General features: G+C 44.6%; 3 protein-coding genes across 13 annotated transcripts in view; 2 read left to right on the top strand and 1 right to left on the bottom strand.

Moving 5' to 3' along the window:
- Window positions 1–2,535: 2,535 nt before the first annotated feature.
- On the bottom strand, window positions 2,536–100,930 carry glra3 (glycine receptor, alpha 3). Of its 7 annotated transcripts, XM_085911646.1 has the most exons (11): window positions 100,870–100,930; window positions 100,594–100,742; window positions 72,147–72,277; window positions 69,840–69,907; window positions 37,928–38,151; window positions 36,466–36,548; window positions 18,885–19,022; window positions 17,956–18,170; window positions 13,796–13,942; window positions 7,702–7,830; window positions 2,536–6,060 (listed from the first exon to the last, which is right to left on the bottom strand). In XM_085911646.1, exons 2-11 carry the CDS (start codon window positions 100,656–100,658, stop codon window positions 5,734–5,736), a joined length of 1,527 nt encoding a protein of 508 aa, XP_085767772.1. In that variant the 5' UTR covers window positions 100,659–100,742; window positions 100,870–100,930; the 3' UTR covers window positions 2,536–5,733. The 7 variants fall into 7 exon arrangements, with proteins under 7 accessions (XP_085767772.1, XP_085767773.1, XP_085767769.1 ...); XM_085911647.1 differs by lacking the exon at window positions 7,702–7,830 and having other exon boundaries at window positions 100,594–100,929; XM_085911643.1 differs by lacking the exons at window positions 69,840–69,907; window positions 72,147–72,277; window positions 100,594–100,742; window positions 100,870–100,930 and adding exons at window positions 20,891–21,478; window positions 21,551–23,546 and having other exon boundaries at window positions 37,928–37,993.
- On the top strand, window positions 54,685–68,270 carry LOC147056258 (general transcription factor II-I repeat domain-containing protein 2-like). The gene is made up of 2 exons (XM_085911529.1): window positions 54,685–55,379; window positions 68,150–68,270. The coding sequence occupies exons 1-2, from the start codon at window positions 54,685–54,687 to the stop codon at window positions 68,268–68,270; spliced, it is 816 nt and encodes a 271-aa protein (XP_085767655.1).
- Window positions 100,931–112,676: 11,746 nt separating the features above from the next.
- dok1a (docking protein 1a) overlaps window positions 112,677–121,896 on the top strand; it is a 19,239-nt gene continuing 10,019 nt past the window's right edge. For 2 of the 5 annotated variants that reach the window (XM_085912431.1, XM_085912430.1), the window contains exons 1-2: window positions 112,677–112,805; window positions 113,363–113,441. In XM_085912431.1, coding sequence (XP_085768557.1) covers window positions 112,749–112,805; window positions 113,363–113,441 — 136 coding nt within the window. In that variant the 5' untranslated portion in view covers window positions 112,677–112,748. Of the gene's footprint in view, window positions 112,806–113,362; window positions 113,442–114,014; window positions 114,413–121,896 lie in introns of those variants that run through there. The other 3 variants (XM_085912432.1, XM_085912435.1, XM_085912433.1) reach the window with 2 other exon arrangements.

Raw genomic sequence — 121,896 nt, 5'->3', positions numbered from 1 at the left:
AATTATTTTTGCGTGGTTATCACGTTTATCCACCACAGCAACTCGCTCAAGGCAGGACTCAAAAGGTTCCTGTTTATTCCTGGGAAGTTCGAAAGCCAAGCTATCGCCTCATCGTATGGTGTTCTTTACTATACCTCCCCCTCTTTGAAATAAGACAGGCCTATATGTTGAGGGTACTGAGTTTGCTGAAGCAGGTCTGTGTATCTGTTTATTGCTTTGTGTCTGCTTATACCTGAATGCGTTCAATGAACGAAAGTTCATGAACGCGTTCATATTTTGGATTAATGTGAACTGGACGTAGCACATTTTTGCTTCGTGACCGTTCGCAGCGACCTTTTTTTTTTTGATTGGGGGGAAAATGAACTTTTTATTTTTGGAATGAGGAACTTAATTTAAAAAAAATCAATTATGAACTATGAACTGAACCAGTTCATTTTAAAATTCGTGAATTGAACTTTGAACTAGTTAGTGTAGAAAATGAACTTTTCCAACACAGGTTTAATGAAATGTATGGGTGATAATGCCTGCAATGGCATTGATATGACATTAGTAAAGCAAATCATTGAGGGGATTTCAAAGCCACTTGTGCTCATCTGTAATTTTTCATTGTTAACTACTACTTTCCCAAAGGAGACGCAAATTGCTAAGATCATTCCGCTTTATAAAACTTAGAGCAAACACAGCTTTACAAACTACAGACCTATCTCAATATCGCCACAACTCTCAAAAATATTGGAAACGCTTTTTAACAGTAGAATGGAAGGATTCTTGGAAAAACATAAATTAATTGCAGAGATTCAATATGGCTTCAGGGTTAACAGATCAACAGCACGGGCATTAATGGACTCAATGGAGGAAATCACAGATGCAATAGACAACAAAAGACATGCAATAGGAGTATTCATCGACCTCAAAAAGGCTTTTGACACAATTGATCATAACATACTACTTAATAAACTGGAAAAATATGGTATAAGGGGATTAGTATTAGACTGGATAAAGGATTATCTGAGAGGATGGCAACAGTTTGTAAAGTTGGGTAATCACTGCTCTGGATATTTGGACATTGCTTGTGGTTTCCCACAAGGGTCAGTATTAGGCCCTAAATTGTTTATTTTGTATATAAATGATATGTGCAAAGTATCTAGAGAATTAAAACTGGTCAATTTTGCAGATGACACCAATATCTTTTGTTCAGGTAATAATATCCAACAAGTGGAATCAGTGTTAAATAAGAAAAATATGGTTTGACTGGAACAAATTATCATTAAAGGTATGTAAGACTAAGTTTATGTTATTTGGGAAAGGCACAGCGAACATAAAGGTACAAATAGAAATAGATGGGACTGAAATTGAAAGGATGCAGGAAAACACATTTCTTGGGGTTACAATAGATGGCAGGCTGACTTGGAAGCCACACATCAAACGCGTACGGTCCAAAGTCTCAAGAAGCATTGCAGTCGTATACAAAGCAAAAGATCTACTGGATTATCGTTCACTTCGGACACTTTATTGTTCACTTGTCTTGCCATATTTGCATTACTGTGCTGAGGTTTGGGGTAATACTTACAAAGCTTCCCGACAGCCACTTATCATCCTTACGGTTCCACTCTTCTTACCTGTCTGTGAATACAGAATCAATTTTGATGTTTGAAATTAGAGCAGCACATCAATGAAAACTAGCAATTAAAACAACATTTAACAGAGTCAAACTGCAAAGGCAGAACTTTGTGTCCAGAATGAAGACATCCACATCGATTTGAATTAGTATTCTGATTAGGAGTTAGGAGGGTGTGAGTTCGATTCCAGCTCCGGCCCTCCCTGTGTGGGGTTTGCATGTTCTCCTCGTTGTTTTTGCCTTTTCAAACGTGTTAAACTGTGTCAGTGTGCAAGGTCAAGCATGTTCTGCAAGACAATTCTGCAACCTAAATTATATTACATCATCTTCATTCATCATGAAGTGTCTCCAAAATCTTTAGGAATTAAACTTGTTCTTATTATTGCTAATCAATAGTAATTATATTCTACTCTTGTCTGACACTTGTATGGTCATTCAGAATATTAATATTTATTTTGAGGATTTTGAAATTCCATGGTGCACCAACTTAAACAAACAGTGATAGAGATAAAACTAAACTGACTGTTGATGAGTTATATAACAGCTAACACGAATTAACACACAGGTTTTCAGTGTCAGTTTTGGCGGCGACTGCTTACTCTTCTTTCTCTTTGTCTTGTCTTGATCTCTGCTACTGTGACACTTCATCAATTTGGCATGTTCTTCCTTTGTGTGTTCCCATGATTCAGATGACTATGGTAAACGAATTTTTTTTCCATCTCCCCCGATTATGATGATGGGACATTTCTTTAGATTATGTAACAGCTTCCATTTTATTTCACCAAAAATCTCATACCAAGAACACTTCACTCCCAAGTAGGTATGGCTGAGGTGGGGAAAACTGCTATGAACCAGTGATAAACTTGACTTTTCCAGCTAGCAATAATATGAAATACTTGTAAGACTCTGCCCTTTGGTGTGAGATCTTTATTTATACACATTTAAAAAGACACAAATAGAAAGTGTTCAAAACAAGAAAATTGTCATGCTCGTATATCATATAAAACCTTTAAAAAAAAAAAAAAAGTAATACAAGAACCCAACATACCCAACTGCGACCAGAAAGGCTTATGTGGGAAGGTGAAAATAGACCACTATGTTTAAAATACAAATACATTGTTTTTTTTCTAAAAGAAAACAGATTTTGAAATAACCCTGAACGCTTTATGTAGTATTTAATTTCTGCTGGATACGTATACAGTAATCCCTCCTACTTCGCGGCTTCAACTATCGCGGCTTCGCTGTATCGCGGGTTTTCAAAAATGCGTAAATTAATTATTTTATCGCAGAAATTTCATCATTTCACGAGGTTTCGCGGCCACTTGAGTTTCTTCATTTTCCTTTAATAATGATAGCTTACGTTTAAAAGTCGTTTTCTTGTTTTGAAATGAATAAATTAAAGAGTCAGTACAGTATACTTTATCGTCACATGTGACTTCAGGGCGTTCTCTCTGTTGTATATTTTGGACTAACTCATGTTCCGTAGTGGGAAAACCCCGGATGTGGGAGGGGGAGCTTCGGGGACGTTCAGTGTTGCGATGTACGGCCAGTGAACTGACTGTGATGAAAGGAATAAAGCAGTATCCATCACGTCGTTGTCCGAACCATGCTTGCTACATCAGAACCTGGAAAATAGTAAAGATATAACACTCTCCACCGGCGGTGGCCTTCATCTGGACATAGCAATACACTGTTAGTCTCGTCGCTAAGGCATGAATGCGGAGCGCACAGTCCATTGATATGAAAGTCCCCTAGCAGCGAGCTGGTTGATGTCAGCGATAAAAATAGAATATCTTCCAAGAATAGCTCAAAAAAATCTAGTTTCTATTTCGCGGAAATTCCCATTTCGCGGGTGGGTCTGGAACGTAACCCCCGCGAAGTAGGAGGGATTACTGTATACAGAAATTGCATACACATAATTTTAATTCATTTATTCATTCATCCATTCTCTGAATCACATTTTCAAATTCATATTTTAAATGTTGCGCTGAGCCAAATGCCATGAAATTTATTCTGTATAATACAACTGTGCAGATCTTAACGGTTAGGTTACTTTTCTCAATGACAAAGTCTGTCAAAGTGTATGAGCTCTATTTTTGTGTTCTGACAAATCCAGAGTTGATGTGGGTTAGATCAGCAGTTGGTAGTTTTGCAGAAAAGTGCAAATGGGCATACTGTACTGTATTTAAAAAGGAGCAGTTTCCGCTGTGAAGAGCTGACCATTCTCTACCAATAAAGGTGGCTCCTAATTCCCTTTGTATGGAGCACCCTAACGTCTCTTATGGAGATAGCTCTGTGCAGAAAATGAGGCATGCTAGAGAATTTTCATTGCTCCTAGCCAGAGTGGCGACAGACAACACAAGGTAGTAACATCATTACATTTGGTGATAATCACTAGCGAATTAAATAGTTGGCATTTATGATGTCCGCTGTTGTCAATTTTATCAATCCACACACGCTCGAAGAGCTCTGAGTCTCTCTGCCTGTACCTCGATCAAATTAGTCAAAAATCACATTAGACTACTATTTAGACATGGTACGGGCAGGCATATCCTTGAGTCTGACTTTCCACTACTAAATGGTCATTCGGGCGGTCCAGCCTCTGATTAAGCAAATCACGCCCATACCATGAAGCTCCCTTCACCATGCTTCCCTTCACGCATGGTGTTGTACGGTGTTCCTCCCAAACAATTCAATTTGGTTTCATCTGTCCACAGAATATTTTTACAGTAGTGCTGTGAAACAGCCAATAGCTCTTTAGCAAAATTCAAAATGCCCTCCTTGGTATTCTCCCATGAACTTAATTCTTGTTTTATGCTTGAAGATTTGTCAACAAATATTGGGGTTTGCCAGTAATTTCAACGTCTTTAAAGAATTGGTTCTTTTTTACCTTTTGCAGACCCTTTTACTTGATAGCCATACATTAGAAGAGAAGCAACAAATTTGTCTGACCGTAGACTGATGATAACCTATTCCATCGTTCTACAACTTTAGTTCAAATACAAAGACAAATCCTGACCTCAAACCATCCGAGATGCTGTCATAAGACCTCATGAGAGATATTTACACGAGGTCCCCCATCCCCGCAAAAAGAAAAAAAAATATTATTTGTGTGGTATTAGTTTATGCAAACTCTGTGTTTATTCTTGTGTTTTTGATGAAACTTCACCTTACGACCAACCTTTGCAGAAATTCACAGAATTCCAGAAGCTTCCAGGCAGTGGCAGCTCATCAAAAGAGGTCGCGAGTGAGGGCACCGCCCTACGAGATCAGTTCTTATTATCTTTCACTTCTTTTCAAAATTAGTGTACTTTTTTGTATTTAGCAAAAAGTGGGCAGAGTTCAAACCAGTCAAGAACAGTCTGGCTAGATTTAGACAAAACGGTTCAAGTGACCCGATTCTGGTGGGGTTTTTTTTCTCCAATGTGGCTCAGTCTGGATATAGAATGAGGCAGTATAATCAGAAAAAAACAGCATAAATGCAAACCAAATCAGGCCTTAATCATATGAGTTATGAATTGCGTCAGTTACAAAAATAGAAGTAAACTGGTTAGATGCAAAAAGCCATTGTGATCCGGATGTCATTGCAAATGACTATGTCTCTCGGCTGGCCTAGGAAACTGTCAAATGTAAAAACTGGCCAAAGTGTGAATTCTTAAGATTAGTAGATTTATAGTCACTTCCATTTTTTTTGTTCTTCTGCCGTGTGTTTGCTTGCTTGCCTTTCTGGCATGAGTATTGTTTTATGTGTTAATTTAATATAAGCACAAGTGATCATTATTTGAACGTGATGGAGATGAAACAATACAGACCCTCAAAAATGAAGTAGGCACTAAATTGAAATTGGGCATTGAAATTACAAGCACAGATCTCAAACCCTGTTTTCTCATAAAAAGAAACAACAAAAAACCTGTGTTGTCTGAGTCATGCCGAATTGTCCTCAACATGACCAAATCATGATTATTTTACATCTGTGTATGCTTGTTTCTTCTTGTACATCTATGATTGTGGCAACATTGGGGCAATTTGAGGTCACAGGTCACATGATAAAGGTAATGTGACCAAATAAAGGAAGAAAACATGTCCCCCCATATGCAATACATGTGTGTCTTTGTTTATGGAGAATGGAAATCTTCATGGCGAAGTATTTTATAAAGAACCCAGTAGAATATGTTGAAAAACAGGAAGGCAAGGGGGAAACCGGCCCTCGACACCGTGTCAATCTTTTTGGCTCGGTCGATAAATAACTTCCTCATCTCCTCCATGCTTTTCCCACCTCCTGAAGCGACGCCCGGGCGATTCAAAGCAGTGTTTGCCGTGGCTCCTTGAGTGTTTGGTGCAGTGACAGTATTGTTAGTGGTGGCCTTGGAGTCCTTGCTATTGCTGGGAGTTGAGGTTACAGCGGCTGTAGAGGTCACTCTGGTCTCATGTACTTCCCCTTCCTGTTGAACATAAGAGAGCAGTAGAAATCTCACTGCTTTTGTGTGCACCATAAACTTCGAATTTTTATTGTTAAATTTAAAGGACAAATGTGCGTACTCACATTTTTTTAAAAATGGCAAGTTCAAATTGTCAGCTTACTGTGTTTTACGATATGCAAATAAGCAGCAGTCTATGTTAATTGTCTATGGGCTTGATTTACTAAGGGTTTGTGCCAGCATAAACGTTTGCAAACTTGAATGATCACACAAACAGGAGTAGATGCTGATCTGCTAACCAGGTGCTCAGAGGATTACATTTGCCAAATGGACAAAATGAACATGAGGTTCATTTCATAGGTTCCCGCGAGGACTATAAGAAAGACTCATTTTGCATGCACAGTGAGATTTGTCAATCCCGAACCAGTGTAGCTGATTTTGAGCTAAAATACCATGTCTAATAAGCAGATCAAAACTGGCACACAGTGTGGCACCACTCTGTTGTCCAGGCATGATGAGAGGGGGTAGCGAAAACCTTGACGCTTGTGTAAACATTTTTGAAATGCCAGAATAAAAAAAAAAAATTGAGACAACGGAATTCTGGGACTAAATGTTGAACCAGTCTCAAGACCTGCGTGAAGCTGGCATCCCACGCAAAATTTAAGGAAAATAGTCTGTTTCGTTTGTGCTTCGTTTGTGCTGGTTTGTGCCGTAAAATTTTTCGTTTGTGCAGCAAGGATTTTTGAGTTATAAAAGATTATTTTATAGGTCATCCAGAGTTCAGAAGGTGTTAAGCCATAGGCTCACCTGTGACAAACCTTTTTTCGATTTCACAGTGTCAATTGCAGCTGGCATCTGCAGAGCACATTTATGGGTGTGCTATCCTAGTTTTCAATACTATGTTATGCAGAATATGCACATCCAATTGCTGTGCACTCACAAAACGGCTCTTATTGAATTGGCAGAAAAAACTGTGTTTTACGGTATGCAAATAAGCAGCAGTCTATGTTAATTGTCTATGGGCTTGATTTACTAAGGGTTTGTGCCAGCATAAACGTTTGCAAACTTGAATGATCACGCAAACAGTAAACTTCCCCCAAAATTTACTGGAGGATCTTTTCTTTCTACACCTCACATTTCTTAACCTCTTCAACCAACACTTCCCACTCCATCACGACAACCTTTATTTTGCATTTTTCCAGGACAAAAACAATGAGCGCTAACTTAAAGTGCAAAATCTTCTTTTAAATGCTTGACCATTTTTACCCCTGTTGTCAACATTACGCTCAATCAGTTGGAGTAGGTGAACACGCAATTCCTTATTCAGGGTCTAAATAAAAGATGGCAATCTTATTAGATCATGTGTAACAGGCCTACCATCAGTGCACGCAATGTTAGTGTGACATGCAATTTAGCACACACTATTGGGGAATTTAGTAAATCACGCCCTCCTTGTTTAGATTTGTCTGATATTTGCTTAGAATGCAGGTACTACTGCATTTTTCTGTGATTAACACCCTCCTTAAGATTATCCCCTCATCTCCTCTCAACCAGCTTTATTTGCTGGCAGAATGCTGGTGAAGAAAGACACTAAACTGGTTGCATTATGTCACATGCACATGCAAAAACATGCCAACAGACGCAATGTATTGTGCCATTCATTACCCTGTAGTTGCTGTTGTAGATGTTGGTGACAGATCCATAGAGAGGGTCTGATGCCTTGAGGCCGTTGTCGACGTTTACACAATGGAGGGATTCAGCTAGCGCATCTGCATCAACTGCACCTCCACCGTTCTACCAGTCGACAGCATGCACACCAGTGATCAACGGAGAGAAACCAAAAAGGGGGAAGGGGGGGCGGGGTGCATCCAACACAAATACCGGAGTACTGAGTGCTCATTCACTCAGTCAATGTATTATACGTGTTCATTACATTTGTAAAGTCATTCAATTATAGTTACTAAAATTGAAATTTATATCTTTTAGACTGATGTTTTTCATCCTTAATTATGATGAGTTGTTTGTAATAATCATTTATACATGGTAAAGCTACATTCAAAACAAGATCTTACACGTGTGTCTTCTTCCTTTTTTTAAATCATTTTCTTCCAGTCCAGTTTTTTTAACTTTGAAATTTCTCATTTGCATAGTTTTCTTGTGTTAGTTTAAAACTTCATTTTCACAAATAGTAGGCAAAAGTCAAAAGGAGTAAATTGCTTGAGAAATACACAGTAATTTTCTAAAGTTTTGCAATCATTTTCTATCATATATTTGTTTTGTTCAGCGGGAAGAAGTGGTTTAATCTAAAAGAGAATTGCCTTCTAATTTGTATGCAAAACTTCTAATTTGTATGCAAAACTTCTAATGTAAAAAAGTTCATCTCTACTGTTAATTTCCCATTACATTGAATAGAAGTAAATGTGTTATCTGCAGTAAATGTGAAATCTGCAAGTTGACCGAATGCTGGATGCTCCCAGGAAACACAGACTCTAATCATGCATCAGGCTCATCTTGTTTACCGTATTTTTCGGACTATAAGTGACGGGTTTTTTCATAGTTTGGGTAAGGGGGGGGGGGGGGTTTACAATCAGGAGTGACTTATATGTGAACTTTTTCATAATTTTTCAAAATTCAAAAATCCATGATGTCGTGAAACCGCGATAAACGAACTGCAATGCAGCAAGGGATTACTGTAATTTGAAGTGCAAGTGACGTCAGCGGCGCTGCTGAGACTGACCTCAGCAGCGCGGCGCATACGCAGCATTGTTTACATAAAGGACGATCGATGGATTTAATGAATTGGAGTGACACAGATGGTTTGATAAACGTGTTATTTATGCAATAGTTATTTGAATAACTCTGACTATCACGTCAGGCCCGTTCTCAGCTCCTCGTTTGTGTTTATGTTACGTTAGCATACCGTATCGTTTAGCCTGTTGTTGCTGGTTCATGTCTGTTCTTGGTGTTGGATTTTGACAAATAAATTTGCCCCAAAAGTGCGACTTATACTCCGGTGCGACTTATATGTTTTTTTTTCACTTTATTGTGCATTTTATGGCTGGTGCGACTTATCCTCCGGAGCGACTTTTAGTCAGAAAAATACGGTAGATGGCTTGTGAAAAAACAAAACTACATACTGCGATGAAGCCATGCAGAGCCATGCACTAATACAGTGTAGCGACAATCACCTCCGCATTTAAACTCTACAGGAGTTGTCTGAAGACCAATTCTGCGCATGCACATATCAAACATTTCACCCCCCCAATAAGCAGAAGTCATGCAAGATACTAAATGCATTCAAAATCGTTCAAGAAAAACTGAAAAACCGCATGCAGATGCTATTTTGAGGAGAACCTTGAGAGAATTTTATTTCCGTTTTTATTTTTTCTTGATTTGTATTTGATTATGTTTTATACAGTAATCTATTAATTAACCTATTGGAATATGAGGTACGTATATCTTAGAAATACAATGTGCAATGCTTTTCAGATTTTACTCATGGTGGCTTGTGTGACCATTGACTAGATTTCAAAGCTAGTTTTGGGCACGAAGTAATAATTGCACATTCCAATTTTAGGAATAGGTGAGCCAAACTCCTCCTGGTCAAAAGACCGGATTGGATTACAGAGGGCTTCAGCCTATCCCTGAAGCGGAGGCCGGATTCCCTTTTTTTTTGCAGTTTAAAAGCCAAATCACTTCCTCCAATCTCTCTCTTGTTTCTTTCTTTGTTTGCTGGCTCATCTTCTGCTTCCTGAAGTCTGAGAAGTTCTCTTCTGCTCGGCACTCCCTAAGGCCCGTTTTACGATCTTCACCCATGGGCGCGACTGAACTCTGCTGGCACGTGGTCTCACTTTTGTTGGCAAATCTATTTTCTTTGTTGGCTGAATGCCAGCACTGGTCCACGCGTTTATACAAAGGCTGCGACTGTGTGCTTATGTCGGTTGCTTACCGACTCCGCAATAGGGGGACTTAGCATGCTAAAACCTTTCTGAGGCCTCACCAGGCCGGCACTACGGGAGAATTTCACCTGACCAGTTGCTGTGCGAAACCAGCCTTTTCCAATTTCCAATTTTTATTTTTGCCTTTTTCTTTCAACTTTGCGCCACCTTCTTTCTACGTGGCCTGGCTGGACCTCTACGTTTTTCAAACCAAACTCATTTATTGACTGTAGCCTCCTTCGGATTAATAAACTGATTTCAGGTTTCCGTTCGTTTAAACGTTTTTGTAACTATTAAGAAAAAAAACCAACGTGGTGCCCTAGTGGCAGTTGATTACACTGCTGGCAGTAGAGTTATGCCACCACGAACAAAATCGATAATTAGTCAAAGTCAAAGTCAGCTTTATTGTCAATCACTTCACATGCCAAGACACACAAAGAGATCGAAATTGCGTTACCCACTATCCCACGGTGACAAGACATATAACAAAACATCCAAAACAACAACACAAAAAGTAAAATCAAGAAGAATGAATAAACTAGAGTGATGAATAAATAAATAAATAAATAAATAAATAAATAAATAAATAAGAGGAGCAATAACGGAGCAAGTGTGCATACAGCAGACAGCACAGAATATAGCGCGAGAGTAGTGCAAGGCAGCCAATGCGGCCCAAAAGGTCAGGACGTTATGCAGCCGAGGGCGGAGGGGGGAGCGAGTTCAGGATCCTAACAGCCTGGAGTATGAGGCTGTTGGTGAGAATGGTCATGCGGGAGCGCAGGCTTCTGTACCTCTTCCCAGAGGACAGCAGATCAAACAAACCGTGAGCGGGGTGACTCACATTACACACAATCGTGGTCGCCTTGCGGGTGAGATGGGAGGTGTAAATGTCCTTCAGGGAGGGGAGTGAAGCCCCAATAATCCTACCAGCTGTGTTCACTATGCGCTGCAGGGCCTTCATGTTGTATTCAGTTTAGCTACCACCCCACACAGTGATTCAACAGGAGTCCCCCCAATGATCATCTGGGTGTGGTGACATTTGTCCTCTGCATTTAACCCATCCCCATGTGATTTTGATACATCCTCGAGGGGAGAGGGGAGCAGTGAGCAGCAGCGGCGCCGCGCTGGGGAATCATTTGGTGATCTAACCCCCCAATTCCAACCCTTAATACTGAGTGCCAAGCAGGGAGGCAATGGGTCCCATTTTTATAGTCCTTGGTATGACCCGGCCGGAGTTTGAACCCACAACCTTCCAGTCTCAGGGCGGACACTCTACTACTAGGCCACTGAGCTGAGCTGAGAGGAGCCTCTCAATGGTGCCACGGTAGAATGTGGTCATGATGGCTGGTGGAGCACCTGCTCGCCTGAGTTTCCGCAGGAAGTACAGGCGGCGTGGAGCTTTCTTCGCCAGTGATGCAGTGTTGGTGGTCTAGGAGAGGTCATCACTGATGTGCACCCCCAGGAATCTGGTGCTGCTCACTCTCTCCACCACAGCACGCTCACTCTCTCCACCACAGCACCGTCGATGGTCAGTGGCAGGTGTTGGGTGTGACCCTTCCGGAAGTCAACAAAAATCTCCTTGGTCTTGCTGACGTTCAGTTGGAGGTTGTTGTCCCTGCACGACGTGGCCAGAAGGTCGACCTCCGACCTGTATTGAGTCTCGTTGCCCTTGGTGATGAGACCCACCAGAGTCGTGTTGTCAGCAAACCTCAGCATGCGGTTGCCGCTGTAGGTTGCAGTGCAGTCATGCGTCAGCAGGGTGAAGAGCAGCGGACTGAACACGCAGGCTTGGGGGGCCCCCATGCTCAGCGTGATGCTGCCGGAGATAGTGTCGCTAACACGAACCACCTGGGGCCTCTGACAGAGGAAGTCCAGAAGCAAGTTGCAGAGGAAGGTACTGAGACCCAGTTTGTCGAGTTTGCAGATGAGAGGCTGTGGTACAATGGTGTTGAATGCAGAACTGAAGTACACAAACAGTAATCTCACATACGAGTCTCTTTTTTCCAGGTGGGTGAGGGATGAGTAGAGGGCAGAGCAGATAGCATCCTCAGAGGACCGTTTGGTTCGGTATGCAAACTGGAAAAGGTTAAGGGTAGGGGGGAGAACGGACCTGATGTGCGTCATGACAAGCCGCTCAAAGCATATCATGACAAGCCACTCAAAGCATTTCATGACAATGGGAATCAGCGCCACGGGGCAGTAGTCATTGAAGCAGGAAGGAGCAGGTTTCTTCGGCACAGGTATGATGGTGGCAGCCTTGAAACATGATTGGACGATAGCCTGCTGCAGGGAAATGTTAAAGATGTCTGTGAAGACACCCATAAGTTCCTCAGCGCAGTCCTTCAGTGCACGACCTGGGATGTTGTCTGGGCCCGCCGCCTTACGGGTGTCGATAGCAGCAAGCGTCCGCCTCACGCTATCGGCAGAGAGGCACAGGGGCTGCTCGTGTGGAGGGGAATGGGTCTTCAGTGGGCAAGCGCTGTTCTGAGCGTCGAAGCGAGCAAAGAAGCAGTTCAGATCGTTCAGCAGAGGGACGTCGCCCTCACAGCTCTGTGGCGGGGGTTGTAGTCCGTGATGGTCTGAATGTCTCGCCATAGGCTCCGCACGTTCCTGGTGTCTTTGAAGTGGGCGGTTATCCTGCAAGAGAAAGCCTTTTTCGCTTCCTTGATGCCCTGGGACAGGTTGGCCCTTGCTGTCCTCAAGCCAGCTTCATCCCCAGCCCTGTAGGCTTTGTCTCTGCCCCTCAGCAGCCTGAGGACAGCAACTGTCAGCCAAGGCTTCCAGTTAGCCTGAGTGACGATGTATTTTGTGTGGGTCACATCATCAATGTACTTCGAGATGTAAGAGGTAGCAGAGTCAGTATACTCCTCTAAGTCAGTCTGATTGTTGTAAGTGGCTGCCCGCTTAAACATTTTCCAGTCCGTTGTGTCAAAGCAGTCACAAACAGCATCAGAGTTTCACTTTCACCCGCTTGCGAACCGGCATGGATGCTTACACCCTTTGTAAGCGGGCAGAAGCATAACAGTGATATGGTCCGAAAGTCCAATGTGGGGGAGGGGGATAACTTTGAAAGCTCCTTTATGAGTAGTGTAGACTAGGTCCAGGAGGCTGTCACCACATGTTGGAAAATTAACATGCTGGTGAAGTTGAGGAAAAACAGACTACAGGTCCCCATGATTAAAACTATGATTTAACTAACTCATTAATAATCAGTTTGTTAGTTAATTAATTTTATCCCTAATTACCCTATATTCGCTACAACAGAAATAAGGTGGGGAAACTTAATCATGCTCAGTCATAATAGAAGTCTAAACCTCAGTTCTCATTTCATGTTGCAGCAAGCAAATGTAGTACTAGTATTCTACCACTGGGGGGCAGCTTGATGCCCTTAAAGTCATCCATTCATCCATTTTCTGAACCACTTAGTCCCCACGGGGGTTGCGGGTGTGCTGGAGCCTATCCCAGCCGTCATCTGGCACTAGGCGGGAGACACCCTGAACCGTAGCCAGCCAATTGCAGGGCACACAGAGACAAACAACCATTTGCACTCACACCTAGGGACAATTTGGAGTGCTCAATCGGCCTTGGGATGTGTGAGGAAACCGGAGTGCCCGGAGAAAACCCACGCGGGCCCGGAGAGAACAGGCAAACTCCACACAGGGACTGTGAGGCGGACGTGCTACCCAGTGCGCCACCGAGCCGCCCTGCCCTTAAATTGACATGCTTAAAAGATAACATGAATCATTATTTCATTGCCCAGCTACAGAAAAATGCTCCAATATTGGAGTATTTATTTTTCCCCCGTACATATCTTTGAGTACCTTGCTCTTCTTGGGATGTCGCCTGAATCGTAGCAGCTCTTTATGTTGCCTAGAAACAAAATTAACTGCAGCATACTCCAACAGTGCAGAGAAGACGAAGAGAAGACACACTGCCATCCAGATGTCGATTGCCTTCACATAGGAGACCTGTAAGATACAACAACACAAATCATAGTCAAGGTCCAGATTTGGATATGAATGAAGGATTTTGTTTATATTTCATTAATTCACTCGAAAGCACGTGAACCTTGTCTGTAGTAATTCTTGTTTTAGAGCAACTTTCCGTAAAACGCTTTCAGATATTATTTTGAAGTAGAAGCTACTTGTTGAACATCTGATGCCTGTAGTGTCAGAGGATGTGACCTCCTTTTTTAATGAAATTATGCTGTATTCAGACATGCGGAACATAGTAGAGTGCAAAGCTCTGTTTGGCACTGAGAACACGATAAAACTCCTTGCTCCCAAACACACACATTAATGTGGTGTAGGTTGGCAGTACGTGAGAGAGAAATGGGCATGGTAATAAGGGTGACGTAACAAAGTGCTTCATGTCAAATTATTTCTCATGCATACAAGATGGCACAAAAAGACTGAAGGGCTCTTTCACTCACTCACTCACTCACTCACTCACTCACTCACTCACTCACTCACTCACTCACTCACTCACTCACTCACTCACTCACTCACTCACTCACTCACTCACAAACGCACACACACACTCACAAACGCACACACACACTCACAAACGCACAAACGCACACACACGCACGCACACAGTTAGTGGAGTTGTTTAAAAGTGACACAGAAGTTTTCATTGTATTTGGTGACTCACTCACTCACTCACTCACTCACTCACTCACTCACTCACTCACTCACTCACTCACTCACTCACTCACTCACACACAAACGCACACACACACACTCACAAACGCACACACACGCACGCACACACAGTTAGTGGAGTTGTTTAAAAGTGACACAGAAGTTTTCATTGTATTTGGTGATTTGGAGTCACACGAATGGTTTGGTTAACTTGTTAGCATGTTATTTATACTATAGTTATCTGAATAACGCTTAATATGTTACGTCAGGCACGTTCTCAGTTCGTTTATGTGTCATGTATCGTTAGCATACTGTACAATTATTCAGCCTGTTGTTGCCTCTATTCTATTTTCATTTTAAATTGTGTTTCAAGATGACATGTCTGTTCTTAGTGATGGATTTGTATAAATCTCCCCGAAAATGCGATTTATATATGTATTTTCCTTTTTTATTATGCATTTTATAGCCGGTGCGACTTGTACTCCAGAGCGACTTATAGTCCGGAAAATACAGTAAATGATTAATGGACTGCACATAGCACTTTATCTACAGTGTATGGTGCCCAAAGCGCTTTACAATGCATCACATTCACCCATTCATACACCAAATATGAGGATCAAATTAGGGTTCAGTGTCTTGGTCAAGGACACTTGAACACAGTCGCAGGCTTGAGGATCAAAACCACAGTTTTAGGGTTAGGAGATGAGTACTCTGAGCCATGCCGCCCCTAAAAAAGCCATGTGTAGTGACAATAGGCCATATTATTGTGTGCATGAGTAAGGAAAGGTGTTCAGCTGCTCGCTTTTCAGGCTGCACGCATTCTCCTGTCCACTCATATCTTTCAATTATGCTCCCTCACACTCTGGGTGGAGCAAACCTACACTGTGGGTGTTTCCTGTCAAATCTGGCTCTGGCACCAATTTATATAAAATGCTATGCTTCCAGCCGCCAGATTCCAGTGCAAAATTGCAAAAGGAAAACACGAACTAACTAACACTAGGTTTCTGGTTAACCCATAGCTCGTCTCCATAGTAACAACGCTACAGTCGACAGCTTGTTGTCAAAGGCTGCGTGAATTTGGACACCAGCAGTGTATCTTGTCGCGCCGGAAATAATCACGTCATTGCCATATTGTGTGTTGAAGGGCGCTGCCCATTAAATCCAACACCAAGAACAGGCATGAAAGAGCAACAACAGGCTAAACAATAGGTATGCTAACGTGACATAAACACAAACGAAGAGCTGAGAAGGGGCCTGACGTAACATTCAGAGTTATTCTAGCAGCTATTACATTAATAACACGTTTCTTGTCTGTGTCACTCCAATTCATTAAATCTATCGATCGTCCTTTATGTAAACAATGCCGCGTATGCGCCACATATGCGCCGCGCCACTGACGTCGGACTAGTAAGTTGCATTTGTAATTATTCCACAGACCCACGTAACGATATATAAAGGATATTTCAAATAACTATCATATTACAAAATTTTTATCAAACCATCTGTGTCACTCCAAATCATTAAATCCATCGATCAAATTCCTCGTCCTTTGTCAACAACGACACCCGTGCATCCTGACGTCAGCCTTGTCGTTATTCCACAGATCTAGTATATAACTAGATTGTAGCGTTAACAAAGTACAAGCAAAGACGTGGGTTTGGTAAACGGCTCTTTATTTAACAAAACAAGAGTTCAATGAGGCAACAACTACTGAACTGTAACAATAAAAACATATACAAGTTTCTACACGAAATAAAATATATCAAATAACTATAACATAAATAGTTCACCGCCACACGGCCCCAAGCATCGGCGTGGACTTCCAGGCGTGCGGTGGCGTGGACTTCCATCCCTGAAGGTGGCACTTCCAGCCACGGAGGTGGAAGAAAGCTCCATAGAATAGGACCGGATGTGCGTAAAAGCCATGTCCGAGCCCCATCCACCGTACCCGGACAGCCACCCGGCCGAGCGCCGGCCCCCGACTTCCATCCATGGAGGTGAAAGAGTTCCGTTGAGTAGGACCGGGAGTGCGTAAAAGCCATGTCCGAGCCCCATCCAACGTCCCCGGACAGCCACCCGGCCGAGCGCCGGCCTCCGACTTCCATCCACGGAGGTGAAAGAGAGCTCCGTCGAGTAGGACTGGGCGTGCGTAAAAGCCATAATGGGTTTTCAAACCTTCTGTGTCACTCCAAATCATTAAACCCTTCAAACTCTTCGTCATCCGTGTCACTTACAAACAAAGCCGCTCATGATATCGTTAGTATACGTGGGGCCCTTCCTCATCTTCGTCATCCCGTGATCGAATCTTTGTCCTTTATGTAAACAACCGCTGCGCCGCTGACGTCACTTGAAATTCAAATTACAGCAATCCCGTGCTACATCGCGGTTCGTTTATTGCGGTTTCCCTTTGTTTTTTTTTGTTTTTTTAATTTTGAAAATTTGTGAAAAAATTCACGTCGCTCATCAGTATGTCCCCCCCCACCTGAACTAAGAAAAAAACGTGACTTATAGTCCGAAAATTACGGTAAAAGGCATTCTGATTCTGATTCTAAATAAATAGTTATGCCTGTATTTTCATTTTAGCATTAACACTGGCAATAAGTAAATAAAAACTTACAAAAAAACTTTGTAATCACAGCAAAATATTTTGCAAATATTACAAATTCAGTCATTGTCAATGTGTATTATTATTATTATTTTTTTAAATCTGAATACCAATCAAGACAGCCATCAATCAACTAGCATCCATTGCGATAACCTCCAGCACACTTGCAATCCTCGTGAGGATAAACATTCCAAATAATGAACTCATTAATAAATGTCTTGTTATGTAGAAAAAAAAAGAAGGAAAAAGGTTGCAACCAAATCAAGCCAACCAACTTAAAAGATGGTAGCATTAGTGCTACCAGGTGAAAAGTTATTGTAGAGCAATGCATTTCATTGTATATTTGAAATCTCATGGTCAAAGTGTAAAATACCTTACATGAAACACACTGAAAACTATATTAATTACGCGTACCTAACTCTATTATAAATTCAGTGTTTTCTAGTTTTGTCAGACTGGTTTACAAAGAGTCGCACATTGATAAAAACTTAACTGAATTAGTCAACACTACTATCATGTAATCGTGTTGACCAGCTCATGCACAGTAATGTGAGTATTTGTCTTTAATAATTGATCACTGCATATCAGTTCTTTTGAGCTGACTGAGAGTGCACGCTCCAAGTTAGGCAGTGCTGTAACTGTCAAATTGCTGTTGGATGTTAAGAGGAGCGTAATGCATCGAAATGAAAGCCAACCAGACAAAAGCTAAACAACAAAATACCCCACAACTGACCTTTGGCAATGAAGTCCTGGAGCCTGAGCTCTGTGTTGTCATTGTGAGGACAGTAGTGATGCCAAGCGCCACTCTGGCCGGGGCCGCATCCATGTTAATCCAAAAGGAGACCCAGGAGAGAATAACAATCAGCAGAGACGGGATGTACATTTGGATCAGGTAGTAGCCCATCTGACGCTCCAGGTGGAACCGCACTTCAATACAAGTAAATTTACCTGCAACAGGGCACACACACAACACAGCATACTGAAGGTGGAGGTGCTGCTGTCTATGTTTCACAAACTATACAGTGAAGGCTGGTTGATGACTTTTCCAGTTTCAGTGTAGCACCATATTGTGCCATGACATGCCTTGTAGCATTGTAGTCTGTTAGTAAAGATGCAGTGTAATAACATCAAGAAGAAAAAGCAGTGAGGGTCCCCAAATTACACTGAAGTACCCAACAGTGAGAGTCAGTCACAAAGAGAAGAGAACATTTGCCTCGGTGTATGCTCTGGTTGTACGTGTTGTTGAAACCAGTGTTAAAGTAGCAATAGTGGGAAAATTAACTGTAACATCCATGCTACATTCTGTTACAAACTTACGCGGGCGTGTATTGATTTTGTTTCAATACAGAATGTTTAATTCTTATCTGTATTGTATCAGTTTCACAGTAGAGTTCAACTCTAAATGACTAATACATATTTTAGTGAAAGTCTCCCTTTTCCTGACTGAGACAGTGAGAACAGGCACTTAAGAATACTAAAGGTGTGAAGTACAACTGTGTTTTATTATCGAATAATTATAACTTTCAAAATAATATGTCCTCTCTATTTAGCGGATGCTTCTGGAATATACTATGTCCAGCAATAAAGAGGAATTTACAGTATTACTTTTTTAGGGAGTGGAATATCTTCGTACTCTCAGACGTGTATGCGTGTGGATGTTACCTGTGTTGTAGTGCTTGGTACAGTATCTGAGGTCGGATTCGTCTTTAAGGATGAACTGTGGGAGCGTTAGTCCTTCGGCCACTTGGACTGGTCCATTCTCCTGCCACTCGAAGATCAGGTCATTCATGGTGTAACCGACTGTAAAAGGTAATTCATAAAAAACAGGATCATTCAACTTGTGGGGCCGTAGGTGCTCATCTGGGACATTTACACTGCTTTATCTCTAGGGATAGGACGAGACACAAATCCAAATAAATGAGATGTCTCACAAGACTGAGTCCACAGGGACCAGATGAGATTTTTGCATTTTTTTTTAATACAAAATAATACCTTTGTCAATTTACAAAATGTTTTCTTTTTATTGAGCAGACTGCAAGAAATGGTATGATTTAGTCCTAAAGTGCAAATGTGAATACAAACACGAGAGTCAGTTAGTTAGAGGCTAATTTTTCAACTGTGGCTGAGGTCTTTCCTCCTCCTGAATAGTTTAACAAAAAAGTATCCAGCCATCCATTATCTGAACTGCTTAGCCTTACGAGTGTCATGGGCAATGGCACAATTTTCATATAGGCTACGACTTAATTAAGTTGTAGCCTATATGAAAATTGTTTTTAATCCAAGAAAAACCAACATGTCTTAAAACACCCCTTTTCTATCGCAGTTCTCTTTCATGTGTTTTCAGTTGGGAGATGCCATTACATGTTCGACCCCCCCACACTCACTGAGGTTGGTAGAGTCCAATTTAGCTTTGTGCCTGAATGATGAGAGTAGTAGGGAACAGGCGTGGCCTGTGAGTAAAAAGAAAAAGCCAGGTGGGGCTGAAAAAGCTAGGATAAGAAAAAGGAACGGTTTAGATGATGATCCTGCCAAGTGTGCAAAGCTCACATAGGTTTGCATGAAAACAGAGTGAAGAAGAAAATGGTAGAGCAAGGGCCACGGGCACACGCTAATTAGTATGCTAATATCAGGCTTGATGCTCTGGATAGGCTAAGCATTTTTAAGGTATTAATCTTGCATTTTAGAAGATAAAAAATCTGTATATTGTTTTATTAATCTGAATCAGAATTGCCTTTATTATGGGGAACAATATTCATCATGCAACATAAAGCATACTATATATGCTACAGCAGCCTACTAACCATCTGAATTATGTGTTTTTGGACGATAAACTGTGTGTAATTAAATGAAATTAACAATGTACTAATGAATCATAAAGATCAAACAGCCCTACCAATCGCCATCTCTGTGGTCGCACAATGGCGTGCTGTTCCGACTTCTTATCAAATGCCTTTGAATTAAAGTCCCAAAGTCCCAATAATCATCGTCTCACACACATCTGGGTGTAGTGAAATTTGTCCTATGCATTTAACCTATCTCCATGTGATTTTGATCCATCCCTGGGGGAGAGGGGAGCAGTGAGCAGCAGCGGCGCCGCGCTCGGGAATCGTTTGGTGATCTAACCCCCCAATTCCAACCCTTAATGCTGAGTGCCAAGCAGGGAGGCAATGGGTCCCATTTTTCAAGATTCAAGAAGAATTTATTCGCCATGTTTGAGCGTGCCAAACAAGGAATTTGACTTCGTTACATCACAGTCTCTGTTCAACATTTAGGTGACTAACAACACTCAGAACATGTGAAAATGACATATGACAATATTCTCAGCCATGCCCTGATCTTAAACTCCCATGAGGGCAAGGAATAACTCAAATCTCCGACTAGGGGCAGTGAGAAACCTTGAGAAAAGACCACAGATGGGAGGGTCCTACTTCCAGGATGCCCAGGCTGCAATGGATACAGAGAAGACACATAGTGCAAAGAGTGTACACAATCCAAAAAGGTGTGGAGAGCAGGATGTTATAGCACAGCAATGACTCTGAGACTCTAAGAGTGGTGTGAGTTCATCAGAGCAACAGCCTGGGGGAAGAAGCTGTCTCTGTGTCTGCTGGTTTTGGCATACAGAGCTCTGTATCGCCGTCCGGAGGGGAGTAGTTCAAACAGACTGTAACCTGGGTGAGAAGGGTCTGTAGAGATGTTGCTTGCGCGTTTCCTGGTCCTGGACAGGTACAAGTCTTGGATAGATGAGAGGTTGATTCCAATTATCTTTTCTGCAGTCCTGATTGTCCGTTGCAGTCTGTGCTTGTCTTGTTTGGAGGCTGATCCAAACCAGACAGTAATGGAGGTGCAGAGGACAGACTGGATGATGGCAGTGTAGAAGGTCTTCAGCAGCTCCCGCGGCAGGTTGAACTTCTTGAGCAGTCTCAGGAAGTACAGCCTCTGCTGGGCCTTCTTCTGGACAGAGTCTATGTGGCCGGTCCATTTCAGGTCCCGTGAGATTGTGGTACCCAGGAACTTGAAGGTGTCTGAGGAGAGTATGGTATTACTGCGGATAGTGAGGGGTGAAAGTGGTGAAGGATCTCGCCTGAAATCCACTGTCATCTCCACGGTCTTGAGCGGGTTCAGCTCCAGGTGATTTTGGCTGCACCAGTGGACCAGCCGCTCCACCTCCTGTCTGTACACAGTCTCATCACCGTCCCGGATCAGTCCGATGAGAGTCGTGTCGTCTGCATACTTCAGGAGCTTCACAGGAGAGTCACCTGAGGAGAAATCGTTGGTGTAGAGAGAGAAGAGCAGTGGGGAGAGGACGGACCCCTGAGGGGCGCCAGTACTGGTGGTCCTGTTGCCAGATGTGATGCTCCCCAGCCTCACACGCTGTCTCCTGTTGGTCAGGAAGCTGGTGATCCAATGACAAGTGGAGGCAGGCACCGCGAGCTGGATGAGCTTCTGTTGGAGGATGTCAGAAGCGATGGTGTTGAATGCCGAGCTGAAATCCACAAACAGGATCCTGGCGTACGTTCCTGGGGTGTCCAGGTGGTGCAGGATGTAGTGCAGTCCCATGTTGATGGCATCATCCACCGACCTGTTTGCCCGGTAGGCAAACTGGAGGGGGTCAAGCAGGGGACCCGTAACATGCTTCAGGTGGTTCAGCACTAACCTCTCGAAAGATTTCATGACCACAGATGTCAGAGCAACAGGTCAGTAGTCATTCAATCCTGTGATGGTGGGCTTCTTGGCCACTGGAACGATGGTGGAGCTTTTGAAGCACGAGGGCACCTCACACAGCTCCAGGGAGCGGTTGAAGATCCGTGCAAAGGTGGGCACCAGCTGCTCAGCACAGACTTTCAAGCAGGAGGGTGACACGCCATCTGGGCCCGGTGCCTTCCTGATCTTTTGTCTCCGGAACACCTGGCGCACTTCCTCCTCACGGATCTGGAGTGCTGGCACGGCCTCTGCAAGAGAGGAATTAGGTGACAGCGGTGGTGGAGGTGTTGACAGAGCGGTTGTGAGGGGAGGGGAGTATGTTGATTGTGCTGCAGAAGGTCCTGTTGTGTGGGAGGACCGATCAAACCTGCAGTAGAACCTGTTCAGCTGTTTAGCAAGCCTTGGGCTCTCCACAGGACGGGGGGTTCGTTTCTTGAAGCCCGTGATGCTCTGCAGACCTTTCCACACTGTTGAGGGGTCAGGATTGGCAGAGAGGTGTCTCTACAGGCTTCCCCGTAACACCTCCTGGCTCTCCTGACCTCTCGGTTCAGTGTTTCTGGTCTGCTTGAACAGGTCCCGGTCGCCGCTCCTGCAGGCCTCCTCCTTGGCTTTGCACAGCCTCCTGAGGTTCGGTGTAAACCAAGGTTTGTCGTTGTTGTACGTGCAGAAGGTCTTAGTCTGCACACACAGATCCTCACAATAACAGATGTATGATGTAACAGTGTCAGTGAGTTCATGCAGGTCTGAAGTTGCAGCTTCGAAGACTCCCCAAACTGTGCAGTCAAAGCAGGCTTGGAGGTCATGCCTTGACTCCACTGTCCACTTCCTCACAGTCCTCACTACAGGCTTAGACATTTTGAGTTTCTGCCTGTAGGCCGGGATCAGATGAACTAGACAGTGATCCTAAAGCTGCACGAGCCACAGAGTGGTATGCATCCTTAATTACGGTGTAGCAGTGGTCCAGTGTCCGTGTCGCTCTGGTGGGACACGTAATGTGCTGTCTGTATCTGGGGAGTTCGTGGGCGAGGTTCGCCCTGTTGAGATCACCCAAAACAATGATTAATGAATTTGGTAGAAGTTTCTCCATGTCTGTCACCTGGTCGGCCAGCATCTGCGTGACTTCACTCGCATGCGCGTGTGGTGGAATGTGAACAGCCGCCATGACGATCGAGGAGAACTCCCACGGTAAATAGAACGGTCGGCAGTTTATGAAGAGTGTTTCTAGGAGAGGGCTGAAAGACTCTTTCAACACCGTGACGTCAGTACACCAACGTTCATTCATGGAGAAACAGAGTCCACTTCCCTTTGATTTTCCGTTGAGCTCCGCGCTGCGATCTGCCCGCATTAGCCGAAACCCAGCTAACTCCACGGCGTGGTGGGGGGTGCGTTCGGTAAGCCACGTTACAATGAAACACAGCGCGGCGGATCTGCTGAAATTAGTGTTCCTCGAAGTGAGGAGCAGCAGTTCGTCCATCTTGTTCGCCAGGGAGCGAACATTTGCCAGATGAATTGATGGTAGGGCAGAGCGGAACCCTTTCTGCCTCAGCTTAACGAGGGCTCCGGCTCGTTTTCCGCGCCGTCGTCGGCGTGCTAGCTTGTATAGCATCGGCAAACAGTTTGAATCTGAGAGGACAGGAGAGAAAATACCAGAAGAAGAGTGTCCGATGTTTAACAGCGCTTCTCTGGTAAAAGTGATCCGGGATGGACAGCAGAAAACACAGAAAACACACAAAATAAGACAAAGAAGCAGAGAGCGACCCACGGAGGCTGCCGTACGCGGCGCCATCTTGGATTTTATAGTCTTTGGTATGACCCGGCCGGGACCCCAGACCTTCCAGTCTCAGGGCGGACATTCTACTACTAGGCCACTGAGCTGAAATTAGTCACAGAAATGAAAGAACTAGCGCAAAGGTTTAGGCACTAGTCATTTAGCTCCGTACCGTCTTTATATCGTCCATTTAAAATACTAATTAAAAATCAGTGAAGTCGATTGAAGTGTCCGCTAAATAAAAACATTTTGTTCTGAGTTTATTTGAAATGTTTTTATTTGACCTGAGCTACATCCCAAGATTTTGGGCATCAACAATGGTTGCGTATAGTTTTGCAAATGTTTTAAGGTTAATGCTCACAGTTGAAAAGAAAATGTATTTTACAATAAAAATAAATTTGGGTCCACGATCTAACTGATTTAGACAGAAATAAGCGTAGAATTGAAGCGCATGAAATCAAGGTTCAGGGGTAGTTAAAGGAGGCATCTCATGAAAAATCGACTGTTTTTGTTTTTAAAATTATTTTATTTCTTTGTAGTCTCCAGGAGTGTAGAAAAGTGTAATATATCCCTTCAGATGCTGCAGGAATACTTTTATGATTGGGGGGCTATCTTTTACTCCGTTCTTTGTTTTCTATTACCGTAATTTCACAACCACAGGGCGCACATAAACGCCTTTAATTTTCCCCAAAAAACGTAGGTGCACCTTTTTCGAAAGCGCACCTTTTGTTTTTGAGTGGACCAAATTCCAAAATATGTAAAGTTGTTTTGTGTGGCTTCCGTAATACACAGGCGTAGACGTATATCCATCCGTCCGTCCGTCCGTCCATCCATCTTCTTCCGCTTATCCGGGGTCAGGTCGCGGGGGCAGCAGCTTTAGGAGGGACTCCCAGACTTTCCTCTCCCCTGCCACTTCATCCAGCACATCCCGGGGGATCCCAAGGCGTTCCCAGGCCAGCCGAGAGACATAGTCTCTCCAGCGCGTCCTGGGTCGTCCCCGGGGTCTCCTGGGACATGCCCGGAACACCTCCCTAGGGAGGTGTCCAGGAGGCATCCTGATGAGATGCCCGAGCCACGTCATCTGGCTCCTCTCAACGTGGAGGAGCAGCGGCTCTACTCCGATTCTCTCCCGGATGACCGAGCTTCTCACCCTATCTCTAAGGAAGAGCGCGGACACCATGCGGAGGAAACTCATTTCGACCGCTTGTATCCTGGATCTCGTTCTTTCGGTCACGACCCATAGCTCGTGACCATAGGTGAGGGTAGGAGCGTAGATCGACCGGTAAATCGAGAGCTTTGCCATTTGGCTCAGCTCTCTCTTCACCACGACGGACCGGTACAGAGTCCGCACCGATCCACCTGTCGATCTCGCGCACCATCCTGCCCTCACTCGTGAATAAGACCCCAAGATATTTGAACTCCTCCACTTGGGGCAAGATCTCATCCCCAATCCGGAGAGGGCATTCCACCCTTTTCCGACCGAGGACCATGGACTCGGATTTGGAGGTGCTGACCCTCATGCCGACGGCTTCACACTCGGCTGCGAACCGCTCCAGTGAGAGCTGGAGATCACGGCCTTAACAAGCCAACAGCACCACGTCATCTGCAAAAAGCAGTGACGCGATGCTGAGGTCCCCAAACCGGACCCCTTCAACGCCTCGGCTGCGCCTAGAAATTCTGTCCCTAAAAATTACAAACAGAATCGGTGACAAAGGGCAGCCTTGGCGGAGTCCAACCCTCACTGGGAACGAATCCGACTTACTGCCGGAAATGCGGACCAAACTCAGGCATCGGTGATACAGGGACCGAACCGCCCTTATCAGTTGGCTCGGCACCCCGTACTCCCGAAGCATCCTCCACAGAACCTCCCGAGGGACACGGTCGAACGCCTTCTCCATGTCCACAAAACACATGTGGACTGGTTGGGCGAACTCCCATGCACCCTTGAGGATCCTCCCGAGGGTGTAGACCTGGTCCACTGTTCCACAGCCAGGACGAAAGCCACACTGCTCCTCCTGAATCCGAGGCTCGACCTCCCGACGGATCCTCCTTTCCAGCACCCCTGAATAGACCTTACCAGGGAGGCTGAGGAGTGTGATTCCCCTGTAATTGGAACACACCCTCCGGTCCCCCTTCTTAAAGAGGGGAACCACCACCTCAGTCTGCCAATCCAGAGGCACCGTTCCCGATGTCCACGCAATGTTGTACAGGCGTGTCAGCCATGACAGCCCTACAACATCCAGAGCCTTTAGGAACTCCGGGCGGATCTCATCCACCCCCGGGGCCCTGCCACCGAGGAGTTTTTTAACTACCTCAGAGACTTCGACCTCCGAGATTGGAGAGTCCGCCTCAGAGTCTCCAGGCCCTGCTTCCACAATGGAAGGAAGGCGTGTCGGTGGAATTGAGGAGGTCTTCGAAGTATTCCCCCCACCAACTCACGACGTCCCGAGTCGAGGTCAGGTTAGACGTAGATCGGGACAAGAAAACAAAAATCAGAGGACTAGACGTAATACGTAGAGGAGCACGTACCTTCGCCGCCATTGTTTTGTGTGGCTTCCGCCACGTAGATCAGGACAAAATAAACCATCACAGGACTTGACGTGTTACGCAAAGAAGTACGTAGCTTCGCCGCCATTGTTTTGCGTGGTTCAGAGACGTAATATACAGGCACCCAATGTACCAATCAGAGGACTTTACGTCGATCGGGGCGCTAAACCAATCAGAAGACTGGATGTAACACGTAGAGGAATACGTACCTCCGCCGCCGTTGATAAATAAATACTACTGTTTGAGCAAATCTGTTAAGTTGTTTTGTGTGGCTTCCGCCACACAGCGACGTAATAAACAGGCATGCCAGGCATGTGAGATGGCGAACTTGCCCCACTGTTTAATTTGGATAAAGAAGATGAGGACTTGGACGGATTTGCGTATGACTATCGATCAACAATAATGTGAGTACAGTAGAGTACATGGTTAAACAATAGAATAAAGTACAAACGAACTCACTTTGTTGCTCCTGAGACTTTTTTTTTTTTGTTTACCGTGAATCATGGCATGTATGCGCCCTATGATGCGGTGCGCCCTATGTGTGTGTTAAATACAGTAATGGCACACATAACTGAGACTGCGCCTTTCAGTACGGTGCACCCTTTGGTCGTGAAAATACGGTACGTATTTTTATCTATTACATCAGATCCGTTGGGGCGTGACATACCAAACAAGGTAATGGGTGTTGCCAAACAAAAATCCGAGTAACAATCATGGTGGATTCGCAAATTCGCCATGTTTATTACTTGTAGCCCAAACAACTCAAGGATGTCGAAGTGGAGAGGTCAAAATGTTCCGTTGTTGGATGCATCAATCCACACAAATCATTGCACCATCCCCTAACATCAGAACCTCAAAGAAGTGCCTGGTCAAACTTCATATTTCAAGCGGTGTTCCCACGTCTGTGGGCAAAGTCCTGCTTGTTCAAGGAGTGTTTCAGAAATCTTTTGTCAGTATAGAGAAGGATTCGCTGAAAGACTTCGTTTCGTTGATGGTTCAGTTCCTACAATCTATGGAAACGATGGACACAGTAAAGCCGTAAGCTTGAGATGACACAAAAACAATAAACTGTTTTTCAATTTGTCTATGCACTCGTTTTCCTAGCATTAGCGTCAGTCTTTCTGCTGATTATGTAGCTGTGTTTTCACTTCTTGTGCCTGGGACGGGCGCTGAGGGACTGCGCTGAGGAGCTGATGGATGTCTTCACGGACATCTTTAACATTTCCCTGCAGCAGGCCATCGTCCCGTCATGCTTCAAGGCTGCCACCATCATACCTGTGCCGAAAAATCCTGCTCCTTCCTGCTTCAATGACTACAGCCCTGTGGCACTGACCCCCATCGTCATGGAGTGCTTTGAGCGGCTTGTCTTGGCGCACGTCAGAGCTGTTCTTCCCCCCGCCGTTGACCCCTTCCAGTTTGCCTTCCGACCCGATCGGTCCTCTGAGGATGCCGTCTGCTCTGCCCTCCACTCTGCCCTCACCCACCTGGAGAACAGGGACTCGTATGTGAGATTGCTGTTTGTGGACTTCAGTTCTGCATTCAACACCATTGTTCCACAGCGTCTCATTTGCAAGCTCGACAAGCTGGGCCTCAGTACCTCCCTTTGCAACTGGATACTGGACTTCCTCTGTCAGAGGCCTCAAGTAGTCCGTGTGGGCGACAATGTCTCCGGCAGCAAACGCTGAGCACGGGGGCCCCTCAAGGCTGCGTGCTCAGTCCGCTGCTCTTCACCCTGCTGACGCATGACTGCACTGCGACCTACAGCAGCAACCGCGTGCTGAAATATGCCGACGACACAACTGTGGTGGGTGAAGAGACTCACTACAGATCGGAGGTTGACCTTTTGGCCGCATGGTGCAGGGACAACAACCTTCTGCTGAACGTCAACAACACCAAGGAGATTATCATTGACTTCCGGAAGGGTCACACCCACCACCTGCCGCTGACCGTCGACGGTGTTGTGGTGGAGAGAGTGAGTAGCACCAGATTCCTGGGGGTGCACATCAGTGAGGACCTCTACTGGACCACCAACGCTGCGTCGCTGGCGAAGAAATCTCAGCGCCGCCTGTACTTTCTGCGGAAACTCAGGCAAGCAAGTGCGCCTCCCGGCATCATGACCACATTCTACCGTGGCACCATTGAGAGCGTTCTCTCCAGTTGTATCCCTGTGTGGGGTGGTGGCTGCTCTGAGTACAACATGAAGGCCCTGCAGCGCATAGTGAACACTGCAAGTAAAATCATCGGGGCTCCACTCCCCTCCCTGAAGGAAGTTTACGCCTCCCTTCTCACCCGCAAAGCGGCCGCGATTGTGTGTGATGTGAGTCACCCCGCTCACTCTTTGTTTGTACTTCTGCCCTCTAGGAAGAGGTACAGATGCCTGCGCTCCCGCACCACCAGACTCAGAAACAGCTTCGTACTCCAAGCTGTCCGGATCCTGAATTCCCTCCCCCCTCCACCCTCTGCTGCATGACGTCCTTTTCCTTTGCGCTATGATCTGGCTGTCTGCTATTAGCACGCTTGCTCCATTTTGCTGCTCTTATTTGTCTATTTATTCATTTATTGTTTATTTATTTGGGTTATTTGCTTATTACTTATTCGTTGCTCTTGTCTGTTCGTTTTTACTCTTTGTGCTATTTGATTGTGAGTGTTGTGTACTGTGTCTAGTCACCGTGGGACGGTGGGAAACGTAATTTTGATCTCTTTGTGTGCCTTAACATGAAGAAATTGACAATAAAGCGGACTTTGACTTTGATTTTGAGTAGTTGTATCAGATGAATTGCATCGAAGGTGCTGTCTCATTCTTGGGGAACACAATGTGTTAAATGCATTCATTAGCTTCTCGCTAACACTAGGGCTAGCTTTATCTCAGCTTCCCACAGTGCTACGTATCCACTCTTCTATATTGTTCACGTCAGCAAAATTGGCAGCATCTCTGATTTGCACTTTTGTTACGAATGAGGCAGGACATCAAAATGTAACACAGGCTCATACAAAATTTAAAGGAAAATGTTTAAAAACACAAAATTTAAAGGAGAATGTTTAAAAACAGTGTTTAAAATACAATAACGTATTTAAAAGTACAATAGAGTGTTTAAAAATAAACACAGGAGTTGGCCAGCAATCAAGAGCAGAGCCAGACACATTTACACTTCATAAAAGGTTCATAAAAGTCTTCCTTCTCACTTCCCCTAGTCAGAGATTTGAGTTATTCCTTGCCCTCATGGGAGTTTAAGATCAGGGGATGGCTGAGAATATTGTCATTTGTCATTTTCACATGTCCTGAGTGTTGTTAGTCACCTAAATGTTGAACAGAGACTGTGATGTAACGAAGTCAAATTCCTTGTTTGGCACGCTCAAACAGGGCGAATAAATTCTTCTTGAATCTTGAATCGTGTGCCTATTGTAACAATGTATTTACTCTTATTCATTCTCTTATTTATTCAAATAAAAAGTTTCTGAAAGGATTCACATTTTTACAAAAGTGTTTAGAAATACAAAAAGTGTTGGAAAAAAAACAATGAAATGTAAAAAACTACCATAAAGGTTCATAGAAGTCTTGTGTGGATATTGTAACAATTTGATGGTTTTTAATTACAGATTTCACAGAACATGTCAAGCAAAGAAAATAAGACTGTTTTGAACTGATTTCATATACTGGTCCAAATACTCCATCATTTGATTTTTGGTATCTCATATGTCCATGGAGGCTGGGCTTTCAGTTGTATGCATGACACGTGCAGGCCCCCTCCCACCACACGCACGCACGCACGCACGCGCGCGCGCGCTCACACACACACACACACACACACACACACACACACACACACACACACACACACACACACACACACACACACACACACACACACACACACACACACACACACACACACACACACACACACACAGGCATGCACACAATAGAACCTTAAGAAAGAAGACCAACTTCATCTTTTGTGTATGGCTTTAGGCATGTACCAGCTTTTACCAGCTGTTCCGCTTTAAAAAAAATTGGCCATAGAGCACCATCTTAATGCAGGTTTTTTTAAAACTTCCTCCTCTAGTGTAGTTCAGTGGTTTCTGTTTCTCCTTTTTACCATTTTTAATCTTTCTCAAGCTGGGTCATCTTGGTCAGAGCATGGCCATTTAAATGATTATCTCAGTATAACACAATTTTTTCTAATCTGTCTCCATCGTCCAAGATGGCGCCGCGTATGGCAGCCTCCGTGGGTCGCTCTCTGCTTTGTCTTATTTTGTGTGTTTTCTGTGTTCTCTGCTGTCCATCCCGGATCACTTTTACCAGAGAAGCGCTGTTAAACATCGGACAGTCTTCTTCTGGTATTTTCTCTCCTGTCCTCTCAGATTCAAACTGTTTGACGGAGATTTTAGCTGGAGCGGCGATGCTATACAAGCTAGCACACCGACGACAGCGTGGAAAACGAGCCGGAGCCCTCGTTAAGCTGAGGCAGAAAGGGTTCCGCTCTGCCCTACCATCAATTCATCTGGCAAATATTCGCTCCCTGGCGAACAAGATGGACGAACTGCTGCTCCTCACTTCGAGGAACACTGATTTCAGCAGATCCGCCGCGCTGTGTTTCGTTGTAACGTGGCTTACCGAACGCACCCCCCACCACGCCGTGGAGTTAGCTGGGTTTCGGCTAATGCGGGCAGATCGCAGCGCGGAGCTCACCGGAAAATCAAAGGGAGGTGGACTCTGTTTCTACATTAATGAACGTTGGTGTACTGACGTCACGGTGTTGAAAGAGTCTTTCAGCCATCTCCTAGAAACACTCTTCATAAACCGCCGATCGTTCTATTCACCGCGGGAGTTCTCCTCTATCGTCATGGCGGCTGTTTACATTCCACCACACGCGCGTGCGAGTGAAGCCACGCAGATGCTGGCCGACCAGGTGACAGACATGGAGAAACTTCTACCAAATTCACTAATCATTGTTTTGGGTGATCTCAACAGGGCAAACCTCGCACACGAACTCCCCAGATACAGACAGCACATTATGTGTCCCACCAGAGGGGCACAGACACTGGACCACTGCTACAACGTAATTAAGGATGCATACCACTCTGTGGCTCGTGCAGCTTTAGGACTCTCGGACCACTGTCTAGTTCATCTGGTCCCGGCCTACAGGCAGAAACTTAAAACTTCTAAGCCTGGAGTGAGGACTGTGAGGAAGTGGACAGTGGAGTCAAGGCAGGACCTCCAAGCCTGCTTTGACTGCACAGATTGGGGTGTCTTCGAAGCAGCAACTTCAGACCTGCATGAACTCACTGACACTGTTACATCATACATCTGTTTTTGAGAGGATCTGTGTGTGCAGACTAAGACCTTCTGCATGTACAACAACGACAAACCTTGGTTTACACCGAACCTCAGGAGGTTGCGCAAAGTCAAGGAGGAGGCCTACAGGAGCGGCGACCGGGACCTGTTCAGGCAGACCAGAAACACACTGAACCGAGAGGTCAGGAGAGCCAGGAGGTGTTACGGGGAGAGCCTGTAGAGACACCTCTCTGCCAATCCTGACCCCTCAACAGTGTGGAAAGGTCTGCAGAGCATCACGGGCTTCAAGAACCGAACTCCCCGTCCTGTGGAGAGCCCAAGGCTTGCTAAACAGCTGAACAGGTTCTACTGCAGGTTTGATCGGTCCTCCCACACAACAGGACCTCCTGCAGCACAATCAACATACTCCCCTCCCCTCACAACCGCTCTGTCCACACCTCCATCACCGCTGTCACCTAATTTCTCTCTTGCAGAGGCCGTGCCCGCACTCCAGATCCGTGAGGAGGAAGTGCGCCAGGTGCTCCGGAGACAAAAGATCAGGAAGGCACCGGGCCCAGACGGCGTGTCACCCTCCTGCTTGAAAGTCTGTGCTGAACAGCTGGTGCCCACCTTTGCACGGATCTTCAACCGCTCCCTGGAGCTGTGTGAGGTGCCCTCGTGCTTCAAAAGCTCCACCATCGTTCCAGTGGCCAAGAAGCCCACCATCACAGGATTGAATGACTACTGACCTGTTGCTCTGACATCTGTGGTCATGAAATCTTTCGAGAGGTTGGTGCTGAACTACCTGAAGCATGTCATGGGTCCCCTGCTTGACCCCCTCCAGTTTGCCTACCGGGCAGGTGGATGATGCGGTCAACATGGGACTGCACCACATCCTGCACCACCTGGACACCCCAGGAACGTACGCCAGGATCCTGTTTGTGGATTTCAGCTCGGCGTTCAACACCATCGCTCCTGACATCCTCCAACAGAAGCTCATCCAGCTCGCGGTGCCTGCCTCCACCTGTCATTGGATCACCAGCTTCCTGACCAACAGGAGACAGCGTGTGAGGCTGGGGAGCATCACATCTGGCACCAGGACCACCAGTACTGGCGACCCTCAGGGTGCGTCCTCTCCCCACTGCTCTTCTCTTTCCACACCAACGATTTCTCCTCAGGTGACTCTCCTGTGAAGCTCCTGAAGTATGCAGACGACACGACTCTCATCGGACTGATCCGGGACGGTGATGAGACTGCGTACTGACAGGAGGTGGAGCGGCTGGTCCACTGGTGCAGCCAAAATCACCTGGAGCTGAACCCGCTCAAGACCGTGGAGATGACAGTGGATTTCAGGCGAGATCCTTCACCACTTTCACCCCTCACTATCCGCAGTAATACCATACTCTCCTCAGACACCTTCAAGTTCCTGGGTACCACAATCTCACGGGACTTGAAATGGACCGGCCTTCACCTTCATCTTCTTCCGCTTATCCGGGGTCGGGTCGCGAAGCAGCAGCTTTAGGAGGGACTCCCAGACCTCCCTCTCCCCAGCCACTTCCTCCAGCTCATCCCGGGGGATCCCAAGGCGTTCCCAGGCCAGCCGAGAGACATAGTCTCTCCAGCGCGCCCTGGGTCGTCCCCGGGGTCTCCTACCGGTGGGACATGCCCGGAACACCTTCCCAGGGAGGCGTCCAGGAGGCATCCTGATGAGATGCCCGAGGCACCTCATCTGGCTCCTCTCAACGTGGAGGAGCAGCGGCTCTACTCCGAGTCTCTCCCGGATGACCGAGCTTCTCACTCTATCTCTAAGGGAGAGCCCGGACACCCTGCGGAGGAAACTCATTTCAGCCGCTTATATCCTGGATCTCGTTCTTTCGGTCACGACCCATAGCTCGTGACCATAGGTGAGGGTAGGAGCGTAGATCGACGGGTAAATCGAGAGCTTTACCATTTGGCTCAGCTCTCTCTTCACCACGACGGACCGGTACAGAGTCTGCATTACTGCCGATGCTGCACCGATCCGCCTGTCGATCTCGCGCTCCATCCTGCCCTCACTCGTGAACAAGACCCCAAGATACTTGAACTCCTCCACTTGGGGCAGGATCTCATCCCCGATCCGGAGAGGGCATTCCACCCTTTTCCGACCGAGGACCATGGACTCGGATTTGGAGGTGCTGACCCTCATCCCGACCGCTTCACACTCGGCTGCGAACCGCTCCAGTGAGAGCTGGAGATCACGGACTGAAGAAGCCAACAGCACCACGTCATCTGCAAAAAGCAGTGACGCAATGCTGAGGTCCCCAAACCGGACCCCCTCAACGCCTCGGCTGCGCCTAGAAATTCTGTCCATAAAAATTATGAACAGAATCGGTGACAAAGGGCAGCCTTGGCGGAGACCAACCCTCACTGGGAACGAATCCGACTTACTGCCGGAAATGCGGACCAAACTCTGGCATCTGTGATACAGGGACCGAACCGCCCTTATCAGTTGGCTCGGCACCCCGTACTCCCGAAGCACCCCCCAGAGAACCTCCCGAGGGACACGGTCGAACGCCTTCTCCAAGTCCACAAAACACATGTGGACTGGTTGGGCGAACTCCCATGCACCCTCGAGGATCCTGCCGAGGGTGTAGAGCTGGTCCACTGTTCCACGGCCAGGACGAAAGCCACACTGCTCCTCCTGAATCCGAGGTTTGACCTCCTGACGGATCCTCCTCTCCAGCACCCCTGAATGGACCTTACCAGGGAGGCTGAGGAGTGTGATCCCCCTGTAATTGGAACACACCCTCCGGTCCCCCTTCTTAAAGAGGGGAACCACCACCCCAGTCTGCCAATCCAGAGGCACCGTCCCCGATGTCCACGCAATGCTGTAGAGGCGTGTCAGCCCCACAACATCCAGGGCCTTTAAGAACTCCGGGCGGATCTCATCCACCCCCGGGCCTTGCCACCAAGGAGTTTTTTAACTACCTCAGTGACCTCGACCTCCGAGATTGGAGAGTCCGCCTCAGAGTCCCCAGGCCCTGCTTCCACAATGGAAGGCGTGTCGGTGGAATTGAGGAGGTCTTCGAAGTATTCCCCCCACCGACTCACGACATCCCGAGTCGAGGTCAGCAGCACACCATCTCCACTGTAAACAGTGTTGACCGTGCACTGCTTCCCCCTCCTGAGACGCCGGATGGTGGACCAGAATTTCCTCGAAGCCGTCCGGAAGTCATTCTCCATGGCCTCGCCAAACTCCTCCCACGCCCGAGTTTTTGCCTCAGCAACCGCCGAAGCCGCGTTCCGCTTGGCCATCCGGTACCTGTCAGCTGCCTCCGGAGTCCCGCAGGCCAAAAAGGCCCTATAGGACTCCTTCTTCAGCTTGACGGCATCCCTTACCGCCGGTGTCCACCACCACGTTTGGGGATTGCCGCCACGACAGGCACCAACAACCTTACGGCCACAGCTCCGGTCGGCTGCCTCAACAATGGAGGCGCGAAACAAGGTCCACTCGGACTCAATGTCCCCTGCCTCCCCCGGGACGTGGAAAAAGCTCTGCCGGAGGTGGGAGTTGAAGCTCTTCCTGACAGGGGATTCTGACAGACGTTCCCAGCAGTCTGTGGGATAATTAGAAATGCAATTTACAACGGGTCCGACGTGAGCATATGCGGCGCATACGCGGCATTGTTTACATAAAGCACGATCGATGGATTTAATGAATTGGAGTGACACAGATGGTTGGATAAACGTGTTATTTATGTAATACTTACTTGAATAACTCTGAATGTTGCGACTTATGTTTTTTTTCACTTTATTGTGCATTTTATGGCTAGTGCGACTTGTACTCCGGAGCGATTTATAGTCTGAAAATTACAGTGTATATATATATATATATATATATATATATATATATATTAGTCCACGGACCATTCAAGTAAACAATATAAAAAGTAAGAACAAGAAGGCACATACAATGAATAAATAAGAGCAATGAATAAATAATAAATAAATAACTGCGAGACAGATGCAATCATCAAAAGAACTACACCTGACTCACGAGCTATAGGTTCCCGACCCCTGCTCTAAACGATTTAGCACTTGGCAAAATGCACACTGGAACCAAATTGCTGTAGATCATGGGAAGGCAACTCTGGTCCTCGAGGGTCGGTGTCTTGCATGTTTTCTATGTCTCCCTGTTGCAGCACACTTGATTCAAATGATCAGGACTGCTATCCAGCTTCTGCAGACCTTGCTGATTACCTGATCATTTGAATCAGCTGTGTTGCAACAGAGAGACAGAAAACATGCAGGACACCGATCCTCGAGGACCGGAGATGCCTACCCATGCTGTAGATGACATGATAAAGTCTGGGTGAGTGGGATTTTGACATTTAACATCAACAATAATAATTGCTATTGGAATGGGCATTGCAGGAAACATCAAACTAGCAGTAAACGAGGCAGGACAGTCTCCACACAAAGTGTTTTGCTCACACTTCAAACCTGGCACCCCAAGCGTGGTAAAGGTAGGCGGTGTGAGTACTGTATGTTGTGACTTTTTTTCACTGCGGTACATCTGCCACAGCTGTGCTGACTATTAATTCAAAACCTTACCGTGCATAAACTTACAATGGTTGTAGTGACTACTAGATGGAACAGTTTGCTTGACATGATTGAGAGATGCTTGGAACAACCACAAGCTGTTGCTACAGCTCTTTTAAGTGATGAGCTTAGACACAATGCACGTGACCTCTGAAATCACAGATATCTCAAATGCTGAGTATTTTGTAAAATTTCTCACACCATTCACGGCTACCATTGAGGAGTATGGTGAGTCCCAGGACACCATATCTCTCATTTCAAATAAATGATTCAAGACATCATGGCATGTAATGCCAGATACCCAAGCCTCATTGCACAAATTAAGGCAGCTATATTAAAGCGGTGAATTTGTATTTGTGTCCAGTACTTACAGCTTTCCAACTGCATAATGCAGGTCTGAACATCCATGGGGAAGTTTTTTAGATCCATGGGACATGAGAGCGTTAACGTTAATCTGAAAGCATACAGAAAAGTGTATAAGTGAGAAGTGAAATACACTGACAGTGTTGAACTGTGAACTGAAAATAATGCATGGCTCTAGTAGTGGCTTGGGTGAAAATCACAAAACAAACACGACAGCTTTAAGCATTTTATGTGCAAGTAAAGTCCTTGTGAACAGTATAAACTGTATAAAAAAGATAATTCCAAATGAGTGTTTATAATAGTAGAATATAATGGGTCTTTGTGAATTAATCTCGTGTTATTGTGTTTCAATGAATAAACAATGGAATGCACTTGCTTAACAACTACAAAGTTGCATTTGAGTACCATAATTTCTTTTTTTTTATAATACATTATGCCCTTCAAAAGCAGTTTTCTTCCACCTGCACTTGTGTATTATGAATTTCACCATTCTGCTGGAAAGCATTCTCAAAAATGTGACTATTATTGGCATAGTAATTTGAGAGAATGTAATGTCTCATGTTCATGACATTTTTTTGTGTAAGATAAGTGTAAGTGTAAGATAAGTTGTTATAGCTTTCTAAAGGTTTCTGCTTTCACTTGTCAACTCAAGATATGAATAATGGTACCTAGATGCATGTCCCTTTTGCGTGCCTATGACAACGCTTTATTTGATCTTTAATTTTTTGTCATTTTTCATTTCCATCATTTATTTAATTCATGATGAAGAAAAAAAACATAAATACAAATGTTCTCTAATCTAGAATGAAATGGAGCAGAAAGACGACTACTCTTACTTTATCTGCTGCTTTTCTTCCCATAATTAAGTTACAATATGCATTGTATTTAATTATTATGTCAACCTTGCTTATATGGCTGCCATGTCAGCATGTACCTACCCAAAATGGGGAAAAATGAGCTATGTGTCTTGGATGCAATCTACCAATGCTTATGTGGTGAAAAAGACTGTGTGGTACTGCTAGTAATTATTACTTTTGAGCCTGAAATAATAATCAGCAGATTTGGATCATGTTTAGTTTTTTTTTGGTTTTTTTATTCAATGTTTTACCGGGTAAGCCAATTGAGAACACTTTCTCATTTACAGTGGCGACCTGGAGGCAAGGTGTGTGAAGAATCTTGCTCAGGGACACGACGACGTGACTGTGACAGAGCTGGGATCGAACCGCCAACCCTCCGGTTACTAAACGACCCACTCTACTGCCTGAGCCACAGCCGCCACGTAGTTATAATATGTCTCGAAACGATTACTGGATTGGTTTTTCAAACTTTTCAAATTGTATTTATTGGTTTTAGCCTTGTATTTGACTATACATTGTACAATGTCTCTGCCGAACCGAAACGTTGCTGAGGTTCTGCTGGACTGTTTCTCTGCTCCTTTTCTACTTGATGTAAGAGTGCCGTGGAACTCACCTTATAGAGTATAAAACATTTCCATTCTTAAAAATCCGCAGCAACTTGTTGTCTGTTGTAACTTCATGGAAGTGTGCACCCTTTTCATTGGCGAAGAACAGATCTGGCTTCCAAATGGAGTCTAACATAGAGGGGTCCAAATCCAAAGAGTCATCTGGATATTCTGCATAGGCAAGCCTGGGATCATTCCACTGCTGACGAAGGAAAATGTTCACGCGATAGTCCTAAATGCACAAGAAATAACATTATGAAGATTAGTTCAAGGTGAGTCGTCACCGTATCGTGGTGAAGGGGTTATTATGCCCCTATGATCCTAGGAGCCATGTTGTCTGGGGCTTCATGCCCCTGGTAGGGTCACCCATGGCAAAAGGGTCCTAGGTGAGGGGCCAGACAAAGCACGGCTCAGAAGACCCCTCATGATGAAAAAGAAAAATGGACCTAGTTTTCCCTCGCCCGGACGCGGGTCACCGGGACCACACTCTGGAGCCAGGCCTGGAGGTGGGGTTCAAAGGCGTGCGCCTGGTGGCCGGGCCTTCGCCCATGGGGCCCGGCTGGGCATAGCCCGAATGGAAAATGTGGGTTCCCCTTCACATGGGGTCACCACCTGTAGGAGGGGCCAAAGGGGTCGGGTGCAAAGTGAGCTGGGTGGAGGCCAAAGGCGGGGAGGACCTTGGCGGTCTGATCCCCGGCTGCAGAGGCCTGCTCTAGGGACATGGAATGTCACTTCTCAGGCTGGAAAGGAGCCCGAGCTGGTGTGTGAGGCAGAAAAGTTCCGACTAGACATAGTTGGACTTGCCTCCACACATAGTTTGTGCTCTGGTACAAGCCCTCTCGAGAGGGGCTGGACTCTCTTCCACTCTGGAGTTTCCCACGGTGAGAGGCGTCGAGCATACTTATTGCCCCCCGGCTGGGCGCCTGTACATTGGGGTTCACCCCGGTGAACTAGAGGGTAGCCTCCCTCCGCCTTCAGGTGGGGGCACGGGTCCTGAATGTTGTTTGTCCTTATGCACCAAATGGCAGCTCAGAGTACCCACCCTTCTTGGAGTCCCTGGAAGAGGTGCTGATGAGCGCTCCTTCTGAGGACTCCATCGTTCTACTGGGTGACTTCAATGCTCATGTGGGTAATGACAGTGAGACCTGGAAGGGTGTGATTGGGAGGAACGCCCCCCCCCCCCCCCCCGATCTGAACCAGAGTGGTGTTCTATTGTTGGACTTCTGTGCTTGACACGGATTTTCCATAATGAACACCATGTTCAAGCATAAGGGTGTCCATGTGTGCACTTGGCACCAAGACACCCTAGTCCGCGGTTCAATGATCGACTTTGTAGTCGTGTCATCGGATTTGCGGCCGCATGTTTTCGACACTCGGGTGAAGAGAGGGGCGGAGCTGTCAACTGATCACCACCTGGTGGTGGGTTGACTCCGATGGTGGGGGAAGATGCCGGTCCGACCTGGCAGACCCAAACGCTCTGTGAGGGTCTGCTGGGAACGTCTGGCAGAATCCCCTGTCAGGTAGAGCTTCAACTCACACCTCCGGCAGAGCTTTTCCCACGTCGAAAGCAGGGGACATTGAGTCCGAGTGGACCATGTTCCGCGCCTCCATTGTTGAGGCAGCCGACCGGAGCTGTAGCCGTAACGTTGTTGGGGCCTGTCGTGGCGGCAATCCCCAAACCCGCTGGTGGACACCGGCGGTAAGGGATGCTGTCAAGCTGAAGAAAGGGTCCTATTGGGCCGTTTTGGCCTGCAGGACTCCGGAGGCAGCTGACAGGTATTGGATGGCCAAGCGGAACGCGGCTTCGGGGATTGCTGAGGCAAAGACCCGGGCGTGGGAGGAGTTTGGTGAGGCCATGGAGAATGACTTCCGGACGACTTCGAGGAGATTCTGGTCCACCATCCGGCGTCTCGGGAGGGGGAAGCAGTGCACGCTCAACACTGTTTACAGTGGAGATGGTGTGCTGCTGACCTCGAATCGGGACGTTGTGAGTCGGTTGGGAGAATACTTCGAAGACCTCCTCAATTTCACTGACACGCCTTCCATTGTGGAACCAGGGCCTGGAGACTCTGAGGCGGACTCTCCAATCTCTGTGGTCGAAGTCACGTGGAACAGTGGACACACTCTACACCCTCGGCAGGATCCTCGAGGGTGCATGGGAATTCGCCGAACCAGTCCACATGTGTTTTGTGGACTTGGAGAAGGCGTTCAACCGTGTCCCTCGGGAGATTCTGTGGAGGGTGCTTTGGGAGTACGGGGTGCCGAGCCAACTGATAAGGGCGGTTCGGTCCCTGTATCACCGATGCCTGAGTTTGGTCTGCATTTCCGGCAGTATGTCGGATTTGTTCCCAGTGCGGGTTGAACACCGCCAAGGCTGCCCTTTGTCACTGATTCTGTTCAGAATTTTTATGGACAGAATTTCTAGGCGCAGCCGAGGCGTTGAGGGGGTCTGGTTTGGGGACCTCAGCATTGCGTCTCTGCTTTTTGCAGATGACGTGGTACTGTTGGCTTCTTCAGGCCGTGAACTCCGGCTTTCACTGGAGCGGTTCGCAGCCGTGTGTGAAGCGGTCGGCATGAGGGTCAGCACCTCCAAATCCGAGTCCATGGTCCTCGGTCGGAAAAGGGTGGAATGCACTCTCCGGATCAGGGATGAGATCTTGCCCCAAGTGGAGGAGTTCAAATATCTTGGGGTCTTATTCACGAGTGAGGGCAGGATGGTGCGCGAGATCGACAGGTGGATTGGTGCGGACTCTGTACCGGTCTGTCGTGGTGAAGAGAGAGCTGAGCCAAAAGGCAAAGCTCTCAATTTACCGGTCGGTCTATGCTCCTACCCTCACCTATGGTCACGAGCTATGGGTCGTGACCAAAAGAACGAGATCCAGGATAGAAGCGGCTGAAATGAGTTTTCTCCGCAGGGTGTCCGGGCTCTCCCTTAGAGATAGGGTGAAGAGCTCTGTCATCCGGGAGAGACTCGGATTAGAGCCACTGCTCCTCCACGTTGAGAGGAGCCAGATGACGTGGCTCGGGCATCTCATCAGGATGCCTCCTGGACGCCTCCCTGGGGAGGTGTTCCGGGCATGTCCCACCGGTAGGAGACCCCGGGGACGACCCAGGATGCGCTGGAGAGACTATGTCTCTCGGCTGGCCTGGGAACGCCTTGGGATCCCCCGGGATGAGCTGGATGAAGTGGCTGGGGAGAGGGAATTCTGGCAGTCCTTCCTTAAACTGCTGCCCCGCGACCCGACCCCGGATAAGCGGAAGAAGATGGATGGATGGATGGATGGATGGACAATTAAGAAATACCACATGCATCTGAAAATGCATCAACACAAAAATTGCATTTGGTGATACAAAGTATTGAATTGGATTACGCATGTTACTTCAAGAGGGATTTTTTTTTTTGTGTTGACTGCGCAAAAGCTAGAATTGTAAGTTTACCCGTGTAAAAAAAGTCGCTTTTGTTACAAGCTTGTTTTTTAAAAATACTGCTTGCAGTAACAGCTGCAGCTGAGAGCTTTTCTTTTACAGAATAGTATTGTTTTTAAAGTGCCAGACATGAACCAAATAAAGTAAGCATGAATGCAAATAATTACAATAGTGACCTTATTACTACTGGGCACCATACCATCTATGGTTTCTTGAGTTATACCATTTCAAGAACACACACACACAAACACACACACATCATGTATACAGCTTGCGGGACATATTATTCAGGCATGTGAATAGGTCTCCTGAGGATGCTAACTAAAGCTTATGGTAGGAGCCTTCTGCACAGAGTTAGTTGTTGGTGAGCTATCATTTAGTACGGTGCGGCTTATTTATGAAAAAAAAAGTCCTCTAATTTGTGCTCTCAGCTGCAGCTGTTACTGCAAGCAGTATTTAAAAAAACAAGCTTGTAACAAAAGTGACTCCCCTGTTTATTTTCACATTTGCACTAATTTCTGGACCATAAACCTTACCTGTTTATAATAGACATACACAAGACATTTACATACATGACATTAACATACATTTACCGTATTTTCCGGACCAAAAGGCGCACCGGATTACAAGGCGCACCTTAAATGAACGGCACATTTTAAAACTTTGTCCATATATGAGGCGCACCGGATTATAAGGCGCATAAAATAGAAGGTATACTGCAACAAATTGCGGTTGACTAGGATTGCGATATGCATCCACTAGCCAATAACCATTGAGCTCTCTGTAAACAATCGCGTTTCTTAAACTATCCTATAAAATGATCAGAACTGACTAAAGTTCGATCTAACACCTTGGTACTGCTTACCTATATTTCCCTTCCAGATCGATCCATAAATTTACTCGAAAAATTAACAGAGCAGCCGATTTTGACATGAAATAGCCTCGTGCGTATGGCAGCTATCACTATAGCATTAGCCACCCGCAAACTCCCATGAGCCTCAGCAAAGTGTAAACAATCGCGTTTCTCAAATGAGGGCTTAAAAAATGATCGGAACTGACTAAAGTTCGATCTAACACCTTGGTACTGCTTACCTATGTTTCCCTTCCATATTGATCCGTAAATTTACTTGAAACATTAACAGAGCAGCCTATTTTGACATGAAAAAACTCACGGGTACAACAGCTATTCAGTGACACCCCCTGACCACGGTTGCCATAATGCTGGTAAGGGATGTGACCTTGTAATTTACTAGTTGTACTAAAACGTACTGGAAATTTTGGCAGAGCACTGTGTACAACCAGTATGGATCAACAAATTCATAAATTGATCCATATATAAGGCGCACCGGACTATAAGGCGCACTGTCGGCTTTTGAGAAAATTTTAGGTTTTTAGGTGAAAATACGGTAATATGCTGCATGTAACCCAACAGACAATTAACATAATGTAACATGACACCAACATGACAACATGCACTTAACATAACAATATACATTTAACATACAGTTATTGATCCCATAAATTATAATTTTGTGTAAGAGTTCAACAGTTAGATCACCAAAAAATGATTCCCGAGCGCGGCGCCGCTGCTGCTCACTGCTCCCCTCTCCCCCAGGGGATGGATCAAAATCACATGGGGATGGGTTAAATGCAGAGGACAGAGCCCTTTGAGACTGCTTGTGATTTAGGGCTATATAAACTTGACTTGATTGATTGATTGATTGATTGAACAGTTGATGTTTTAGTTGATGTTTGAATATGGAGACCGATTGTGATATTTTGAGGCTGTCGCTCAGCTCATTCCAAATCTGCGGTCCTCGGCACACCACACTCATACTGGTTCTCATTAATTTACGTTTTTTACCTACAATGAGGTGTTTGTGTCTAGTATTGTGGGTGTGCTGGGGAACACAGATGGGAATGAGCTGTTTTAATCTGTGGTTTGAGTCTGAGTTTACTTGATATATTACAGAAGCGATAGTAATTGAAATCATTAAGTCGAAGGATACGATAACGGGCAACTTCTCATTGCAAATCAAACATGCAGGCAATGCTTCAGCATTGGCAATGAAAGCCTCTGTTCTCATCAGCAATCTTTCTCTTTTTGCCTTTTGAATCCATGGCCAATCACTCACACACCTGTTTACAACTCGCATGTGCTGTGTCGTAGACCATGACGCAATTTTGCTATTTGATGCCATTCTTAAATTTGGTATTTTTAATATATTTACAACTACATACATTTTACAGCATCACTCACCAATCACTCACACACCTGTTTGTTTACAACTCGCATGTGCTGTGTCGTAGACCATGACGCAATTTTGCTATTTGATGCCATTCTTAAATTTAGTATTTTTAATATATTTACAACTACATACATTTTACAGCATGAGAATGGTTGTGTCATGATTACCATATAAAAACCATATTTAAAAAAACAACAACAACAAAAAAACATATTTTTCCATTTTCACGCATTTTTGCAAAAATTCCAGGGAGCCGCTAGGGGCGTGCTAAAGAGCCGCATGCGGCTCTGGAGCAGCAGGTTGCCGACCCCTGTTTTAAGGTGTCGTTAACTTTTTCAAGTAGATCCAGGATAGCCATACAGGTAGTGTGTTTCTTCCTGAAACCGTATTGGGATGATGTTAATATGTTTAGTTTGTTGAGGTAATTAATTAATCTATTGTAGACAATTCTCTCCAATATTTTGGAGAGGGTGGGTAGTATGGCTATGGGCCAGTAATTGGTCTTATCATTTTTATCACCAGACTTCTATGTAGGGATGATTTTTGCAATTTTTGTCCTTTCGGGAAAAATGCCTGTGAGTAGGGAGAGGTTGAGACAGTGGGCAAGTGTTTTAATGGCACAATAAGTCCACAATTAGTTTGTGTGTGCTTGTGTGTTAAGACCTCAAAAGTACTGTTTCTGTTGAGCTTCAGTGACAAAAGTAACTACTACTATGTGCCTGATACATACCAGCAAACGTGATATGCGGCCAATTTAAAGATCAGACTGACCACCGAGATTATTGTGTGCTGCGCACGGAGCACAAAATGTGTGGCTCCCAAACCATGCAGCCTCTCGTATCGTCGCACCCATATTGCAAGCTTTGTCTGTCACAACAGGGAATGTTTAATTTGAACGAGAAAAATCCAAATAGGTGAAAGTTCTCTGAAGGACATCGGCTATATTCACCACAGGGTGGGTCTCAAAGTGGGCGATTGTACAAGCCCAAAATGACAAAAGCCACATGAAAATAGATCTGATGCTGTGCAAGGACAATGGATTCTCCTTGTTGCCTCTCATTTTGCCTGCGCTTCATCATACTTAAGCACATAGATTTTGTTTGCACCTCACTTTCTGTATTTAGAAATAAAAATCCACTCCTGTCTCAGGTTGGACAAATCATTTCAGTGCGAAATGAATCTGTTTGCATGCACTCCTCTCAGAATGTAGTGTGGAAATTTTGTGAATTTGGCAGGCACAATCCTGGCTGTGCTCGGTTGGTAAATCAGATGTTTGCGTGTGCAGTCAAGTTTGCTCCCCTTTTTGCACATGCGCCTTTGGAACTCGGACGCTAAATGGCAGCAATTCGATAAAAGTATTTTTGAAGATACTGTTCAATTTAGATATGATGAAATCAAACATTTGAACCCAATACAACAGATACAAGTAATTCCAACAATTAGATCTTCAGAAATTTGTTTCACTCTCTGTAATTTGATGTTGCAGGGTCCTATTCCATATACCGTAATTTTCGGACTATAAGTCACGGTTTTTGTCATAGGTTGGGTGGGGGGCGACTTGTACTCCGGAGCGACTTATATGTGATTTTTTTCACAAATTTTCAAAATTCGAAAATCCGCGATGTAGTTAAACCGCAAAAAATGAACCGCGATGTAGCAAGGGAGTACTGTCATTTGAACTGCAAGTGACGTCACCCGTGCCGCGCGGCGGTTGTTTACATAAAAGACAAAGGATTTGATCACAGGATGACGAACGGCCCCACGTACTACCGGCATCATTAACGGCTTTGTTTGTAAGTGACATGGAGGACAAAGAGTTTGAAGGATTTAAGGATTTGGAGTGACACAGAAGGTATGAAAAACTATTATGACTTTTACGCACGCCCGGTTTTTCTCGACGGGAGCTGTCTTTCACTTTCGTGGATGAAAGTCGGGGGCCGGCGCTCGGACGGGTGGCTGTCCGGGGACGGTGGATGGGGCTCGGACATGGCTTTTACGCATGCCCGGTCCCTCTTCCATCTCCGTGGCTGGAAGTTCACTAGTTCTTGGCTTGGTACTTTGTTAACGCTACAACATAGTTATATACTAGATCTCTGCAGCGCACGGGCGGCGTTGTTGACATGAAGAACGAGGAATTTGTTCGATGAATTTAATGATTTGGAGTGACACAGATGGTTATATAATGTTGTTGTAATATGATAGTTAAATGAAATATACTATATATACCGTTATATGGGTCTGTGGTATAATTAGAAATGCAATTTACAACGGCATATGCGGCACATACGCAGCATTGTTTACATAAAGCACGATCGATGGATTTAATGAATTGGAGTGACACAGATGGTTTGATAATATTGTTACTATATGATAGTTATCTAAAATATACTTTATATATCGTTATATGGGTCTGTGGAATAATTTGAAATGCAAATCACGACGAATCCGACGGCGAGCATACGCGGCATTGTTTACATAATAGATGATCGATGGATTTAATGATTGGAGTGACACAGCTGTTACTATATGATAGTTATTTAAAATATAGTTTATATATCGTTATATGGGTCTGTGGAATAATTAGAAATGCAAATCACGACGAATCCGACAGCGAGCGTACGCGGCATTGTTTACATAATAGATGATCGATGGATTTAATGATTTGTAGTGACACAGATGATTTGATAATATTGTTGCTATATGATAGTTATTTAAAATATACTTTATATATCGTTATATGGGTCTGTGGAATAATTAGAAATGCAAATCACGACGAATCCGACGGCGAGCGTACGCGGCATTGTTTATATAATAGATGATCGATGGATTTAATGATTTGTAGTGACACAGATGATTTGATAATATTGTTGCTATATGATAGTTATTTAAAATATACTTTATATATCCTTATATGGGTCTGTGGAATAATTAGAAATGCAAATCACGAGTCCGACGCCGCGCGTACGCGGCATTGTTTACATAATAGATGATCGATGAATTTAATGATTTGGAGTGACACAGATGGTTTGGTAATATTGTTGCTATATGATAGTTATTTGAAATATACTTTATATATCATTATATGGGTCTGTGGAATAATTAGACATGCAAATCACAACGACTCTGACGGCCCACGTACGCGGCATTGCGATCGATGGATTTAATGAATTAGAGTGACACAGATGGTTTGATAAACGTGTTTTTTATGTAATACTCATTTGAGTAACTCTGAATGTTACGTTAGGCCTGTTCTCAGCTCCTTGATTGTGTATGTCACGTTAGCATACCGTATTGTTTAGCCTGTTGTTGGTGGTTCATGTCTGTTCTTGGTGTTGGATTTTGGCATATAAATGTGCCCCAAAAGTGCGACTTATACTCCGGAGCGACTTATAAATGTTGTTTTTCACTTTATTGGGCATTTTATGGCTGGTGCGACTTATACTCCGGAGCGACTTATAGTCCGAAAATTACGGTTATTATTTTTGAAGACGCTGTTCAATTGAGATGATGAAATGAAACACTACACAACTCAAGTTCACAGTTCAATTGAGACATGATGAAAGTAAACACTACACAATTAAACATGTCTGTTTCACATGTAGCAAGGGATTACTGTCATTTGAACTGCAAGTGATGTCACCGGTGCCGCGTGGCGGTACATAAATACAAAGGATTCGATCACGGGATGACGAAGGTGACGAAGGGCCCCACGTTTGAAGGATTTCATTATTTGGAGTGACACAAGGTTTGAAAAACTTATTTATGTTATAGTTATTTGATATATTTTATTTCTTGTAGCAACTTGTATATGTTTTTATCGTTACAGTTCAGTAGTTGTTGGCTCATTGAACTCTTGTTTTGTTAAATAAAGAGCCGTTTACCATACCCACGTCTTTCCTGGTACTTTGTTAACGCTACAATATAGTTATATACTAGATCTGTGCGGCGCGCGCGCGCTGCGTTGTTGGCATAAAGGACGAGGAATTTAATCGATGGATTTAATTATTAGTAGTGACACAGATGGTTTGATAATATTGTTGTTATATGATAGTTATTTGAAATATACTTTATATATCGTTATATGGGTCTGTGGAATAATTAGAAATGCAACTTACAATGAGTCCGATGTCAGCGGCGCGGCGCATATGCGGCGCATACGCGGCATTGTTTACATAAAGCACGATCGATGGATTTAATGAATTGGAGTGTCACAGATGGTTTGATAAACGTGTTATTTATGTAATACTTATTTGAATAACTCTGAATGTTACGTCAGGCCCGTTCTCAGCTCCTCGTTTGAGTATATGTCACGTTAGCATACCATATCCCTTTGTGCTCTGCTCACACACAGAGAGAATAGATTAAGAGGGATTGCGTGAGCAATTGAAAAAAGAGAGTCGAACAACAGGAAATCTGTTTAACATAGATAGCGTGTGCAGACCACAGCGACCAAACCGGGCTTTAAGCCTTCTGTGTGTGCATGTGTGTGTGACTTACATTAAATATTTATTAACTTTAAATCTCTTGACCTTACTGTATTTGTTTCCACTTCCATGGTAAAAAACAAAAAGTGTTTCAGAAAAAATATCTCTGAAAAAGGTACTCTTTTTTTATATATATATTTACTTAAAATATATTGTTGACAATACTGACTATATAATCTCTAATAAAACTAAAATAACTACAATTCATTGTCTCAATGTCACTTCCATTCATGCCAGTAAACCATATTTAAATGTGGTAATGATACCATGAGGTTATGTCACTGGGAACTCCTATTTATCAAGAGGAAACGAGTTGTGGATGGCTCATAAAACAGATGGTAAAGAGGAGAGAAAGGTCTTAATCCCAATGTAACATATGGTCCCTGTATATGTCCCGCTCTCTGGACCGCTCTGAAGTATGAAGTTTCGATCAAAACCTCACTGTTTGTCTTGACCCTTTCACTTTTCCTCATAACTGAATAGTCCCTGATTGGCCATATGCCACGCACAAGTTTTCAAATCACTCAACAGCTTAAAACAACATTATGCATACACATCCTGCTGCCACCATTAGAAGCTCGTCTATTGGCCATTGAGTTATATTGGTTTTAATTAAAAAAAAAAAAAAAAACTTCTCACAAATACTTCTCACAGTCTGCCTGTCACAGACAAGAGTTTCTTGTTGCTCTTTTATCAACCACAATCTCCAGATCTCCAGGGATGAAGGTCCCTCTTGTGTGTTTCAGTTGCTCCTTTTTGCAAGAAGGTAAGATATTATTTTGTCCACCATTTCCAACACAGAGCTGCAAAGTACTGTGCTTCTCTCCATCATTTCCTTTAATAATGATCATTTTTGTCAAAAACTCTTGATGGCATGACTGCTTTCTCCTTGAGCTGAATGAAGCACATGATATGACTTAATCGTTGGGGTCAAATGACACTGTAGTTATTGGTTGGTCTTTGAGGATGGCTTCTATCTCACAAACTAGTGGTTGTTGTTTTAGAATAGGTGTAGCGGACACTGATTCATCGTCATAATTCAGTTATTGTGTGTTGTTACCCTGTCTTTGTTTACTGCCGGTAGTTTTGTTCCATTGTGTATTGCTGCGGTCCCTTTGAGAGGGACGCATAACGGATTAACCGGTGTTTTCCTCCTGGGTTATGTGACTGGGGAACACGGAAGGACTACAAAAATAAACAACACTTTGTTGCGTAGTTAAAAAGTAGAACTTGCCTTATGTTTTCGCTCTGCAATTTCTACAATGCAAAGATCTTTTTGACTAGTCTGATCAGTCTCTCCCAGACTCTGCCATAGTGGGAAGGATCAAAGTCAATTTTGCTCCTTCTGTTCGAAGACTGTTTTGAATCACACAATGTGAGCTATTTTAATGGGAAAGAGAAGCGCTTGTGAATGTGAACACCAGACCCTTGAAAATCAACATTGAATGAATGAAATTTTAAATTGGTATCGTGTTCAAACGTCAACATGAGGCCAGGAGGAGACAAAGAGCAAAGTCAGTGTAAAGTGAGGAGGATCTACCGTATTGGCCCAAATATAAGACGACCCCGATTATAAGACGACTCCCTCTTTTTCAAGATTCGAGTTTGAAAGAAGACTTTTTGAAGACCAAATTTATTTTTATACAGAAAATAATTACATCTGAAACAAATGATTATAACAATATATTTGAGAGAAAAAGCATGTTATTTTGCCTCATTCAAATCATGCAAAACTGTCTATCACGTCTTAATATCTGTACATTTAAATATGTAAACTAAAGTGCAATCACATTTGTAAAAGAATGGCTTCTAGTTTTTGAAATGTAAATAAACCAATCTACTGTGATAAAACAACAAAATTGCAATAACTGCATTAACCATGAATGTGAAGTCTAACTATAGTCTTGAAACAAATCTGAATAAGGTAAAACATTGCAATAAAATTTTGCAAACTGCTATCGATTTGTTGGGGAGTGTATAGGGGGTTGGCTCGGATGGTTATGCTCTTTTCGCCCCTGGGTGTCGGTCAGAACACAGGAGGGAAGACGTAGTTCTGTTTTGATTTATTTACTGAATTATTGCCAAAAAAATAATAACCATAAATGAAATACTCTCGGCAACACAACACACCAAACATAAGTCATCAATCGAGATAACAAAATACATTTGCTTGCGACCGTTAGTCGCCGTGCCGCTGCGTAACAGCTACTCGTCCGATGCGAGGCAAACTTAAAGGAGCGCGCTGGAACAAACGGCGCGCACACGAAGCAAACCACGATCGGACAAACGGCACAAAAGTGGACAGTAGTAACAATGAAATGTATATACTCACTTTGTGTCAAAGACACACACGATCACAGCAACATGAGCACGCCGGAGCTGTCAATTAAATGGCGCGCACACGAAGCAAACCGCGATCGGACAAAAGGCACAACAGTGGACAATAGTAACAATGAAATGTATATAATCCCTTTGTGTTAAAGACGCACTCGATCACAGTCGTTACCAGCAACCTTTAACTTACCGCTATGCACAAGTGAAAATGGGTATAATGTCTAGAACCCCAATATAAGACGACCCCCACTTTTTCAGTCTTATTTCAATGAAAAAAACATTGTGTTATATTTGGGCCAAAATGCTAATTGGAGAATAAAGTGGAGAGGATCTAATTGGAACTGGAACATTGACCATTCTTTCTCTGACATGTTCCTCACCAATGGACGCAACAGTTACTTGATATTAAGGATGGGATGAGACACAAATCCCATGAGGCAAGATGTCTCACAAGAATGAGTCCATGGCAAGATTTTTGCAAACTTTCTAATAAAAAATAATGCCTAATATAAATTATCCAATTTTTGGGGGGACGGGTCCTGACTGTTGTGTTTATGCACCAAATGGCAGCTAAGAGTACCCACCCTTCTTGGAGTCCCTGGAAGAAGTGCTGGAGAGCGCTCCTTTTGGGGACTACATCGTTCTACTGGGTGACTTCAATGCTCACGTGGGCAATGACAGTGAGATCTGGAAGGGCGTGATTGGGAGGAACGGGCAGGCCCCTCCGATCTGAACCCGAGCGGTGTTCTATTGTTGGACTTCTGGGCTCGACACTGATTTTCTATAATGAACACCATGTTCAAACATAAGGGTGTCCATGTGTGCACTTGGCACCAGGACACCATAGGCCGCAATTTGATGATCGACTTTGTAGTCGTGTCATCGAATTTGCGGCCGCATGTTTTGGACACTCTGGTGAAGAGAGGGGCGGAGCTGTCAACTGATCACCAACTGGTGGTGGGTTGGCTCCGATGGTGGGGGAAGATGCCGGTCCGACCTGGCAGGCCCAAATGCTCTGTGAGGGTCTGCTGGGAACGTCTGGCAGAATCCCCTGTCAGGAAGAGCTTCAACTCCCACCTGGACCATGTTCCGCGCCTCCATTGTCGAGGCAGCCGACCAGAGCTGTGGACAGAAGGTGCCTGTCGTGGCGGCAATCCCCGAACCCGCTGGTGGACACCGGCAGTAAGGGATGCCGTCAAGCTGAAGATGGAGTCCTATCGGGCCGTTTTGGCCTGCAGGACTACAGAGGCAGCTGACAGGTACCGGATGGCCAAGCGGAACGCGTCTTCGGCAGTTGCTGAGGCAAAAACCCGGGCGTGGTAGGAGATAGGTGAGGCCATTGAGAATGACTTCCGGATGGCTTTGAGGAGATTCTGGTCCACCATCCGGCGTCTCGGGAGGGGGAAGCAGTGCACGGTCAACACTGTTTACAGTGGAGATGGTGTGCTGCTGACCTGATCGGTGCGGAGAGTACTTCGAAGACCTCCTCAATTCCACCGACACGCCTTCCATTGTGGAAGCAGGACCTGGAGACTCTGAGGCGGACTCTCCAATCTCTGGGGTCGAAGTCACTGAGGTAGTTAAAAAAACTCCTCGGTGGCAGGGCCCCGGGGGTGGATGAGATCCGCCCGGAGTTCTTAAAGGTTCTTGATGTTGTGGGGCTGTCATGGCTGACACGCCTCTACAACATTACGTGGACATTGGGGATGGTGCCTCTGGAATGGCAGACTGGTGGTGGTTCCCCTCTTTAAGAAGGGGGACCGGAGGGTGTGTTCCAATTACAGGGGAATCACACTTCTCAGCCTCCCTGGTAAGGTCTATTCAGGGGTGCTGGAGAGGAGGGTCCGTCGGGAGGTCGAACCTCGGATTCAGGAGGAGCAGTGTGGCTTTCGTCCTGGCCGTGGAACAGTGGACACACTCTACACCCTCGGCAGGATCCTCAAGGGTGCACGGGAGTTCGTGCAACCAGTCCACATGTGTCTACTGTGGAGGGTGCTTCGGGAGTACGTGGTGCCGAGCCAACTGATAAAGGCGGTTCGGTCCCTGCCAGAGTTTGGTCCACATTTCCGGCAGTAAGTCAGATTCGTTCCCAGTGAGGGTTGGACTCCGCCAAAGCTGCCCTTTGTCACCGATTTTGTTCATAATTTTTATGGAGAGAATGTCTAGACGCAGCCGAGGCATTGAGGGGTTCCGGTTTGGGGACCTCAGCATCGCCTCTCTGCTTTTTGCAGATGACGTGGTGCTGTTGGCTCTTCAGGCCGTGATCTCCGGCTCTCACTGGAGTGGTTTGCAGCCGAGTGTGAAGCAGTCGGGATGAGGGTCAGCACCTCCATGGTTCTCGGTCGGAAAAAGGTGGAATGCCCTCTCCGGATCGGCCGAAATTAGTTTTCTCCGCAGGGTGTACGGGCTCTCCCTTAGAGATAGGGTGAGGAGCTCTGTCATCCGGAAGAGACTCGGAGTAGAGCTGCTGGCTGCTCCTCCACGTTGAGAGGAGCCAGATGAGATGGCTCGGGCATCTCATCAGGATGCCTCCTGGACGCCTCCCTGGGGAGGTGTTCCGGGCATGTCCCACCGGTAGGAGACCCCGGGGACGACCCAGGACGTCTCTCAGCTGGCCTGGGAACGCCTTGGGATCCCTTGGGATGAGCCGGATGAAGTGGCTGGGTAGAGGGAAGTCTGGGAGTCCCTCCTAAAGCTGCTACCCCCGCGATCTGACCCCGGATAAGTGCAAGAAGATGGATGGATGAATTTTCCAGTTCTCAAAATGTTTTACAAAATGAAATATGTCATACTACACTTGGTGAGACTCACCCTCCACGCAAGGAAAATGTAATGGCCGTGATGATTAGGGATGGGAATTGATAAGATTTTTACGTTTCCATTTTCGATTCCGTCTAACGATTCAAGACCTTATTGGTTCTCTTATCGATTCTTATTCAGGAAAAAAGAAGAATCATTTTGTTTTATATATTGGAACTTTGTGTATATATGACATTACAAACCCAAGAGTGAAGAATGCAAAAATGTTTTTACAATAGAAATCATCACCTACAGAAAATCAGGGGCTTCTACAGTGGCAAACAGGTGCATGCCTTTAACTACAAATTTTGTCACTTCACGATGATATTACTGTCCTGAGACATTTTGCTCCTCATTGCCTCTGTGAACGGATAAGCTAGAGGTACAGTACTGCTGGCATCTGAACCAGTCAGACTGTCTCTTGTCGTCATCTAAAATACAACATGAGTCCCAATTTGCATGACAGATTTTACAATTATAGAAATAGAGCTACCACAAAAAGCAGTGTAAGTTATCTGTAGTAAAACTGCACGTTGGGCTCTGGTTAATGCTGCTGCTACGTTTTTGACTGTCCCTTCGCAGCGGATAAAACACGCAACATTCCGTTCAACCAGACCCGGGCTAAATACGGCCCGCGGGCCATATCCGGCCCTTTGTGCGTCTTTATCCGGCCCGCAATCATAAATTACATTTGATTACAACTTAATAAAAAAATATAATAATAATGTCGTACATGCAATACAACTCTGCTGCTTTTATTTTGAAAGGTGTCGCACTTCCGTGTCGCGTGCGTGCATGTGAGCTGTGCGTGGAGGTCAACAGCGCGAAGTAATGCTGCCCTCAAAATGTGTGACGCAAAGAAAAGTTGACAAGGAGTGCCGTGTTCTCAACAAGACATGGACTGCCAAGTATTTCTGTACTGAGGTGAAAGGTAAAGCTGTGTGCCTGGTTTGTGGCACACAGGTCGATGTGTTTAAAGAATATAATTTGAGTCGCCACTACACGACCAAGCATGAGGAAAAATACAGAAACCTGTCTGATAAAGAGCGTGCAAAAGAGGCTGATGCATTGCTAGCAAAACTGCAACCCCAACAAGGACTTTTTTTCAAACTTCACACCCACAGAGATGCAGCGGTCAGGAAAAGTTTTTTCATTTCCCACAAAATTGCCAAAAAAAGTAAGCAGTTTACTGACGGAGAGTTTATTAAGGAGTGCTTATTGGACTCTGTTGCACTGATATGCCCGGAGAAAAAGAGCGCATTTGAGAATATGTCACTCTCCCGACGTACAGTAACACGGCGAGTTGAGGACATGGCTGGAAACTTGGAGCTTCAGTTGAAGAACTGAGCGGACAAATTTGACTGTTTTTCTCTGGCTTTGGATGAGAGCTGCGATGTGCGTGACACCGCTCAGCTACTCATCTTCTTACATGGAATAACTGCAGACTTTCAAATCACGGAGGAGATCGCAGCCATGCAGTCAATGAAAGAGACAACCACTGGTAATGACTTGTTCACAGAGGTAAATGCATGTTTGGACAAGTTAGGACTGAAATGGGACAAGCTGACCGGTGTGACAACAGACGGTTGTCCAAATCTGACCGGAAAGAATGTTGGACTTTTAAAGAGAATGCAGGATAAAGTGACAGAAATTAACCCTGAGCGGAAATTGACATTTTTGCACTGCATTATACATCAAGAGGTGTTGTGTAAGTCAATATTAAAATTAAACCATGTTGTTGATGTTATAATAAAAACAGTAAACTTCATCAGATCTAGAGCACTAAATCACAGACAATTTGTTGCACTTTTGGAAGAAAATGACGTTGAACGTGGTGACATAAGCTATCACTGTGCTGTCAAGTGGCTCAGCCTGGGCAAAGTACTGAAAAGTGTCTGGGATCTCAGAGACCAGATTCAGGAATTCTGTGTGAAGAAAGGACATAGCATCCCAGAGTTTTCAGATGAAGACTGGGTGGCAGACCTCGGATTTGCTGTGGATCTTACGGCACTAATGAACGACCTGAATGTCAAACTGCAGTGCAAGGGCCTGTTTGTGCATGAGATGTTCAGTGCTGTGAAGGCTTTCATGAGAAAGCTGCAGCTTATTTCAAGCCAAGTGAAGGACACCATTCTGACCCACTTGCCAACACTGAAGGAAGCCACACGGTCAACTGATCAAGTACTGAACCATGTTAGAGGTACTGCATGGAGAGTTTTCAAGGCGATTTCAAGATTTTAAAACTCTTGAGAGTGAAATGCACATTGTTTCTTCTCCCTTCAACTGCAGCGTGGACAATGCACCTAGGTGATGTTCAGATGGAACTCATTGACCTGCAGTCTGACACACGTCTGGCAGATCACTTCAGGTCAGTCTCACTGCTGGACTTTTACTCCTCCCTCAAAGTGGAGAACTTTCCACACCTGAGGAGGCATGCTCAGAGGATTCTAGTACTCTTTGGATCTACTTACATATGTGAACAGACACATATGAAGTAGACACACAGTGATGAAGTTCAACAAATCCAAACACAGATCCTCTATCACTGATGACCACCTGTCAGCTGTCCTTCGCATAGCCACCTCAGACATTTAGCCAGATTTCACTGCACTTGTTCAAGCCCAGAACAGACTGGATTATTCTCACTGAATTGGTAAAATCAGGTGAAAAACATTAAAACATTTTTGTTGTACTGATGTGTTTCTAAAAATGTGTTGTAATTCACAGTTTGAGGAAAAGTTGAAGACGTTAAGAATAAATTGTACTGATTAATGATTTTTTTTATTTGACCTATACACCACAATTTCACAGAGTCTAATATAAATATAAACAGAATAATTGTATTCTTCTAATTACCAGTACCAGCTATTTAAAATAAATAATTTAGTGCATATTACAATGGAATAAAGTTGAGCAGGTTTAAGTTATCGTTGGTGTGGCCCTTTGACATAACTCAGGTTTTTCATATGGCCCCTTGTTGCCCACCCCTGCGTTAAACGAATGGCATGCTGCATGTACAAATTATTTTGCGTATTAGAGGTACTTCCTCCCTTTGTTGAAAATTCAACATTGCAAGTATTGCACATTGCTCTATTCGCGTCATTCTTAGCGAAATGTAACCAAACTTTGGTGCACTTCTGCCTCACCGGTGCTATCATTGTTTATGTCGCTACGCATGCTGCGTAGCATGCGTAATTCGTGCTGACTGGAATCACTAATGGAATTGTTAGCAAAATAGTAAAGGATTCCAAGGCAACATGGGAACTGGTTCTCAACAATAACTGGTTTTCAAAAAGGAATTCCTCGATCAACATTCAAGATTCAAGAAGAATTTATTCGCCATGTTTGAGCGCGCCAAACAAGGAATTTGACTTTGTTACATCACAGTCACTGTTCAACATTTAGGTGACTAACAACACTCAGGACATGTGAAAATGACAAATGACAATATTCTCAGCCATCCCCTGATCTTAAACTCCCATGAGGGCAAGGAATAACTCAAATCTCCGACTAGGGGAAGTGAGAAACCTTGAGAAGAGACCACAGATGGGAGGGTCCTGCTTCCAGGATGACCAGGCTGCAACGGATGCAGAGAAGACACATAGGGCAAACAGTGTAGACAATCCAAAAAGGTGTGGAGAGCAGGATGTTATAGCACAGCAATGACTCTGAGACTCTAAGAGTGGTGTGAGTTCATCAGAGCAACAGCCTGGGGGAAGAAGCTGTCTCTGTGTCCGCTGGTTTGGCGTACAGAGCTCTGTATCGCCGTCCGGAGGGGAGTAGTTCAAACAGACTGTAACCTGGGTGAGAAGGGTCTGTAGAGATGTTGCTTGCGCGTTTCCTGGTCCTGGACAGGTACAAGTCTTGGATAGATGGGAGGTTGATTCCAATTATCTTTTCTGCAGTCCTGATTGTCCGTTGCAGTCTGTGCTTGTCTTGTTTGGAGGCTGATCCAACCCAGACAGTGATGGAGGTGCAGAGGACAGACTGGATGATGGCAGTGTAGAAGGTCTTCAGCAGCTCCCGCGGCAGGTTGAACTTCTTGAGCAGTCTCAGGAAGTACAGCCTCTGCTGGGCCTTCTTCCGGACAGAGTCTATGTCTGTCTATGTCTGTAACATTATCAGATCTGCACTGGAATGTTATGAGTAGTATACAGTACATTACAACTTTGGACCCTTCATATCAAGGATGGGAATCTTCACCATCAAAGCGATATGATACACATCTCGATACACTGCCAACGATTCGATGCATTCATTATTGATGGACTTGCCAATGATAAGATGCGATACGATTCTCCCATCTCCTGCGATACAGTCCGATTTAATTTTAATGCGATCCAGTGCGATACGATGCAACTGCATCTTACAGGTCGTATCAATTTATACAACTTATACAACTTCACTACAGCCACTTATCGTTCTGCAGAAAAGAGCAATAAGGACTATTCATAAAGTCAACTACTTGGAACACACAAATCCACTTTTCATACAATCCAAACTATTGACAATCACTGACATAGTATCTTATCAAAGAGCAATCGTCATGTATAGGGCTAAAGCAAAACAACTACCAGAAAATATCCAAAACTTATTTAGGAATCGGGAGGGAGGTTATAAGTTAAGGGGGAATCACAACTTCAAAATCTTAAACATAAGAACAACCTTAAAAAGTTTCTGTATAACTGTAACCGGGGTCAAACTATGGAAAAATCTAAGTGAGGAACTCAAGCAAAGTCCAAATATCCACCAGTTTAAAAGAATGTACAAAAATATGTTGTTTAGCGGGTACAAAGGCTAAAAGTGTCAAAGGGCTACATACAAGTAAAAATGAAACAGAAAAACAAGTGTGAAAGTGTGTCTACTTGTGTTCTGTTGTAGAATTACAGTATATGTTGAATCATTGGTTTAAGGGATAAAGAGAAAGGGGTAGGAATCTAAAAAGCTATGCTTACTCCTACTCCTTTTCAAGCATTCTTTATTGATTTATTGATTTATGTATTATTATTATTATTATTATTATTTATGTATTGAATTATTTTTTCTGATTGTTAGTTTATTTTTTTGTTTGTTTGTTGTATGGACTTACATATGGCACTTTAAAGTGTTATTTGTTTTGTTTATTTTTCTTTTTTGTTTTGGATGTTCAAAATAATCAATCAATCAATCAATCAATCAATCAATCAATCAATCAATCAATCAATCAGTCATTTTCGATGCATATCGGTGACTCTTTCCAACCCTAGTACAGTGTGTATACTAGGGATGGGATTCTTCACCATCAAAGCGATACGATACACATACACTGCCAATGATTCGATGCATTCACGATTCATGGAATTGCTAATAATAAGATGCGATATGATTCTCCCATCTCCTGCGATACGGTGCGATACAGTATGATTTAATTTTAAAACAATGCGATCCAGGGCGATACGATACGATGCAACTGCATCTTACAGGTAGTATAGATTTTCCGATGCATATCGGTGAATCTTCCCAACCCTACTTCATATACCTATCACATATGATGTTACACATCCAGCATTACAGAAGATGAATAGTTAACACGATTAATAACAGTGTGGAGCTACTGCCTTTGAGCGAGAGGCAGTACATCCTGTATAGGTCACCAGTGAATCATAGGATTGCCGCATAGTGAAAGACAGCCAACTAGAATGACATCTTTAATTAGCTCAACATAAAATGCTTTTGGATTATGGGGTGTATGTAGGTGTGAATGTGTGTGGCGGGGTGCAAAGTACTAACGCCTTCACACCACCTGCGTAATGAGTGCGTTGCGGTCTCTGTACAGTACACGCACTGCAATTCACACTGCATGCTGAACAGATGTTTTGCGTGTCTGGAAAGTCTGCACCTGCTGGACCACAAGATTACGGAGGTTTACGCTGAAGAGTTGAGTTCACCCAATAACCACCATAGAACCATAAAGAGACTCTAAATGATAGCCACATTTCCCTTTCAGATGACGTGTACTGGCTACACGTTATGACAACATAAACTTGGAAATAAATCACCATCCAAGATGAACAAAGATATTGATACGGGCTACCATGACTACTGTAATGAAATGGTCAAATGTGGATACTACTCCATGATTAGCTCAACAACCACATCGATATGGCAGGAAAGCTGTCCATAATTCATGACAACAGCATCAGTTTAAACTACAACTTTGGAAAAATACAGGATTATCTATTGACATTGGATGAGCCCTTTAACATCAATGCACTGATGACACTGAAACGTGGACTAAAGGTGGTATGGAGCCAGGGGCTTCACTTTGAAGATACAAGTTTGTCCAAAGGAGGAGGATCAACAAATCTCCTGGAGGTATTATGCTCTATATTGAGGCATTAGATTCTTTGTCAATGATGGTACAAAACATCATAAAATTTGTATTAATTAAGAGCAGTAAGAGAAAAGGTAAAAAAACAACAACAACATAATATCTACGAGTAATTCGCTTGCTCATCTGAATCAGAAGGAAGCCTTCCTGTGTGAAATAATTATGTCTGTGCACCTGAGGGCCTTAAAAAAGAAGTGAAGAGTTCATTGCTATAACAATACCAGTGACAGCATGTTAACATGATGAAATGTACCCCGACTTATTATAACTGAACCTGGATACCGTATTTCCCCGACTATCGCAGTTGTAGTTTTTTTCATAGTTTGGCTGGGGGTGAGACAGACTCAGGGGCGACTTATTGTATCTTCTCTCTCTACACCAACAATTTCTCCTTAGGTGACTCTCCTGTGAAGCTCCTGAAGTATGCAGACGACACGACTCTCATCGGACTGATCCGGGACGGTGATTAGACTGCGTACAGACAGGAGGTGGAGCGGCTGGTCCACTGGTGCAGCCAAAATCACCTGGAGCTGAACCCGCTCAAGACCGTGGAGATGACAGTGGATTTCAGGCGAGATCCTTCACCACTTTCACCCCTCACTATCCGCAGTAATACCATACTCTCATCAGACACCGTCAAGTTCCTGGGTACCACAATTTCACGGGACCTGAAATGGACCGGCCACATAGACTCTGTCCGGAAGAAGGCCCAACAGAGGCTGTACTTCCTGAGACTGCTCAAGAAGTTCAACCTGCCACGAGAGCTGCTGAAGACCTTCTACACCGCCATCATCCAGTCTGTCCTCTGCACCTCCATCACAGTCTGGTTTGGATCAGCCTCCAAACAAGACAAGCACAGACTGCAACGGACAATCAGGACTGTAGAAAAGATCATTGGAATCAACCTCCCATCTATCCAAGACTTATACCTGTCTTGGACCAGGAAACGCGCAAGCAACATCTCTACGGACCCTTCTCACCCAAGTTACAGTCTGCTTGAACTACTCCCCTCCGGACGGCGTTGTAGAGCTCTGTACGCCAAAACCAGCAGACACAGAGACAGCTTCTTCCCCCAGGCTGTTGCTCTGATGAACTCACACCACTCTTAGAGTCTCAGAGTCATTGCTGTGCAATAACATCCTGCCCTCCACACCCTTTTGGATTGTCTACACTGCTTGCAATATGTGTCTTCTCTGCATCCATTGCAGCCTGGTCATCCTGGAAGAGGGACCCTCCCTTCTGTAGTCTCTTCTCAAGGTTTCTCACTTCCCCTAGTCGGAGATTTGAGTTATTCCTTGCCCTCATGAGAGTTTAGGACCAGGGGATGGCTGACAATATTGTCATTGTTTTGTCATTTGTCATTTTCACATGTCCTGAGTGTTGTTAGTCACCTAAATGTTGAACAGAGACTGTGATGTAACAAAGTCAAATTCCTTGTTTGGCACGCTCAAACATGGCGAATAAATTCTTCTTGAATCTTGAATCTTGTATGTATTATATGTTATGTGTAACTTAACACATTACAGTAATCCCTCGCTACATCGTGGTTTCAGGACATTACAGATTCTCCCCCCCCCAAAAAAAATAATAAAAATAAAAATTCTTAATTCAGGAATTATAGCACCAAAGTTGCTTACACGTCAGCAGAAGGCAAGGAGTGCTCACACAATTGCAATACGTACACTTGTAACTTGTTATAAAAAAAAGTTGTCGTAATAAGAGTTCTAAAAACATATTTACAGTATTGTTATTGTACCTTGTTTAAATAGTTAAAATAATAAAAGAGTTCTAAACACACATTTATAGTATGTACACTGTATTTATGGAGCTAGGTTATGGGCGGAACTTGATAAGCAAAATTACTTCATCTCCTTGCCCATTTCGGCAGGTCGTGTTGTGTTAACTGTGCATGAAATGAAATAGTGATGAATGGTGACAATGTATTAGCCGAAAACAAGCAAACAAATAAAACAACAAACAAACAAACAAACAATGTACCATAGCAATGTTTAGCTCGAGTTTGCAGAAAAGTTAATTTTGTTAATTTATTTATACTTAGTACTGTAAATTTCGAGCTTTAAGCCGCACCAGACAATAAGCCGCACTAGCTAAAATTCATGATTCTTTTAGCTTTATACTTTATAAGCCGCATCGGACTATATAAGCCTTACGGGCACACGAGTTATTTACAAAGAAAGACAGTACACAGAAAGCCTTTTTAAAGTCAAAATCACATTAACCCCCTCCGTGAGTCGTCACCTTATCGTGGTGGAGGGGTTTGAGTGCCCCTATGATCCTAGGGAGCCATGTTGTCTGGGGCTTCATGCCCCTGGTAGGGTCACCCATGGCAGAGGGGTCCTAGGTGAGGGGCCAGACAAAGCACGGCTCAGAAGACCCCTTATGATGAATAAAATATATGGATGTCGTTTTCCCTCGCCCGGACGCGGGTCACCGGGAACCCTCTCTGGAGCCAGGCCTGGAGGTGGGGCCCGAAGGCGAGCGCCTGGTGGCCGGGCCTTCGCTCACAGGGTCCGGTCGGGCATACCCCGAAAAGAAAACGTGGGTCCCCCTTCCAATGGGCTCACCACCTATAGGAGGGGCCAAAGGGGTCGGGTGCATAGTGAGCTGGGCGGCGGCCAAAGGCGGGGACCTTGGCGGTCCGATCCCCGGCAGCAGAGGCCTGCTCTAGGGACATGGAATGTCACTTCTCAGGCTGGAAAGGAGCCCGAGCTGGTGTGTGAGGCAGAAAAGTTCCGACTAGACATAGTTGGACTTGCCTCCACACATAGTTTGTGCTCTGGTACAAGCCCTCTCAAGAGGGGCTGGACTCTCTTCCACTCTGGAGTTGCCCACGGTGAGAGGCGTCGAGCAGGTGTTGGCATACTTATTGCCCCCCGGCTGGGCGCCTGCACATTGGGGTTCACCCCGGTGAGCGAGAGGGTAGCCTCCCTCCGCCTTCGGGTGGGGGGATGGGTCCTGACTGTTGTTTGTGTCTATGCACCGAACGGCAGCTCAGAGTACCCACCCTTCTTAGAGTCCCTGGAGGAAGTGCTGGAGAGCGCTTCTTCTGGGGACTCCATCGTTCTACTGGGTGACTTCAATGCTCACGTGGGCAATGACAGTGAGAGCTGGAAGGGCGTGATTGGGAGGCCCCCCCGATCTGAACCCGAGCGGTGTTCTATTATTGGACTTCTGTGCTCGACACGGATTTTCTATAATGAACACCATGTTCAAGCATAAGGGTGTCCATGTGTGCACTTGGCACCAGGACACCATAGGCCGCAGTTCGTTGATCGACCTTGTAGTCGTGTCATCGGATTTGCGGCCGCATGTTTTGGACACTCGGGTGAAGAGAGGGGCGGAGCTGTCAACTGATCACCACCTGGTGGTGGGTTGGCTCCGATGGTGGGGGAAGATGCCGGTCCGCCCTGGCAGACCCAAACGCTCTGTGAGGGTCTGCTGGGAACATCTGGCAGAATCCCCTGTCAGGAAGAGCTTCAACTCCCACCTCCGGCAGAGCTTTTCCCACGTCCCGGGGGAGGCGGGGGACATTGAGTCCGAGTGGACCTTGTTCCGCGCCTCCATTGTTGAGGCAGCCGACCGGAGCTGTGGCCGTAAGGTTGTTGGCGCCTGTCGTGGCGGCAATCCCCGAACCCGCTGGTGGACACCGGCGGTAAGGGATGCCGTCAAACTGAAGAAGGAGTCCTATAGGACCGTTTTGGCCTGTGGGACTCCGGAGGCAGCTGACAGGAGTTTGGCGAGGCCATGGAGAATGACTTCCGGACGGCTTCGAGGAAATTCTGGTCCACCATCCGGCGTCTCAGGAGGGGGAAGCAGTGCACGGTCAACACTGTTTACAGTGGAGATGGTGTGCTGCTGACGCCGACTCGGGATGTCGTGAGTCGGTGGGGGGAATACTTCGAAGACCTCCTCAATTCTACCGACACGCTTCCATTGTGGAAGCAGGGTCTGAGGACTCTGAGGCGGACTCTCCAATCTCGGAGGTCGAAGTCACTGAGGTAGTTAAAAAACTCCTCGGTGGCAAGGCCCCGGGGGTGGATGAGATCCGCCCGGAGTTCTTAAAGGCTCTGGATGTTGTGGGGCTGTCATGGCTGACACGCCTCTACAGCATTGCGTGGACATCGGGGACGGTGCCTCTGGATTGGCAGACTAGGGTGGTGGTTCCCCTCTTTAAGAAGGGGGACCGGAGTGTGTGTTCCAATTACAGGGGAATCACACTCCTCAGCCTCCCTGGTAAGGTCTATTCGGGGGTGCTGGAGAGGAGGATCCGTCGAGAGGTCGAACCTCGGATTCAGGAGGAGCAGTGTGGCTTTCGTCCTGGCCGTGGAACAGTGGACCAGCTCTACACCCTAGGCAGAATCCCCGAGGGTGCATGAGAGTTTGCCCAACCAGTCCACATGTGTTTTGTGGACTTGGAGAAGGCGTTCGACCGTGTCCCTCGGGAGGTTCTCTGGAGGGTGCTTCGGGAGTACGGGGTGCCGAGCCAACTGATAAGGGCGGTTCGGTCCCTGTATCACCGATCCCAGAGTTTCACTGATATGTGATTTGGTGTTCTTTTTTTGTGTAATAGTATGTTTTTTTAGGAAACGAAAACTTGCTCGCAGGACTGTTTTATTGTGAAATATACCAGCTCCACCTCTGAGATGTGTAATTTCTTGAGGTTTATGAATATACGCAAATAGAAGGCTTGCGGTCGCCGGAGACGTTCTGCATATGGACCGCGGCTGTTCGGCAGCCAGTGTGCATCGACTCGTTGACTCCTTTCTTGCTTTCTTTCTCTTGCGCCGTTCGTATGTCTTCTTTACAAAGACTGCAATGCATCTGTTTTGCATGCAGTGTGACTTGGGCGTTAAGCAGAACAAAGAAAGTCTAAAAATTTAAAAAATAGATGAGCCTTTTCTTTAACCAATTCGAGCCTCATTAATTATGAACTTAGTCAGTGTAAAGACTGGAACCAAAATTCAGGGGGAGATTCCTTTAAATTTAAAAAATACCTAACTAGGTAAATCCAGGTTAATACCGTATTGGCCTGAATATAAGACGGCATTTTTTGCATTGAAATAAGACTGAAAAAGTGGTCTTACATTCGGGGTCTAGACATTATAGCCATTCACAACGCTAAATGGCACCAGATATCTTTAAAGCGAGTGCTGAACTTGACTTCCCAGGCCAAAGCGAACCCGTCACAAAGAATAAAAATAAAAATAGCGGCAGCACGGATAATAAAAAAAAATAGCGGCAAGAAAGAAAAGAGAAGAAAATAAGAGAAGAGATAAAAGAAAATAGAGAATAATATGGTGTCATAGAGTGGAATGTATGGAGATGGAGAGCTCAAAAAGATCACCTAAGAAATGCTCACAATCAGAGTAAACCTTTCCATGGTCCTCAGAGCGGCCACTTTCAAGAGTTTGACAGGAGGGTGTGCGCGTACGTGGACAGTGACACTGATCACAGCAAGGCAGAGGATGTTTGTGAGGAGTAATGTTCTGACATGACAGATCTCAACTCTCAAGTTTAAACCAGTTTGCATTATTTTATTGGAATGTTTTTCCTTATTCAGATTTGTTTCAAGACTACAATTACAGTTAGATTTCATTTTGATGGTTAATGCAGTTATTGCAATTTTGTTGTTTTATCACAGTAGATTGGTTTATTTACATTTCAAAAACCAGAAGCCATTCATTTACAAATGTGATTGCACTTTAGTTTACATATTTAAATGTTCAGATATTAAGATGTGATAGACAGTTTTTGCATGATTTGAATGAGGCAAAATAAAAAAATTTCTCTCGAATATATTGTTATAATCATTTGTTTCAGATGTGCTGTAATTATTTTCTGTATAAAAATTATAATTGGTGTTCAAAAAGTCGTTTTTCAAACTTGAGTCTTGAAAAAGAGGGGGTCGTCTAATAATTAGGGTCGTCTTATATTCAGGCAAATACGGTCATAATATCCTTCTGGTTTAAGCTTGTTGGAGCAATTGAATCCAGAAGTTATGCAGTAATTACCACGCAACCAATGACAAACATGAATTAAGACTATTAAGATTATTTTAAAGTCAAAAAGTCAAAGTCCGCTTTATTGACAATTTCTTCACGTTAAGACACACAAAGAGATCAAAATTACGTTTCCCACCGTCCCACGGTGACTAGACACAGTACACAACACATACAAGCAAACAGCACAAAGACTAAAAACGAATAGACAAGAGCAATGGATAAATGATAAGCAAATAACTCAAATAAACAAATAAACAATAAATAAATGAATAGACAAATAAGAGCAGCAAAATGGAGAAAGCGTGCATACAGCAGCCAGCCAGACTATAGCGCAAAAGAACAGGACGTTATGCAGCCGAGGGTGGAGGGGGGAGAAAATTCAGGATCCTCACAGCTTGGAGTATGAAGCTGTTGGTGAGTCTGGTGGTGTGGGAGCGCAGGCATCTGTACCTCTTCCCAGAGGGCAGAAGATCAAACAAAGAGTGGGCGGGGTGACTCACATCACACACATTTGCGGTCGCCTTGCGGGTGAGATGGATATTTTATAATTTATCCATTTTCTAATCTACAATGTCTGCCAATACTATTAAATTGTGATACAGTACTTGAGGGCAGACTATGACTACTACGTGCGTGAGGGCATTCGACCCGAAATTGTGTTGCACATATGAAATTGTGTTGTACATATATATATATATACACACACACACACACACACCACACTCACACACACACCACACACACACACACACACACACACACACACACACACACACACACACACACACACACACACACACACACACATATATGTGTGTACAACACAATTTCGGGTCTGGACTGAGTTAATGCCACTAAAAGAGTATTTGCTGTCAGAGTTACTGAATGTCTTGACTGCACATCTGCTATTCCTGTCTGCTTGACAGTCCCTTCTCATTTTGATCACTTTCTGCTTCTCTCTGTCATTTTCTCTGTGCAATATTGTTTCTGGTCAGAGTTTAGGACTTGAATTCTTACTTTGGGAAAATTATGAAAACTTCAGATGTAAACAGTTGTGCTTGATCATAATGCGACCTATTAGTGTTTGAGCTTTCAAAATGTTTGCAGTTTTGCAACCATTTTGAGTGGTTTTGGTATTGATATTAATAGTTTTAGAAATTGAGGTACAATAACCTTTATTAGAGTTTATCTATTCAGAATAAAGTGTAATCAGTAACAATAATTAGAAGTACTTCTCGGTTTCAAGAAACTTGGTGGCATACTCTAAGGAACTTTTTAACAGTCAGATTGTTCTACTAACAAGTTTAGATGTGTTAAAATAAGTTTATATGTATTTATTGCGGGCGAATCGGTGGTAAGTCGAATTGAGTAACGATTTGGCCAAAAAATATAAATGCTGATTGCTATATGTATTCATATATATTTAAATAAAAACTTGTGGAAGGCTTTTAATGCCCTGCAGCATTTTTCACTTTTCTTATTAGCACTTTTGGATCGCGTTTTCCATCCATCCATCCATCCATCCATCCATCCATCCATCCATCCATCTTCTGCTTATCCGGGGTCGGGTTGCGGGGGCAGCAGATTTAGGAGGGACTCCCAGACTTCCCTCTCCCCAGCCACTTCATCCAGCTCATCCCGGGGTATCCCAAGACATTTCCAGGCCAGCTGAGAGACAATCTCTCCAGCGCATCCTGGGTCATCCACGGGGTCTCTTACCGGTGGGACATGCCCGGAACACCGCCCCAGGGAGGCGTCCAGGAGGCATCCTGATGAGATGCCCGAGCCACCTCATCTGGCTCCTCTCAACGTGGAGGAGCAGCGGCTCTACTCCAAGTCTCTCCCGGATGACCGAGCTTCTCACCTTATCTCAAAGGGAGAGCCCAGACACCCTGCGGAGGAAACTCATTTCGGCCACTTGTATCCTGGATCTCGTTCTTTCGGTCACGACCCCTTGCTTGTGACCATAGGTGAGGGTAGGACCATAAATCAACCGGTAAATTGAGAGCTTTGCCTTTTGGCTCAGCTCTCTCTTCACCTCGACAGACCGGTACAGAGTCCACATTACTGCCGACACTGCACCGATCCACCTGTTGATCTCACGCTCCATCCTGCCCTCACTCGTGAACAAGACTCCAAGATACTTGAACTCCTCTACTTGGGGTGGGTCTCATCCCCGATCCAGAGAGGGCATTTCACCTTTTTCCGACCGAGGACAATGGACTCGGATTTGGAGGTGCCGACCCTCATCTCGAATGCTTCACACTCGGCTGCGAACTACTCCTGTGAGAGCTGGAGATCACGGCCTGAAGAAGCCAACAGCACCACGTCATCTGCAAAAAGCAGAGACGCGATGCTGAGGTCCCCATACCGGACCCCCTCAACGCCTCACACTGTGTATATGGAAGATGGGGTGCTGCTGATACATCCTCAATTCCACCTACACGCTTTCCATTGTGGAAGCAGAGCTTGGGGATTCTGAGGTGGGCTCTCCCTTCTCTGGGGTTGAAGTGACCGAGGTGATTAAAACTCTCCTCGGTGGCAGTGCCCTGGGTGTAGATGAGATCTGCCTGGAGTTCCTAAAGGCTCTGGATGTTCTGCGGCTGTTCTGGTTGACACACCTGTACAACATTGCATGGACATTGGGGACAGTGCCTCTGGATTAGAAGTGCCGGATGGTGGTCCCCCTTTTTAAGAAAAGGGACCTGAAGGTGCGTTCCATTTACAGAGGAATCAAACTCCTATGCTTCCCTGGTAACGTCTATTCAAGGGTGCTGGAGAGGAGGGTCCGTCGAGAGGTCTAATCTCAGATTCAGGAGGAGCAGTGTAGTTTTCGTCCTGGCCATGGAACAGTGGACCATCTCTACACCCTTGACAGGATCCTCAAGGGTGCTTGGGAGTTCGCGTAACCAGTCCACATGTGTTTTGTGGACTTGGAGAAGACGTTCGACCGCATTCCTCTGGGAGTTCTGTGGAAGGTGCTTCGGAAATATGGGGTACCGAACCCACTGATAATGGCAGTTTGGTCCCTGTATCAGCGATGTCAGAGTTTGATCCGCATTTACGACAGTAAATCAGATTAGTTTCTGGTGAGGGTTGGACTCTGACATGGCTGCCCTTTGTCACCGATTCTATTCATAACTTTTCTGAACAGAAATCCTAGGTGCAGCCGAGGCGTTGAGAGGGTCCGAGTTGTCAACCTCAGGATCGCATCTCTGCTTTTACAAATGATGTGCTGTTGGCTTCTTCAAGCCGTGATCTCCAACTCTCATTGGAGCGGTGTGCAGCCAAGTGTGAAGCGATTGGGATGAAAATCAGCGCCTCCAAATATGAGACCATGGTGCTTAGTCAGAAAAAATTGGCATGCCCTCTCTGGGTTGGAGATGAGTTCCTGCCCCAAGCGGAGGAGTTCAAGTATCTTGGGGTCTTATTCACGAGTAAGGGCAGGATGGAGCGCGAGATCAACAGGCAGATCATTGCAGTCCATTGTGATGTGGGCTCTGTACCGGTCTGTCATAATGAAGGAGGAGCTGAGCCGGTTGATCTACATTTCTGCCCTCACTTATGGTCACGAGCTATGGGTCGTGACCAAAAGAACAAGATCTCGGACACAAGTGGCCAAATTCAGTTTCCTCTGCAGGGCATTCATTTGGGCTCTCCCTTAGAGATGAGGTTAGAAGCTTGGTCATCCGCGAGGGACTCGCAGTCGAGCCGCTGCTCCTCCGCGTTGAGAGGAGCCAGATGAGGTGGCTCGCGCATCTCATTAGGATGCCTCCTGGACGCCTCCCTGGTGAGATTTTCTGCCAGCAGAAGACCCCAGGAATGACCCAGGACACGCTGGAGAGATTATGTCGCTGAGCTGCCCTGGGTATACCTTGGGATCCCCCTGAATAAGCTGGACGAAGTGACTGGGGAGAGGGAAGTCTGGGCCTCTTTGCTAAAGCCGACTTCGGATAAACGGTAAAGAATTTATTCTGTTTGAAAATAAAAGCTCATAACATAACTCGCATAAAGTCCACTTTAAAATGTCTCTTAGCATTCAAAGACATGTCCTGATCTCTCAACTCATTAATTAGTTGATGTCTTGCATGAATATACGTACTTGACACACGATTGTAATACAAATCCATCGACATTGCTATTTAGTAGTGTGAAAAAGCGGACCTATAAACCCACTGATTTCTATGCATTGTGAATGAGTTAAAATTTATTCATTTTTATTATTATGTACATACCATGGTGGTTTCAGCAATGGAACCAAAGCTGTTGATGAAAATGTTACAGGAGACATTGACTGGAGGACCTGTAAAGGGATAATTTATTATTATACATTATTATACATTTTGTTGTTGTTTTTTTTCCAAACTTCCCACTGTTGGATACATAGTAGCGATGCCTACTCTGCCCATTCTATCATTAAACATACTATTTTATTTTGAAAGAAATTACCTGCAAGTGATTCAGTCAAAATGTTAGTGCCGGTGTGGCTAATCTGATGAACAAGAAAACAATCTGTGGCTATGTCAATCAGGTGCAGGCTTTGAACAGGCCAAGGTGGCACCAATGAAAACTACCAATTTAGTTGGTTAAAGACAATATTGGTTAGATTTAACCAATAGATCGGTCAGACATTCTTGGTCAAAATGACCAATTTTTATTGGTTGGTCCTACCAATATAGTAGATTGTTTGAAAATGGCTTTAGATATTGATGTGGTATTATGCCCACTAAGTGTTCATCTTATCAAGATGCATTTTATGTTACTTGACAGATGAAAAAGTTTTGTCTTTATTTCTCTATTTACAGTTAGTTATTGAGTTGCTTTGCAGGTTAGTTATTTTTAGGTCATGAAATTTGTTATCTACAGCATAAAGTAAAAAGAGACTAGTTAGGCAGAGTATATTTCAAGAGGTTTTAAATCTGAATGGTGACAACCTGGTTAAATTAAAGGGACAATAAAGCGAACCCAACATTGGCACTTATATGATAGGACTGTATTAAATAATATAGTACAATTACCCCCCTGAAAAAAAATCTGAAAAGATTTAACGCTATTTTTGGACAGAGTGGCGGTGCATTTACTGACACCCACTTTTTGGGTGGTGTCTGCTTGATTGACAAATCAGCCTGGCTACATTAGACAAGGAAGCGAAAGCATGTTACTCTTGTTTTCTGGCTTGCTTAATATGCTTCGTCAACACCCTGCCGTTTTGGAATACAGTATTTTTTGAACATTTAAGACTGAAAGTCATTAAATGGAACTTATTGTCAGTGAGGCTCCAATTATTCCACAGCCATAGTGCGCCCTCATGCGGTCTAGTGAAAATAACATGTGAAGTGATCAACTATATTAGTAAGTAATGTGTCAAGTAAAAATATTTGAAAAATTTCACATATAAGTCGCTCCTGAGTATAAGTCGCCCCCCCCACCCAAACTATGAAAAAAAACGCGACTTACAGTCCGAAAAATACGGTACATCTATTCCAAGGATGAAAAAATTAGGCTTGCCACTCAGCGAGAAGCCTTACCGTGGACCGCATCAGCTGCGTTCCAATTCAATTTTGGATAAATAAATGCAAGACAAAACCCTGGAGGTCGGCTTATTGGAAAGATTGGGAGTACTAGACTTCCAGCGAGGAGGCTGACTGTTAAGCTGAGTGTGGCCGTTTAAAGCACCTCGTCTTCGGAAAGACTGCAGAGGGGGTACCCCATACTTCAGGAAAAAGTGTAAGTTAAATGAATACAAATTTCAATTGCATAAATGACGGCCTATGAACAATTCAGCTTTTATAAAGTCTTTCAGGAAGTGTCCTGTTTGCATATGTTGGTGACTGATGAAAAGAAATAGACAGATGTAACGTGGCATTTTAGCTGCAGAAAGACTTCTCATTTCGTCCTCTTAATTTAGCCATGGAATGGTGAATCGTCTCATGTGGTTTTCAGAGGTTGAAATGGGCCTAAGTAGAGGTGTCCACAAGCAATGTCTGTACAATGATTTCCAATGGGGAAATTGTGATCGCTTCGTTCCGTAATACGATCAACCAAGACATGGAGGGGTATGGCCATATTCTTCATTAAAAGTCGGCCATTCTAAAGGCATTAGTTGTTTAGTTGTTTTATTATTTCTCTACAATGAGTTGATAAAATTGATCATTCTAACTGTTTAAATTTTCCTGATCAAAAAATATACCAACCGCTAGAAATGAAAAATGGACCATCCTTGCGTTTGTGTCCCTTTAAGGTTAAATAAATGAAAAGGAACCCCAACAGTTCAGACAGATATGAGCATGCCATAATTTAAAATCATAGCTGTTTTCAGCAATATATGATAAAATTCATACATCACTGCTTATTGTGCCGCATTTGTGTCATTTTTGCGGCGTTTTGGAACTAGACAACAATTTCAAACATATGCTACGGCCTGAAATATTTGAAAGGAGAAAGGTATATTCTTCAAATTATTTTCCTCCTTTGCACAGAAACGTCTTTTGAAAAAAAAAAAAAATAAAAAAAACAGAACCATCAGCTTGGTTAAGTGATACCTTTAAAGTTTGGTCTTATTCTGGCATCATATCCAGATGTCCTTCCCATCAGTTTGTCCAGAAAGTCAGAGGGAGACATTGGGACTTGTCGAGTTCTTGCAGCAAGGTCAACCTCCTTACACTGGCCAACACTGTTATAGTGAAAAAATACACAAAAAAATACTCAATTTAGCTGCACAACACATTTTTAAGTTAATAAAGACGAGCGAGTAAGCAATACAGATGAGCGAGCAATCCAGACAAGTGAGCGCGTGAGCAATACTGCCGAGCGAGTAAGTGAGCGAGCAACATGAACAAGTGAGTGATGTACGGATGCTGCATTCGAAGAAGGTCGGAAGACGGAATCATCCCACTCGGCTTTTCTCAGTTTCTACCTCAAAACGTTCAAGGCGAATGTCAACAACAGATCTGAGTGATTCCGATTGATTGTTCTGTTTAATCACAGCACATGTTTACCTCCAGCAAACCCTCTTCATAATTTCATTCATTTACATAAATAAAAAATAAATGTGGGGCGGCACGATGCGCACTGGCTAGCACGTTCACCTCCCAATGCAAAGGTTACGGGCTTAATTCCAGCTTCTGCCTTCCTGTGTAGAGTTCATATGTTCTCCACATGCCTGCGTGGGTTTCCTCTGAGTTTCTTCCCATATTCAAAAAACATGCATGGGAGGCCAATTGAGCACTCTAAATTGCCTGTAGGTGTGATTCTGAGTATGAATGGTTGTTCGCCCCTGTGGCCTACATTTGGCTGGCAACCAGTTCAAGTTGTCTGCACGAAGTCAGCTGGAATAGGCTCCAGCACGTCCCTGAGGATAAGCGGGTCCAATGAATGGATGGATGGATGGATGGATGGATGGATGGATGGATGGATGGATGGATGGATGGATAGATGGATGGATGGATGGACGGACGGACGATCGGATAGACAGGGGGACGGACAGACGGACAATCTGACGGATAGATGGATTTTTAAAACAGCTGCATTTGTAACAAAGTACTTCACATGTAGCAATAGGACAGTCACAAAGACAGTGAAAACAGTCAATTGAAACACAAATTAATACCGTATTTTCCGGACTATAAATTGCTACTTTTTGCACAAGCTTTGAACCCTGCGGCTTGTAGTACAGTGCAGCGTATCGATGGATTTTCCCCGATTTTTGTGATGTCTAATACACTTATACGCTTGTTAGTAAAAATGTTGTGGGAGAAGCTCAGAGAGGTAAGCTATGGCGAGGCCGTTTAACAATTTGAAAGGGAATAGAAGTACGTATCTTGAAATGCACTCTAAAATGTATTCGGAGCCAGTGGATGCGGGTGGCAGGATTGGGGTTCTGCGCTCTCTCTTACAAGCTCCGGTTCGGAGGCGATCGGCAGCATTTTGAACTAACTGGAGACGCTTAAGGGAGAACTGTCTGACTTTGAAGTTGAGTGCATTACTGTAGTCCAGCCGAGATGTAACAAGGGCATGGATTACTGTTCTTAATTGCTGTTGAGAAAGGAAGGGCTTTAACCTAGCCAGCTGCCTACAATGGAAGAAGATGGGGTTAACAATAGCACTGGCAGTCCAATTTAAAATAACTGCTCATTTTAAAACCCGTTTGAGAATACTGGCTTTTGATAAGACGCCGATAAGAAATTTGGGTTCTCCACCGAAAAATTAGTCTTGGAGAGTGTATGTGGTTCAATCTTTCTGCCTGTATATAGTACTTTGAAATTGTCATAATAATGGTAAACGGTGTACACAGCTGTGTGTGTGCGTGTGCAGCACATGTGTAACAACCCAAGATGGTCATGGGAGATAAAAAGACATTACAAAATCCAGTGCTCTAAGCTGCGTGCAAGTGACGATAAAACTGCAGTGGATTAAGTTATGGTAAAAAATTAAAGTCATCAATAGAGTGACTCCTCATTGACCGAACAACAAGGTGGAGAGGGAACACTTTTGTAAGGTGGCAGTTTTAGCAAGCATCTTTGCCTGCCCTTTAGTCTTCCAACTGCATGCTCCACAGTGATTCTGGCTATGGTTATGTTCTGAATAACACACCTGGCTTTTATTGTTACTGCCACTTGCTAGACAGGAGTCCAGTTTGTTTTTCCCCTCCTTCATACACCCTCAGTTGAATTTGGATGAACTACCTTGACCTATGAGCGTACACATGGTTGCTGTGTGTGGCTGACTGGTGGCAAGAAAATTCTTATAACCAGGTACTACTAGTACAAGGAACCTTGGGCTTTTGGTCTGAAAATTACCCATAAGCAAAGTGGTGGAAGAAGATGAGGGGTTAGGTGGAGGGACTGCGCGCATTGCAATTCTGAGCGGAGCACTATTCCCACAAGAGTTACATTTTTTTTTTAATGAATGGAAAAGAATGGGCTCAGGTTTTCCAATTTTCTCATCTTGAGCAAAATAAGGGCTTGTGCTTGGGCACCACTTGGGGTCAATCTCTGCACGTGCCTACGACATGCTATATTTGTGTGTTTGTGTATTCACCGGACGTGATATGAGAGAACATTTCCAAAAATATCTCTGCTTTCAGCAAGGACTGCCCTGATAAACAAACGTGCACACGGACACACACATACACACACGCACGCACGCACACACACGACATGTCTTTTTAGGATCATCAGCTTTTATTTAGGCATTTTGGAGCATTTACTCTAATGGATTGTGACCTTGATGTTTTGGTTTGCCCTCAGTTAGATGACTCGTTTAACCTCTTCTTAACATGCTCATACACAAACAGTTTGAGGAAAGAAGACCAGCTCTCATTCTGATTCTTGAGTAGTGGGAAGTGACACATTATGGAATACACATGAAAGAATATCATATCTTAGTGCTTTATATGTACATACATTCAATTTATTTGGTCCAAATAAAAACAGCTATTGGGATTTGTCTTTTAGCTTAGTTTTAGTGTTGAAATATTTTGGTATTATATAAGACAGCACAGTGATTCACTAAGTACTGTTACTGTCTTAATTTGAGGTGACACTACTGGACAGCTGTTTTTTAATTGAATAGCAGCCATTTATATGTACATAAATTCAATTGATTTGGTCCAAAATTTCAGCGACGGCTCTGTCACAATAATGCGACCAGCGCGACGGTGTGCTACGGTTGCGCGTTGGGGCAGTGCGCTGCAGTTGCGCGATCGGTCAAAAATGAGCAAATGAAATTTTTTTTTAAAAAAGGCGTTTTTTTTTAAGTAACGGATGATTTTTTTTTTTCATTATTTGTAATAGGAAAAATATTTTTTAAATAGATTCAGAATTCTATTTTTCCTATTACAAATAATGGAAAAAAAAATCATCCGTTACAGGACTTAAAAAAACGCCTTTTTAACAATTTTTTCATTTGCTCATTTTTGACCGATTCAACGGATTCACTTCTCGAACCGCCTTCTGGAATGGATTGTGGTCGAAAACCGAGGCTCCACTGTGTGTGTGTGTGTGTGTGTGTGTGTGTGTCACACACACACCATAATTTTCGGACTATAAGTCGCTCCGGAGTATAAGTCGCACCAGCCCTAAAATGCACAATAAAGTGAAAAAAAAAAACATATATCAAAAGCACCAGAGTATAAGTCGCACTTTAGGGGCAAATTTATTTGTCGAAATCCAACACCAAGAACAGACATGAACCAGTAACAACCGGCTAAACGATATGGTATGCTAACGGGACTTATACACAAACGAGGAGCTGAGAACGAGCCTGACGTAACATTCAGAGTTTTTCAAATAAGTATTACATAAATAACACGTTCATCAAACCATCTGTGTCACTCCAATTCATTAAATCCATCGATCGTCCTTTATGTAAACAATGTATACGTCGCATATGCGCCGCACCGCTGACATCGGACTCGTAAGTTGCATTTCTAATTATTCCACAGACCCATATAACGATACATAAAGTATATTTCAAATAACTATCATATAACAACAATATTATCAAACCATCTGTGTCACTCCTAATCATTCAATCCATCGATCAAATTCCTCGTCCTTTATGTCAACAACGCCGCGCGTGCGCCACGGATCTAGTATATAACTACATATATCGTAGCGTTAACAAAGTACAAGCAAAGATGTGGGTATGGTAAACGGCTCTTTATTTAACAAAACAAGAGTTCAACGAGCCAACAACTACTGAACTGTAACGATAAAAACATATACAAGTTGCTACACGAAATAAAATATATCAAATAACTATAACATAAATAAGTTTTTCAAACCTTGTCAAACGTGGGTCCCTTCGTCATCTAGTATATATATATATATATATATATATATATATATATAGCACACAAAGTGCACAATAAAGTGAAAAAAAAAAACATATATCAAAAGCACCAGAGTATAAGTCGCACTTTAGGGGCAAATTTATTTGTCGAAATCCAACACCAAGAACAGACATGAACCAGCATGTCTAAATACAGCGTGTATTTTTATACACACTGCTCAAAAAATTAAAGGAACTGTTTTTTTTTTATCAGGGTATGGCATGAATTCAATTAAACTTTTCTGATAAGGTTTTAGTCAGGCACGTGGCAGATATATATATATATATATATATATATATATATACTGATAGTACTGTCAACATTTGTGCCAGTATGTGAGTGTATTTGCACAAAGGTTATTTGTGTTTACCTCATCACCAAAGAAGGGATGCTGAACTTTGTCTTTTTTTTTTTTGTTAGTTTTACCCTACTGATAATGTGTCCTCGCAATAGAACTTTTGCACAAATAACCTTCGTGCAAATGTGTTAATAAAACACTCACTCACTCACTCACTCACTCACTCACTCACTCACTCACTCACTCACTCACTCACTCACTCACTCACTCACTCACTCACTCACTCACTCACTCACTCACTCACTCACTCACTCACTCACTCACATATATATATATATATATATATATATATATATATATATATATATATATATATATATATATATATATATATATATATATATGTGCTGTTCGAGAAGTGAATCGTTCGAATACCGAATCATGTTCTCCCATTACGGATAATGAAAAAAAAATTGTGTGAGTCGTGAGTCGTCACCTTATCGTGGTGGAGGGGTTTGCGTGCCCCTATGATCCTGGGAGCCATGTTGTCTGGGGCTTCATGCCCCTGGTAGGGTCACCCATGCAGAAGGGTCCTAGGTGAGGGGCCAGACAAAGCACGGCTCAGAAGACCCCTTATGATGAAAAAGATATATGGATGTCGTTTTCCCTCGCCCGGACGCGGGTCACCGGGGCCCCTCTCTGGAGCCAGGCCTGGAGGTGGGGCTCGAAGGTGAGCGCCTGGTGGCCGGGCCTTCGCTCACGGGGTCCGGTCGGGCATACCCCGAAAAGAAAACGTGGGTCCCCCTTCCAATGGGCTCACCACCTATAGGAGGGGCCAAAGGGGTCGGGTGCATAGTGAGCTGGGCGGCGGCCAAAGGCGGGTACCTTGGCGGTCCGATCCCCAGCTGCAGAGGCTGGCTCTAGGGACATGGAATGTCACCTCTCTGGCTGGAAAGGAGCCCGAGCTGGTGTGTGAGGCAGAGAGTTTGCGACTAGACATAGTCGGACTTGCCTCCACACATAGTTTGGGCTCTGGTACAAGCCCTCTCAAGAGGGGCTGGACTCTCTTCCACTCTGGAGTTGCCCACGGTGAGAGGCGTCGAGCAGGTGTTGAGCATACTTATTGCCCCCCGACTGGGCGCCTGCACATTGGGGTTCACCCTGGTGAGCGAGAGTGTAGCCTCCCTCCGCCTTCGGGTGGGGGGACGGGTCCTGACTGTTGTTTGTGTCTATGCACCGAACGGCAGCTCAGAGTACCCACCCTTCTTAGAGTCCCTGGAGGAAGTGCTGGAGAGCGCTCCTTCTGGGGACTCCATCGTTCTGTGAGGGTCTGCTGGGAACGTCTGGCAGAATCCCCTGTCAGGAAGAGCTTCAACTCCCACCTCCGGCAGAGCTTTTCCCATGTCCCGGGGGAGGCGGGGGACATTGAGTCCGAGTGGACCTTGTTCCGCGCCTCCATTGTTGAGGCAGCCGACCGGAGCTGTGGCCGTAAGGTTGTTGGTGCCTGTCGTGGCGGCAATCCCCGAACCCGCTGGTGGACACCGGCGGTAAGGGATGCCGTCAAGCTGAAGAAGGAGTCCTATAGGGCCTTTTTGGACTGCGGAACTCCGGAGGCAGCTGACAGGTACCGGATGGCCAAGCGGTACGCGGCTTCGGCGGTTGCTGAGGCAAAAACTCGGGCGTGGGAGGAGTTTGGCGAGGCCATGGAGAATGACTTCTGGACGGCTTCGGGGGAAATTCTATTCCACCATCCGGCGTCTCAGGAGGGGGAAGCAGTGCACGGTCAACACTGTTTACAGTGGAGATGGTGTGCTGCTGACCTCGACTCGGGATGTCGTGAGTCGGTGAGGGGAATACTTCGAAGACCTCCTCAATTCCACACGCCTTCTATTGTGGAAGCAGGATTTGGAGACTCTGAGGTGGACTCTCTAAACTCTGGGGTCGAAGTCACTGAGGTAGTTAAAAAACTCCTTGGTGGCAAGGCTCCGGGGGTGGAAGAGATCCGCCCGGAGTTCTTAAAGGCTCTGGATGTTGTGGGGCTGTCATGGCTGACATGCCTCTACAGCATTGCGTGGACATCGGGGACGGTGCCTCTGGATTGGCAGACTGGGGTGGTGGTTCCCCTCTTTAAGAAGGGGGACCGAAGGGTGTGTTCCAATTACAGGGGAATCACAATCCTCAGCCTCCCTGGTAAGGTCCATTCAGGGGTGCTGGAGAGGAGGATCCGTCGGGAGGTCGAACCTCGGATTCAGGAGGAGCAGTGTGGCTTTTGTCCTGGCCGTGGAACAATGGACCAGCTCTACAGCCTCGCCAGGATCCTCGAGGGTGCATGGGAGTTCGCCCAACCAGTCCACATGTGCTTTGTGGACTTGGAGAAGGCGTTCGACCGTGTCCCTCGGGAGGTTCTCTGGAGGGTGCTTCGGGAGTACGGGGTGCCGAGCCAACTGATAAGGGCGGTTCGGTCCCTGTATCACCGATGCCAGAGTTTGGTCCGCATTTCCGGCAGTAAGTCGGATTCGTTCCCTGTGAGGGTTGGACTCCGCCAAGACTGCCCTTTGTCACCGATTCTGTTCATAATCTTTATGGACAGAATTTCTAGGCGCAGCCGAGGCGTTGAGGGGGTCCGGTTTGGGGACCTCAGCATCGCGTCACTGCTTTTTGCAGATGACGTGGTGCTGTTGGCTTCTTCAGTCCGTGATCTCCAGCTCTCACTGGAGCGGTTCGCAGCCGAGTGTGAAGCGGTCGGGATGAGGGTCAGCACCTCCAAATCCGAGTCCATGGTCCTCGGTCGGAAAAGGGTGGAATGCCCTCTCCGGATCGGGGATGAGATCCTGCCCCAAGTGGAGGAGTTCAAGTATCTTGGGGTCTTGTTCACGAGTGAGGGCAGGATGGAGCGCGAGATCGACAGGCGGATCGGTGCAGCGTCGGCAGTAATGCGGACTCTGTACCGGTCCGTCGTGGTGAAGAGAGAGCTGAGCCAAATGGCAAAGCTCTCGATTTACCGGTCGATCTACGCTCCTACCCTCACCTATGGTCACGAGCTATGGGTCGTGACCGAAAGAACGAGATCCAGGATACAAGCGGTAGAGCCGCTGCTCCTCCACGTTGAGAGGAGCCAGATGAGGTGGCTCGGGCATCTCATCAGGATGCCTCCTGGACGCCTCCCCGGGGAGGTGTTCCGGGCATGTCCCACCGGTAGGAGACCCCGGGGACGACCCAGGACGCGCTGGAGAGACTACGTCTCTCGGCTGGCCTGGGAACGCCTTGGGATCCCCCGGGATGACCTGGAGGAAGTGGCTGGGGAGAGGGAGGTCTGTGAGTCCCTCCTAAAGCTGCTGCCCCCGCGACCCGACCCCGGATAAGCGGAAGAAGATGAAGAAAAAAAAATTAATCCGTTCCAAGCAAAAAAATATATATATAAATTTAAAAAAAAAATAAACGCTTTTAAAACACTAGATTCAGATCACTCTAAATAATACTGTATTTAGTGGTTGTAATTCTTAGTTCTTGGCGCATTTCGACAGGTCGATGTTGCTTTTCAAGTTACATTTGCTGGATTAATATAACCATTAAAACATTTTATTTCAGACTCTCATTAACTCATTTTATTATAATGTAGCTTAACCTACATCTTGGGAGAATCTTTGTTTCCAATCCATTGGCTTGTTGAGGGATTATTGGTCATTTTTCGAGGCTCTGAAATCAGCTGCTAAACCACTTAGGCATCCGAGGAGACACCTCACCCAATTCTTCATTTGTCCTTTCCTCTTTTCCTTTTCACATCCATTTTCCATGTTTTCTCGTCTTTGTTCTTAAACATGAGAGAACAAACACAGCATAACGTTCGAAGCTCGTAAATATTTAATATGTTTTTGAGGTACAACTACTGTCTCTCATACACTGAATACATTAGAAGCAGTGTAGAAGGAATGTTAATCTTACAATAAGAAATGTGCTGCATTAAAAAAAGAAATAAATTCATTTAAATATTTTTAATATTGGCTACCAAAATTAGTACCAAAGCTGAGGCCACCTGACCAACCAGTGAAGGGCCGGCCGTGCTTTGTTGTTCAGTCAACCCAAATCGCATAGATGCCTGCACACTCGGGCTCCAGACCTTTGGAATGCCCTCCCGATAGATATCAGAACTGCTACCTCAGTAGAAACATTTAAGACACGACTAAAGACACATTTTTATGCCATGTCCTTTAACTAACCTGTGTTGGCTGATCCGGTTGGAGTTTGTGCTTTCTGTCCTGCCCTGAATATGGACATCCACTTTTTCTTTGGATTGTTCTACATTATGTGATCTATGTGCCCTCTCTGCATCCATTGCAGCCTGGTCATCCTGGAAGGGGGATCCTCCCATGTGTGGTCTCTTCTCAAAGTTTCTCATTTTCCCCATAGGATTTTTTTGGGGGGGGGTTCTTGCCCTCCTGGGAGTTTAAGATCAGGGGATGTTGAGAATAATTGTCAATTTTTGTACGTGTGAAGACCTTTGAGACTTGTCTGTGATTGAGGGCTATATAAATAAATGACTTGACTGCACAGGCTTTGTCACTGATTATTCTGAACTCAGCTGTTGTGCTTTTCTGCATGAATGTCAACCAGTTTAGAGTTGACCACTTGTTTTCAACCAGCTGTGCTTACTCTGCTGTGCTCACCTGGCACATAATGCGAGTGAGAACTTAAAAAAATAAAATAAAAGGAACCTAGCTTCTAAAGATGGAAATTGACAAACACAAAAGTGTGCTCTTCATTATTTTATTGGTTCTTTTATCACAGACAAATTATTTAGGTTGAATTACCTGACATGTTTCGGCGTGTACTTCCGCCTTCATCATAGTGTGCTCTTCATGGTTTTATTGAAAACAAGCTGTCTGCCGCGCGGCAACGGCTTTCGCCTTCCGCTCATTGGGTGTATGCTCCTGCAGGAGGGGATGATCACGGGGATACCTACTTTGGCACAGCACCGGACGTACTCAGTCGTCAGCTCTACGATTAAAATTAATTGTTAAAAAGAACTAGGAGGCGAACGAAAAAGACATCGCATGGATGGCAGCACACACTCCAACTCGATGACAGCTGGACTTGTTTACATCAATGCTGGCTACACACTGACGCGACATAATTTCTATGTTATTGACTGATTATTTTTTTTTGATCGGACACGGGTCACCCCCTCTGGAGCCAGGCCTGGAGTTGGGGCTCGAAGGCGAGCGTCTGGTGGCTGAGCCTTCACCCATGGGAAAGCCCGAAAAGGAAACGTGGGTCCCCCTTCCCATGGGCTCAACACCGGTGGGAGAGGCCAAAGGGGTCAGGTGTAAAAAGAGCTGGGCGGCGGCCAAAGGCGGGAAGATCCATGTCTCTCGGCTGGCTTGGGAACGCCTTGGGCTCCCCCGTGATGACGAAGTGGCTGGGGAGAGGGAAGTCTGGGAGTCCCTCCTAAAGCTGCTGCCCCCGCAACCCGACCCCGTATAAGCGGAAGATGGATGGATGGATGGATGGATGGATGGATGGATGGATGGATGGATGGATGGATGGATGGATGGATGGATGGATGATCGATTTAATTCATAGGTGTCAGACTCAAGGCCTGCCACGTCATTTTATGTGGCACGTGCAGACAAATTATGCATCGACTTAATGTTTCAGTACTAAAATTACAAATTATCAAAACTTTTAAAAATAAAGATATTGCTATTGCTGATTACGTTAATCTTTTTAAGATATTTGAATAGGTTTTACAAGTTTCTGATTTCAAAACTAGTTATCGGTTTGTTGTGTAGCCTATACTGTATATAAGGCGTTGACATCATAATGGCCCACCGAAGGAAACTCTGACTACGATGAGGGCTGTGCCAAAAATAAGCTTTACACTACTGATTTAATTGATATGTTTAGACTCATAATTCCAAATGCCCTTTTTTAAATTCAAAATTGAATGTTATCTTTTATAAACTTTAATTCGTTTTTCGCTCATACACGTCATCTTTGGTTGACGCCACAGATTTATGGCAAGCATGCAACTGTGACAGTACAGTGGTATCTCTACCGTATTTTTCGGACTATAAGTCGCGTTTTTTTTTCATAGTTTGGGTGGGGGGGCGACTTATACTCAGGAGCCATTTATATGTGAATATTTTCACAAATTCTCAAAATTCAAAAATTTGCGATGTAGTGAAACAGTGATAAACGAACCGCGATGTAGCAAGGGATTACTGTAATTTGAACCGCAAGTGACATCCGGGGCACGGCGCGGTGGTTGTTTACATTAAGGACAAAGGATTCGATCATGGGATGACAAAGATGACGAAGGGCCCCACGTTTGAAGGATTTAATGATTTGGAGTGACACAAGGTTTGAAAAACTTGTTATTTATAGTTATTTGATATATTTTAATTCGTGTAGCAACTTGTATATGTTTTTATCGTTACAGTTCAGTAGTTGTTGGCTCATTAAACTCTTGTTTTGTTAAGTCTGACGTCATTGTTTACATAAAGGAGGACCTCTCCTGGGCCAACAACACTGCGTCGCTGGCAAAGAACGCTCAGCGCCGCGTGTACTTTCTGCGGAAACTCAGGCGAGCAAGTGCTCCTCCTGCCATCATGACCACATTCTACCGTGGCACCATTGAGAGCGTCCTCTCCAATTGTATCGCTGTGTGGGGTGGTGTCTGCACTGAATACAACATGAAGGCTCTGCAGCGCATAGTGAACACTGCTAGTAAGATTGTTGGGGCCCCGCTCCCCTCCCTGAAGGACATTTACACCTCCCGTCTCACCCGCAAGGCGACCGCGATTATGTGTGATGTGTGTCACCCCACTCACTCTTTGTTTGATCTTCTGCCCTCTGGGAAGAGGTACAGATGCCTGCGCTCCCGCAACACCAGACTCGCCAACAGCTTCGTGCTCCAAGCTCCTGGATCCTCTCCCCCCTCCACCCTCGGCTGCTTGACGTCCTGTTCTTTTGCGCTTTATTCTGGCTGTCTGCTGTATGCATGCTTGCTCCATTTTGCTCCTCTTATTTATCTATTTATTTATTTATTGTTTATTTATTTGGGTTATTTGCTTATTACTTATTCATCGCTCTTGTCTATTCGTTTTTACTCTTTGTGCTATTTGCTTGTATGTGTTGTGTAATGGGTCTAGTCACCGTGGGACGGTGGGAAACGTAATTTCTATCTCTTTGTGTGTCTTAACGTGAAGAAAATGACAATACCACCATCGCTGCTGCTCACTGCTCCCCTCTCCCCCAGGGGATGGATCAAAATCACATGGGAATGGGTTAAATGCAGAGGACAAATTTCACCACACCCAGATGTGTGTGTGACGATGATCATTGGGACTTTAACTTTAACTTAACTTAGAGCTGACTTTGACTTAAAGGACGATCGATGGATTTAATGAATTGGAGTGACACAGATGGTTTGATAAATGTGTTATTTATGTAATAGTTATTTGAATACCTCTGAATGTTACGTCAGGCCCGTTCTCATCTCCTCGTTTGGGTATATGTCACATTAGCACACCGTATCATTTAGCCTGTTGTTGCTGGTTCATGTCTGTTCTTGGTGTTGGATTTTGACAAATAAATTTGCCCCAAAAGTGTGACTGATACTCTGGTGCGACTTACATGGTTTTTTTTTTCACTTTATTGTGCATTTTATGGCTGGTGCGACTTTTACTCCGGAACGACTTTTAGTCCGAAAAATACGGTACTTATCAACTTTTTTTTTTTTTTTTTTTTACATTAGGCATCAGCAAAGCTGAATCAGTTTAAAAATGAAATTTAATGAAATAAGGGATGTTGATTTTTGGAGTTTATTTACCATTGCCATACCAAAGCCATTGTTACTATATTGAAATATCGTGTTGAAATTGCCTTTATCATATTCTAAGAGAGCGATATATGTATCTATGTATATGTCAAATTGTCAGGCCTTTTATCTTTACGTATTGTATCGGTCAAAAGACATATCATTACACCCCTAGGATTTACCCCAGCTTACCAAAATGAAAAGTACTGCATGGATCAGTGGTAGGCACTGTTCTCTCTAAGCTGCACAGCTGCGCAATTGCGCACTGCTCTCGCAGTCTTTGCTCACAAGAAACTATGCTGCACATAAAATAAAATTCAGCATAAACGTATTCGTAATAGTTGTAGTAAATTCATTTTGTTTTCACTTGTCAATTATTTTACTGGTTCTTTTATCACAAACAAGATATTTTAGGTTGCATTACCTGACATGTTTCGGGTACTTCTTCGTAGTTTTTGTTTTCAGTTGTCAATTATTTTACTGGTTCTTTTATCACAAACAAGATATTTTAGGTTGCATTACCTGACATGTTTCGAGACTCTGATGAAGACGGAAGTACAAGCCGAAACATGTCAGGTAATGCAACCTAAAATATCTTGTTTGTGATAAAAGAACCAGTAAAATAATAAACTTATTGATTAATATCTAATGTTCGATGTAATCTAATCTAATTAAGTGGATGAATGATTTTCTTTCTGTGCCTTTTTGTAGTGTAAATCAGTGATTGACAGGTATCCAGCCAATGATATATGTTTCACTTACAGTGGCATGGCAATCACACATCTATGAAAACAAGCAGGACTGATAATAAATAACAATACTCAACCACACAGTGATCCCTCGTTTATCCAAATAGTTGGTTTCAAGGCCACCTGCAATAGGTGAAAATCTGCGAAGTGGTGTCACCCTCTCATTTTTAACATACATAAGTTTTTCGTGTGTCAATAAATGTATATTAAACCATATAAATGTATATAATATCATTAGAAGATAATAATATAATAACAGTAATAATAATACTACATAGTTTCAAACATGTAAATACTATATTAATTGTATAACACAGAAAATAAAATATAATGTAAATATAAATATGATATGTGTGTGTGTGTAACATATGTGTTACATACTGTAAATATCTCTTTTACCATTCTAACAACTTTTTACAAGGTACAAGTGTACATACTTTAAATATGTTTTTCTAACTTTTATTGTTATAAAAAAAATTATGACAATGTACGATACTGTAAATGCTTTTAGAACTCTTATTATTATAACAACTTTTTTTACAACAAAGTACACGCGTACGTACTGCAATTGTGTCGCCACTCCCTGCCTTCTGCTGGCGTGTGGGCAACTTGGCCATATTTCCTCAATTTAGAATTTTTATTTTGAATTTTTGAATTTTGAATTTGTTTTGGGATCAGCAATGTACTGAAGCCGCGATAAATGAACCGCGATATAGCGAGGGATTACTGTATATATTAAAAAAAGAGCAGCAGTGGCATGGAGCCTCTCAAGCCTCAAAACCTCTCAAGCATCTTTTGCACGTTGACTTGTTCGAATCGATTATTGCTCCGGTTTAGGGTGACCAGACCTTTTTCCCAGACATATCCTACTTCTGAGACCTAAGAAAATGTCCAGGGAGGATTTCAAAATTGTCCCAGATTGTTTTTTGACAGCCGCCGCCCACTCCAGCACTGTCACAAACAGCCCCCCCTCGCCTCCCCACCAGCCCCCCAGGGTTGCGCTACTCCGGTTACACCCACCTCGAATGCAAAATATTTCCATACAAGACTCTTTGAGTGATCTGGCTGTGAATGTTGCACCTTCGTACTATCTATATGACTCGTGTCATAAGGCAGAAATTTAAAACTAGAAATTTTAATTTGTAAATAAAAACATTACATAGAAAGTTGCTTATAATTTCACTGTGATTTTGAAACAGAACACCGAGTGACCTGGCTGTGAATGTCGCACCTTCGTACTATCTATATGACTCGTGTCATGAGGCAGAAATTTAAAACTAGAAATTTAAATTTGTAAATAAAAACATTACATAGAAAGTTGCTTATAATTTCACTGTTACTGAAACAGGACACCGTTTTAGATTTATTTTATAACAATCTTATAAGCAGCAAAAAAAGTCAATAATTAAATCATGTGTGCCCCCCCTGCCCCCCTCGCTAGCTCCAACACTTACCGTATTTTTCGAACTAAAAGTTGCTCCGGAATATAGGTCGCATTAGCCACAAAATGACGTGAAAAAAAACAAACATAAAAAACATATATAAGTCGCTCCGGAGTATAGGTCGCATTTTGGGGGAAATTTGTTCGACAAAATCCAACACCAAGCACAGACATGAACGAGCAACAACAGGCTAAACGATACGGTATGCTAATGTAACATATACACAAACGAGGAGCTGAGAACGGGCCTGACGCAATATTCAGAGTTATTCAAATAAGTATTACATAACACGTTTATCAAACCATCCGTGTCACTCCAATTCATTAAATCCATCGATCGTCCTTTATGTAAACAATGCCGCGTATGTGCCGCATATGCGCCGCGCCGCTGACGTTGGACTCGTAAGTTGCATTTCGAACTATTTCACAGACCCATATACCGATATATAAAGTATATTTCAAATAACTATCATATTACAACAGTATTATCAAACCATCTGTGTCACTCCAAATCATTAAATCCATCGATCAAATTCCTCGTCCTTTGTCAACAACGCCGCGCGTGCGCCATGACATCAGCCTCGTCGTTATTCTACAGATCTAGTATATAACTATATTGTAGCGTTAACAAAGTACAAGCTAAGACATGGGTTTGGTAAACGGCTCTTTATTTAACAAAACAAGAGTTCAACGAGGCAACAACTACTGAATTGTAATGATAAAAACATATACAAGTTGCTACACTAAATAAAATATATCAAATAACTATAACATAAATAGTTCACTGCCACACGGCCCCAAGCACCGGCGTCGACTTCCAGGCATGCGGTGGTGTGGACTTCCATCCTCGGAATACTAAATCAGTGCCTGCGTTATACAGGTTGACCAAAGGTACCATTTAAAGACACATTTTTTGCGTGTTGGTACCGAATTGGGACCAAAAGTATCTGTTCTTTTGACATTATGACCGTTCCGATGTTAAGTAGTCTTGCAGAGTCTTTGGTCCACCTTCAAGATCTCATGGCAGCAAAATAGAGGAAAAAGATTATTTTGAGCCATGATTTTTCAGTTTGCTTTTTAACCATTGTGGCGTACAAAAGCTTATCTTGGACAAAGACAGCAGACACCATTACTAAAACATTCAAGAGAGACACGACTCTTTGTGAGCACGCATGCAATGCATTATGTAGGTTTATTTTTTCATTACATGATTACGCTGCCAGTCACTACTACAGCACAGACACTCGACAATGGCATATTATCTGCAGATAATAATTACTGTATTTTTCGGACTATAAGTCACGTTTTTTTTCATAGTTAGGATGGGAGGTCGACTTATACTCAGGAGCCATTTATATGTGAATTTTTTCACAAATTCTCAAAATTCAAAAATTTGCGATGTAGTGAAACCGTGATAAATGAACCGCGATGTAGCAAGTGATTACTGTAATTTGAACTGCAAGTGACGTCCGCGGCGCGGCGGTTGTTTACATAAAGGACAAAGGATTCGATCACGGGATGACAAAGATGACAAAGGGCCCCACGTTTGAAATATTTAATGATTTGGAGTGACACAAGGTTTGAAAAACTTGTTATTTATGTTATAGTCATTTGATATATTTTATTTCGTGTAGCAACTTGTATATGATTTTATCGTTACAGTTCAGTAGTTGAACTCTTGTTTTGTAAAATAAAGAGGCGTTTACCAAACCCATGTCTTTCCTGTTACTTTGTTAACGCTACAATATAGTTATATAATAGATCTGTGCAGTGCACGCGCGGCTTTGTTGACATAAAGGGCGAGGAATTTGATCAACAGATTTAATGATTTGGAGTGACACAGATGGTTTGATAATATTGTTGTAATATGATTGTTATTCGAAATATACTTTATATATTGTTATATGGGTCTGTGGAATAATTACAAATGCAACTCACGACGGGTCTGACGTCAGCGGCGCGGCGCCTATGCGGCGCATACGCGGCATTGTTTACATAAAGGACGATTGATGGATTTAATGAATTGGAGTGACACAGATGGTTTGATAAACCTGTTATTTATGTAACAGTTTTTTAATAACTCTGAATGTTACGTCAGGCCCGTTCTTAGCTCCTCATTTGTGTATATGTCACATTAGCATACCGTATCGTTTAGCCTGTTGTTACTGGTTCATGTCTGTTCTTGGTGTTGGATTTTAACAAATAAATTTGCCCCAAAAGTGCAACTTATACTCCAGAGCGACTTATATATGTTTGTTTTTTTTACTTTACTGTGCATTATTATGGCTTGTGCAACTTCTACTCCGGAGCGACCTTTAGTCCAAAAAAATACGGTAATTTGTTTTCAAAAAATATTTTTGGACCAATTAGGTGAATTTGAATAGTTTTCTACGGCACACCAGACGATCACTCACGGGACACTAGGGTGCCGTGGCACAGTGGTTGACAAACACTGCCGTAGTTGAACAAAATGTACCCCCCACACACCTGTTGCCCACCCATTTTAGATGAACAAAGCGGCTTTGAAAAGACACCTTACGGAGGCAACAATAAAAAAGTTCTCCAGCCTTATGGCAGGGGGTGCTAGTGATCCCGGGATGCTTCATGCGCCCACCTCTAGAATAAATGATATCCAGTTCAAATTTTACAGTGAACAACTGAGAAGCAGTCTTCCATTTATTTATTTTACATTTCATTTTTACAATGGAGGATTACATATCCAGACTATTTTCAACTATGGATTTTCGGTCGAAACAGGAGTTCATCAGTAAAGGAAGACCAACTCCAGAGTTAAAAGGTTTGATTTTTTTAGTTATTTTATTCCATGTGCTTTATTGAGTGTTTTTATGTATGAAGACTGATGATATGGGATTTCTATTCTAATAGTTCAAATTAAATAATGAATAAGATACTCTAGAGCAGCGTTCCCCAACCTTTTATGTGACACGGTTAGGTGTCCGACAAATTTTACTGGGGAAGGGGGGAGGGTGACGTCAGTGCCTCCCCAGTCATGAACCTCACCGCACGTCACTGGACTAGACATAGTCGGACTTGCCTCCACACATAGTTTGGGCTTTGGTACAAACTCTCTCGAGAGGGGCAGGGCTCTCTTCCACTCTGGAGTTGCCCACGATGAGAGGCGTCGAGCAGGTCTGGGCATACTTATTGCCCCCTGCACACTGAGGTTCAACCCAGTGAACGAGAGGGTAGCCTCCTTCCGCCTTCAGGTGGGGTGATGGGTCCTGACTGTTGTTTGTGCCTATGCACCAAACCATTTTGGGTGACCAATGCTCACGTGGCCAATGACAGTGAGACCTGGAAGGGCGTGATTGGGAGGAACCCCCCCCCCCCGATTTGAACCCGAGCGGTGTTTTATTGTTGAACTTCTGTGCTCGACACGGATTGTCAATAATGAACACCATGTTCAAACATAAGGGTGTCCATGTGTGCACTTGCCACTAGGACACCACTGGGCAATGACAGTGAGACCTGGAAGGGCGTGATTGGGAGGAACGGCCCGGCCCCTCCGATCTGAACCCGAGCGGTGTTCTATTGTTGGACTTCTGTGCTCGACACGAATTTTCTATAATGAACAGCATGTTCAAACATAAGGGTATCCATGTGTGCACTTGGCACCAAGACACCCTAGGCCGCAGTTCGATGATCGACTTTGTAGTCGTGTCATCGGATTTGCGGCCGCATATTTTGAACACTCAGGTCAAGAGAAAGGCGGAGCTGTAAACTGATCACCACCTGGTGGTGGGTTGGCTCAGATGGTAGGGGAAGATGCCGATCCTACCTGGCAGACCCAAACGCTCTGTGAGGGTCTGCTGGGAACGTCTGGCAGAATCCCCTGTCAGGAAGAGCTTCAACTCCCACATACGGCAGAACCTTTCCCACGTCCCAGGGGAGGCGGGGGACATTGAGTCCGAGTGGACCATGTTCCGTGCCTCCATTGTTAAGGCAGCTGACTGGAGCTGTGGCCGTAAGGTGGTCGGTGCCTGTCATGACGGCAATCCCTGAACCCGCTGGTGGACACCGGCGATAAGGCATGCCGTCAAGCTGAAGAAGGAGTCCTATCGGGTCGTTTTGGCCTGTGGGACTCCGGAGGCAGCCGACAGGTACTGGATGGCCAAGCGGAACGCGGCTTCGGTGGTTGCTGAGGCAAAAACCCGGGCGTGGGAGGAATTTGGCGGCTTCAAGGAAACTCTGGTCCACCATCCGGGGTCTCAGGAGGGGGAAACAGTGCACTGTCAACACTGTTTACAGTGGCAATGGTGTGCTGCTGACCTTGACTCGGGACGTTGTGAGTTGGTGTGGAGAATACTTTGAAGACCTCCTCAATTCCACCGACACGCCTTCCATTGTGGAAGCAGGATTTGGAGACTCTGAGGTGGACTCTCCAAACTCTGGGGTCGAAGTCACTGAGGCAATTAAAAAACTCCTTAAGGGCAAGGCCCCAGGAGTGGATGAGATCTGCCCGGAGTTCTTAAAGGCTCTGGATATTGTGGGGCTGTCCTGGCTGACATGCCTCTGCAACATTGCGTGGACATCGGGGACGGTGCCTTTAGATTGGCAGACTGGGGTGGTGGTTCCCCTCATTAAGAAGGGGGTGTGTTCCAACTACAGAGGAGTCACACTCCTCAGCCTCCCCTGGTAAGGTCTATTCAGGGGTGCTGGAGAAGAGGGTCTGTCGGGAGGTCGAACCTCGGATTCAGGAGGAGCAGTGTGGTTTTCATCCTGGCCGCGGAACAGTGGACCAGCTGTATACCCTCGGCAAGATCCTCGAGGAGGCATGGGAGTTTGCTCAACCAGTCCACATGTGTTTTGTGGACTTGGAGAAGGCGTTCGACCGCGTCCCTCGGGAAGTTCTGCGGAGGGTGATTTGGCAGTACGGTGTACCAAGCCAACTGATAAGGGCGGTTTGGTCCCTGTATCATCTATGCCAGAGTTTGGTACGCATTTCCGGCAGTAAATCGGATTCATTCCCAATGAGGGTTGGACTCCGCCAAGGCTGCCCTTTGTCACTGGTTCTGTTCATAACTTTTATGGACAGAATTTCTATGCACAGCCAAGGCGTTGAGGGGGTTTAGGGACCTCAGCATTGTGTCTCTGCTTTTTGCAGACAACATGGTGCTGTTGGCTTCTTCAAGCTATGATCTCCAGCTCACACTGGAGCGGTTCGCAGCCGAGTGTGAAACGATCTGGATGAGGGTCAGCACCTCCAAATCTGAGTCCATGGTCCTCGGTCAGAAAAGAGTGGAATGCCCTCTCCGGATCGCGGATGAGGTCCTGCCCCAAGTGGAGAAGTTCAATTATCTTGGGGTCTTGCTCACGAATGAGGGCAGGATGGAGCATGAGATCGACAGGCGGATAGGTGCATCGTCAGCAGTAATGCGTACTCTGTACCGGACCGTCGTGGTGAAGACAGAGCTGAACCAAAGGACAAAGCTCTCAATTTACCGGTCGATCTACGCTCCTACCCTCACCTATGGTCACGAGCTATGGGTCGTGACCGAAAGAACGAGATCCCGGTTACAAGCGGCCGAAATGAGTTTCCTCCGCAGGGTGTCCGGGCTCTCCCTCAGAGATAGGGTGAGAAGCTCGGTCATCCGGGAGAGACTCGGAGTAGAGCCGCTGCTCCTCCATGTCAAGAGGAGCCAGATGAGGTGGCTCGGGCATCTCATTAGGATGCCTCCGGGACGCCTCCCTGGGGAGGTGTTTTGGGCATGTCCCACCAATAGGAGACCCCGTGGACGACCCTGGACGCACTGGAGAGACTATGTCTCTCAGCTGGCCTCGAACGCCTTGGGACTTCCCGGGATGAGCTGGATGAAGTGGCTGGGGAGAGAAATGTCTGGGAGTCCCTCCTAAAGCTGCTGCCCTCGCGACCCAACCCCGGATAAGTGGAAGAAGATGGATGGATGGATGGATGGATGGATGGATGGATGGATGGATGGATGGATGGATCGATCGATGGATCGATCGATGGATCGATCGATGGATGGAGGAGCAAGTCTCTTGTCTTTCCTGAATTTGGGAACAGAAAAAGTCCGAAATAGTCGATGGACCTTTGCAAAAAGCAAATGAGATCCTTATCTTACGACTTAACATTTACAAGCAATATTTCTGTACAAGAAGCCCAAAGTAACTGGTCAACTGGCAAACATGGCTGCACTTTTACTCACCTACAGTTACAACAGCACAAGAGCATGAGTCCCAGTCCAAGCACAACAGTGATTGGACATGACCTCGTAGAGTGAGCGCTTTTTACCAGCGCAGATAGGCACATACACATTAATAGTGGGCTGTAAATGGATCCGTGTGAAATGAAGTACCGAAATCCTTGGGTACATTAGGGCCTATGGTGAGAGGACAGAATGTTTCAATATTTTGCTGTGTACTGTGTACTGTACATATGAGGCTTTCATACTGTTGCGCGTAGTTTGAGATGTCCGTTCTTGAGCAAGCAAAACAAAGATGTGGAGTAACAATTGGTTTTTTATTGGCAAGATCTTGGGTTATTTAATGACTTCAATGACTGCATTTCCCCAGTAGATAGAGAAACGCCCGCCCGCGCATTTACTCCCGGAAGCCGCGTCAGAAAGCGCGGTGCACACTCACAAGTGCGTGTACGTACTCAGTAGTATGGACCCGGCGCACTCCGCTCTCTATTTCTATCAGTGCCGAATTTCGAGTGTGTGTGAAGTGTCTTTCCCAAGGACACAACGACATGTGACTGTGACAGAGCTGGGATCGAACCGCCAACCCTCCGGTTATTAAACGACCCACTCTACTGCCTGATGCACAGCAGCCATCATTGATGATGTGACCCACGCAAAATACATCATCACTCGAGCTAACTGGAAGCCATGGCTGACAGGGGCTGTCCTCAGGCTGCTGAGGGCCAGGGACAAAGCTTACAGAGCTGGGGATGAAGCAGGCATGAGAACAGCGAGGGCCAACCTGTCCCGGAGCATCAAGGAAGCGAAAAAGACATTCACTTGCAAGATGACCGCCCACTTCAAAGACAGCAGGAACGCACGAAGCCTATGGCAAAGGCATTCAGACCATCACGGACTACAAGCCCGCGCCACAGAGCTGTGAGGGCAACATCCCTCTGCTCAACGATCTGAACTGTTTCTTTGCTCGCTTTGACGCTCAGAACAGCACTTGCCCGCTAAAGACCCCTCCCCTTCCACACAAGCTGCCCCTGTGCCTCTCTGCCGATAGCGTGAGGAGGACACTTGCTGCTATCAACACCTGTAAGGCGGCGGGCCCAGACAACATGCCAGGTCGAGCGCTTAAGGACTGCGCTGAGGAGCTTAAGGGTGTCTTCACAGACATCTTTAACATTTCCCTGCAGCAAGCCATCGTCCCCTCATGTTTCAAGGCTGCCACCATCATACTTGTGCCGAAGAAGACTGCTCCATCTTGCTTCAATGACTACCACCCCGTGGCACTGACACCCATCATCATAAAGTGCTTTGAGCGGCTTGTGATGTCACACATCAGGTCCATTCTCCTGCCCACCCTTGACCTCTTCCAGTTTGCTGGAACCTGGACTCAGTACCTACCTCTGCAACTGGCTACTCGACTTCCTCTGTCAGAGGCATCAGGTGGCACGTGTTGGCGACAACCTACAGCAACAACCGGATGCTGAAATTTGCTGACGACACGACTCTGGTGGGTCTCATCACCAAGGGTGACGAGACTTAATACAGGTCGGAGGTCGACCTTCTGGCCACATGATGCAGGGACAACAACCTCCTGCTGAACATCAGCAAGACCAAGGAGATTGCTGTTGACTTCCGGAAGGGTCACACCCAACACCTGCCACTGACCATCGACGGTGCTCTGATGGAGAGAGTGAACAGCACCAGATTCCTGGGGGTGCACATTAGTGAAGACCTCTCCTGGATCACCAACACTGCATCACTGGCGAAGAAAGCTCAGCGCCACCTGTACTTCCTGTGGAAACTCAGGCGAGCAAGTGCTCCACCGGCCATCATGACCACATTCTACCGTGGCACCATTGAGACCGTCCTCTCCAGTTGTATCACTGTGTGGGGTGGTAGCTGCAATGAATACAACATGAAGGCCCTGCAGCGCATAGTGAACACAGCTGCTAAGATTATTGGTGCTTCACTCTCCTCCCTGACGGACATTTACACCTCCAATCTCACCTGCAAGGCGACCACGATTGTGTGTGATGTGAGTCACCCTGCTCACTCTTTGTTTGATCTTCTGCCCTCTGGGAAGAGGTACAGAAGCCTGCGCTCCCACACCATCACTCACCAACAGCTTCATACTTTAGGCTGTCAGGATCCTGAACTCTCCCTCCCCCTCCACCCTCGGCTGCAGAACGTCCTGTACTTTTGCGCTCCATTCTGACTGTCTGCACACTTGCTCCATTTTTGCTCCTTTTATTTATTCGTTTATTTATTATTTGTTCATCGCTCATATTTATTCATTGTTTGTGCCTTCTTGTTTTTACTTTTTGTGCTGTTTACTTGTATGTATATTGTGTAATATGTCTTGTCACCGTGGGATAGTGGGAAACGTAATTTTGATCTCTTTGTGTGTCTCGACGTGAGGAAATTGACAATAAAGCAGACTTTGACTTTGAAAGGTTAGCGGACACCTCGGGTCTATCTTAAAAATTGCTACAACAAATTTTACTCAAGACCAGGGATCGGCAACCCGCGGCTCTAGAACCGCTTGCGGCTCATTAGCACACCCCTAGCGGCTCCCTGGAGCTCTTGCAAAAATGCGTGAAAATGTAAAAAGATGTTTTTTTTGGTTTGTTTTTTTTAAATATGGTTTTTAGATGGTGATCATGACACAAACATTCTTATGCTGTAGAAAATGTATGTACTGTAGTTTTTGTACTAAAAGTCGCTCCGGAATATAGGTTGCATTAGTCATAAAATGCACAATAACGTGAAAAAAAACATATATAAGTCGCTCGGAGTATAGGTCGCATTTTGGGGGAAATTTATTCGACAAAATCCAACACCAAGAACAGACATGAACAAGCAACAACAGGCTAAACAATGTATCCTAACGTGACATAAACACAAACGAAGAGCTGAGAACGGGCCTGACGTAACATTCAGAGTTATTCTAATAACTATTACATAAATAACACGTCAAACCATCCGTGTCACTCCAATTCATTAAATCCATCGATCGTCCTTTATGTAAACAATGCCGCGTATGCGCCGCATATGCGCCGCGCTGCTGACATCGGACTCGTAAGTTGCATTTCTAATTATTCCACAGACCCATATAACGATATATAAAGTATATTTCAAATAACTATCTTATTACAACAATATTATCAAACCATCTGTGTCACTCCAAATCATTAAATCGATCAAATTCCTCGTCGTTTGTCAACAACGCCGCGCGTGCGCCCTGACGTCAGCCTCGTCGTTATTCCACAGATCTAGTATATAACTATATTGTCGCGTTAACAAAGTACAAGCAAAGACACGTGGGTTTGGTAAACGGTTCTTTATTTAACAAAACAAGAGTTAAACGAGCCTACAAATACTGAACTTCCAGCCACGGAGGTGGAAGAGAGCTTCATAGAATAGGACCGGGCGTGCGTAAAAGCCATGTCCAAGCCCCATCCACCATCCCCGGACAGCCACCCGGCCAAGCGCCGATCCCCGACTTTCATCCACAGAGGTGAAAGAGAGCTCCCGTCGAGTAGGACCGGGCGTGCGTAAAAGCCATAACAGTTTTTCAAACCTTCTGTGTCACTCCAAATCATTAAATCCTTCAAACAAAGCCGCTAATGATCCCGGTCGTACGTGGGGCCCTTCGTCATCTTCGTCATCCCGTGATCGAATCTTTTTCCTTTATGTAAACAACCGCTGCGCCACTGAGGTCACTTGAAATTCAAATTACAGCAATCCCATGCTACATCGCAGTTTGTTTATCACGGTTTCCCCTTTTTTTTTTTTTATGTTAGATGGGACCAGCTCGTTTCTGAGAAACAAGCTCGGTGCTCCCAACAATTCAACGTAATGGTGAGTTTTAGTTTTTTGTGGTTTATATTTGTTTTTATGCCAGTCGTATAATTTTATTTCATCATATTTATATAGTCATCATAAATGTATTATTTCTTTATATACATTTATTATTTATTTACGTATATAAAGGCCGGTCCGCAAAAATATTTCTGACACGTAACCGGTCCGTGGCGCAAAACAGGTTGGGGACCACTGATTTAGACAATTACTCCTCCACACAGTCCATCATCTGGGAGCTTGGGTGGGTGAAGATTGCTCAGAAGATACAAAAGCCATGTCAAAGGAAGCGGAGTTGGTATTGTACATTGTTGGCTCTGTAAATCAACAAAAAAATAACAGCAAACGAAAATCCAACCTTCTTCAGGTATCGAAGACTCTTATCTATGAGCTGCAGGCACGTATACAAAACCCAGGAAAGTGCAGTCAATGTATGCAAGTGAGGCACTTCTGCCTCCACTGCAGCCCGGAGATGATGGAGATGAGGTTTCCTTGGGTTTGTGGTCACTGAATACTTCATCAACAGGATAATCAATTATAAAAAGAATAGTTTGTGAAAGCCCTAGATTTACCACATATAGTATATTGCACATGCTAAAGTTCCATTACTCTGTTTAAAATATTTGATAAATGTCTGTGACATATTATGTCACTCTCACCACCAAAAAAGCAACTCAAAGTACATCAAGCCCACCTGTTGGGGAAGTGCAGACTTAGCCGCCATCTCGACCCAAGCAGGAGCCACATGAAATCTGCCCATCTTTGCAACGAGACCAGACCTTTTCATTTGTCATCATCATACCAAAGAACAGACCCAAGAACCAAGGTGAGTTAGTCAGCGATGTGTGGACCAGAAAAAGGTGTCTTCTACAGTATAGTAGCAATCTCCAACCGTTTTAGCATTATGGACCAGATTATTGTCAGATAATAGCGGTGTAGCGGATAAATACAACAAAATGAAGTGATACAACCGGCATAAAAACAATGGTATTGTAAAGGAAACGTAGGAGGTGTGTTGCAAAAGACTCGACTAAACATACTCGTAAAGCGGGGAATAAAAAGAACAGCAACGCAAGTGTGCTACCACATAAACACCACATTCCCAACACACCCTTCAGCTCTTGCTTCCATGGGTGAATTCTGTAAGCAAACACCACAGTATAATATAGCACTAAACGTGAATCCACTGTGTACTCCTATGCAACTTTGTTAGCAGCATCCTCATAACGTTGCACCCACAACATAAAACATGAGTAATGTGACGTTGTATTCATGTCACCAAGGTGTAGGAGAGAATCCGGTCCATTTATTTAAATGAAAGAAAGTCTCCGATAAATACAAGTGAAATAAAGCAAGTTATTTATTCTCGCTCGGTACCAACTGATCCATGGACCAGTACCGGTCCGCAGCCCGTGGACCACTGTTATTATAAACTTACGACGCATTGATGAAATCAGCGTTTCACAAACTTTACTGAGCCAAGGCACTCTTTTACATTAGAAAAATCAGCATATCACCAAACCAAAATGTCACACAAAGTAAGAATACTGAAATACAGTGGCATAATAATGATCTTGTGTCAATTTACTCACAATTTACTTACTCAGTATAAAATCGTGTTAGATTGAACACTCACAGAAAGCCACGATTTATTCTGTTGTATTACTGGGTTTGTTGTATGGTGGTGCCTTGACGTACGAGTGCTTTGATTTAAACAAGTTTTTTAAGATACCAGCAATCACTTGACTATTTCTTTGTCGTCAGATATAGAAAATATAGATCCCCACTGACAGATGGCAGCAGCAAAGTCCACAAGATCTGGCAACCATCAATTGCATCAATTGCTTTCCATGCAATGGAAGGGCACTATTAGTTGGTCGCAGATTAAAGCACCAATTATGTTAGTAAACCAACACAGAGGAACTAGGACGGACATTACATTAGGTACAGCCATGTTTTTGTGTTTACAGGTTATGTAGAGAGCTAATCTTAATACTTTACAGTTGAGTGCATTTTATTCCTATGAAAAAAAAATTATATATATATATATATATATATATATATATATATATAGATAGATAGATAGATAGATAGATAGATAGATAGATAGATAGATAGATAGATAGATAGATAGATAGATAGATAGATAGATAGATAGATAGATAGATAGATAGATAGATAGATAGATAGATAGATAGATAGATAGATAGATAGATAGATAGATAGATAGATAGATGTGAGAGTAGAACAAACTAATTGCAATTCCATTCATTTCAACATTGAAAGATATGAAATATGAGCGTTTTGTTGTAGAAGCAGACCTGTAGTACTTTAATCTGGACTCGACACGGTATTTCGTCATCTCTGACTTGACTGAGACTCCTTGTCATTTGACTTGGACTTGTCTCTGACTCAGGCATAGATCTCGCCAAAATATTTTTATTGAATCGATTGAGTCCAACTATTTTTATTCCTGAAGATCAACATCCTCCCTCAAATCCTCCCCAGGCTGTCGCTCTGATGAACTTATACCACTCATAGAGACTCAGAGACATAACATCCTGCTCTCGCCACTTAAATGTTGTTAGTTACCTGAATGTTGCCAGTCACTTAAATGTTGTACAGAGGCTGAGATCAACCAGAGTCAAATTCCCTGTTTGGCATGCACAAACTTGATCAATAAAGCTGATTCAGATTCTGAAAAGAACCTTGAAATAAAGCAATTTGGAGTGCTCAATCGGCCTACCAGGCATGTTTTTGGGATGTGGGAGGAAACCGGAGTGCCCGGAGGAAAGCCACGCGGGCTCGGGGAGCACATGCAAATTCCACACAGGGAGGGTTGGGGGTGGAATCGAACCAGCACCCTCCTAACTGTGAGGCGGACGTGTTACCTCCTTATATAATAATTATTAATAAGTATTTTTGAAATAGTTTTTGTTTACATCAAACACTTTTGACAAATCAATAAAAAGAGATGCAAATAGTTTTCTGTCAACCACAACAGTTGCCATTTCAATTACTGTTTTGATTGCACTTTTTTTTTTCTGTAAAAAATTATTTTACTTGCTCACTAAAAAAAACTTTTTATTGATCAATAATTTGTCAAGATTGCAGGGTCACCTTCTTTTATTAATGGGAGGGCAAAAGTCAATTTCCATAGAGACAGCATATCCATTTTATTCTAAAGTGAGGTTAAAAAGAATTGTAAAAGAAAGCCACGTCTGCTGCCAATTTCATGCAAAATCATGCGTCTATCAAATTCGAACCAGAAGGTTCTTTTAAAACTGTTTTGAAGGCTTTAAGGACTTCCTGAATAAAAGGATCTCCAGCGTAAGTAAGAATTGTGCAGGGTTTCACCAACAAAGTTCAAGACGGAGTCAAATAGCCCGATTTTATAAAATACAAATTAAAACCGTTTGGAATTTAAATACCTTTACAGAACACGTAAAATATGTTAAATATGTTTGGAAAATACAGCTGAACCGCATTCGGGGGTCTCATTATTTGCAGTAATGCCATGTTTTGTTCAATGATTGTGCTATTCTGAAAAGTTTTAATATTGACTTAAATCTCATTTAGAAAGAATGTTTTGCCTAATCACTCATCTGTTCTTTAAAGAATGGTTCCATATCTTACTAATTTTGTCAAGGAATTGGGTAAACATGAGGACAAATGTATTTTGAAACAATTTGGTCTACTGTTAAACGAGGAAAATAAAAGTATTCTGCACATAGTAGATCGTCTCGAGCGGTGGCGTGGAACGACTGTAACTTTATTAAAATGACAATTTGTTTTAGTGACGTCTTACCCGAGAAACAGCGATAGTCTCCAGAAGAGTAAGAAGAATCCAATAGAGTGGTTCTTCCTCTTCATCCCTTCAGCGACGTTCGGACGGACCCGTCCTGTCTCCTTGCGATTTTGGAGCTTTCAGCACAGCAAACACAGCTCTTCCTTCCGCTGTAATTTAAAGACCAAAACGAGAACTCCCAAATTCACTTGGTTGTGTTATTTCACATCACTTAATTACATAACACATAGGTTGCGCATGGAATCCACTAAAACAGGTGACTGGGAAAATACATACAAAACAATGACCAATGCAGTGCGCACGCGCGCCAGCTGTTCAAGCTCAGCTCTGGGCTGAGTGGGCTCGTGGAAGTGCGGAGTCGTAAGCTGTCAGCACCGTGCAGAGAGAACCGCCTACCCCATCAGATGATTGACAGTCCACCGACCCAATCATTTTTTCGCGTTTCCCTAAACAGAATAGCATCTGAAATTAGAAGACCAGCGAAGTGGAACTAATGTAACACACGCCAATGAACCAGTATGCGTCCCCGTAGCTTTTCATCCTGTTGCCCTGACATCTTCCTCCTGTTCTTTCCATTTGTTTCTTCCTCCATCTGGCTTAAACACACTTACTCATTCTGCCCTGTTGGGCAGAATTACATTGAGACGCATGTGGTTGATATTCCCTGTCGTAAAGTCACCAAAGTTTATGCAAGTTTGCCATATGTGGCCAAAGCGGGGGTGCGTAGAGAGGAGAAGTTGATCGAAATGACATTTGAAGCCACGATTCTGTTCAGCCTACTGCGATTAAGGTTAAGAAAATAACTATTTTTTACAATTATATTTGACATTATGTACGCTCTCAAAAATAAGTCAGCAAAGCTATATATTGTTATGCCCCTCAGTGCGTCAAGGATGTTCACATGCTTTGATCGCCGCTTTTATTAAACAAGAAAAGGCAACAGAAAAACAGGAGTTGCTGGTGGCCACAACTCATGCTCACGCGCTCCACACACCAACTGATTGCCAAGCTAACCAGCCCACACAACCCACCCTCATGACGTCACTTCTCACTCCTGGCCCCGCCCTCACACGCACAACTACAATGAACAAATAATACAAGACAAGGGTCAACAAAAAAAGTCATCCAGCCGTCGTGGCTTTCGCTTCCGTCTCTGGGGTCGACCCGGACTGCTTTCACCGCCTGCCAGCTGAGCAGGGAAAACACTGGTGGAATCTGGGGATCAAGAATCCGCCGCACATCCCGAAGTGGAGGGTGAAGCCGACCCTGCCTCAAACTCAGGAACACCACTGCCCCGTTTTCCCCCCCCACCAAAGGCCGTTCAGTCGGTCCAGACTGTCGACCGTTGGTGTTGATAGAGTCGTCGTCTGTCATCGTGCACTCCTCGGGCACTGCTGGAACGGACAGGGATAGGCTGGTCCCGGCTGTAGGTGTCAGCGGTTCCGCCTCACCTCTGTCCCATGTGGGGTCCGGATAACAAAGGGTCTAGGTGTTGCATGAGACCGGCGGTGGCAAACACCATAACTTCTTGTGATCTAGTTTGGAAAACACTCGATCACCCAGTTGCAGAGTAGGCAATGTCCCGGCCTCATGACAACGATTGAAATAGTGTGCCTGTTTAGTCTTTTCTTTCTTGTCTGTTCCCTCCACAGCTGTCCTTCTTGTCCAATTTGGTTTGAGATTCACCTCCAGAATTGCTAGTGTAGCTCTGATTTTACTCCCCATCAGCAGCTTCGCTGGGCTATAGCTTGTGGTGGAATGTAACACATGAGTGCCATGACAGGATCCTCCTGTTTCAGGATCCTTTTCGCCATCTGCACTGCTCTTTCTACATGTCCGCTGCCTTGTGGGTGATGAGGTCGCAAACTTCTGGAACTCAGCACTTGTAAACTGAGGACCATTGTCACTTACCACTTCATTTGGAATGCCAAATCTAACAAAAACTGTTAACAGATTTTGGATCATTTGTGTACTTGTAGATGGCAGGTGCAATATCTCGATGAATCTCGAGTAGTAATCTGAAATGACAAGGTAGACTTGTTTGAATTCACAAAAGTCCATAGCTACTCTCTTCCAAGGTCGCTCCGGAAGCGGTGTGGATAGGAGTGGCTCCTTTTATTGTGTTCTTTTCATCTAGTAGAAAAACTTGCCATGATGACACAAGACTGCTAATTTCTGATGAAGGTCCAGGCCACCATACTGATGAACCTGCTCTCTGTCTACATTTGGTAAGATCCTGATGTCCCTCGTGGATTTTCTGAAGTTCTTTACCTCCCATTGATCTTGGTATGACAATCTTGGTATGACAATCCTGCACCCTCTCAGAACAAGGCCATTGTGTACAGAGAGCACTGTTTTTACTTGAGCAGTTTTGTAGAAACTGGCTATCCTCTCTCTGAGTCTCGTAAAACATAGGAGTTCAGGGTCGGCAGCTTTTGCTACCCTAATTTCATCTAACTAGCTTGTGGATGCCGGGATCCCTTCCGCCACACTGGCCACATCGCAGGCCACATTACTGTGCGTTTCTTCGACTGAGCTCGTGTTGGACAGTGGGTTGTGTGACAACGTGTCCGCAACAATCAGGGTTTTCCCGGGAGCATGTCCAGCTATTGGGTTGAATCTCAAGAGCCTCATGAGAAGACGCTGGCAACGTTAGCTTATGTTGTCCCGGCTACGATTATTGATGAGAGGCACAAGTGGCTTGTGATCGGTCAGCAGCTTAAACTGTTCCAGTCCATTAAGGTCATATCTGTCAAATAGTATCTGTCAAACTATTTGCATGCCCATACACCGGCCAACACTTCCTTCTCTATCTATGCGTAGCAAGATTCTGCATCACTAAGCCTTCGAGAGCAATATGCTACTGGCTTCCAGTGACTCCCGTGGAGTTGGAGTAGGACACCACCCAGTCCATAACTACTTGCATCAGCCGAAACAGCAGTTGGGTTGTTCACATCGGAGTAAACAAGTATCGATGCAGTTGTTAGCAAGTGTTTAATGTTCTCAAAAGTTCTTTGTTGAACGTGACTCCATGTCCACATGGCATCATTCCTCAGGAGCTCGTGCAATGCTTGACTCACTGTCGAAAGGTTTGGAATGTACCTTCCCAGGTAATTCACCATTCCCAGTACTCTCTAGCTCTTTTATATCTGCTGGTGGCGATAACTAACGTATAGCTTCCACCTTGTCAGGATTAGGTCAGATGACAGACCCGTCCATGAGGTGGCCAAGGAATCGCAGCTGGCTCTGTTTGATTTTACACTTCTTCTTATTAAACTTCTCGAGTTTTTGTCGTCTGTGTTTCTGTAACAATTTTTTTTTTTTTTTACGGGATGGGGATGTTAGCCCCATGCCCAACCCCCAACCTGGAGGACCAGAGACTGCGCTTTGTCTGCCTCCTACCTCTTGACCTGTCCAGTTTGGTTGAACCTACCAGGGGTAGACCTTCTCCGGTATAGCTCTCAGGGTCATCGGAGTACTCAAGCCTCACCACCACGACAAGGTATGCAGTCCAGGAGAGGACGGCCCAAAAACAGCTGGAAACAGGACACTGAGGCAGAACTCAAGAGCCTTGTAATCAGCTGGGGGGAGGCAGAAAGGACTGCCCAAAACCGTGTTAAATGGAGAAGAGTCGTCAGTGGCCTATGCTCCACGGGGAGCGATGGGCCCAAGTAAGTAAGTAAGTTATTAAACTTCAAGCCAGCAGTCTCGATGGGTTGCATTACTTTATCCAAGTGGTCATCATGCTCCTCCACTGTGGCCTGTATGCCACAAAGTCTAAAACACATTCTTCTACGGCTGTCGTTCATGGAGACCGCAACCACTTTGAGGCCCTGAAGGGTCTGCATCATTTTCCTCTGGAAGATCTCTGGTGTACTTGTAATTCCAAACGGGAGTCGTTTGAAGTTGAAGCGGCCAAAGGGTTTGATGAATGTTGTAAGCCTACAGCAGTCTGGAAGAAGCCAGTTCTTTGGAGGTAGCTGGATAACTCTGGAGGTAGCTACCAGTTTGAAATGTTAACCGTCTGCAATTGGGGAGTTGGTATCTCAATCGTCAGTTTCTCCAGGGCACTCGTTTCACCAATCTTTGTATTTGTTGAACGAAAGTTGATTTCGCACATACATCAATAGACCACCCACTCATGCATCCCCTTGCGCTGGTCGGTCTCGTCGAATGGCCCTGAAGTTACAGAGCTCAGGGGTGTTGTCTTTCGGCATCAGTTTTGTTTCTTGGATACACACTAGGTCCACATCTGTAGCTTCAAGGAGGTCTTCTAACAGGGGCAGCTCCACTGAAGGATATGGATCAGGGGTTGGGTTTTGTTGTCTGATTCAGGACTCGGTTGTTGCCCGTCATCATCTGTCTTCGGCTTTTTGGTAAAGTGGTAGGAGCGCCATTTCTTCAGCTCCTTCGTCTTCTCAGCTTGCAATCGGGTCCTCATCGTACATCAGAAGTGATATTGGGTTCTGCAAGGGCAGCATACCGGTCTCTGGGGCCCCTTGCCAGATCCGAGTGGTACCCGCTGAGCACTTTGCTCCCCCTAGCAGCGGTTGGTTTGTACTCATGGACTGGTTGGTCTTCTTTGTATCGGCTAGTTTGGTCCTCATCCACTTTGACACCTGCCTGCTGGGTCTGGACTACTGGGTCACTCTCTTGGCTTTGGATGGTCGTTGATTGTCTACTATCTGAGGAATGATTGCCTCTGGGTTGAGCGTTTGAGGATGGAGGTGGGGCTGTGTCACAGCAGGACCACTCTCTGCAGCCATCTCGAATGCTCTTGTACTCTCTTCGAGGTAGGTGGGTACAGATTAAGTGACGTGGATTACATCTCACACAGGTTGCTCTTGAACAAGACGTTTTGATTACTCTGCGGCACTCTGTACAAATGGTTCGCACTACATCTGGGGTGGGATTGTTGACAGGCGCCACTAAGCCCGTCTTCTCTGGCAGCCGGTTGATTGACTTCAACTGGCGGGCTATTTTGTTTTGGCGTTGTTCAATGGCAGCGGGTTGCAGCAGGTCCATGTCTTCTGGCCTTGTCTCAGCTTTTCTTGCTCCATTCGTGACAAGCCTGCACAGGCAAGGTGTGCATTGGCACTGCAGACCCGGCAGCCCACCCTGCTGTCGAAAAGGTGGAAACCTTTGCCACCCTTGCAGCACTGATTGGTACTCAATTGCTGCGGGCGGCACATTGGACATTGGTAGGTGCCAGCTTTTCGCTGTTGCTCCGTCTCCTTCCAGGACATACTGCTGCAGCTCTAATGGATTGACTTCGAGCAGGTGATGCACTTCAGTGCCTTTGTCGTTGTGCGGCCTCTACAGACGTCACAGGGCTACGTTGGTCCGGGGTTCCGTTCAACGTCTCCGGCTCGTAGGATGGTAATCTGTAGAATTATTTTTGGCATCTCATGGGGGAAGGTGAGAAGGAGGAAGGGGAAGAGGGGGGGACTTGGGTGGGCTCCATTGGTAGGTCATCTGGAACTCAGAGCTGAGAAGTCCCAGACCTTGGAGAAACCCCCTTTGCTTGCTTTGCGGAATCTCTGTTGTGGCCGAAAGCAGCGTAAAGGTGTTCGTCCAAGTTGGGCTGCTACTGCTCCTGCTGCTGCAGGTGCTGCTGCTGCTGCTACTGTTGTTGTTGTTTTTCTTGCTCTGAGTCTGTAACCTCACTCACTGATCTTTTGTTCCTGCAAACTCTGCTCCAGTGTCCCACTTTGCTGCATGAGTTGCATTTGGATTTTCTAGCAGGGCAAGTATCCTTATATGCTTTGCTTTCCCACATTTACCACATTGTTCTCTATTCCCCTCTCTTTGCTCAGCGCGTTGTTTGGTAAGACAGTTGAACTTATTTGTGACCTCACAAACTATCCCGGCAGTTTCCCTATGCATGCTGATTTGAGACGCTACCCCCTCACACTGCCTGACTGTCTCAATAGTCAGCGCCAGTGTCAGGTCGTTCGTCAGCTGCAGTTTACGGGACACTTCTTTGTCACAGCCAAACTTAGCAAATGTAGTTCCTTAACGCGCAATGCCTACAGCATGTGTAACTAATGCAATACTCTACACTTGCTTGGTCACTTGAGAGAATACTAAAAGTTGTTCCTGATAACAGCGGCTTTCACCTTTGCAGAATAAATTGCTGCTTGACTTGCAATCTGTGGTCTTGCTGATGCATCGTATTGCAGAGGCTGCTGGTTTTGAATAAGACTTCTATCAAAATGTGTTCCCCTAGCTTTCTTAAAACTGTGAACTGAGGGACAGAAAAAATAAATGTTAAATTATAATTTGTTTTAATTTTATTTAATTTATTATAATTTACTATACACTTATTTACATCCATTATGAATTTTAAAAACATTGAATGCAAAAACACTCTTTTGGGGAAAATATTTTTACAAAAATAATGAGTGATCAGTGATTGTGAGTTTCAGTGACACAATTTTAGTGATCATGTCACGGAGGGCCATAGAGAAAGAAGTGAGAGAAGTGTTGCAGGAATGGAGGCAAGGAAGAGTGACAGACTGCCATGTCAAAGACAACAAGGAACATTGGAGACGGCTGTACTCTATACCCTTTCTGTTCATCTAGCCACCCTCGCCATCCTAATGTGAAAAATATGAATTAGACATTAGGTTCTGGGTATTACAGAGAAGCATGGTGAAACAACATTTGCTGTCAGCTGCCTACCACTCTATGCACCTACTCTGATCCAGCTACACAAATTTTGCAAGGTCACTTGCAGCATGCACACTAATAAAATTATCAAGAATAAATTATCAATTAGAAGATCGCTTTTCTCTGACCACACACTCGCAGTACACACACACACACACACACACACACACACACACACACACACACGCGCACATATGCGCGTGTGTGTGTGTGCGTGTGTGTGTGTGTGTGTGTGTGTGTGTGTGTGTGTGTGTGTGTGTGTGTGTACTGCGAGTGTGTGGTCGCAATGCCATCGAAAGAAATTTATCCAGTGCTTTATATTCTCCACGGTTGAACAATACAAAACAATGTTGTGTTTGCCTTGTTTACGGATAGGAAACACTCTTCATATGCTTCAAAATAGATAACTAAAATATTTTTAATCTAATAACATGATTTTTTTTTATGCAAACTTTAAATGGTTCCTGGTCCATACACAGGTACACTGTAATACAGCATCATGTTACTGCACTGAGAGAAAGATAGGCACAATGGGACTATGGCACTCTTTGGGACTGAATATTCATTTACTATTGTTTATACAATGCATGTATGCAAGATTCGTTTATCAAGAACAATTTTGATGTCAACCCAGATGACAGGTTTCCCCACTCCCCCACTGTTACTTAACTTGCTAGACAGTCTGAGTTTTCTGAATGCTGTTTGGAGTGTGATAGAAGTCACGTTAGTCTTAACAAATAGGCCAGAGCCTCTGGTTTAAAAAAACTTCCATTTCCTCACAGTGCGCATCCTGAAGGACGTAGAATATCACCAATGTTGTTCCAATCTAGTGTCACTCTCACTCTGCCAACCCCAAGGGAGAAATCTCTGATGCTCTTTTTTCCTCTTAAAATATAAGGATATTATGAGGACCCTAACCCTAACCCAAACATCTTTGCATATTTGCATGCTGACATTAGCATTTACCTCTAAGCAATGCTGTGCTCAGTCTCACACAACCTTGAGCATGGCTGTTGACTCTTACTAAGTCGTTTTAAAGCACTAAACAGTCAGATTATATTTTTTCATCTGACTGTGCATGGAACTGTGCCAAAATGTTGCCGAACTGAAGCGAGACTACATGTTTTGGTTTATGTAATGGGCAATTTCATCTGTCATAAATGCAACCAATATGAAATTTAGGCAGGCTTTTTATATGGATGTGTTCATAACTGATTTTTGGTCTATTCCAGAATCTAAATTTGCCCCAATGCAATTTTGTAGAATGCAGCACCATGAATAAAGAGAAGAGACAGTCGTGCCAACTTGTGTGACAGCCTGCTTAACTCATGGACATAAATAGCATGAAGGACTAAGGAGAGAGAAACAGAGGGAAAATGCATTATTAACTTAGTTCATTACAGCTCATGGTTAAACATCAGAGTACAAGGCATAAAGACAACACAGTGGGAGTTGTTTTGTACCATATTAATTGATTTATTTGGTGTCTTGTATGTAATTTTGCATTTGTGGCAAATAAAGCATATCCCTTCCTGTTCAATGAACCAACCCATTTACAAAGAATGGCAAAACCCTGATATTTCAAATGAAGAAAAAGGCTCAATGAGGTCTATTTATTGGAAAGTTAGAAGAAGCATCAAGCAAATACCCTTAGGTTGTATCAACAACAATCAGCATCAGTGCAAAGATGCATACAGACCGGACATGAATTATGTTATCATCTGCATTTGTTTAATCTATTGAATAACAAGTCATCTCTGTAAAAGAAATGTCAGCAGAGACAAATGATATGACAGACAGCATGTACCCCAAACAGTAAATCCTTCATGCACACAGTGCAGTTGATTTAAGTGTATCTCTAAAGGTGACCTTGCTCTGAGGGCAGATGATCCTCATTCAAGCCATTCTGCAACTGACAGTGAAATGCAGAACATATTATAAATATATGTTGGTCACACGCATGTACTCACAGGCATGCAAAGACACACAAGCACGCACGCATGCTCGCAAGCACACACGCACACACATACACGTACAGGCGCGCGCGCGCACGCACGCACGCACGGACGCACGCGCACACACGCAAGCACTCGCGCACGCACACATACACGCGCGCACACGCGCACACACACGTGTACACACAAAACAGCATTTTTTTTCCCCACTAATTACACCGCACATAATAAAACTAGATGCTTCAACTGTCTGGCAGATTTATTAAAGTATTTATTATTCCAAAGGAGCCAGTAGCCACAATGTACTTTGTCATGAGTGACTTACTTCCACCGAAAGCTATTACAGTTTTTATTTAATGCTTTGACCTGTTTGAAGAAACTGGGAACCTCTCTGTCTTCATCATTACCATCTCAGCAGAGCAGGAGAAACCTCATGCAAATGTGTTCACACATTCTCATTGGATTGACGCAGTTTTCCCATCGTCTGGCAAAACAATGAAAACAGATGTCATTCAAGAAGTCCAAACTCAATTGTTTTGGCTGTGGTTACCGAACAGAGCTATGCTCCGAGCTCTTAGAAACTCCCTGATCACTATACAATCACTTATAACCACCTATCTGACTCTTATTCACAAAATGTTTCAATTCTTTGCAAGCATGGATCGAGGAGGTCTAAAGCAGATGAGCAGTAGAGTAAGAGGTAGAGGGGTCAGAGGAAGAGGAGTCTGTGTGCGAGGTGGAGGTATAGGTGAAAGGCCTACTATAGATTATTGTTCTTTACTGTAAAATACTTTTTTTTTATTTTCCTAATTTCCCACTCAGTATTGGATTATATTTTTATTTCCATGTATTCTCTATGTTAATATTTCATTTGTCAGCCTCAGTCTGAAAAAAAGTAATTTGCATCAAAGCACATTTGATTCTTGATCCATTTTTTGCAAGAGGGCAAATCTGATTACCGTATTTTCCGGACCAAAAGGCGCACTGGATTATAAAGCGCACCTTCAATGAAGGGCCCATTTTAAAACTTTGTCCATACATAAGGTGCACCGGATTATAAGATGCATAAAATAGAAGCTATACTGCAACAAACTGCGGTTGACTAGGGATGAGATATGCATCCACTAGCCAATAACCAATCAGCCCTCTGTAAACAATCGCGTTTCTCAAACTATCCTATAAAATGATCAGAACTGACCAAAGTTCGATCTAACACCTTGGTACTGCTTACCTATGTTTCCCTTCCATATCGATCCGTAAATTTACTCGAAACATTAACAGAGCAGCCGATTTTGACATGAAATAGCCTTGTGCGTATAGCAGCTATCACTTTAGCATTAGCCACCCGCAAACTCCCATGAGCCTCAGCAAAGTGTAAACATTCGCGTTTCTCAAACGGGGGCTTAAAAAATGATCGGAACTGACTAAAGTTCGATCTAACACCTTGGTACTGCTTACCTATGTTTCCCTTCCATATCGATCCGTAAATTTACTCGAAACATTAACAGAGCAGCCTATTTTGACATGAAATAGCCTCACGGGTACAACAGCTATTCAGTGACGCCCCCTGACCACGGTTGCCGTAATGGTGGTAAGCAATGCAACCTTGTAATTTACTAGTTATACTAAAACGTACTGAAAATTTTGGCAGAGCACTGTGTACAACCAGTATGGATCAATAAATTCATAAATTGATCCATATATATATATATATATATATATATATATATATATATATATATATATATATATATATATATATATATATATATATATAAGGCGCACCGGACTATAAGGCGCACTGCCGGCTTTTGAGAACATTTTAGCTTTTTAGGTGCGCCTTATAGTCCGGAAAATACGGTACAAACGGCAATGGCATCTAAGCTACATACCGTCATAAACTGGAATGGTGCACTGATTCGCACAAGTGCTGTGTTTTGTATTTTGTTGCCCATTGTATAATAATTGATTGGCGGTGCTCATACACTAGTGTCAAAATTTTGTTGTTTGAAGGCAAAATTTCAATTTCAATATTTTAAATGTTTTGGGACAGGTATTGCCTTTTGCAAACAAAATGTGTAATTTTGACCACTGTGGCATGTGTTTCGCCCTCTGCGTTAACTGTTTTGAAAATGTCATTTTTGACTTGACGGCTGTGTCAAAACAATCAATAAACTATGTCAAAGACAAAGAGATTGCTCGTAATTGTTGCTTGCCAAATCAGGAGAAATTCCAAGAACTTCCTTTGGTCAAGGTGAACTCATAATCAAAGCATTCAATGTGAATTTTCTCGAAATCATACAGTAGAAACAGATGTACTTGTAGCTTAATTTGTTTTGTTTTTCCAAGAATATATTTGGTCTTGTTCTTTAAGAGCTGATAGAGCATATATAGAGGCAACTAAAACGTTGAGTGATGAACTTTCAAAAAGTTTACTACATGTATCGTCTTTTAACCTTCATTGCTTTCCTATGCAGTAGCTTCCTCGTCCATGCGAAAGAGTTTATCATTTGTGGGATAGTATCATGCTTCTGCTTGGTATTATGTTTCACAGATGTGCTTCCTGTGGAATTAACTATGACATGTCTTTGAGGCCAAACACAGAGGCTGGATGAATAGGTCACTAAAAGAATGGAAGCAAGGATGTCATATGGTAAAATGACTTCAATTGGAATATGAAAAGCTCCTGTCTAATCAAATTTGTCAATTACGATTCCATGACACAGAAAAAGTCAATCTGTCAACAAGAGCCTGGATAATTTATGAGAAATTAGGCTTTCTGGTTCAATGACCTCATGACCGATAGTGTAATTGTTATTGTCTTGTTCATGTAAAGTAGGACACTGAAATGTCCTTGTTGTCCGAAGAGCCCATACTACAAATCATTGTGATCCGTATCAGGCTTTCCTGGCTTTGACCCAGGCTTTGAGCCAGCTGTATACGCGTATGGGGACACACCTATAACAGGCGGGATAGGGGCTCTTAAGGTCCAGAGTTTCCTGAAAGGTTTTAGACATTTTCCATATTTTAACCATTTTTAAAAATGTTTTTACTCTTGTAAATGTGTATTATTTAAAGTCGTTTTGGATTGTATTTTGTTCATTTGTTTGGTTTTATATACATATTTCAAATTGTGTAAAATGTTTAGACTTTTCAGAGTCGCAGGGGTCAGCAGCCAATCCCAACAACTAAGCAAAACAGGAGAACAATTTTGGTTATTTCCCAGTCAAACAGAAAGAAAGTAAAATAAGGAAGAGAAAATTGATGAAAATGAATGTAAAATGCAGAGGAAAAAAAACAAAACGTGATGAATAGATGAAACATTTATTGTCTGTGTAATGTGTGTATATTGTCAAATACTCTTGAACTAGTTCTATTTCCTTATCCTAAAAGCACACTTCCAGGTGAGGCTCATGTTACAAACATTCCTGGATATAGACACGCCCTTCTCTAAGAGGGAGGGAAGAAAGCAAGCTGCTCAAGTCTTTATTGAATTCAACAATCCGTAATAATGTTTTTGCTTCCTTGATGGATTCTCCCATGAAAACAGGGCAGGTTTACTTACAACCTCGCAAAGATGGCAAAGTAAGTAGAAATTTGTTTGAAATAATGGGGTTGGTTTAATAATTTTCAAGTGAAATTATGTTTTCGTTTTGACAAAATTAACCTGAAAATAATCTAAAGTTCTGTTTGTATTCGATTATTGAAACTATTCATATCCCACATACAATAAGAGGACCACTGTGCTTTATCAAAACCTTAGAGTTATTATTAAAGGTCTTTTCATAAGCAGTGTAATTATACACTTATATAGTACACATGATGCGGGTTGTTCATTGGAATGATTGGTTCATTTTAAAAATTTGACTAGAATAGTTTTCATTCTTTCCTCTTTATGGTTAAACACAATTGTACAACTGTTGTGCAAGTGAGCAAGCAGGAGCGGAGTCCAAACGAGGCATGTTGAAACACAACCAGTTTTTGTGATACAGATTCCTGTACAGCAGATACTGTCACACCACAGTGAGGGAAAGCCTCGTCTCAACTTTGATTGGATACTACTTCTAAATAAAGAACTAACTAAACCAACCTTAATCACAATGTATGTATTATCTATGTAGTACTTTTCTCTTTCCTTTTAGAAATGGAAGCCTGTGTTGTTGTCACTGGTTCCACCCAGCAACAATGGGGTTGGTCGTTTGGAGATTCAGTTTATAGCAGGTATATTCGTCTTACATTTATCTGCATTACGAGTACCAATAAGCACCCTGTAATTGTCTGGCTAATTCTCACTCAATGACAGCATTTATTTATTTATTTATTTGTTTGTTTATTTATTTAAGTCAGGAGAACACGCATTAATAAACATCGGTACAATCCAACACACCTGCAACCCGAGTAAGGTTCCATGAGTCAGGAAATGAATGGATGAGTACCAATACTTTTTATTTAGGATGTATTTGTCAACTATGGCTGTAGTATAAACTTTTGTATTGGAATTTAACTCCAGTATTTTCTGCACTATAAAACGCACTGGATTATAAGGCAAACCTTCATTGAATTTTTTATTTTAGAAATGTTTTCATATATAAAGTGCACCGGATTAAAAAGCGCATAGAATAGAAGCTACTGCATCAAACTAGGATTGACTAGTTATGCATTCACTAGATGGAGCTGTGCTAAAGGGTATGCCAACCCAGTGAATGAGGTAAAAAAAAAGTCCAACTCCCATTCCGTATGAAAGAGATACGGTTTGGCTTCTTACTTGGTCCAGCAACCCCACTCATTTTTGCTGGTCATAAACTTTCTTTAGTTTAGAAGAAAAAAGCGAGTGTGTGTGTAGATGTGATGATTAGCTTGTTTGCTTTGGCACCCGGTTTGTGTATGCACAGCCAAACTGCTGCGGTGAGGGAGTGTTGTCAATGTCTATTGCGCATGTGCGGTTCACTGTGATTCCCATGAGCCTCAGCAAAGTGTAAACAATCGCGTTTCTCAAACGAGGGCTTAAAAAATGATCGGAACTGACTAAAGTTCGATCTAACACCTTGGTACTGCTTACCTATGTTTTCCTTCCATATCGATCCGTATTTTTACTCGAAACATTAACAGAGCAGCCTATTTTGACACGAAATAGCCTCACGGGTACAACAGCTATTCAGTGACGCCCCCTGACCACGGTTGCCGTAATGCTGGTAAGCGATGCGAACTTGTAATTTACTCGTCGTACTGAAACGCACTGAAACATTTTGGCATAGCGCCGTGTACAACCAGTATGGATCAACAAATTCATCAATTGATCCATATACAAGGTGCTTGGCACCATAAGGTGCACTGTGTATTTTTGAGTAAATTATAAGCTTTTAAGTGTGCCCTATAGTGCGAAAATTACGGTATATCAGAGCCATTCCACCAAATTGATTGAAATCGCTCACAATGAAAATCACATTTATAAAGACAATGAAGTGTTCAGACCTGGCATACATAGTGTTATGATCTATGTGATGAGAAGACATTAATTGAGATACTTTTAAACTAAATATATAAAAAGAAATAATCTTTGACTTACAAATGGGAAGTGGCTATCCCAACTTCTAGCTCCTAAACTTCCATTCATAAAATAACATTTGGATGATTTTTGCGGGGCGGCACCGTGGGGCATGTCGGCCTCACAGTTTGGAGGGTGCGGGTTCGATTCCACCTCCAGCCCTCCCTGTGTATAACATGCATGTTCTCCCCGTGCCTGCATGGGTTTTCTCTGGGCACTCCGGGCTCCTCCCACATCCCAAAAACATGCTCGGTAGGCCGATTGAGCACTTCGAATTGCTCCTAAGTGTGAGTGCGACTGAGGATGGTTGTTCGTCTCTGCGTGATCCAATTCAGAGTGTCCCCCGCCCCCTGCTTGATGACAGCTGGAATAGGCTCCAGCACGGCCGCGACCCCAGTTTTTGCCAATCTTCTAAATTGTGTGTTTTAAAAGGTATTTTTGATTGCTCTTAAATTGATGATGAACATTTGTACACATGATGTTTGTAGATTTGTCTTTGTTAAAAATGTTCATGTCTCTACAGTACGGATGGGAATCTTCACCATCAAAGCGATACGATACACATCTCGATACACTGCCAACGATTCGATGCATTCACGATTCATGGAATTGACAATGATAAGATGCGATATGATTCTCCCATCCCCTGCGATACAGTGTGATACAGTACGATTTTGTTTTAAAACAATGTGATCCAGTGCAATACGATATGATGCAACTGCATCTTACAGTCGTATCTATTTTCAGATGCATATTGGTGAATTTTCCCTACCCTACTCTACAAAGTAGAGTACAGAGAACACAGAGTATTTGTCTGTAGAGTCAAATTAAACCAAGGCATGGATTGGTCCATTTTTGACTCTGCTCTCTGCAACGCTACGCTGCTCTACTCTACTTGGCTCTACACCAAAAAAACTGTTAATCTCTACTGCCACTGTCACTACCCGACAGCCCTTACTCATCTTGCTAGTTACGTCATGTTACAGGGAGCATAACTCACGTGCACTGTGCACACTTACAAAAACAATGGTTTGTGTGGATGAACACTGTGAGAGTGGTGCTCACTCTAACTTATTTGCAAGAACCATACGGGAGACAGTCTGCCCTTTGAGCGCTTGCAAGTGGAGAATTTGTTTGTTACTGTAGGTACAGCGATGTTCGAACAAAGTCTGCCTTTGGTCTCTTGCAAGAGCATATTTATTGAGAACAAGCAGGGTGGGGGTGACATTGGACATGTTTGGTGGTCACCTCAGCAACTGGTTAATCAGTGCCGAGGGTCCCAGCTCATTGTTTTACAAGGTCGTGGAAACAGAAACTAGTGGAGCATTTTATATGACGCTCTAAGCAGGAATGTTTCCACACCATTTGGAAAGTTTCAACATCTGAATGATTAAACTTTTCAGAGTCAAGGAAAGGTAAAAGGTTTAAACAAAGTTAATAATTCTAGTCTACATTCAAACATAATCATACAATCAAGATACTTTGTCAACCCTAACAAACACCTTTTGGTCTCATGGATCTCATGGGTCATCCCCGGGGTCTCCCTAGAGAGGCGTGCAGGAGGTATCCTGATGAGATGCCCGAGCCACCTCATCTGGCTCCTCTCAACGTGGAGGAGCAGCAGCTCAACTCCGAGTCTCTCCCGGATGACCGAGCTCCTTACCCTAACTCTAAGGGAGAGCCCGGACAACCTGCGGAGGAAACTCATTTCGGCCGCTTGTATCCAGGATCTTGTTCTTTCGGCCACGACCCATAGCTCGTGACCATAGATGAGGGTAGGAGCATAGATCGACTGGTATATCGAGAGCTTTGCCTTTTGGCTAAGATCTCTCTTTACTACGACAGACCAGTACAGCGATCTGCCTGTCGATCTCGCACTCCATCTTGCCCTCACTCGTGAACAAGACCCCAAGAGACTTGAACTCCTCCACTTGGGGCAGGATCTCATCCCCGTTCCGGAGAGGGCATTCCACCCTTTTCCGACCGAGGACGATGGACTCGGATTTGGAGGTGCTGACCCTCCTCCTGACCGCTTCACACGGCTGCGAACCGCTCCAGTGAGAGCTGGAGATCACGGTCTGACGAAGCCAACAGCACCACGTCATCTGCAAAAAGCAGAGATGCGATGCTGAGGTCCCCAAACCGGACCCCCTCAACGCCTCGGCTGCGCCTAGAAATTCTGTCCATAAAAATTATGAACAGAATTGGTGACAAAGGGCAGCCTTGGCGGAGTCCAACCCTCACTGGGAACGAATTCGACATACTGCCGGAAATGCGGACCAAACTCTGGCATCGGTGATACAGGGACCGAACCGCCCTTATCAGTTGGCTCGGTACCCCGTACTGCCGAAGCACCCTCCACAGAACCTCCCGAGGGACACGGTCGAACACCTTCTCCAAGTCCACAAAACACATGTGGACTAGTTGGGCGAACTCCCATGCACCCTCGAGGATCCTGCCGAGGGTGTAGAGTGTGTCCACTGTTCCACGGTCAGGACGAAAGCCACACTGCTCGGCATCCGCTTGGCCATCCGGTACCCGTCAGCTGCCTCCGGAGTCCCACAGGCCAAAACGGCCCGATAGGACTCCTTCTTCAGCTTGACGGCATCCTTTACCCCCGGTGTCCACCAGCGGGTTCGGGGATTGCCGCCACGATAGGCACCAACAACCTTATGTCCACAGCTCTGGTCTGCTGCCTCGACAATGGAGGCGCGGAACATGGTCCACTCGGACTCAATGTCCCCCGCCTCCCCCGGGACGTGGGAAAAGCTCTGCCGGAGCGGGGAGTTGGTGCTCTTCCTGACAGGGGATTTTGCCAGACGTTCCCAGCAGACCTTCAGAGAGTGTTTGGGTCTGCCAGGTCGGACCGGCATCTTCCCCCACCATCGGAGCCAACCCACCACCAGGTGGTGATCAGTTGACAGCTCCGCCCCTCTCTTCACCCGAGTGTCCAAAACATGCGGCCGCAAATCCGATTACACGACCACCAAGTCGATCATCGAACCGCGGCCTAGGGTGTCCGGGTGCCAAGTGCACACATGGACACCCTTATGCTTGAAAATGGTGTTTATCTTCGTAAACTAATAATGTTAAAAATGTTTGCTTCTACTCAAAAATCCAAGTATTTATTTAGAGAAGTAATTATTTTTCCTCTCTTCGTCTGTTGTTTTACCTGGGTGGTGGTTTGCGTAGCCACACATTGATGACAGTTGTCTTGGACCAATCATTGGCCTCCAGAGTATTTCCATCACGTTTTAGAACCGGGCTATTAAGTACAAAAAAAAACTGGTCGAGTCAAGCCGAGTAGATTTGACAGTGAGACTGGGCTTGATGTTGAGTCGAGTTAGGGTCAGTCAGTACAATTATAGTGATAAACAGGAATAGTTGGGTTTTATTGGGAAGTGAGACTGCCCTGAACCACAAGTCAGTTATGGATGCAGTATTAGATGATGGATCGATGGCCGGCCAGACAGATGAATATTCTTTATGGATTTGTATACATGCCAGGCTAATTACATAGGGGGAACACAGACATACATACACGTAGGTAGCTACTGGCTAGTGATTAGGTTTGTGTGTGCATTTGCGTGTATGTCTGTGTGTTGTGTGCATGCAATTATGTGTGTGTGTTGTGTGTGCATGCATGCGTGTGTGTGTGTGTGCGTGCGTGTGTGTGCATGAGTGCTGTGCCTGCGTGTGTGTGTGTGAGCAACAAAAACATGCATGCAACAGCAGGGTGAGCAGCAGAAGATGAAAAGTAAATTTGACAGCTTAAATAGACCCCAGGATTGTGGAGCTGAAGTTATGTAAACTCACCAGATGCACATTTTCTCTTGTTATCTGTTTACACTTGCATGGGTGCCTCGCTGGTTTACACATTATATATGATAAATCCAATAATCCTGCAAATAATCACATAAGAATTACAATGTTACTTAAAAATAGAACAAACAAATCAGCCTTGAACTAAAATGCTCCTTTGACATTTGCTAAAATGTGGGCAAAGAATAGAGAATGCTCAAGCTGCAAAAATAGAAGTAGCTCTGAGGGTGTTCATTTTAGAGAGAGAGAATGCAATGACCACCAAGGCTGGTATATTCATTAGTAGAGTCATTTTGAAACACTCCACACTGAGTTGACCCAAAAAAGTCAAAACGGCTGCCATGATAAGAAATGTTTTATATTCAGTGGTAATGAAAATTATTTCACCTGTTAAAAGTGTTCGGAAGGATGTTTATCATATAAATCCTGTTTAACGATATAAAATCTGGGACTCAATCTTAGTATACAATGCAAGTGCGCCTGGGTGTAGAAATGGGTACATATTTTACATTTTTGTGTCGCTGCAATCTTTGTCAGCGTAATGGTATTTAAGATGGTATAAATACAACTAAATGTAACCAAATAAAATATAAAATGAATCGAAACAAATCTTTTTTAAATAACTCCAGGCATATTCGTACATATAGCCTACATTACTCCGTCAATCAACTATACAAATGAATAGTGAAGCAGTGGTTGACTTTACCATAAAATTAACCTTAATTATTATTATTTTTCAGGAGAATGTGTGTTTGGTCTTAATTTAAGTTTGGCATTTGCTGTCAGTACTGTAGTAATTTTAATCCATGACTCAACCAAATATGTCAAAACTGTACACATGCTCAAATTATTTATTACTTTTTCCAAGTATCTCAATCTCTATATACTAGCTTGTAGTGCTGTGCACGAATGAGTCATAATTCACAGGGAATTTGATGACTTGTTAGATGCTGCTGGAGCCTGCCAAGGACACAAACTCTAGTTAGATTTGCGCTAACTAGTAAGTAGACCGACACAAGCGAATTGCCCCTCCGTGAGTCGTCACCTTATTGTGGTGGAGGGGTTGGCGTGCCCCTATGATCCTAGGAGCCATGTTATCTGGGGCTTCATGCCCCTGGTAGGGTTACCCATGGCAAAAGGGTCCTAGGTGAGGGGCCAGACAAAGCACGGCTCACCAAAGCCCCTTATGATGACAAAGAAAAATGGACTCAGTTTTTCCTCGCCCGGACGCGGGTCACCGGGGCCCCTCTCTGGAGCCAGGTCTGGAGGTGGGGCTCGAAGGCGAGCGCCTGGTGGCTGGGCCTTCGCCCATGGGGTCCGGCTGGGCATAGCCTGAAAAGAAAACGTGGGTCCCCCTTCCCATGGGCTCACCACCTGTAGGAGGGGCCAAAGGGGTCGGGTGCAAAGTGAGCTGGGCGGCGGCCAAAGGCGGGGACCTTGGCGGTCCAATCCCCGGCTGCAGAAGCTGGCTCTAGGGACATGGAATGTCACCTCTCTGGCTGGAAAGGTGCCCGAGCTGGTGTGTGAGGCAGAAAGGTTCCGACTAGACATAGTCGGACTTGCCTCCAAACATAGTTTGGGCTCTGGTACAAGCCCTCTCGAGAGGGGCTGGACTCTCTTCCACTCTGGAGTTGCCCACGGTGAGAGGCGTCGAGCAGGTGTTGGCATACTTATTGCCCCCCGGCTGAGAGGGTAGCCTCCCTCCGCCTTCGGGTGGGGGGACGGGTCATGACTGTTGTTTGTGTTTATGCACCAAACGGCAGCTCAGAGTACCCACCATTTTTTGAGTCCCTGGAGGAAGTGCTAGAGAGCGCTCCTTCTGGGGACTCCATCGTTCTACTGGGTGACTTCAATGCTCACGTGGGCCTGGAAGGACGTGATTGGTAGGAACGGCCACCCCGATCTGAATCTGAACGGTGTTCTATTGGACTTCTGTGCTCGACACGGATTTTCTATAATGAACACCATGTTCAAGCATAAGGGTGTCCATGTGTGCACTTGGCACCAGGACACCCTAGGCCGCAGTTAGTTGATCGACTTTGTAGTCAAGTCATCGGATTTGCGGCCGCATGTTTTGGACACTCGGGTGAAGAGAGGGGCGGAGCTGTCAACTGATCACCACCTGGTGGTGGGTTGGCTCCGATGGTGGGGGAAGATGCCGGTCCGACCTGGCAGGCCCAAACGCTCTGTGAGGGTCTGCTGGGAACGTCTGGCAGAATCCCCTGTCAGGAAGAGCTTCAACTCCCACTTCCGGCAGAGCTTTTCCCACGTCCCGGGGGAGGTGGGGGACATTGAGTCTGAGTGGACCATGTTCCGCGCCTCCAGTGTCGAGGCAGCAGACCAGAGCTGTGGACATAAGGTTGTTGGTGCCTGTCATGGCGGCAATCCCCGATCCCGCTGGTGGACACCGGGGGTAAAGGATGCCGTCAAGCTGAAGAAGGAGTCCTATCGGGCCGTTTTGGCCTGTGGGACTCCGGAGGCAGCTGACGGGTACCGGATGGCCAAGCGGAACGCGGCTTCGGCGATTGCTGAGGCAAAAACCCGGGCATGGTAGGAGTTAGGTGAGGCCATGGAGAATGACTTCCGGACGGTTTCGAGGAAATTCTGGTCCACCATCCGGCGTCTCAGGATGGGGAAGCAGTGCACGGTCAACACTGTTTACAATGGAGATGGTGTGCTGCTGACCTCGACCTGGGACATCTTGAGTCAGTGGGGGGAGTACTTCGAAGACCTCCTCAATTCCACCGACACGCCTTCCATTGTGGAAGCAGGGCCTGGAGACTCTGAGGCGAACTCTCCAATCTCGGAGGTCGAAGTCACTGAGGTAGTTAAAAAACTCCTCGGTGGCAGGGCCCCGGGGGTGGATGAGATCGGCCCGGAGTTCTTAAAGGCTCTGGATATTGCGGGGCTGTCATGGCTGACACGCCTCTACAGCATTGCGTGGACATCGGGGCCGGTGCCTCTGGATTGGCAGACTGGGGTGGTGGTTACCCTCTTTAAGAAAGGGGACCGAAGGGGATGTTCCAATTACAAGGGAATCACACTCCTCAGCCTCCCTGGTAAGGTCTATTGGTAAGGTCTGGAGAGGAGGGTCCGTCGGGACGTCGAACCTCGGATTCAGGGGGAGCAGTGTGGCTTTCGTCCTGGCCGTGGAACAGTTGACCAGCTCTACACCCTCGGCAGGATCCTCGAGGGTGCATGGGAGTTCGCCCAACCAGTCCACATGTGTTTTGTGGACTTGGAGAAGGTGTTCGACCGTGTCCCTCGGGAGGTTCTGTGGAGGGTGCTTCGAGAGTACGGGGTGCCAAG

Source organism: Syngnathus leptorhynchus, chromosome 5, assembly GCF_054491065.1.
Source record: "Syngnathus leptorhynchus isolate UIUO chromosome 5, UIUO_Slep, whole genome shotgun sequence".
NCBI classification, from domain to species: domain Eukaryota; kingdom Metazoa; phylum Chordata; class Actinopteri; order Syngnathiformes; family Syngnathidae; genus Syngnathus; species Syngnathus leptorhynchus.
This window is presented reverse-complemented; position numbering and strand designations above follow the sequence as displayed.

Excerpts from the sequence above, each read along its gene's own strand:
- glra3 (XM_085911642.1), bottom strand. The coding sequence starts at position 21,893 with ATGAAATCTTTCGAGAGGTTAGTGCTGAACCACCTGAAGCATGTTACG. Across the intron at positions 19,023-20,890 it reads TACAGACCCTTCTCACCCAG|TCGGTTACACCATGAATGAC; the intron begins GTTACAGTCTGT and ends TACCTTTTACAG. Across the intron at positions 18,171-18,884 it reads TACCAAGCACTACAACACAG|GTAAATTTACTTGTATTGAA; the intron begins GTAACATCCACA and ends GCCCTGTTGCAG.
- LOC147056258 (XM_085911529.1), top strand. The coding sequence starts at position 54,685 with ATGCAGTCAATGAAAGAGACAACCACTGGTAATGACTTGTTCACAGAG. Across the intron at positions 55,380-68,149 it reads ACACTGAAGGAAGCCACACG|TGCCCTGGGTGTAGATGAGA; the intron begins GTCAACTGATCA and ends CCTCGGTGGCAG.